The 143,066-nt window shown below is 39.6% G+C and overlaps 1 protein-coding gene across 2 annotated transcripts; it reads left to right on the top strand.

The window, feature by feature from the left end:
• Nucleotides 1-46,669: 46,669 nt before the first annotated feature.
• STAT4 (signal transducer and activator of transcription 4) lies at nt 46,670-138,664 on the top strand (the record flags this gene model as incomplete). Of its 2 annotated transcripts, XM_081242365.1 has the most annotated exons (23): nt 46,670-46,797; nt 48,178-48,322; nt 98,017-98,115; nt 101,183-101,275; nt 102,200-102,278; nt 105,084-105,169; nt 106,674-106,825; nt 108,682-108,840; nt 109,641-109,733; nt 112,552-112,611; nt 112,914-112,931; nt 113,018-113,111; nt 114,899-114,943; nt 126,145-126,228; nt 127,726-127,824; nt 130,663-130,798; nt 132,348-132,397; nt 132,633-132,727; nt 133,854-133,990; nt 134,324-134,515; nt 135,978-136,044; nt 136,968-137,076; nt 138,122-138,664. In XM_081242365.1, the coding sequence occupies 23 exons, from the start codon at nt 46,670-46,672 to the stop codon at nt 138,146-138,148; spliced, it is 2,247 nt and encodes a 748-aa protein (XP_081098491.1). In that variant the 3' UTR covers nt 138,149-138,664. The 2 variants fall into 2 exon arrangements, with proteins under 2 accessions (XP_081098491.1, XP_081098490.1); XM_081242364.1 differs by lacking the exon at nt 138,122-138,664 and having other exon boundaries at nt 136,968-137,546.
• Between the last annotated feature and the right edge of the window lie 4,402 nt (nt 138,665-143,066).

Genomic DNA, 143,066 nt, shown 5'->3' with positions numbered 1-143,066 from the left:
ATCTACTCTGGCTCTTTCTAGGATATCTAGCATCACCCATCCCCCTCAAATAGAAGTAGCTTCTGCGGCTGAGGACCTAAGCTAGGATGTGGGGAGTGAGGCCAATGGGGACAATTCAAGGGAATTGAATCTGATTTGGATTCTTTTTATTTCTTTTTCTTCTCTGATTGCTATGGCTAAAACTTCCAAAACTATGTTGAATAATAGTGGCAAGAGTGGGCAACCTTGTCTTGTTCCTGATCTTAGTGGAAATGGTTTCAGTTTTTCACCATTGAGAACAATGTTGGCTGTGGGTTTGTCATATATGGCCTTTATTATGTAGAGGTAGGTTCCTTCTTTGCTTACTTTCTGGATAGTTTTTATCATAAATGGGTGTTGAATTTTGTAGAAAGCTTTTTCTGCATCTATGAGATTATCGTATGGTTTTTATCCTTCAATATGTTAATATGGTGTATCACATTGATTGATTAGCGTATATTGAAGAATCCTTGCATTCCTGGGATAAACCCCACTTGATCATGGTGTATGATCCTTTTAATATGTTGTTGGATTCTGTTTGCTAGTATTCTGTTGAGGATTTTTGCATCCATGTTCATCAGTGATATTGGCCTGTAGTTTTCTTTCTTTGTGACATCTTTGTCTGATTTGGGTATCAGGGTGATGGTAGCCTCATAGAATGAGTTTGGGAGTGTTCCTTCCTCTGCTATATTTTGGAAGAGTTTGAGAAGGATAGATTTTAGCTCTTCTCTAAATGTTTCATAGAAATCGCCTGTGAAGCCATCTGGTCCTGGGCTTTTGTTTGTTGGAAGATTTTTAATCACAGTCTCAATTTCAGTGCTTGTAATTGATCTGTTCACATTTTCTCTTTCTTCCTGGTTCAGTTTCAGAAGGTTGTGCTTCTCTAAGAATTTGTCCATTTCTTCCAGGTTGTCCATTTTATTGGCATATAGTTGCTTGTAGTAATCTCTCATGATCCTCTGTATTTCTGCAGTGTCAGTTATTACTTCTCCTTTTTCATTTCCAATTCTGTTGATTTGAGTCTTCTCCCTTTTTTCTTGATGAGTCTGGATAATGGTTTATCAATTTTGTTTATCTTCTCAAAGAACCAGCTTTTAGTTTTATTGATCTTTGCTACTGTTTCCTTCACTTCTTTTTCATTTATTTCTGATCTGATCTTTATCATTTCTTCCTTCTGCTAACTTTGGGTTTTTTTTCTTCTTTTCTAATTGCTTTAGGTGTAAGGTTAAGATTGTTTATTTGAGTTGTTTCTTGTTTCTTGAGGTAGGATTTTATAGCTATAAACCTCCCTCTTAGAACTGCTTTTACTGCATCCCATAGGTTTTGGGCCATCGTGTTCTCACTGTCATTTGGTTCTAGGTATTTTTTGATTTCCTCTTTGACTTCTTCAGTTATCTCTTGGTTATTTAGTAGCATATTGTTTAGCCTCCATGTGTATTTTTTTACAGTTTTTTTCCTGTAATTGATATCTAGTCTCATAGCGTTGTGGTCAGAAAAGATACTTGATACAATATCAATTTTCTTAAATTTACCAAGGCTTGATTTGTGACCTAAGATATGATCTATCCTGGAGAATGTTCCATAAGCACTTGAGAAGAAAGTGTATTCTGTTGTTTTTGGATAGAATGTCCTATAAATGTCAATTAAGTCCATCTTGTTTAATAATGTATCATTTAAAGCTTATGTTTCCTTATTTATTTTCATTTTGTTGATCTGTCCACTGGTGAAAGTGGGATGTTAAAGTCTCCTACTATGATTATGTTACTGTCAATTTCCCCTTTTATGGCTGTTAGCATTTGCCTTACGTATTGAGGTGCTCCTATGTTGGGTGCATAAATATTTACAATTGTTATATCTTCTTCTTGGATTGATCATTATGCAGTGTCCTTCTTTGTCTCTTGTAATAGTCTTTATTTTAAAGTCTATTTTGTCTGATATGAGAATTGCTACTCCAGCTTTCTTCTGACTTCCACTTGCATGGAATATCTTTTCCCATCCCCTCACTTTCAGTCTGTATGTGTCCCGAGGTCTGAAGTGGGTCTCTTGTAGACAGCATATATATGGGTCTTGTTTTTGTATCCATTCAGGCGGTCTGTGTCTTTTGGTGGGAGAATTTAATCCATTTACATTTAACATAATTATTGATATGTATGTTCCTATTACCATTCTCTTAATTGTTTTGGGTTTGTTATTGTAGGTTTTTCCTTCTCTTCTGTTTCCTGCCTAGAGAGGTTCCTTTAGCATTTGTTGTAAAGCTGGTTTCGTGGTGCTGAATTCTCTTAGATTTTGCTTATCTGTAAAGGTTTTAATTTGTCCATCGAATCTGAATGAGATCCTTGCTGGGTAGAATAATCTTGGTTGTATGTTTTTCCCTTTCATCACTTTAAATATGTCCTGCCACTCCCTTCTGGCTTGCAGAGTTTCTGCTGAAAGATCAGCTGTTAACCTTATGGGGATTCTCCTGTATGTTATTTGTTGCTTTTCCCTTGCTGCTTTTAATATTTTTTCTTTGTATTTAATTTTTGATAGTTTGATTAATACGTGTCTTGGCACGTTTCTCCTTGGATTTATCCTGTATAGGACTCTCTGTGTTTCCTGGACTTGCTTGTTTATTTCCTTTCCCATATTAGGGAAGTTTTCAACTATGATCTCTTCAAATATTTTCTCAGTCCCTTTCTTTTTCTCTTCTTCTTCTGGGACCCCTATAATTCGAATGTTGGTGCATTTAATGTTGTCCCAGAGGTCTCTGAACCTGTTCTCAATTATTTTCATTATTTTTTCTTTATTCTTCTCTGCAGTAGTTATTTCCAGTACTTTATCTTCCAGGTCACTTATCTGTTCTTCTGCCTCAGTTTTTCTGCTATTGATTCCTTCTAGAGAATTTTTAGTTTCATTTATTGTGTTGTTCATCATTGTTTGTTTGCTCTTTAGTAGTTCTAGGTCCTTGTTAAACGTTTCTTGTATTTTCTCCATTCTGTTTCCAAGATTTTGGATCATCTTTACTATCATTACTCTGAATTCTTTTTCATGTAGACTGCCTATTTCCTCTTCATTTGTTTGGTCTGGTGGATTTTTACCTTGCTCCTTCATCTGCTGTGTATTTCTGTCTTCTCCTTTTGCTTAACTTACTGTGTTTGGGGTCTCCTTTTCGCAGGCTGCAGGTTCGTAGTTCCTGTTGTTTTTGGTGTCTGCTCCCAGTGGCTAAGTTTGGTTCAGTGGGTTGTGTAGGCTTCCTGGTAGAGGGTACTAGTGCCTGTGTTCTGGTGGGTGGGACTGGATCTTGTCTTTCTGGTGGGCAGGGTCGCGTCCAGTGGTGTGTTTTGGGGTGTCTGTGAACTTAGTATGATTTTAGGCAGCCTCTCTGCTAATGGGTGGGGTTGTGTTCTTGTCTTACTAGTTGTTTGGCATAGGGTGTACAGCACTGTTGCTTGCTGGTCACTGAGTGGAGCTGGGTCTTAGCATTGAGATGGAGATCTCTGGGAGAGCTCTCACCGATTGATATTACATGGGGCAAGGAGGTCTCTGGTGGTCCAATGTCCTGAACTCGGCTCTCCCGCCTCAGAAGCTCAGGCCTGACAGCCGGCTGGTGCACCAAGACCCTGTCAGCCACACAGCTGTTGGAGGACAGCTGCCTTGAATGAGTTTGATCAGGCTTATTCTGCTGCTGGTAATGTCTTATTTTTGAATCTGTGTGCTGGCTACATGGCTATACTTAGTGTCCACTGCTAGCTGGCTGGGAGTTCAGCTTTGCATCCTCATTCCAGGATCTAGGCTGCTGAAGCTGCCACAAAATGGGACATTACCTATATTAAGGAACCATTGACCGTAACTGCCCGCCTTGGCCAGGCACGATAATAACCACTTGCCTGAGTTGTCTCATAACAGGAGGTCACGATAAAGAATGCAGTGCTGCCACCAAAAAATAACCAGGAGAATTCGGGAGGGGCCAAAAACAGGATTAGTGTCCTTTTAAGCAGAGACACCAGGCAGCTTGGCAACTTGCTCCCCCCAGTGCTCAGACTGAATAAATGCCACATGAAGACAAGCAAGAAGGAGATGTCTGCAAGCCAGGAAGAGAGCTCTAGCCAGCAACCAAATTGACTTGAACCTTGATCTTGGACTATTAGCCTCCAAAATTATGAAACAATAAACGTCTGTTGTTTAAGCCACCCAGTCTATGATATTTTGTTATGGCAGCCTGAGCAGACTAAGATACCCATTCTTTCTCTTCTCCCCTCACTTAACTCAAGTTCCTTCACAGGAGGGCCTGGGTTAGGTCAAGATCCCTCATCTTCATCATTGTGGCTTCTCTCACCATTTCCACACTGGATTGTAAGCACCTGAGGGCAGGGACTGACTTGCATTTATTTCCATAACTCCCCAGCATTTAGCAAATTATTCCCCTGCAGTAATACGTGAGAGACCAGGCAGGACGCACAGAGAAGGCAGATGCCTGCAGAGGGTGCAGAAGGAAGATGCCTAAGCTGTCTTGCTATTTCACCTTTTCCTTTTAATGGTGTGTCAAGAAAGCATTTACTCCCATTGTTATGACTGCATGTGAACATGTTGAGGCCAGGAATGGGGATGCTGGAGTAAAAACAGAGTGAACCATGGTCATTATGTCAAATGTAGAAGACAAAGAACTGCATCATCTGCCCAGTGCAGGCACCTCTCTCCAGGCTTGGCTGGGAATTGCAGACAGCTTGAGGTGCAGGAGATGGTGTCAGGGGTGGACTTCTAGAAGCACTGGAAGTCTTGCATTGATGAGGCCTTGGTATATAATTAGGAAGATCTATCCAGTCCTTACTAGGGGAGATATTCAAAATATCTGACATCTGGTAGGACAGTTGTAAACAACCAGTGCAGCTGTATTAGTGCACAGCAGCTGCTCATCAGCCCAGTAGTGAGCTAAACTCTGTTTCCACTTTCCACGTTTGCTTCACATACAAAAGTCACATTTGTGGGCACAACTAGGTCAGGGCAGTTAAAATCCAGGCTGTATAATTCACCAGAAGAGCATGTGTGCTGCCATGAGAGTTACCCAGAGAACTAAGTCACTCAAGGGCACAGGGGCAGGAGACCCCATTCTAGATCAGACACCCATCTAGCTCATGCAAATGTTTTTCTTTTTTAAATATTGATTTTGTTTATTTATTTGGTTGTGCCGGGTCTTAGTTGTGGCAGGTGGGCTCCTTAGTTGCAGCATGTGTGTGGGATCTAGTTCCCTGACCAGGGATTGAACCCGGGCCCCCTGCATTGGGAGCACAAAGTCTTAACCACTGTGCCACCAGGGAAGTCCCCATGCAAATGTTTTTAATTTAAACCAAATACCAGGGAACCAAAAATAATGCCCACAGTAATCCTTGCCAAACACAAATATATTAAATGTACAAATTGGCATCCTGTTTTCATGCGTACTTCATCTTCTTCACTGCAAAGTTTCAAACGTTGCAAGGAATAGATTTAGAGAGACAAAATATAGAAAACAAACCAAATATAAGATTTTGCTTATACTCTAGGAATTATGTAATGTGAAAAAGTTATTTCTAGTAGGTCCTGGCATAAATTCCATAAGATGAGAAACAGTGATAAGGGGAGTAGATGTAACCAAATGTTAGGCTCCAATCTAAACTGTTCAGGCCACATACAATTCCTGCACACAGTGGAGGCACATACTTCTAGAGGAAACTCCCACATTTGGAATGCATCTATGCGATATGGCAAAGCAGAATTTCTTGAATTCTAGAAAAGGATTTTATATATAAGTATTCGCTTCAGCCACAATAGCACCTCCATTGTTCAAATGCCATTTATGTAATGAATTTAGTTATTCAGAACCCAGCTGGGAATCTGGAAAAATTTCCAGGGGCCTTGTAGTGATCAAGGCATGTAAGTCCATGCATTAAATGCCATTCACCTTACTTCCTAGGAGAAACCCACATTATTCAAAACCTCTACACAATTTTCTAAGATGCTTGGATATTTGGTATTGGAATATGGCAGAGGCTGCTAGTGGTTGGCCCCAGCATCCATCCTTCCATTTCTACTCAATATCAGAAACTCAAGTTTGTTCAGGGGAAGTCATACAGCCAGAAAAAAACTATATTTACAACTATAAATGTGATAAACGTTTGACCAATGAAAGACAAGCAGAAATGTTGTTTTATAGGCCACCTAGGAAGTATCCCACAAAGTGGGACCCAGCCCTTCTGTCTTCCCACCTTCCAATCTGCTGGCTGCCTTGCTATGATTATTCTAGGAGTCTTCTTGGACTGTGACTATGAGGACTATGGCCTAAAGATGTTGCAGTGGAGAGCTAGAAGGAGACTGAATCCCTAAGAAATTCAAGATGTGTCCTACTCATCTTGGACTGCCTGTCTCTGGTTTCTTACACATGAGACAGAAATAAGCTACTATCTTGTTTTAGCTGCTATTACTTTTGTTCTAAATGTTATATGCATCCAAGTTTATTCTAATAAATATGCTCGACATAAATCAAAAGTAATAAATTGTTAGTTTTGTGGTTACTAGAAGCAGATACATGAAACCTGGGAAAAGGGATGTCTGACACCCCTAATAAGACACCAAAGGAAAAAAAAAAAAAGAAAAGAAAGAAACCCAGAAAACACAAACAACTAAACCTGTAGTAGGTTTTCCTGTAAATACTTTTAAAGTAAAGCATTCTAGTCACACCTATTGAGATGAACTGTCCCAGACCTCTTAGGTAGGCTCCAAGGGTATCAATATGCTACAGAAAATTAGAATCATCTGAATTCATGTGTAATTATGCTTGGAGTCAGCAAGAATAAATTGTGTTTGGTTTAAGAGATAGGAAATATCATAGAAATATTTTAATGCAAAATACCTTCGTTTTTTAAAAAAATTTTGCTCACAAAAGAGCATGCAAAAAGAGCAAGTTTTCTGGAAATTCTGTGATATGGAATAATACATTCTTCCAGGTTGCAAAATAAATGAGTTGTCACCAGATATGGTTCTGTTGTTTTTAATGTGCTGATATTATGTAAGAATAATTTTCTCAAAATAGCTCTATACTTAAGTATTGTATTCATTTTGTTTGGTCAGCATTCCAACTAGATATACATTTTTGCCACAAAATAAAAAGTTAAAAGAAAACCACAAAATAGTATCTTGAGCCTTGGAAGCAACAAAATAAATGTTATGCCCTTCCTGCTCTCTTTATTTCCTGGAAAGTTTTAGTTCTTGTATTCAAATCATGTGAAAATTCTCACCTGAGCAATGCTTTACACAGATGAGTGGAGAAAGAGCCAGCTTTTTCTGGCAAGGACCAGAAGTAGGTCTAAAGGCAATTTGATCTTTAAGCCAAAACCAGATAAATGAGAAACATATGCAAATGGGAAATCAACGCAGAACTTGCTGGCTATTTACCATTCTCCAAGCAGAGCTAAAGATAACAATGGCATAAACAGTGCAAGCAAAAAGTTAAAGAACAAAAGCATTTGTGAATAAAATCCCTTAGTAGTGCCTTCATTCACATCGAGTAACAGGAACTCTCCCCTCTAATGCTTTACCTTCCAGGAGATAGATGCCCACACCACGCGTTCTCTCACAATCCCCAGCTTCCAGGATTCTTCAGTTCTCTTACCAATTGTTACATTTTTTCCCCCACAAAAGTTTTCAGCACTGTGAGGGCAAAGGCTGTATTGTTCTTATGCACAGTTATATCCCTGTTACCTGCCTACATAGAACCTGGCAAATAATAAGTCCTCATTTAGATGTCGGATGGATAGATGAATGGATGATGGAGAAAAAGAAATTTGGAGGAAGGTATGATTAGGCCCATAGGCCAGGGACATATTTTAACCAGAAAAAATCCTTAATTCCCACTCCCTCCAACCTATCTTTGACTCTCTGAAAACATAAGGGCCCCAGAAAAAGAAAGGGAGAGAAAATGTAAAGAGGAAATAGAGGAAAAGGAGACAGTAATGAGAAGCTCACCAAATTGATTTTGTACTATTCATCCCTACACACACACACACACACACACACACACATGCTTCTAACATACAGAGCTGTTCAACACAGGCCAGATGTTGCCTCAAAAAATGGTTACTTTGAATATTGTGTTAATTAGATAATAATTGATCATATGCAAATTTCTGCAACCCCCAAGCCTGACAATGGGCCCTCAGCGGGGACTTTCCTAGGTGGATGGTACAAGGCCTAGGAGTCACATCTGAGGTGGATGAATTTGCATTTTACACTTCACTTTCCCTCTGGCTATTTAGTGCTTTGCTTGCTGAGTAATAATAAGCCTAGAGGCTGGACGAGAAAAGCAGGAAAAAAAGAGGCCCGGTTTATCCAGAAACTGAGTAATACACCTGTAAGGACATAGAGTAAACCATTTCCTTAACTAGGAACATAAAGCTCAGCAAAAATATAGCCACAAAAAGAGATGAACAGCAGAATGATGCAATGTACGATAGTCAGGACTAGGGCTTGTGTTTCTGGTTGTGTTTCTGATTCTGCTCTTCTAGGCTCACAGGTGTGCTTCCTTACCTCCATATATTGAACTCAGATGTGGCTGTATGATTATCTACCATCAATAAAACATGAGGGCAAGTGATATGGGTCACTTCCAGGCGAAGCATTTAAGACCTGGTGCATGATTCCTCATGACCTTTTTTCTCCCTGCTGCCATGATGGGTTCCTTCCAAACAAGGGAGCCTCTACCAGCCTGGGTGCCAGAGTGAGGATAATGTAGAACAGGCATCAGCAATCTACAGCCCCTGGGTTGGCTGCCTGCTTTTATAAATAAAGTTTTATTGGAATAAAGCCATATCCATTTGCCTATGTTTTCACGTTGCAGTGGTAGAATCGGATTGTTGAGGCAGAGACTGTATAATAGGCAAACCTAAAATGTTTACCAAATGGGCCTCTAAGAAAAAGTATGCCAACTGTTGATATAGAGCACTGTTTCCACAACCCACATACTTGAGAAAGACATGTAGATTGAAAGGAAAGACATGCTTTTGCTATTTTTAAACCAACAAAAAGTGGGAATTATTTATTATTCATACATAACCCAGGTTATTCTGACTGACACGAAACGCTTAAAAGAAAATCACCCAATTTGTGTGTCATTAACAGAAATATATTACTCAAGAAATAGTGGGGCTTCCCTGGTGGCGCAGTGGTTGAGAGTCCGCCTGCCAATGCAGGGGACACGGGTTCGTGCTCCGGTCCGGGAAGATCCCACATGCCGCAGAACGGCTGGGCCAGTGAGCCATGGCCGCTGGGCCTGTGCGTCCAGAGCCTGTGCTCCGCAACGGGAGAGGCCACAACAGCAAGAGGCCCGTGTACCAAAAAAAAAAAAATAGTGAAAACACAGATGTTAAAAACAAACTTATGGTTACCAGGGGGTAGAGGGGGAGGAGGGATAAATTGGGAGATTGGGATTGACATATACACACTACTATATATAAAATAGATAACTAATAATGACCTACTGTAGAGCACAGGGAACTCTACTCAATATTCTCTAATGACCTATATGGGAAAAGAATCTAGAAAGGAGTGGATATATGTATATGTGTAACTGATTCACTTTGCTGTGCAGCAGAAGCTAACATTGTAAATCAGCTATACTCCAATAAAAACTTTAAAAACGTAGTGAAGGGCTTCCCTGGTGGCGCAGTGTTTGAGAGTCCGCCTGCCGATACAGGGGTCATGGGTTCGTGCCCCAGTCCGGGAAGATCCTACATGCCGCAGAGCGGCTGGGCCCGTGAGCCATGGCCGCTGAGCCTGCGCGTCCGGAGCCTGTGCTCCACAACGGGAGAGGCCACAACAGTGAGAGGCCCGCATACAGCAAAAAAAATTAAAAAAAAAAAAAAGTAGTGAAAACAACTAACACAGTACTTGATGCAGAGTTAAGCACTTAGGTAGTAGTTTCTCTTTTCCTGGTTGAACATTCCCCATGGAAAAGAGACAGAGCCCCGGTGTAATCAGGCAGGGACTACTTGTCACTCCCTCAGGACTCATTGTCTAAAAGTGGTGGGTTTTCAGCAATTTTTAAAGGAAAGATGTTGACTTGTCAGTTATTAGAATGTTAGAAAACGTTAGAAGAGCCAGAGAATGAAAGCAAAGGTGAGTCTGTTGAACACGTTGAAATCAATTGTCAGAACAAGAGGCATGTAAAGAAAGGAGGCAAAGAGTGGCCCCCTTTCATCTGATTGCTCCTGGGATGCTGGAGCCTGGCTACATGTTTGAAGCAGAGGTGAAAAAGCTGAACTGGATACAGCTACTTCAGTAATGGAAATGATTTAAAGTTTTAAATGGTAAGTATTTCCGCCCCCCCGCCCCCCCCGCCCCCCTGCTCTGGAAGAAAGTTTAGGGAATATTTGTTAAGTTTTAAATATCAATACCAACAACGAACACTTTGACAGCTCTTATAATGTTCTAGGCGCTATTCTGAGCACTTGACACATTTTCGCTCTTATAATCATCACAATCCTACGAGTTAGGTATCATCATTATCTCCAGTTTAAATAAAAGGGTGAAGCATATAGAAATTAAGTAGCTTTCCCAAGGTCAGCAATTACAAAGAAGTGGAGCTGGCCTTGAACGCAGGCATTCTGGGTCCAGGGCAATGGCTCTCAACCATTTTGCTCTATTGAAGTTCAAAAGTTTACTACTGGACTTGGGACAGAATATGAAGGCAAAGACTCATTGCTAGGCTGCTGTGTTCGCTAGGATGCTTTGGGTCTGTGTATCAGAAAACCCAACTCAAACTGCCTTAAGCAAAGAAGAAATTATCTCGTGTAACAGAAGTCAATAGGAAGGGCAGCTGCAGAGTTGGTCGTCAATGGTTCACCGATATCATGGACAGCCCAGGTTCTCTATGCCTTTTTTTTTTTTTTTCGGTACGCGGGCCTCTCACTGTTGTGGCCTCTCCCGTTGTGGAGCACAGTCTCTGGATGCACAGGCTCAGTGGCCATGGCTCACGGGCCCAGCCGCTCCACGGCATGTGGGATCTTCCCAGACTGGGGCATGAACCCGTGTCCCCTGCATCGGCAGGCGGACTCTCAACCACTGCACCACCAGGGAAGCCCCTCTTTGCCTTTTGATTCTGTTACCCACAGCACTGACTTCACCTAAGGCTCTTTGCCCTTACGGTCAGTGACGGCAGCCAGCAGTAAAGGGTGCATATGTGCTCCTTTGCTGCCACCCAACAAGAAGGAGACTCTTCCCTCCATTTTCCGTTCTTTCTGGGCCAAATTAGGTCACATGCTTATGCCTGGGGTGGGGTAGCAGGGGGGAAAGGTGACCAGGGCAATGCCGATGCTGTTTGGCTTAGAAAAATCAGGGTTCCTGGAATTGGAGAAGGAGTCAACTTCAATCCTGCTGCATGGCAAAGGGACTTAATACCTGAATAAAACAAGAGTTTAGTTAGGAAGGAAGATGGGAGCTGGATGGATAAGCAACTAACAATGTCCAGCGGCAGGTATCAGCTAAAATGCAACCATATCTGCCAACGTGGTTATCTCTGCGACCCTTTCTCTGGGAATCCTTTCACAGAGACAGTATACTGAAGTGATAAAAACTCATATTCTTCTTGCATCATGAGTCTGAATCTTAATTCTGTTATCTGTTCAAAGATAAGTTGCTTAAATTCTTGAGAGACTGACTATACAAACAGACAAATAGATATTTAAAAATATGAATATATAAAAATATCTATATTTATATATATGAATATATATATAAATATATTTGAATATATATATAAATAGGACTCTGACCCACAATCTGCAGCAACCCACCCAGAAAGCCAGCCTACTATGCAGTTCAGGAAGTCAGACTACTATCTCTAGCCATCAGTGCATGAACCCAAACAATACCCCTGTAATAATAGGCCCCAAACAGTCAGGACTTGATTAATAACTGACACCTTTCATCATTTTTGGCCTCAATTCCAACTCAGGACCAACCAGAGAAAGTCAGATATGCACCCCTAACCAATTACACAGCAATTCCACAATTCTAGTTTGCAGCTTACAGCTTTCTCATGCCAACAGCCTCCAATCAGGATAGACCTGAAGCCTTCCCTTTCTCCACTACAAAGCTTTAATTTGAATTGCTTGTTGAAACCATTTTCATGTAGTTTAAGAAGCTAAAATGTTAAGGATCTATGATGGAAACATATACTTAGTCCTCATAAATAATATTTCAAACCACAAAATTATAATTCATTACCCCTACTGAAAGGAAGATACAAAGAAATATGATTAAAATATAATGAGGAAGAGGAAATACCAAGGGAGAAAGAGGAAGAGAGAGACACATCTTTTCCCGTGTGCATTATGAGACACATGAACAGGGCGGAAGAGGCTCCCAGGGGGAAATAAAAAAGGACAGTATGGTGTAAGTGTCTTACAGAGAAGGAGATGATTTATTCCCTTTATATTAAGAAACGGTAAAGTGTTTGTTTTGTGCACCCATCTGTATTATAGATTATTCTGATTAAAAGGAGTTAAATCTCAGTGAAAGGTGGAGAGAATGAAGATGAAAGTAACTATGGTTGGGGAGAATTCCAGGTTATAATCAGTTTATCCCTCAAAGACCTCCCCAAGTGATCAAAGAATGTGAACAGGTTCAGGACAAAATCGTTTTAATCATACTGACTCAGAGAAAATACTATGAGGCACCTGCATGAGGTAAGATGAGTCAGGGCTTGGTTTCTCAAAGATGATTCATGGGGTACCCTGGATTCATGGTGACCTATTCGTCTGAAAACCCCGAGAGGCATCCCCACTCAGCCACCTGTCTGGACACTTGTAAATACATGGACAGCAGGGAGTTAAGGAGAGGAAACACTTCTTTGAAGGTGATCATTATAGCCTCTGGGAAACACTGAGAGCTCAAAGAGATATCCTAAAAATTAGGCTTCGATTATCTGTAACAGAAAGTAGTGGGGAATCAAAGAGTCCCATCTCCTTTAAGTGATAAAACAATAAAAGACAGTAGGGAGGCAGAGAACTGACCACAGTCTTCTGCTGTATGCCTTAAGCAAGATTGATTTTTTTTTTTTTTAAGCTCAGGCTTGATGTTTCAACAGTTGCCAGGCAGATTTTTCCTTTGTGAGCCAGGTTCTGCGCTTACTCACTGATTCTGCATTTGGCTTTCTTACACTAATAACCCCACAGAGACCCCTCGTCTTTCACGCACAGTGAAGCAGTAACTCCTCATTCTCCATCTCTCCATGTGAAGCAGATGCTGTGTCAAAATGCTGTCGACACCCAGACATAGATCCACACAAATATACCCAACTGATTTTTGACAAAGGTGAGAAAGCAGTTCAATGGAGATAGGATAGCCTTTCAGTAAATGGTGCTGGAGCAGTTGGACATCATAGGAAAAAGAGAGAAAGAGGGAAAGAGAGAGAAAAGGAGAAAAGGAAAAGGAAGAAATGAGCCTTGACCAAAGTCTCACACATCATAAAAAAATTAACTCAAAATGGATCATAGACTCAAATGTAAAACATAAAAAACTACAAAACTTTTAGAAAAAAAAAACAGAAGGAGTCTTTGAGACCTAAGACTAGGAGAGTTTTTAGACTTGGCACCAAAACCATGATCCATAAAAGCAAAAAAAAAAAAAACAAAAAAACCACACACACATAAAATCGGACTTCATCAAGTTTAAAACTTTTGTTCTATGAGAGCTCACATGAAGAGGATGAAAAGAAAAGTTATAAGCTAGGAGAAAATATTTGCAAATTACCTACATGGTAGAGGATTGGGCTTCCCTGGTGGCTCAGTGGTTGAGAGTCCGCCTGCCAATGCAGGGGACACGGGTTCGTGCCCCGGTCCAGGAAGATCCCACATGCCGCGGAGCGGCTGGGCCCGTGAGCCATGGCCGCTGAGCCTGTGCATCTGGAGCCTGTGCTCCGCAACGGGAGAGGCCACAACAGTGAGAGGCCCGCATACCGCAAAAAAAAAAGAGCAAACAATCCAATTAGAAAAGGGGCAAAAAAGACATTAATAGACATTTCACCAAAGAGGATAAACAGATAGAAAATAAGCACTTGAAAAGATGGTCAACTTTGTTAGCCTTTAGGGAAGTGTACAGTGAAACCACAAAGAGATATCACTAAGACATATCAGAATGACTAAAATTTAAAAAGTGGCAATACCAAATATTGGGGAGAATGTGGGGAAATTGGGTAACTCATACATTGCTGTTGGGAATGTAAAATGATACAACCACTTTGGAACACACTTTGGAAGTTTCTTATAAAACTACATGCAATCATCATATTACTCAGCAATTGCATTCCTAGGGTATTTATTTCAGAAAAATGAAAACATACAGTCACACAGAAACCTGTACACAAGTGTGCACAGCAGTTTTACTTGTAGTAGCCGAAGCTAGGAACCAACCCAGGTGTCCTCCAACATGCACATGGTTAAACTGTGGTACATATATAACATGAAATACTGCTCCCCAGTGGAAAGGAACAGATGATTGTGATGGCTGCAACAATTTGGACGGATCTCCAGGGATTTATGCTGAGTGAAAACAGCCAATTCCAAAAGGTTACATGGTTCATAATTCCATTTATATAACATTTCCGAAATGATGAAACTTTGGAAATGGAGAACAGATTAGTGGTTGCCAGAGATGAGAAATTGGGAAGGTGGCACAAGAGGTGGGTATAATGATAAAAGGGCAACAACATAAGGGATCCTTTTGGTGCTGGGACTGTTCAGTATCTCGACTATGGTGGTCACAGACCTACACAGCTGGTAAAATCATATGGAACTTGATACAGAAGTGTGCCTGCACCTACAGGAACACACACAAATGAGCACAAGTAGAACTGGGAAAACCTCAATAAAATCAGTAGATTGTGTCAATGTCCATATCCTGGTTGTGACATTATACTATAGTTTAGCAAAATGTTACCCCTGGGGGAACTGGGTAAAGTGTACAAAGGATCCCTCTGCCCTGTTCCTTACAACTGCAAACTTATAATTATCTCAACTAAAAAAATGTATGTATACATATTATGCTGTTGATGGAGTAACAACCAAACTAACAACACGTGTCAGAAAACTAAACTAGTCCCTTTTGCAGGTAATTCTGACCATTCTAGATGTTTGTATGTTTACTCTCAGGCTGTGTCCATGTCATACCCAAAGTTTTGGTTTTTAAGTTTAATTTTTATCATAAAGGTAATATGGAACCGTGGAAAAGAAAGAAATAGACATAAAAGGAAAATAAAATAAAAATCACTCTAATCCCACCATCCAACAATAACTTGAGATTTGGCTTTTTAAATAGGCCATAATATAATTTTTAGTTTTTATCATTTTAGTATTATGATTAATGCTCTCATAAATATCTGAGGCTTTCTTAAAATATATATTTTTAAAAAATTTATCTTATTAAAGATACCATTACTATACATATAAATAAGATCAAGAGATTGTATGTCAATATCCCAGTTATGATATTATACTACAGTTTTGCATTTGTACACACATGTACAAGACAGTTTATCTACTCCAGTACAGTGATCATGAACATTCCTGCTGCTCATTTTGGAGATAACTCTGCATCCGTGTTCATATAGGAGGTCAGGACCCTCAATGCGTGCTGTGAGAGAACATCTAATCTCAGACATCCCAGGAATATTGCTAGTGCTGTTACCCAATTGCTCTACTAAGGTGTTGGGCTGCACCCCGCATACAGGCCTGCAAGCCCTGTAATTGTCCAGCCTCAGGACCAAAGAAAGAGCCTGAAGGCAGCAACAGAGACATCAGTGACTTACTGGTCAGGGCATCCTACACGTATGAAACGAAGGATCCTGGAGCAACGCCCGCCATCTGTGGTATGCAGCAGGCAGGACATGGCAGCAGTCCGCACTACTCGGGGAGAAGGAAGCTACCGTTAACAGGGGGAATTGATGTCAGGTGGGCTCATCAGTTACCAGGGAAACCAGTGGCTGGGGCTGGGGGGAGAGCATGTAGGCAGTTACTAATTAAGCCCTACAATTAAGAGCTTGGATAGTCATGCGAGTGAAGTGGGGCTTGTCCAGCAGGGATGTACAGAGAGCAAAAGAATAGCCATCTTTTCCCTACATTCTTTTTTTTTTTTTTCGGTACACGGGCCTCTCACTGTTGTGGCCTCTCCTGTTGCGGAGCACAGGCTTCGGACGCGCAGGCTCAGCGGAAGAATAGCCATCTTGAATGGCCTGACCATATGCTCTATCCCTACATACCCTGCATGACCCTTAGCATCCTGGTCCACCCCTGTTCCGGGATATCCCTGGGGCCAGGTATGTAGAGGGGCACCGCAACCAGTTACCACGAATGCAATACAGATGGCAGCAGCTGAAGAGTATCAGGAGTAAGACACCTAGTAGACTAAAGATAGTAATTCACCAAGAGGTGGGCAAACTTTGGAGCCAGATGCTTATTGGGTCAAGTTTTCATGGAAATCCAGAGGAGGATAACAACAGCATCTCGCTGGAGACCCAGCAGTCAGAATTTTTCCACAGGTGAGACCACCACTGTCACCCAGTCTGCAAACAGATTCCTTCCCCTCAGACTAGGGATGAAACGTAAGATGTTTAACAGGCACAGTACAGGTAAGTTCATGACCGTTAAGCAGCATACAAGCAGTAACAGCATTCTGAGATAATACCAGCCCTACATGTGGTTTTTGTCCTGGCCTGCAGTTCCATACCGTCTGTCCACACTCAGTCCCCACAGCCAGTAACGGACACTGGAGAGACAGTGGAGAAAAACAGAAAATAGGGTTAACATATTGGTGCCTTTCTCCAGTAGGGGGCCTGGATTAATTACCCTAGTAGTCTCAGGTGGAGCCGGGTAGAAGACAGGTGAAATCTGTACATTGTTTTTCTTTAATTCTATTCCCCAAGGGGTGGCAAACCCAAACCACCAGGGACTTACCTTACCAGGGCCATTTTGTAGTGTGTTCACCTGGGGTAGATCCTGTGAGGAGAGCAAAAGTGAGTTTTCATCCTAACTGACAGTTGGCAATGGTCTTTGGTGGTCAGCAGTTGAACTCAAATTGTGTTGACTAGTTGTCTCTGGGTTAACTTGGTGTAGGCACTGGGATGATTGCTCCTGGGATGTTTGGTTATAGTTTGCAGGGCTTGAGCTAGCCTCCTGGTCCTCGTGTTGAGACAGTGGTCTCCCATCTCAGTCGTTCACAGCCCGGCAGCAGTCGAGTTGTAAGGCAGGTGGAAATGCCAGTGTATGTTATTTTTATCGGCCCACTCCTGAACTTCATGGTCCTTGGTCGCTCTCATGTCCATGGGAGGCCCGTATGTCGCACACAGCTGTTCCAGGCCCCGAGCAGTGGTTTTCTGTGTTGCTTGACGACTCAGGTAAGCCTTTTGTAATGTCTTCCACCTGTTGTAACACATCACAGACTGCATATAGCTGCTATTCCATCATAATCTTGTTGCTGTGCCCCCTCCAGAGCTGGGACCGGAAGCCCATGGGTACTCTTTTATTGTTTTGCCATTACCACTGACCCCAACCCATCCGTCTGGGTAACTAGCCACGTCCAATTCACACGCCTGTCCCTAAGTTAATGTCCCCGAAGCCTGTGTCTGTAATTGTTTAGGGGTGGTGGGTTGGGGGTATGCTTGTCTTACCCAACCAGAAAACATCCAAGTATTTAATAGATAATAAAGGTCCTTGCATTCTGTCTATATTCACCAGCCACACCCTGTGCAGTCAGATAAGCCATGAGCGTGAGGCTGCTACTTTTAAACTGGAGAGAGGCTCTTGAGTTTTACAGTATATCATCTGTACAGCGGAGGAGAAAGACATCTCTCATGGTGGTCAGCTGCCACAGGGCCCCACATGCTAGTGGACGGCCACCTCAGGATTACCGCCTGAAACTTTCCGTTCCCATCCTTATTTCCCGACATCTCCATGCTCATGGAGTTTCTTCGGCCTCCTGGCTGGCTCACCCATTGTTGGGCTGGCTGCACCCCCATAGGCCTGCAAGCCTTGTAGTTGTCCAGACTCAAAACTGAAGAAAGAGTCGGAGACAGCAACAGAGACATCCATGGCTTATTGGACAGAGGATCCTACACGTCTGAAGCAATGGATTCTGGAGCGACACCGTACCATGTATAGTGGGTGGGTGGCAGGCAGGACATAGCAACAATCTTCACTACTCAGGGGAGGAAGAGGCTACCATTTACAGGGGGAATTGATGTCAGGCGGGCTCATTAGTTACCAGGGAAACCAGCGGCTAGGGCAGGGGTGGGGGACGAGCACGTAGGCAGTTGCTGATTAAGCCCTATAATTAAGAGCTTGGATGTTCATGTGAGTGAAGCAGGCGCTGGTTGAGCAGAGGATGTACAGAGAGCAAGAGAACAGCCATCTTGAGTGGCCTGACCATACATAAGGGTATACATTCAAGGAGGGGCAGAAAGTCCTCCAATATCTATCAAAGACTAGGAGATTGCCCCTCCTGGATTTCTGTGGGCTTTACTGCACCTCCCAGGTCTGAGAGGCATGTACATTCAACAAGCTTCCTTCATATAAAAAGAAAAGGAGAAAAAGCAAAACAAAGAGACAACCAAAAATCACACTTCTAGAGAGTCCAGTTCTGCGACCCTGGCTTAGTCTCCATGAGTAGGTGAAATCTGATTTTTTGGCTCTACTTGTGCGAGCCTGGAATGGATTCTCCTAGGCAGCAGGTAATAGACCCTGACATTTCAGAAAGCCTCCAAAGTAGGATTCACTGGAATGAATACCCTGCATAATTCAGGAAACAACCAAAGAAGTGCATGACTATATATTTCCAAGTCTTCATCATCACAGTGCCCCAGAAGGGCAGTAACCTTTCTTAAGCTAAGAGGGGTAAAATAGGAAACTCTACAGGCACAAAAGTGTGCTATTACTTCCATTCCAGGAGAGGTTTCCAGCATCAGAGTAGCACCTGGCAGGCCCTGGAAGCGAGCATCCTTTCTGTGGTGGAAACACTAGTTGAGATGCTTTACTTGCACTGCTGCTGTGACAGTCTTGCCTGGAAACTACCTATGCTTTTTCTCACCCTTCACTGAATTGCATTTAATCTGTATTTTTCTTGTTGTATTTCAATGTATCTTTCTGTGGTGGAAAGGGCTATAAGGAGAAGAGGTGACCGATTGAATAGATGCTGTTTCCCCCCCGCTGTCTATAGCTGTCTTCTCATTCAGGGCTTGATTCCTTATGGAAGCAGAAGTGAAACTCTGGTTTTGGTACAAAGCATCTGAAAGCAGTGCCACGGCACACCGTAGTTGGCATCCACCCATGGAAATTCAAGCCAGCTCATCAGTTCCCTCCCACAGCACTGGGGCAGATATTCAAGCAAATTGGTGCCAGGCTAAGTTAAGACATGATGGGAAACTGATTTTAGCAAGCCAAAATTACTTTTTTTTAATTTTTCTCAGACAGGAAATAAAAACAAGAAGTTTCCTAGAATATTATTTGGAACATAAAGTGAAAGAAGATTAGAACATCGTCCCTGTGTAGCTTCTGTAGCTCCAGAAATGGAGGCTGTCAGAAGGTAGAGTTCAGGTGTTTACATTGTCAGTGCACATGTCAAGAGAGCAAGAATCTCCAGATGTCACTGAAGTCAATGTGTCCACCAAGGGCAAAGCGAGCAGGTTGGCTAGAAATGAGGCTATTTTCAAGGAACAAGGGGTTTCTGCTCTAGGTGCACATTGACCTTTATGACAGCTACGAATGCTGCTTCAAGAGCTGTGCTGAAAAGGGCACAGAACGTTATGTCTCCTCTTCGGCGTGAACATAGAACAGAGGAAGAAGACATCCCAGCCCATCTTCGAGAGCTGTTAACATAGATTTAGAATTCAAGGGAGGCAATAACTCCACATGACACACTCACCTTTGTTTGTTGCACTTCCTTCTCTGTATTACACTCTATTTCATATCCAAAGACGAGGTGTTGCTTCTGGGAACATAGATCCTTCTAACACCCACTTTGATTCAGCAACAAGCCAGGCTAGTGTTGTTTAAAGACTTTTTGTTCCAAAACCAACAACAGCGCTTCAAAATTACATACCATCTTTCCTTCAGTGTTCTTACGGCAGCTCTTAGACATCACCTCACTAAACCGACACCTTCAAAAGACTTTGATAAAGGCAAGGGTGGGTGCCAGCTAACCCCCCGCCCCCCGCCCTACACCTGCCTTATCCGTGTGATATTGCGGAATGAGGCCTGCGCTGGAGGGAGGTGGTCTCGCTTCTCCACTTATTGTTTGGCTTGAGAGGGTCACCTAAGTTTTGTAAAGCTCACGCATCTCATCTGAAAAATATGGAGGCTGAACCAAATGATTTGCACGCTTTCCAGTCCTGTGAGCCTATGAAATTCTGATATGGGGAAAGGCTCTCATGACGAGAGGTAGAGCGCCAACTTGCCATGCAGTTAAGTGGGCTTAACTTTAACATCAGGCTTTATTTCCTTGAAGGGAAAGTGAATATACTAGGCCCAGTTTCTGTGCCACCCAGATCCACTCATCCTCACCTATTCAATAAAACCTGGCTTTGGCCATTAGCCTTCTTTCCTAACTAGGAAGGGCCTGGCTGCAGCGCATCCATTGCTGCAGTCGTAAGGCCTGGCTGCTGTTGCTGGAGCTGTCACCACAGACGGAAAACTTCAACAGACGTGACCAGCTAAGGAGAACAGATGACTGGGACCACGCGCTGCCTGGCTTGGGCCTTCAGAAGCTCCAGGGTCTTCCTGGAGGGGGTGATGAAACAACTCCGATGTGGTGGGACATTGACATAATGGGGTGAAGTCTGACCAATGGGAGATAAGAAATGAGAGGCCACCTGCACATAAACTCCTTGCCCTTTCCCCCCCACCCCCAACAGACTCTTCCAAATGCAGTTATTTTCATATTGTCCCTCTGGGGATGTCCTTATTTTATTTATTTATTTTGTGTGTGGCCCCGTTGGGTCTTAGCTGCAGCACGCGTGCTCTTCGTTGTGGCGCGTGGACTTCTCTCTAGTTGCGGCACGTGGGCTCAGTAGTCAGTAGTTGTGGTGCATGGGCTTAGTTGCCCCGCGGCATGTGGGATCTTAGCTCCCTGACCAGGGATTGAACCCTCATCCCCTGCATTGGAAGGCAGATTCTTAACCACTGGACCACCGGGGAAGTCCTGGGATGTCTTTTTAAGACTGAGCAGCTAATGTGTTTGTGGCGAGTCTCTGGCTGGCTTGGTCATGCACCTCCTTGTGTTCGTTCTTCCTCATTCCCGTCCTCATTTCTCTTTGCCTGCTGCAATGCCACTCTACAGTTAAGTGTTAGCACAGAAAATTTCACCTCAGGTTCTGTTTTCTAAGAACCTAGACAAATACAGGGGTATAGGGAGTGCCCTTAGAAGTCAGACATTCAGGATAGAAGTGTGGATCCCCATGTGTGGTGGTAAACTGAAAGCCCCTAATCCCTGGCATGCAGTGATGTCACAGTTGCTAAAATATTCACCTGGGTTTAGTTGGTATGTGGTATAGGTGGGAGGCAAGATATTGGTGTGTCAAGTGGCTGCTATACCTTGACATGAAGGGGAAGTGATAATTACCAGAACCGTCTTATGGAGCAGCTGCTTTTGATGGCTTTGGAAGATTTACAAAGTGGAATAACAGGCTCAGGAAAGCTAATTGCCCACTTATAGCAGGCTGTGAGAGCCAGAGGGTCTCTATGGTAGCTTTTAAAATCCTCATGTCTCCTACAGCTGCAAGGCAGACAAGGAAGAAAATCATGTCCAGGATTGCATGTTATAGGGTAGCAAACTTTCAAAGTAGACAAACATGCTCCTATGTCAAAGTGAGGGTCTGGAGAGGAAGAGTAATAACCTGAGACCTAGAACGGGGACATTTGAATGAACAAGCCTGATCATCGTGGATGTCCAAATGTCCCTGCCCCTCCTTCCTGGCTGGGAGAAATGGCCCCTTCTCCCTCCCCAGAGGAGAAAACCTTCTACTTGTGCTGAACAATGTAATGATCTCATCTGAAGTCTTGTTCTCCTCAAGATCTGCCCCATAGCCTTCAGGTTGATAATCACGGTAACATCTCAGAACAGCCTGGCCACAGAGGGTGCTTTGGTCCACAGGGATCGCTGGTGATGGGTAATGGATCATGACCATCCTAGGAGTGAGATGGATAGACAGCCAGCCAGAATGTTGTGTTCTCACTCTCTCACTTTCGCTACCAGATCTCTATAAAGAAGGTCCAGTTTCAAAAGCGGCCCAGAGGCAAAAGGGATGTGCAACCAGTCCAGGCTGCAGGGAGGGCTACTCTGCCACTTGAGCCATGTGACTCACCTGGCTGGAAGGTTCTAAGTGTATCTGTGGGTGAGAATACTGCGTAGAGTCTCTGAAAAGTCTCATTAGAAGAATCATAGCACAGACCCTCATGATTCTGGAGCACAGTTTCATCTTTTGTGGCAGAGAACAACTCCCTATTTGGAAAAATAACATGATGCTCATCCAAAATAAAAATTTAGTCCTCATCATGGAACACCAAGTGACTGTGAAACACAGCTGCTCATCATGAGCTCAGCGCTGTCAGAGCCACCAAATCACAGGGCCGGGTGGAGATGACAGCGATGCCTGACACAACAGAAGAGGTGCATTCACGACTAGACGGAAGTCAGTCCAGGACACCTGAGTAAATTACAGAGGCAGGTGGCCTGAGCTCGTTTTCCCTAACTCTGTTGTACTAGTACCTGTCCTTCAATCTACATCTATAGCATCATCAGGGGTTCCCTATGGCAATTGTCAGAGGGAGAAAGGACTTGGGCCTGGTTCACAAAAGGGATAGTGCAATATGTTGGCTCCAGCCAGGGGTGAGCTGCTGCTCCAAATTGACCCCGAAGGAAAGGGGTTAAGAGAAATCCTTCCACTGGGCAGAGTTAAGGGCAATACATTCGTTATCCATTTCATATCGAAGGAGAAGTGGCCTGAGGAAAGGATGTATACCGACTCCTGAGCAGCGGGAAGTGATTTGATTGAAAGGCCAGTACTTAGACGGGACAAGACACGAGACAAGGATGTCTACCAAAAATGCACGTACACAGACAAATGGGAGCGAACAAAATGCACGCAGATCTGTTATCACGTACTAATACGTACCAGAGAACAGCAATCTCATACCAAGCTCTCAGCAACCAATGTCAGTCAGCTCCGTACTGAGTCATCCGGTGCTTATGCAATGGGGCCATGAAACCAATGTGGCAAGAATGGAAACTAAGCATGGATCAAAAAGACATGGACTCTCTCTCAAGAAGGCTGAGGCTAGCTCCTGCCTCTCCTGAATTCCCTACTTGCCAGGATCAGAGACTGACACTGAGCCTTTGATATGGCCTCAGCCTTGGAAAGGCCTGCCAGCCAGCTGGTGGCAGGTCAATTACATCAGACCCCTTCTACCTTAAAGAGAGCAGTGATCCATACTTGCCTAAGTTGATACTTTGGAGATGGATTTGCCCTCCCCGCCCACAGTACCTGTGCCGACACCACCATCTAAGAACCCACATAGCACCGAATCTACTAACTTTATACATGTGACCTTTCCTCAGAGTAAAGGACTTATTTTATAACAAAGGGAGTGCAACAACAGGCTCATGACTGTATAGTTCACTAGTCTTAAAATGCATTCTATCACTCAGAAGCAGCTAGCTTGATAGAAGAGTGGAACGGCCTTTGGAAATCTCAGCTAAGGTACCAGAAAAGGGACAACACCTTGTAGGGTTGGGGTGCTGTCCTTCATGGTGTGATTGATTAGATAGGTAGATGTCCTATATGATATAGCACTGGACCTGTTCCACCATAATTCCAAGTGACCCACCTGCAGAATTTGAGCTTCTCATGCCCACAGACTCAGTCTCTGCTAAATTAAGGTGTTCTGCCTCCCCGGGTGGGAACTCTTTGGCCAGGGATTCCACTAAACTGAGGGCTAAAACTACCACCTGACTTCTTTGGGCTCCACATGCCAGTGAACCAGTAGGCAAAAAAAGAGTTACGATACTGGCAGGCATGACTGATGATGATTCCCTTGAAGAGAAAGGGTTGCTGGTACGGAGAGGAATATGTCTAGAACCCAGGGGATTCACTGGGACTTCTCTTGGCTCATCTGTGTCCAATAATATCTATTAAAGATATTATTTTAATAGATATGCATCAAACATGATTTGATAAGTAGAAGGCAACTAAGGGCTAAAACACTTCAGAAAGGAAGGTCTGTGTCACCATACCAGGCAAGCAAACAAACCAGACCAAAATGTTGGTCAAGGGTAAGGAAAATCTAGAATGGGTGGTCAGGGGATGAATGATGAGTGTCAGTGCTGCCCAGGGATTGGCTGCAGCAGCAAGGGCTGTGGCTTGGTTTGTTAACCTTCTTTAAGCCTTTTAAGAGATTACAACTGACCAAAGGACTGGATTGCATGCCCCCAGGAAAAGAAAGAACTTCTTATTATCATAAGGATAATAAAGTCAGGATATCAGGTCTGAGTAGCCCGAGGGAGGGGTCATGTCTGTGAAGGGACAACTACCACGTTGCCAGCATCATACTCACTCTCAGACTCTGTCATGATGCTTCTCATCATCAAGGGAAGAATCAAGGTGTTTCTATGAAACCAGTCCAAACAGTAAGTCTTGATAAAAGGAAGCACTGGGATGGGGGAGGGGACGAGGTCAGGGGAGGAGTGATTCAAGAGCCAGTTCTTTTTTTTTTTTTGCAGTACGCGGGCCTCTCACTGCTGTGGCCTCTCCCGTTGTGGAGCACAGGCTCTGGACGCGCAGGCTCAGCGGCCATGGCTCACGAGCCCAGCTGCTCCGTGGCATGTGGGATCTTCCTGGACCAGGGCACGAACCCGTGTCCCCTGCATCGGCAGGCGGACTCTCAACCACTGCGCCACCAGGGAAGCCCAAGAGCCAGTTCTTGATTCCAACACTGGTTCTTGGAACAGCAAGAAGAGCTGGCACATGCTGCCCTGAGGGTACGAATTGGCTAAAAATCTAAAGTGTGCTTGATGTTCAGCAAGGCTGAGGCTTGCCCAGCAATTTTCCACAAAGAAATGCAGAGTCATCAAGGAAAGAACAGGTGGGATAGGGAGGGTGGGAGGGAGGGAGACGCAAGAAGGAAGAGATATGGGAACATATGTATATGTATAACTGATTCACTTTGTTATACAGCAGAAACTAACACACCACTCACTGTAAAGCAATTATACTCCAATAAAGATGTAAAAAAAAAAAAAAAAAAAGGAAAGAACAGACCTCCTGTCAACTAGATCAGCCACCTCAGAACCAAGGTGTGGAATGAAGAAAATGAGAAGACTTTTGCACGTTTTGTTTGTGTTAAATAAAACCTCAAATGGGGTGTATGTGTGTGTGTGTGTACGTACACAACACACATACAACAGCAGTAGAGGGTAAAAGGAAGAAAACTTAAACTTCTCAGAAAAACCCACAAAAGCAATCTGGGGAGATTCCGAGAGGAGCATAGATACATATCAGTTTGTTTAAATCTGAATTGAAGAGGAAGAGAAAAGAAGACTAGGACTTTGTCATTGAACTCTCTACACTGATAATCACTGGACTGAGGTTCAGGTGACCATGAAATGGGCTGTACTTGAGACTCAGAAAGTAAAGAAAATGAACCTAAAGAATCAAAAAAATCCAGTCTATGTGACAAGTCAATACTCAATGAACTAAATTGGGCATCTATAAAGGATCTCCCTACCCACTGCCCCCAGAGTTTCTGCTCACATAGTAAATTAGTTTTGTATTTACTAATGTGATGAACTATAGGAAGACTCAATAAATATTTATGGAATGAAAAATAGTTACTGCAGAATTCTAAGGCAATGCTAGAAAATCCCTCTAAATTTTTAAGGTCTAAACAAACAACTTTATCAGGATATTAGTCTCTAATAAAGACTTTTTTTATTATTCCTGATAATTGTAAAACTGGTTATTTGGAAGGAAGGACTTAAATTGTGTATTAGCAGTAAAATAGGGTTCTTCGAGAAACAGAACCAACAGGATGTGTGTGCACGTGTGTGTGTGTGTGTGTGTGTGTGTGAGAGAGAGAGAGAGAGAGAGAGAGAGAGAGATACAGAGACAGAGACACAGAGAGTGAGAGACACACACAGAGACAGAGACACACAGAGAGACAGAGAGAGACACAGAGAGAGAGAGAGAGAGAGAGACATTCATTTTAAGGAACTGGCTCACACAACACAGCTGTGGAGATACAAGTCCAGGATCTTCAGGGTAGGCTGGCAGGCTGGAGACTCAGGGAAGAGTAGCAACTGAGTCCAAATGCAGTCTGCTGGCAGAATTCAATCTTCATCAGAGGACATCTGTCTTTTTTTTATTAAATCCTTCAACTGATTGGATGAGACCCACCCACTGTCTGGAGGGTAGTCTGCATCACTCAAAGTCTACTGATTTAAATGTTAATCTTATCTAAAAAATACCTTCACGATATAATGTTTGACCAAATATCTGGGTACCATGACCTAACCAAGTGGACATATAAAATTAACCATTACAGGCAGTAAGTGAATATTCAAGCATATTTAATTGGATTATAAAGTTGTTTCTTTGCATTGAGACAATGAGTGTATTTGTTGAGTTTGCAACATCAATGCTTTGACTTAGTTGTTAAGTAGTACGTTTAAAATACATGAAAGTAGGGCTTCCCTGGTGGCGCAGTGGTTGGGAGTCCGCCTGCCGATGCAGGGGATGCGGGTTCGTGCCCCGGTCTGGGAAGATCCCACATGCCGTGGAGCAGCTGGGCCCGTGAGCCATGGCCACTGAGCTTGCGTGTCCGGAGCCTGTGCTCCGCAACGGGAGAGGCCACAACAGTGAGAGGCCCGCGTACCACAAAAAAAAAAAAAAAAAAAATCCATGAAAGTGATTCGTGCTCTGTGAACTCCAAGACATCAGGTCCTAAGTGTGGCCAGTTAACACCCTAAACTTTTGTGATGTGTTGGGTTGTGGTAAGGTGACCAGTTCGTTTTGGTTTTCCTAGGACTCCCTCGGCTTTAGTACTAAAAATCCCACTTCCTCAGAGACTCTTCCATCCCAGCAAACCAGGCCACTGGTCACCATAGTGTGCTGTGCTAAAACCTTCCTTGCTTCCCAAGAGAAGCAGGGATTTAAGGGTGGTTTGTGCTGACAGTAAAATAATTTATGTTTGGACAGGTGTGAATTACTTCATGATGCTTTCTGCCTCTGCCTTGGAAAGAATCCTAAAACAAGCAAAGAGAACCCGAGATGGGGCATTATCCCTGGGTGACTTTATCATTTGATAAGACTAATTGGGAATTTTACCAAGAACAGTTTTGGCAATCTCACATCCAAAATAAGGTATAACCTCACTGTTTGCTTCTGTGGACCTGAGGACCAAAGTCAGGACCTCCGTCAGGAGGCAGCTGCCCTGGTGGTGGGCATTAAACCAGGTCTGTGATTCGTTCTGCCCTCCTCTAGGACATAGGAGCACCCATGACAACACAGGAGTAGGTCCACTGGTGGCCAGGGCCCTCCTCATAGCCACAGCATTCCACCTTGGCAAAGATACACCGCTGTCACCTACACATGGCGTTTGTCTATTTCCTGGATTCATTTGCTTGAGCGGTATGTAGACAAATGTTTAGGATTCTAAAAAGTATTTGGGGCCGTAGACTAGAACCATAAAGTTCCTGAGTATTGGGAAAATGGTTGAGAGGAGAGACCGGAGGATGCTGACACCTGGTCAACCTCCCACCTCCAAGACATACCCTGAGATACTCCCCTTTCATTTACTTTACATTCTGGGTATCCACACCAGGTTCTGTTTAATTAAAATATTATTTTTATTGCTAAAATGTTTGAAAACAAAAATATAGGATACAAAATATTTAACATTTACCTCTACAGATATGATTATGAATACTTTAAAGCACTTGAGTGCCAAAATGACCCAAATATGCAATATCTTAAGCCACATAAAATTTTTTTCTTTTTTTTCATTTCCAAATATAGCATTCCCCCACCCTCCTACCTTTTTTTAAAAGATGTTAAGGCTGAGAACTTGAATGATTAGGTTCAAAATCTAGCGCTGCCATTTTCTAGCTTTCTTACTGTGACAAGTAAACTTAAGCTATGTGAGCCTCTGTTTCCCTGTGTATAACATGAGTATAATAATGCTGACTTTCTGGGTTCCGTAAGGGTTAAATGAAATAATGCACATAAAGTGCCTGGCATGTAGTTGCCTAATAAATGGTAACTACTATTCTAATAAACTGACCACAAAACTTCATGACCAAGCCTCTGCATACCTCTCCAGTCTCACCTCTCACCATCCCCTTACAGTTCACCCTATTCTGGCTTGAACATCCTTTCAAGTTCTGGCAGACACTTAAATCACTTTCAGAATAAAGAAATTAAAGAGTTTTCTTATATGGATTTGGGAAAGGGTGGCAGAAGATGCCTGAAGTGTGAACTCATCATGCCATCCTGCCCCCAAATCTCCTTCTGTGCTTTGAATATGCTCTTCTCATCTGCCTGTGGTCCTGTTTCTCATCTTCTTCACCAGACTAATCATTAATGCTCCCCCGAGGTTCAGCTCAGGTGTCACCTCGCCAGGAAGCTTTCCCCTTAATCCTCCCATTTAGGTTAGAGGCCACCTCCTCTGCAATCTACCATGGAACCCATGAGAAGGCCCTGTAATTGTATGCTTTAACATTTTTAACCCTCACAAGACTATTGTAGCAAACACATCTCATGGTGCCTGTATGACCATAGCCTGTTGTAAGAGGATCTCGCTACTCAGATCCCTGGGGTGGTCATGCTTTGTACACCCTGGTCCTCTCCACCCTATCTTTCCCCTCAGTAATTAGGAGCACCCGACCCAAGGTCTTTGCCGTGAACTGCAACATATGATTTGTCACCTATGGCAGTAGTTTCAGTCCTATTTGTGCATCAGTATCACCACTGGAATTTTTTTTTCTTTTTTTTTTTTTTTTGCAGTATGCGGGCCTCTCACCATTGTGGCCTCTTCTGTTGCGGAGCACAGGCTCTAGACACACAGGCTCAGCAGCCGTGGCTCACGGGCCCAGCCGCTCCGTGGCATGTGGAATCCTCCCGGACCGGGGCATGAACCCGTGTCCCCTGCATCAGCAGGCGGACTCTCAACCACTGTGCCACCAGGGAAGCCCCATCACCACTGGAATTTTAAAACAAATACACATGCTGTGCTTTCCATCCCCAAAGATCCTGAGTCAGTAGGTCCAGGATGGGCCCATGCATGGATATTTTTTAAAAGCCCTCAGCTGATTCTGAGAGGCATCCAGGATAAATGACTCTCTCAACTAGCACAGAAAGAAGACCTTGCCTAATTCGATGTTACTGGAAATTTGAATAAAGAAACATGGAAGGAATTTTATACTGAGCTTGGAATGGAAAGGGACAGAATTTCATGGGATTGAACAAGGGTTCTGGAAAGTCAAAGGCACTCATCATAGGAGGTGGCCAGGGAGCAGAGCGTGTGTGGATGGTGACGTTGGTCCTGAGAGAGGACAATGGAGCTGATGTGTAGGCAGAAGCTAACCAAGCGAGAGAGCAAGAGACACAGAGATGGAGCGTCACAGAGAAAAACAGAAAGGACAGAGGCAGAGAAAGAGAGTAAGAGAGAGAAGCAGGCAGAGAGAGAGAAAGAGAGAGAGGGACAAAGAGAAACCTCCTTTAGAACTGCCACCATGAACGTAGTTCCCCAAACTACAAACCTCTATGAACTTCTCGCTCCTCATCCACATCCAATCTTGTCATTTCCATCTCGAAAAACGTGTTTGAGATGTGGCTTTTTGTTTTCTCTTATCCTGCTGTCACTGCCTTAGTCCCAGCCTCCATCAGCACTTGCTAAGACTAAGGGCAAAAACCTGACATCTCGTCTCTCCCTCTGGAATCCTCCTACCCCAGTCTATCCCCAACTCTGTTGCTAATCACACCACCTCATCCCCTGGTTTATGAGACGACAGGCCTTCCTGATCCGGTCCAACCTGCTTTGCCTCATCTGCAACGTCTACTCCCTCCAGATCTCACAGCTGCCTGGGCCCTCGCCCTTGTCAACGCAGTTCCCTTGGCTCTCTCTTTTGTTTCTGGCAAGCTTCTACTCAGCCTTCAAAACCTAGCTCAAAATTTGCCTCAGTGTTGCCTTTCACCTTCTCCAGGCAGTGTTAGCTTATTCGAAAGCTCCTCCCTTCCCCATTAGCCCGTGAGCTCCTCAAAGAAAAGGGCTCTTTTGTTTGTCTCCGATTTCCCAGAAGGCACTTGTGAGGTGTTATCACTGACTCTGGGGGATTGTAGTAATCAACGAGCAGTAATTTGAGAGCCAGGGCATTGCTGTGTGCAGAGGCAGCTGTGTGTATGATTCTATACCCCCAGACTCTGCTCCTGCATTGCAATGTCTTGTATTCATCTGCATTTACATACACAGATCCTCTGGATGCTCCAAAGAGACTTTCCCCAAAGTTTCTGGAGATGACAGTTCTGGGAAGCAAAGAAAAGCAGGTGGGGAGAAGCAGCCATTTTTCCATGTGGGTATTTGGACTACCTAGATATACAAAAGAACAATTTCTTTCCTTTTTATTTTGAATCCTAAGAAAGTGTTCCAACAGGAAGACTTAATTTTGAAAAGGGAGAAGATGGAAATGTGAATGAACTCATTCTCCATGACCTGAACCACTTAAAACCTCTAACTAAGCTTGGGGGGCAGAAATATGAGTTCAATGAATGTTGAAACAATCATTCTGATGTGGAAATGTACATGCAAAGAGCAATTGCTTTGCTTTTTTTTATATCTATTTATTCATTTATTTTGGCTGTGCCAGGTCTTAGTTGCAGCATGTGGGATCTTCGCTGCAGCATGCAGACCTCTTAGTTGTGGCATGCGTGCGGGATCTAGTTCCCCATCCAGGGATCAAACCCTGGCCCCTGCATTGGGAGCACAGCGTCTTACCCATTGGACCACCAGGGAAGTCCCTCAAAGAGCTATTCCTGACCAGTTTTTATTTTGTATACTTTTTTCCCTTTGACAGTGCTGGCAAATGGAACAAGACTTGTGTTCACTAGAGGAAGCTCAGCAACATGTATCAGGGCAGTTAACTTGAAAGTCTCTAGTGGCTAAGTATGGTTCAGGGGCCTACTGAATGTCAATTCAAGGCCTCTCATGAATCCTGTTTGCTTCCATTGGCTGAAAAAATACTTTAAAATCTTGAATTATGTGCTAAATATTTTCATTTTGGTCATGACTCCCACTTGAGTCACTTGGTATTAGATGGAAAATGAGTAGGAAGCGACAGATCTCTGCCAACTGGAAGGATAGAGGCTAGTCTGGGCAGAGCATTTCGTAGGGTGCAGATTTGAGCGTAAGCCAACTCTTTTTAAAACCCTCATTCTTGTAAGCTAGTGCGTGACCTCCGTAAGGGCGAGGGGATTCTAGAGGTACATATTTGCCATCTGAAGTGGCCTGTGCAATTCATCTAGAAACCTGCATCACTGAGAACTTGAAATTAATCATAGTGATGAACAAGGAGAACAAGCTGGGGCAGAGAGGTCAGTTTCATTTGATAAGAATGGAACGCATGGTCTAGCTGGGAATGTGCTGACATTCATTACATTCAGGAACATTCTCCACAGCCTCTCCCTCTGGAGAGGATTGCTGGGAAAGAGAAGGGCGCCCTGTGAAGCTATAAAAAAGAGAGCCCCTAAAAACCCTGGCTTTTGATGGTGTCCAGAATCACGGTGACCCTAATACCATCAGATGCCACTCTTTTTGGTCCTACAAGGGAAAACATCTTTCCATTCACACCTGGTGGGGTTTCCTGTGTTTGTCCGAAGCATGTTAGAAGCAGAATGCCTAGTTAGTAACCAAGCACCAGCTGGAGCTGTTTTCTACCAAATGAATGGTTTTTCTCTTGAGCTCTCTGTTCCATTGTCCTTCAGAGCTGTGAAGGGCTTGTAACTTAGGTAACCGCGTCTCCCACTTTGGCCTGGGAAACCAAACGCAGATCTGGCTTAAACTTCAAGCAGGCTAGAGGCAAATTTGTTATTGCTGTTATTCGTTTTTGAAAGAGGCAGCAGTGGGAATGGCATTTGAAGTTTGCTTTCAGTGTTTGGGGAAATAGGCACCTGTCACTGTAAAAGACATTTTCTTCAAAATGTGAAAGAACTCCTCACTGTTTCAGCTTAGCTCTTGAAATTGAAATGTTTAGGGAGAAGTGGATATCTGGTAATAGATGATGATGAACTTAAGGGGGTGAGAGAAGATATGAAAAGTCATCGAATACAATTCCTTGCTTTAATAAGACCATAATCTGTAATTTTCTTTTGAAGGGATGCAGCCTGGAAATAGGTATTGCAGATGAGCCTAGGTCCTTGTACTTCTCTGCTTCTATGTCTTGGAACTGTCATTCACAAATTCTACTCTGCCGTCTCTGAAGATGACTTTTGAATCTGCATGTGCAGTGGAATTGGCATCAAACGGAGCTGGGTTAAAATCTCGGCTTGGCCACTTTACTGCTGTTTGACCTTGCATAAATTACTTGACCACTGTGACTCTCCTGATGAGTCTAATACAAGTTGATATCTCACCTGGTTTTAACCTATTACAGTTCATTATTCACTATTGGTTCTTCTCATCTATAATAATAATAACTATCTTGCAGGGATGATTTTTAAGACTAAATGAGATAATACTATTTCCCCTACTTGGGTAATGCACACAACTCCTTTTAAGTAAAAAATTGTGTGAAATTCAGTATTTACGAAATTATTTTTATCATAAGGTTACTTAAGTCTTGGTGCTGAGTTGTGAATAGTGTCATAGGTGCCCATACTTGAGTGGGCTTATGGAACCACACCCCTCTAAAATCCACTGAGAAATCTTCAACAGAGGAGTTATATGTTAACTGCATCTTATAAAAAGATCACTTTGGCAACAATTTTGAGGACGGCTTGGAGCGGCTGAGAAGTCAAGGGAGGCCAACTGGGCCCTAGAAATACTCCAAACTCATAAGCCTGACATTCAAAACACCACGGCTCTTTCACTGCTCACTAGCTTTGCCCACTTCTATTTGCCAGTATGAAGCGTCTGCTCCTTCCCAAAACTCACTGTGTTTTCCTGTCTACTTGGCCTTTACTGACACCTTTCTCATCACTTACAGTATCTTCTCCCAGTCTTTATCAATGATCCTAACCCCAACTAGGGCCCATCTTCTCCACTCAGTCTTCCTTAGTTTGTTCAAATGACCTAATATGAATCACAGATCACCTTGTATTGAGGTATTTATGTTCAATACTATGATTTGTCTCTTTCAGCAATTGGGATCAAATTTGATGGCAGGGACAAGTCTTTTACAGGTTGGTGTCTCACCTGGCTTTGACCTACTACAGATCATTGTTCAGTGTTGGTTCTCAGTAACTTACTGAATTAATAATGAATAAATAAACCACCCACTGACTCATCTTGTAGAGACATCTGTATACAGGTATAAGGAAATTATTTAGTAAATGCCTAAAATCTATTCAAATTGGATGTTTTACATTAAGTTCATAAGTGAAAAGTGAGAGTTCATTTAAGACATAGAACTTGTCAGAGATTTTTAAATGAAGCTTATTTAATGAGCTATTTTACAAAAGAACATGTACAATAATGGAAAGCCACAGAAAGTGGGAGTGATGTAGAAACATGCTTTCAAGAAAAACATTTTACTGGGCTTCCCTGGTGGCACAGTGGTTGAGAGTCCGCCTGCCGGTGCAGGGGACACGGGTTCGTGCCCCGGTCCGGAAAGATCCCACATGCCACGGAGTGGCTAGGCCCATGAGCCATGGCCACTGAGCCTGCGTGTCCAGAGCCTGTGCTCCGCAATGGGAGAAGCCACAACAGTGAGAGGCCCGCGTACCGCAAAAAAAAAAAAAAAAAATACAAAAAAGAAAAACATTTTACTAATTTACAAGGAAAGTAAAAATAGAAGCAAACAGTGAAAAGACTGAAATAATCTTTTTTCCATATGTTTTGTTTTATGTTTCTTTTACTTCTGACCATGAGAAAAACAAAGTTGCAGATAAAACAGCACTTTTAGTTGATAAGAGCAGGGCACTGGTTTGCAACACATAGAAACTATAAAACAGTAAGAAAAAAAGTCAGAAATCTAGGATCTATAGACAAGGCTGGAATGATACTCTACACCATAAGTTTAAAAAGTCAAAATGAAGCAAAGTCATAATTTAAAAAGCTGTTTTAAGAACTGTTTTTTTGAATTCTTGTCCTAGTTTACACCAAATCTTAAAAGTACTTAAGGACTTAGTTACACCTTAATTGTTATTCTTGGCCACTTTACAATTACTTTGATAATTTTTTAAATAGAAAAGTCAGTACTGATTAGATCATAATCAAAATGCTCCCCAATGCAGCTGTTCCCATTGGGGAAAAACTTAACAAGCTGTTCATAATTTTTATTTTCTTTACACCTCATAAGGTGCCTTGCAAAAACAAGGCATTTAATAAGTGTTTGGTGAATGGGTGAATGAATGAATGAATAAATGAATGAAGAATGAATAAATAAATAGTACTGCACAAAGCAGTCATCCAATGACAGCTCTTTGAATGATGGGCAAAGTGTCTCAAAGGAACAAAACCATCCTCGTTGGTCTGTGGTTGGAAATTCAGTTTTTTAAGGAACGGAAAAAGGTACAACATCTTAGATTAGCTCAACCCCCTTGGTTTTATACCCTGGTACAAAGTATGTCCCTGGCTGTGGTCTCCAACCCCCCTTACTCCCACCTGGAGACCCAGCCTTGTCATGGCTTCTCAGCTTGGCTGTGTACTCTGCACCACTGGTCGCAGCTCTGACATGCACATATAATTTACCTATTATTTGTCAATAGATTAAAATACTAGATTGGTCTGGGGAAAATGTACTTCATGTAAAGTCAGTATCTTATTCTAGTCCCATTATTCACTGTGGCAATTTTTACCCTTGCTATAGAAGTTGAGCTTACAGGTCCTCAATTTTTAGAACTAAACCTTCCTTTTATTACACAATTGTTTTATGTTGGCTCTTTTCCCAGTGTGCGGGCACTTCCTCAGTCCTCCATGAAATGTTAAAGCATAACAGATGAAACTTGGCAAAACTTCAACCAATTCAGCAAGTTCACTGTGAAGTAAGTCATTCTCCCTGTAAGTCTGAAGACAGCTTCTTCATAAACAACCTACTGTCAGTCTCTTGTTCTCTTTCTGGGGCTCTCTGTCCTTATGTCTAGTCCATAGTGTGGTACTATTTTGATATTCTATCAATCACATTGCTTCTAATAGAAATTCAACTCCAAGTTGCTTAAGGGAATAAAAGGAGTATTCATTTCCTAGGTTAGCCAGGAAGTCCAAAGGTCCAGGGCTTTAGATACAAGTAGATCCAGAGACATACGTTGGTTTTGTTGAATAACACCTTCCATAGACAGGGGAGGAGGCCACTGAGAGTTCCAGGCTTACATGGTCCTTACCATTCATGATCCCGAAGAGAGGGAGTCAGAGAGATTGAGTGCCCTGACTGGCCATCCTGGGTCCCACCATGAGTCTGAAAACATGGGTGATTCTGAGGAATAAAGCATTGCTGGGTTGAGATTACTGCGTTCTTCACAACAAAGACCAAACTGGAGTAGGAATCTGACAGCCAATCTGGATAGTCCTAGCCTCCCACCTCCAGATATTATAAAACGCACTTTGAGAATTTGAATTAGCCATATATGTATTCAACATTTGATTGTAAGAAGAAAATACACTCAGGAACAAGGTAGACTCTCCAGTTCATAAAAAGAGCAAAGCCTAGGGATGAGAAATGAAGCATTTCAGCTGTGCTATTGAATAAATTCAATCAGGTGAATAAATAAGCCTGAAACAATAGCCCTTTCTGAGCCAGAGTTTACACAATACAGTACACAGCAAAGGTGAAAGCCTCTCCAGACGCGAGGGCCCTCAAGGACTTTTCCCCTTGTTGGCCTTGTCCTGTAAAGGTGTTCTCTGCAGTAACCTGACCTTGAGTTTTGCGCAGGCATCATTTACAAGAGTTAATTACCTTTCACCAGATACCATTTACTCCACCGGTTACCTCCAAAGAAAAGAGCAGCACTGTGTTGGAAGCTCCCATTTAAGGAATTAAGTAGAGCATGAGCACAGCCAACTAAAACAGATTTGGTGCTTTGTCAATACTGCCAGAGAAGACATCACAACGAAGTCAGTGTAGCTCTTACTACTTGGCCCTTTGCCTTAAATAAAGTGTTAGATTCCCTATCTGGGGATTCTGCCCTTGGCTGGAAAGATGAGTTGCCTGGATGATCTAATCATTTTTTCTCCTTTTGCCAACCACTGTATGTAATCCATTGATATCATTATTAAGCAACACAGAGTGGCTTTCTCTGGGAATGACATAGGAAGTTAGAAATACAAACACAGGGAATACAGCCTTCCCCTATGAGGTCAGCTTCTGTTTTAGTTTAAATATTTTTTAGAGGATATCCCAGTTAAGCCAGACGTCTTGTTTACAATGGGGCAGTATTACAGAGTGTGAGAGAGAGGACAATACACTTATAGTACAAGTTACCACTATGCAATCATTTCAGAGTTTCATGTTACATCTGGTTAACTGGCTGCTGCCGATACGGCCAAACATGACAAGCTTCTCTGCCCTGAATCTACAGACTGAACGCCATCTAAAAGGGAGTTTGAATAGCTAGCTAGCTCTTTGGTACATTACCAGGGATCTTAGTATTTATGAGAACGGACATTATTTTTATTAATTAATCTTTGATGTCATAGCAACACTTGATAAAGATGACTACCACCCAAATTTCCCTGTGGATTTTTCTGCCCCTTGTAGCAAATGAGGAAGTGAATGCAGAGGCCTTGCCTTTATATGACAAGTGAATTGGATTATTAGGGAAAGTTCTCTGGAAAAACCAGTGAACCAACAAATAAGCAGTAGTGGCTCTAGAATTTCCATAAAGAGAGAACTTAAAAGTAGCACCTTTTCTGGAAGGGACAGCCAAAGAATTTATCTTGAAGGTGAATTTGCATAGCAAGTACACCATATTTACTTAGATAATGTGTTTTTTGGTGGGTGACCTGGTGAATGTTATGGAAAGGCAAGAGATTCCTGATCTCTTGGCAGTACCGCTCTGGGTAAATTTGAAAAACCCAGGTAAATAAAGTGCAAACAATGATTTTTATCTAAATTGACCAAATTCCTGGCTCAGAACTCACCTAGGCATGAACCTGACAGTGTCACCATTCAGGTATTCAGGTAAAGCCAAGCCAAGAAAAAAGCCCCACCATTCGTTGACCTAAGTATGATTGTTCACATCATCGCTGCTCCCCTACACTTCCATCCTGGTGTAAAGTACTAGCCAACACACTTGCCGTAGAGCAAGTGGGTGGGTCTAGTTTATCAATTCTGTAAACCCTGTGATGTCTCAGGAACAAGGCCGTTATTCAGTCACAGATGACAAAAGCCTAGAGAATAATACTTGTCTCGTTTAAATGTGAAAGGAACTGTTACAGATAAATTCAGAAGAAGCCTCCATATTTAGTCGCTCTGTGAGTTGGTTTCCCTGTGAGAATAGTGCCCTCTGGTGCTTCTTTAATGTTCTAGCCTTCAAATTGGCTAGGGAAGAGAAAACCTTTACAAGCTGACCAACTGGAAAGATTTAGGTAATAGGATTGGCTGTCCTTAAAATAGCACTTTTCCATTAAAGACTGTGTTCTTAATTGTGCCTCAGACTCCCCACTCCCATTGTTCTAATATAACATAAAACTAGGAAGGAACTCGGTAGTTGACACAGACAAGATCAATGCAGGCAGTAGCCAAACAGACAAGATATACGTTTATTGCAGCTCAGCAGCGGTGATTTGCAACGTCAAACATTTCTTAAGAGAAAAAAGATAGCAATCCTTCATTTTTAAGATTTAGTTCATTATTTTCACACCCAATGTAGCTACAGATGGAGGTTCACCTTCCGTGGAGACATCTAATTTAGTTTAGTTTCCTTTAGTTTAGATTGGTTTTGGACGGCACAGTCGTTGGTAATTTCTACATATGGAAGGAAAAAAATGCTATTCCCTTCTCGTGACAGTTTTTCAGAAATCAGATTGTTACAGGTGGTTATTTGCTTTAGAGATTTTTTTCTTTCTTTCTTTCTTTGCTTGTAGCAAGGAATTCCAAGCTGGTGAAGATGGGATACAGGTTTTTTTCTACAAAGATTTGTTATAACAACTCTTATAATCTCCAGATCTCCAGAGAGGGATACTAGTCTGAAATTTGGGGGGCGAAACTGAATACACAACTATTGCTCCAACAGGTTAAGTCTGCATCTGGTTGCTTCAATCTTTTTTTTTTTTTTTTTTTTTTGCGGTACGCGGGCCTCTCACTGCCGTGGCCTCTCCCATTGCAGAGCACAGGCTCCGGACGCGCAGGCTCAGCGGCCATGGCTCAGGGGCCCAGCCGCACCGCGGCATGTGGGATCTTCCCGGGGCACGAACCCACGTCCCCTGCATTGGCAGGCGTACCTTCAACCACTGCGCCACCAGGGAAGCCCTTATTCCTTTTATTATCAGAGCAGATAAGATTTTTAGTAAAGCTGAATGCTTTCAAGTGCTGTTTCTGGAGTCAGATAGGCCTGCGTTTGAATCCTAAATCTGTCCCTTACCATCGGATTAACATTGACCAAATCCTCTAGCTTCATTAAGCCAGGTCTCCTTGTCTGTCACTTGGAGATAAGAATGATACTTAGTCCTGGAGTGTATTGTGAGGATTAGGTAAAACAATGCATGTGAAGTTCTCAGCACCTTGCCCGCCTTGGAGTTAAAGCTGAAAAAGTGCTATTACGGGATAGTGCTATTACAAAGGCCCATTTGTAAGTTGCAATGCTGCCGAGTGGGCAGTAGAGGGAGCACCGTCATTGGGAACTGGACTTGAGAACTCTAACTTAAGATAGGTAGTTAGCCCCTGTACAAGACATTGTTTTGGTGGAGCTTGAGTGACCTATGCACAGATGAGCTACTAAGACCCACAGCAGCCTGCCTTGTCCCAATAATCCTGCTGTACCACTCATTTGTTACCAGCTCCCTCCGAATCCGGTGTATATTTCTGTATGTATTGATAACGTGTTCTGTCAGTCCAGCATCCAACTCTAACTCACCCCAGGTCCCTTGGGACATACAAGAGAGGAAGCTTGGACAGGAGAGGTAAGGTGCCACCACAAAAATAAAAACAAAACAAACAAATGTTTATATTCTTTGTATAAGAATTGGGAGAGCTGGCTTACACCCTGCGGCAGGGAGAGTGACACCCATTCTCTTCCGGTCTCACTGCTTCCAAAATAAGCAGCTCTACTTAGCACAGCAGAAGAAGCAGTCAGGGAGTTGACTGAATGCTCTCTGCCTCCAATTTACAGGTGTGAACCTGCTTATCTCACTTTAACTCTCTTCATCTCACCTCCATTTGAAACCCCGTCTGGACAAGATGGGGAAGGGAAGCTGGAGGGTTAACCTAGTGACCTCCAAAGTTTCTTACAACCTGGTTATGTTTATTACTCTATTAGCAATAGCTACTGACCATTTTTCCTTATCTCATTCCTGACATTAGATCTTTGAATCTTCCCAACAATTTCGTGTGAGCTATAATATCCCCATTTTACAAGGAGTTTGGGACTCAGAGGTTAGGTAGCTTAACCAGCTTGGCACTGCTAGAAAGTGGCAAAATCAGAACTAGAATCTATTTTTCTGAAAGTCTATAATCTGGTATTTCCTTCTTAAAATGAGGCAAAAAAAAATTACTGGTAGGGCTTATAACGAGGGCAATTAGGGGACCATTTAAAGGGGAGAGAGAAATTTCTGAAGGCCTTTGACCTTGGGAAACTTTATGGGGATTGCACTTTAGAGTGTTTTTGTTTGTTTTGCTTTGGATTCTTTTGGGGGATATTTTTGGTTTGGGTTTTTTTTTGTTTTTGTTTGGTTTCATTTTTGGGGTTTTTGTTTTGTTTTGTTTGTTTTTTGTCTTCTGGCTCTGAGGCACTGATGAGGCCAAGGTCAGTGTAAAAAAAAGTCAGGGTCGGGCTTCCCTGGTGGCGCAGTGGTTGAGAGTCCGCCTGCCGATGCAGGGGACACGGGTTCGTGCCCCGGTCTGGGAGGATCCCACATGCCACGGAGCGGCTGGGCCCATGAGCCATAGCCACTGGGCCTGCGCGTCCGGAGCCTGTGCTCTGCAACGGGAAGAGGCCACAACAGTGAGAGGCCCGTGTACCACCAAAAAAAAAAAAAAAAAAAAAAAGGTCAGGGTCAAAAAATTGGGAACCTAGCTTTTTAGACTTGATTCTAAGAAAAAGAAGCAAAGTAGATATAGAGATACCCTTTCTTAGAAGCCTGGCTTAGTTCATGAAATAGGAGAGGAAACAGAGGTTAAGCATATGTTTTAACCAAGAAAAAGTGTTCATTTGGGTGGAGATTCCCTCATGACCTATACCTCTGGGTGACTGACTACCGTGGACAGGATATGGTGGACGGAGCAGGGGCTCTGAAAGTGTTGTCTAAGGACCCCTGAGGATAGTCTCCCAGGTCTTTTCAGGGGGTCCGCCAGGGTAAAACTATTCTTATAATAATACTGTTTTGCCTTTTCACTCTGTTGACATTTACACTGATGGCACCAAAGCAATGATGGGTAACGTTGATGCCTTAGCATGAACCAAGGCGATGGTGCCAAATTATCCTAGTACTCACTGCATTCTTCACCACCACACACTTAAAATTTTCTAAATGCCAGTTTGAGTTAAGAATTTTCAGTGAAGCAGGAAAACATATTAATTGTATTAGATCTCAGACCTTGAATCCATGTCTCTTAATATTCTGTGTGATGAAATGGCACATACACATATAAATATATGATGGTCATTTCAAGGAAAAGCACTTGTGTGACTGTTTGAGTTGCCCGTCCACTGTCCCGGCCACTTTTACTTGAAACAATGACTGACAAACTATGGCTATACGGACGTGGGAATTTGGAAGACATTTTCCTGAAAACGAACAAAGTGAGACTGTCACTTGAAGGAAAACAATTGGCAATATCTGTTGCCAATAACAAAATTGGAGCTTTTAAGCAAAAACTAGAATTTGGGAAACTTGTATCTGTCATCATGAGTTTCAGCTTTCAAATACTTAAAATACTTTTCTAATGAGATCAGTGGTGATATTAACTAATGTGATTATCTCATATTGTATGATGAAGTGTGTCAGCATTTGGAAGAACTGCATAGTTCAGTGAGCCAATATTTTCCAAATGGACAGTGTGATATTACAAAATTATTAGTGGGTAAGAGTTCAATTCAAAATACAAGGTACACCAATGGATTTTAATGTAACAGTATATGTAAAGTTCGCTGATATGGTTTCACATTCCACAATACAACTCTTAAGGAACTACCACTTTTTGAGTTTTGGTGTGGTATCAAAGGAGAATATCCACATTATCTGAACAGGCTGCTAAAATGCTCTTCCCTTTTCCGATTACATATCTGTGTGAGTCCAGACTTTCTTCAAATACTTCAACCAAAACAATATTTTGCCATAAATTAAATGTAGAAGCAGATATAAGAATCCAGCTGTCTTCTCTCAAAGCAGACATTAAAGAGATTTTTTAAAATGTAAATGAGTGCTACTCTTCTGTTTTTTTGGTGTCTATGTTGGAGAATACGCTTGATTTCCATTTTTAAAATGTTTAGCACATAATGGGTTTATGACTATAATTTTCAATGAATAGATATTTTAATTTTTCTCAGATTTAATTTTAAGTACAATAAATTTAAAAAATGAATACAGAATAGAAATACACAAAAATTCTTTGGGCTTGTCAACAATTTTTAAGAGTATAAAGGTGTCTTGAGACCAAACAGTTTGAGAACTGCTAGGAGTGTCCCAAGGTGAGGTCTTTAAAAGGAAGAAGGGAACAAACTCTCTGCTTCGTACAGCAGTCACTCAACAGTTGAATATAATGATGATAAAGACCTGCAAAACCAATATGACTAATACTATAAGGCAGGAAGTGAAAAGTATTAAGTGAGTAGGCTAGGTCTCCACTGTCCAGTATGGTAGCCACTAGCCACATGTGGCTACTAAGCACTTGAAATGTGGCTAGTCCTAACTGAGATATCCTTGAAGTGACAAATACACACCAGACTTCACAGATTTAGTATGAAATAAGTTTTTTAAATTGAAGTATAGTTTATTTACAATGTTGTGTTCGTTTCTGGTGTACAGCAAAGCGATTCAGTTATACATGTATATATACATATTCTTTTTCATATTCTTTCCTATTATGGTTCATTATAGGATATTGAATATAGTTCCCTGTGCTCTACAGTAGGACCTTGTTGTTAATCTATGGAATGCTCTCTCATTAATAGCTTTTATATTGATTATATGCTGAAATGTTAATATTCTGTATTTTTAATGTGGCTACTAGAAACAAACATATGTGGCTTGCATTTTTTTTCTCTTGGACTGCACTAGTTTGGACGGGAAGTACGATGAGATTTCAGAGCAGGGAAAAGTTGCTTATGGGTTGGGGTCATCAGTGAAATCACTGAGAAGGAGAGGATTTCAATAAGTAGACAAGTTGGGGGAAGAAACTGCAGTTGAAGGGAGCCTCAATACTGAAATATGAGAGGTTCATCTAGAGAGCAGAGAAGACTGGTCTTCATCAGGTCATAGGCTTTCGTTGGGGGGGTGGGGAAAGTTTCCAGGAGAGGTTAGGACCAAGTTGTACAGAACTTTGAGTGCCTTGAATCTGTACTTTTTCCTATAGGCAGTGACCTCTTCCCCAGAAGAAACCCAGGTTTTGCCCCGTAGCTTACGGAACAGCTCAAATGAGGCGCTTTCTTCAGGTGGGGACAGAGCAAAGCAGAAGCTCCTGGAAACCGCCCAGTGAGCAAGCAGCCAGGACCATCTCCACCTGACCAGTGAATTTAGAAGGATGACTTTGAATTTAGATGCGTGACTTTGGGGTTCATTGACTTAATTTTTGTGAGTGAGGGAGAGGGGTAGTCAATTTAATCACATGATAATGTCTCCTGAAAGAGGAGGCGAACCCTGTGCGATGCTGGTCCCGACGATGGTGACGCAAGGCCTTTGACCTTGGCAGATGGCTCTAGGCATGTGCATAAGCAGATTGAGTCATTCTTCCTACCTCCTTTTTTCTATCTTCCTTTATTTTTGTCTTTATTTTCCTGAACTTCTGTAGAACTCTTACTGCGTGTCAGGATGTCAACATCTGGCTCCGAAGAGATGAAAGGATAAGAGCACTAAGGAGGGAGTTGAAACCCCCAGACTCTTATCCAGCCTCTGCAGCTAACTCATTGAGGAACTCTGGTCACCTCTCTGGGCCTCAGTCTTTTCAGATATGAAAGAGGAATCAGAACCAGACGAAGCCAAGGCTCCCTCCAGCTCTGTGAATCTAGGACCAGCCCATGTCACAATGGGAGAAGGGCACCAGGTGTGGGGAGGGAAGGAGGATACTGGGCTAGTAAGGGCAGGAGTCCACCTGCACAGGAGCTGGCCCAAACCTTTGGGTGAGGTTGTCCTCCTCCTGGCGAGCAGACCCTTTTGGAATCCGCGCACAGTGAAGTCTTCGATTTGCTAGGGAGCCAGGAATTTAGCTCCAGGCAAGTAAGTCTGCAGGGGGTCTCAGATGGTCTGGGGAAACCGGAAGAAAATGAGTGTGTGTGACCCCCTCCAACGCCCCTCCTCCTGACACCCACGGGCCACAGGCAGTGGCCGGAGTGATTGATGGGGATGAGGAAAGGGCGCCCTGCGAAGCGGCTTCAGCCAGACTGTTTCTGGTCTTTAGCTTTTCTAGAAGAGAGAGAGGGTGGGAACGACCCAAGTAAAGTCCCAGAGACTCTTAACGCTGACGCACAGGAAAGCCTCAAGTGGGAGGAGAAATGCAAATCCCCTACTGACGATGGTGTCAGCGGCTGGGTTCTGGGGAACTTGAAGGGCGATTCTGACTTTGGACTTGAGCACCGCCTGGGACCCGGGCTGAGAGAGCCAGGTAAGGAGGCAGACCACACCTTGGCGTTGCTTCTCCGGAGCAGCGCGGGCCAGGAAGTGCTTCTGCAGGACGCTGCGGAGCCTTAGCTGTTGCCTTGCTGTTTCGTCAGTTACTTCACGTTAACCTAGCTGAGGATGGGTAGTTTTAAAGAGAAGCGATCGACTCCACGATTCAAAGGTGCGCCGTGGCGGGTCTCTCAGCGAGACTCGGGCGCTCTACCCCCGAGAACGTGAACGGTGGGTGGGGCCGTGGTGGCTGCTGCGGAGGTGTGTCCTAGCGAAGGGCGGAGTGGGCGCCCCCTTCACTTTCTTAGCCGTCTTCTCTCGACTGTAATGTCTGACGTTAGATTGTGTGCCGCGGTTTCAGCAGACAGCCCCGCAGCTGAGGTAGCTAGTGATTGAGGCTTTGAGGCTTTGAGCAGTGATATTTTAGAGCAGGTCGCCTCTTTTGCATGCTGCGGCTCATCTCAGAACCAAAGCGGCACCATTAGCTGCCAGGCGGTGGGACGAAATGCCCGTTTATAGGGATCTTCTAGGACCAGGCATTCAAAGAGACTAGGCAGGCACTTAGTTTTCAAAAGAAATGCTCCATAGTTTTCTTGGGATGGGAGAATTAGCCCGTAGAGAGTGAAAGACGTTTTTAGAATCCTTTAAAGGCATTTCTAGAAGCTGCAACAGAAAAGAATGTCCTAAGACTGTGAACCTGTCTTTTCCCTTTTCAGCCTTGAGTTCAGCTCTCTGGAGGATGGACTCAGGTCCTAGGAGTGATCTCTCTAACTTTAGGATGGGTTCAGTCCAGTTAATTCTTAGTTAGAAAACAGATTTTTGTCCAAATCATACCAAGGGTTTAACAATAGTAGCAATTACAATTGTAATGCTATTTTCAGCACCTGTTCTCTTGTCATTAACTAGAATAAATTGATAGAGCCGGGCAATGGCAATAGTAACATGGGAACAAATGTTCCAGTTTTGGGTGGAATATGGTTACACCCAGCATCTAGAAAGACAACCATGTCTGGTGTCAGGAGACCTCAGGTTGATCGTTAGGAGCTGTGCATCTTGGGCAAGATTCGTTTTGCCTATGTGTCCCTCAGATTTTTTTACATTTTAAAGCTGGGGTAATACTATCCACCTGTGCTATTCATAGCATCAGGAGTGCCACTCATTCTTCCCTTAATGAGCACTTATTGAGCACTTAACAACACACCTAGGATTTTATGTGTAAATATAGAGTGATAGGAAAGTGAAACATTTCTTTTTCCAGTTGCTTTCTTTAAGCAAAACATTGGCAATAATCTTTTTCTAATACATTTAGATCAGGAAAAAGGTGCCCCCAAATGGTTCCATTTGAAACCTGAGGAATATGTATATGAAATACATGAAATTTATTATCATGATGTTCTGTAGGCAAAAGTAAATCTTAACTTACCTACAAAATAGGTTGAAATACTATCGTCATTGATCACATAAAAGTTTTTTTGGTTTGATGTAGAATTACTGACAAAACAATAAAAAATTTGACTTTGAAAAAAGTAAAATACTGTAATTTCAAGGAGAGATGTCATATTAATTTCCCTGAGTTAAGAAATAGGTCTAAAGCTTCTAAACTGGACAGAGTAGGGTTATGTTGGGGAAACACGTACTTTTGTTTTATGACAGGCTGCTAACTATGTATCAAGTGTGGTTTCTTCTTAAGTAGCTTGAGGGTTTAACTACTGTCCGATGCACATCAGAGACTAATTAAAAGTAGATTTTAAAAGCTTTGCCCAGCCATAGCGGATCATTACAGAGAGAAAGAAAAATATTTGTCCAGAGGTATTTTGAACTGAAAAATTTAGAGCCCATGAAAGTGTATACATGAAACTCTTCATAAAGATCTGTCTGAATTAGATTAGAAGTCTTGGAACATAAGGCTGACTCTAGAAGCCAGACAAATTTGAAATAAAGAAAAGAGGATTAGGCAGTTTTATATAAAAGAAGCTTTTATTGGGTGTTTCTCACACGTAAAGCCTTAAGAGGGTCTTAGGAGGTATAGTTGAGTATGTTGTTTGCCTTCAAGTTGCTCAAAGCCTAATAGTGTAGAGGCAGCAAGGGATAGGGAAGGAGCTTGTTGAGATACAAATCTGTGTACACAGGTGTAGGGTAGGGTGAGGGGTGCTGAGCAGGAGTGAAAGCTTTCTAGAGAAGGCAGAACCAGAGTTTCTGTTAGAACAAAGAAGGACGTGGCTTGGGGGCCGAGAAAGAATCCTGTTTCCTTCACTAGTGATGACGTAGGAAGAAGCTCAGAATTACATTATCTTCGGATTGAAAACGTTTTAGCATTTCTGTTTTCTTCAATTGGGTGACTATAAGAGAAATTTTTTTCTCCAGTTACTTGATGGACAACATTGTCTTTGTTTGAAATCCAAGAAAAAAAGAAAACATGTACCATACTTACTAATTAACATCATTTTTAAACTCTAATTTTCCCTCTTCTTTGTAGTATGACTCAGTGGAATCAAGTCCAACAGTTAGAAATAAAATTTTTGGAGCAAGTTGATCAATTCTATGATGACAACTTCCCTATGGAAATTCGGCATCTGTTGGCCCAGTGGATTGAAAATCAAGACTGGTAGGATCAAACATTATTGTATTTTCCCTAGAGGTTGATGCACAAATGCTTTATGCTCTATCCACATGGATTTATTCTATGGTCCACTTTTGACTCAGTTGATATATTCTTATCAGGTAAAGAACTTTCCTTGAGGATTTGGAAAGCTTCCTTAACGGAGGAGAATCATTGTCCTTTCTGGTTTCATCCACTGTAGATGAAAACTTAATGGTTCTAGTGTTTTGTTTTTTATAAGCTAAACTCCAACGATTTCTAAGTATTAAAAGGACAAGAAGTAAGTCTATTGTTTATATCAATTCTCTATCACAGACTCAATATAAATATTTTTCTTAACATGTTTTACAAACATTTTTTAAAGCTCTATTCACCTTGTACAATTAAAAACATTTTTTGCTTTAAATAGTTGTCTTAAAATTTTTCTTGTGATAAAATATACATAACATAAAAATTACCATTTAACCATTTGTTAGGTATACAGTTTAGTGGCATTAAGTATATTCACACTGTTGTGCATCCATCTCTTCCCAAACTGAAACTGTGTACTTGTTAAATAATAACTCTTCATTCTCTCCACCCCGGCCCCTGGCAACCATTATTCCGTTTTCTGTCTCTGAATTCGACTAGTCCAGGTACTTCATATAAGTGTAATCACACAATATTTGTTACTTTGTGACTGACATTTTACTTAGCATATTCTTTCAAGGTTCATTCATATGAGTAGCTTGTATCAGAATTTCCTTCCTTTTTAAGACTGAATAATATTCTATTCTATCTAGAATAGAATAATATTCTATTCTATTCTATATTCTATTCTATTCTATTCTATATTATATTCTAATAATATTCTATTGTATGTATCTACTACACTTTATTTATTCATCCATCCTTCAGTGAACATCTGAGTTGTTTCCACCTTTCAGCTATTGTAAATAAAGCTGATATAAATGTTGATGTCAAGTATCTACTCAAGTCCCTGCTTTCAATTCTTTTAAGTATCTACCCAGAAGTGAAATTGTATATAATTTTTTCTTTTTAATTTGAGGAATCTCCATACTGTCTTCTACAGTGGCTGTACCATTTTCCATTGCCACCAGCAATATATAAGGGTTCCAGTTTTACATTCTCACCAAAACTTATTTTGTGTTTTCAATAATAGCTATCCTAATAGGCGTGAAGTGGTATCTCATGGTTTGATTTGCATTTCCCTAATGATTAGTGATGTTGAATATACTTCCATGTGTACAATTTAATTTTTAAAAACCAGTAAATGCTTATCACTGTGGGATATATTTATCACTTTAAAATGATTATGGTTTTTAAAAAAAAGTAGACATTTTACTAAGTTGTTTCCTGCTGTGTAATAGCACTTTTGTTTTTTAGGGAGGCAGCATCTAACAATGAAACCATGGCAACAATTCTTCTTCAAAACTTGTTAATACAACTGGATGAACAGTTAGGTCGCGTTTCCAAAGAGAAAAATCTGCTTTTAATACACAACCTAAAAAGAATTAGGAAAGTCCTTCAGGTGAGAATGCATTCTACTTTTTTTAAATATTTGGATTTACAAGTCCTAAATTTAGCAAAAAAAAAAAAAAAAAAAAATGTAGCCTTATCTTAGTTCCAAACCAGATTTAAGAGGGAAAAAGCTGAATTCTCTTACTATTTTAAATTTTGTGCTCAATTTTATTTCATTATCCAATGTTTGTTTTGCACCAACTTTTGAATCTAAAATACACTACAAGTGGGAGGGTATGTGATTTACATGTGACTGTTTACTAGTTATGATCAAATTGAGAATGTGGAACAGGGATTTGAAAGATGCTAGGTTCATGGCTATCTCTCCCTCCTCCCTTGCCTTTGTCTCTTATGTAACAATTTAGAGTTGGTATTGTTCTCATTCATAGGTGGAGGCATTATGGTTGTATGTATCCTTCCAGATTTGGCTCAAACTTCACCTCCTTCAAAAGCATTCTGTGGTGCCCTGTAGCTTCCTATTCCAAAAGTTCACCCAGGCAAAGCCCATCTCTCTGTGTTCCCATAACACCTCCAACACATCTGTACCATAGCATTTAGTATATTCTACATTAGTGTTATTTCTATGTTTTTCTTCTCCCTCAAATTGTGGGTTACTTGAGGCAAGGACATTATATTCAGCTTTGAATTCCCAGCGCCCACCACACAGCTGGACATATAGTGGGTGTGTAATATTCACTGATTAAAGGGATGAATGAATGAAGTAAGTGAAACAGAGATCTAAAGAATTAAGGGCAGACTAATAATGACCTAAACACAGAGATGCTTATGAAACAAACTCTGAACATGGACAGCTCTAATATTTACTGGGTGCCTATACAATGTATTAGAGAACATGAAATATACATATGTCGTTTCTCATTGAGGCATCTTTAGAATCTCAAACTTACAATTAATGCAGTTTTACAAAAAGTTTCCTAGACTATAATAGAAATGTGCTTGATATTACTAACACTTGTGAGAGGGACATAGGTATTAATTTTTTATTGTTGTTTGGATTGTTGTTTTTAATTGTTGTTATTGTTTTATTGTTGTTTGGATTGGATTTTTTTCATTGTTGTTTTACTGCTACCTTTGCCCTTGTAATCCCCTACAAATTTGCAAGACACTTGGCTGGGGGTAGGAGATGAACTTGTTGCCAACAAAACAGGATTTTTCACAGTGTAAAGCAAACTGTCTATTCCGGAGGTAAGACATTTAACCTCGGCTTCGTTAGTTAGTGCTCTAATCAATAAACCTAAAACAGGGGTTTGGCATACCACTACCCACAAGTCAAATGTGGTCGCTGCCTGTTCTTGTATGGTCCACGATTAAGAATGGCTTTTACATTAAGTGGTTGAAAAAGAATAAAAGTAAAATAAATAAGTGGCATGAAAATTATAGGAAATTCAAATTTCTGCATTTTAGTGGAATGCAGCTTGCTTAGTCACTTACGTATCGGCTCTGGCTGCTTTTGCACTGCAGTGGCACCATTGAGTAGTTGTGACAGAGACTGTATAGCTCCAAAGCCTAAAATAAAAATGTGTATTGTGTGTGTGTGTGCGCACACGCGTGTGTGTGTGTATTAAGCATATTTACCTGGCCATTTATAGGAAAGGTTGCTGACCCTTGGTCTTTGCTAGAGGGACATGGGTGGGTAAAATAGGTAATGCATGGTCTTTGGAAATTCTGATTCTCAAAATGTGGCCTTGGGCAAGTCACTTAATTTTTCTAAATTCCTATATCTTTTCATGTAAATGAGGATGATTATTATCTACCTTTTGGGATTGTAAGAAAGACTGAAGCTTTTATTCTGGCAAAAAAATATAGGCTTTCAAAAAACGGACCTTTTTGTTGATAGGGAAAGTAGCAGGATCTTCTCAGTGTAAATCAAGGGTAAGTGTCCAGCTCATCATTTTTCTGAGTGGGGATAAAATTGTGAGGGAGCCCAAGAACCGGCGGTAATTCCCAGTCACATTTCAGCTCAAGCACAGACGTCTCTGCTTATGTCATGGGCCTTCCAGCATCTTGTGTCTGTCGACCTTTTCCAATAAACTGCACCAAGCTCCTCAACATTCCTGCCCCAGAAAAATAGATCTACTCCTTGTTCCTGAGCACAGCCAGCTCACTCCTGAATGACTCTGGGCCTTTGTCCATGACAGTCTCATGGCCAGGAATGCTCTGCCATCTCTCTTCCTCCAGTCCAGCTCCCATTCATCCCTAGAGGAGCTGTGGAGGTCCCAGAGCAGCAAGGAAGCCTTCACCGGTGCTTTACCCCTTACTCTCATTCCTCACGGAGCATGGGCTGCAAGATAAGCAGTATCTCATCTGTGCTGGATGTGTCTAAGCAGGTCACAAGCTCTTTGAAGTTAAAAGTCTGAGTTCCTTTTGTGACCTTCCTCTTCCCTCCAGTACCCAGCATAGTTCTACTACGAACTAGAGACTCCCAAAACAGTTTGATTGGTTAGGATATTTTGTCTTTATTTTTATTTATTTATTTTTTGGCCTTGCTGTGAGGCTTGTGGCATCTTAGTTCCCCGACCAGGAATTGAACCCGTGCCCCCTGCAGTGGAAGCTCACAGTCCTAACCACTGGACCGCCAGGGAATTCCCTGGTTAGTATATTTTGAATGGACAAAAACATTTGCTCTTTCCTTTGATTTATAAACTATACTTATTGGGTATTTATATTAATTCAGAACATTGTCAATTATGTTAAGACAAGTCTTTTTGATAAAACAAGATCCCCTTCCCCTCAAAAGAAAAAAAAAAAAAAAACACCTCCTGCTGACAGAATAGTGACACTGTCCTTACCTGGTTTGAACATTTTCATCCTCTGGCATTTTAAATACAATCCATCATAACTATATAGCATAAAAGAGCAAACAGTATGGTATCAGGGGAACTAAGCAGGTATAAGGTAAATTTATTTTAGCTCTTGACAGAGCAACTGGGATCTCCAGTTTCAATATTTTAATTTACTATTTATATCCCACCTACTTCTGATAAGAATTTGGAATGGCTTGTTGTAAAAGACAAACAAAACCATTGAAGCAAGAGTCAAGGCAATCTCCGAGGTGGAAGCAGTGAACACTAATGTCCAGGTCGCCTTAGTCCCTCTAAGGGGAGGTAGCCTCAGGTGAAGGCCAGGAGCAAGGACTACACTGGGTTGAATCCTGGCTCTGTGACTTCCTTGCTGTGTGGCTCAGGGCAAGATGTTTACACTCTCTCGCCTCAGTTTCCTCAGCGGTGTGACTGGAATCTCAGTGGTACCTACTCCACAGGGATGTTAGGAGCATTAAAAAAAATTGTAAAGCATGTGGTAAGGACTGTATTAGGATTTGCTAAAAATAAATATCTGTCCCAGATATTTCAAGAATGCTTCGCCCTGTTCTTAGGACTTTTTTAAAAAAAACAATAGACTTCATTTTTTTAGAGCAGCTTTAGGTTTACAGAAAAATTGAGCAGAAAGTACAGAAAGCTCCCATATTCTCCCTCTCCACCTGCCTCTCCCCAGTTTCCCGTATTATTATCTGGCATTGGTTTTGTACATTTGTTTCAGCTGATGAACCTATTGTGGTACATTATTATTAACTTAAAGTCCAAGATTGCATTAGGGTTTACTCTTTGTGTTGTACAAGTCTATAGGTTTTGACAATGCATGATGTCATGTATCCACCATTTCAGTTTCACTGCCCTAAAAATTTCCTCTGCTCCACCAATTCATTTGTCCATCCCTCCCCCACTCCCTAACTCCTGGCAACCACTAATCTTTTTACTCTATAGTTTTACCTTTTCCAGAATATCCTATAGTTGAAATCATACAGTGTGTAAACTTTTCAGATTGGCTTTCCTCACTTAGTAATATGCTTTTAAGTTTCCTCCGTGTCTTTTTGTAGCATGATAGCTCTTTTTATTGCTGAATGATATTCCTTTTTATGGCAATAGTACAGTTTGTTTATCCATGTTGGGGATTTATAAACAAAGCTGATATTAACATTTATGTGTAGGTTTTTGTGTGCGTATAAGTTTTCAATACATTTGGGTAAATACCTTGGAGCTTGATTGCTGGATCTTTGTTCTTGGGCTTTCTAGTGAAAATCTCTTTTCCTTATTCGTCTTCCTGTCTGTGTCTTAGTCTGTTCTGGATGCTATAACAAAAGTACAATTGATTGGGTGGATTTTAAATAAAAGACATTTATTTTTCACAGTTCTGGATAGGAAGCCCAAGATCAAGGTGCCGGCACATGCAGTGTCTGATTCAGCTTTCTGGTTCATAGACAGCTGGCTTTTCCCTGTAACCTCATAGGGAAGCTCTCTAGGTTCTCTTTTAAAAGGACACTAATCCATTCAAGAGGGCTCTGCCCTTATGACCTAATCACTTATCAGAGGCTCCACCTCCTAATACCATCACATCAGGGGTTAGGATTTCAACATATGAATCGGGGAGACACAAATATTCAGCCTCTAACAACCCTTCTCTCTCTTTCTCCCTCAGAATGACTAAAAAAATTAAAATGGTGCATATTCATAACTTTAAAAATTGAAGCAATACAAAAATATGCAAAGAAAATATGAAATAATCCAAAATCTACTCACCAGATATTACCATATTAATATTTCATGATCATCCTAATATACATATATAAATATATGTGTATATATATACATACATACATATGTATATGCAGATAGTAGGGCAGGCTGCTATTGACATTTTATACTCAGTTGCTATCAGTATCTTTGTAGCGTCCTGTGCCCCCACCCCCTCTTCACTCTGCTCTCTCCCCACCCGCAGTAACCACCAATCTAAATTTTAAATTATAGAACCAAAAAAATTTTTAAACTATAAAACAGAACTGTGAGTAGGAGCTGACCTGGTGGCTGTCATATATTATTAGATTCTAGAAATACAGGCCCCAAGCATGATAAATAAAAAGAAACTGCAGGACACCAGAGAGGAAGAAAAGGTCATAAAAGTAGCAAGGGAGACCAAATCTATTACATACGTAAAAATGAGAGAGGGGCTTCCCTGGTGGTGCAGTGGTTGAGAGTCCGCCTGCTGATGCAGGGGACATGGGTTCGTGCCCCGGTCTGGGAAGATCCCACATGCCGCGGAGCGGCTAGGCCCGTGAGCCATGGCCACTGAGCCTGCGCGTCCGGAGCCTGTGCTCCGCAACGGGAGAGGCCACAACAGTGAGAGGCCCGTGTACCGCAAAAAATATAATAATAATAAAATGAGAGAGAAGCTGAAAGCCAAATTCAAAACAGTATTAAGTGAGAGATGAGTGGAATAAACTCTTCACAGAGCTGGAGTACAATATCCATCAACTTAGACTTCTATACCCAGCTCAATTATTATACAAAATTAAAAGTTCACTACAAAGATACGCTCATAGAAGGAACTACGAAAGGGAATCAGACACAGATGTTAAGCGCACATGCTAAAATTTCAAAAGTACCACTACAAAAAGTGAAAATAGAGTGCATGAAAGATTGAAAGTGCCCAATAAGATATCAGAAAAAAATATCCATTATGTGGACAAAACTTAGCAATTCTAAGACAAACTGTAGTTTTTTCAAGGATGTATCTAAAACATGAAATAACAAAGTGATGAGATCAAAGAGGTGAGCTGGGCTGTCTTGTATAGAAGCTTGTGGGCCTTGGTCAGGAATCTGAGTCTTATACTGAGTGTGATGGGAAACCATTGAGAGGTTTGAGCAGAGGTGTGACATGAACTGATTTCTGTTTTTTAAGCTTACGCTGACAAATGAATTGTAGTTAGTCAAGGAACAATCAGGGAGATCTGTTAGAAAATTCCATTGATTTTTTTAAAGCAACATACTGAAGTCAATCTTTTTCTATCACTGTGGGTTTATCAACTCTCCTAAACTTCTAGAAGTTTTTGCTTTGTATATTTGTTACTATGTTGTGAGGGGTATAAGTACAAGATAATATTGGTGAATGCAACTTTTAAAAAATCAATGTAAAATATCCTCTTTGACCCATTTATTGAGTTTGCATTTTGAAATTTTATTGTGTGGCTTTCTTCTTGTTACCATTTGCTAATAGGCACATGAATCCATCTCTTCATTTTCATACCCTGTCTGTTACTTTATACTGAGTCTTTTATAAATATCACATAACCAATCTTATTATCTAGTCAACAAATATTTAATAAGTTCTTATGTTATCAGTCACATCTTAAGCACTAGGAATACAATTGGAGGAAGTCATGAAGCTTACAGTCTAAAAAATCCACACCTCCTGCATTTTTGTTTTTAACTTATGGGAACTTCTATGGCTGTCCCTCACAAATTAGTGTTAGGGAAGTAAGGGGAAACAGGCAACAGCAAACTTGTCTGAAAGTAGAAAAAAACTCCATCTATTAGAAGGCTGACTTCAGGGTTTTGGTGTTAAGTCTGTGGTTAGTAATCCCACCACCTACAGAGCATTTTTCACCCACCAGGGTAATGAGCCTATTAGTGAGAGTTTTAGACTCTGTGTGTGAGGGGGAGTGGGCAAGGGCAACCCACACCTAGCATGTTCTATTCTCTGTACCCCCATGGCCTCTTTCTCAGAGGTGTTTGGATTTGCCTGAACAAAAATACATGTTGGAGTTGAAAGCTCCTTAGAAGTTGGGCAAACAGTGGTTCCTTCCTGTCCTGTCTGTAAAAAACCTATTGTTGGTTCTGAGTATCAGGTGATATGAGATTTTTAACATGACAAAGTGAAGAATAGGAGACACTATTTTATGATATGGGGGAGAAAAAAGTTGCTTTAACTGCTGAGCAGCTCTGCATCTGCCAGATTGTATCCTCTAATTCATGCTGCTTTCTCAGTTCACTCCTCTTCCTTCCTCTCTGTACACCACATGCAAGAGAGGCCACCTCAACCTCCAACCTGCACAGCGCCTGGTGTGGCCACTCGGTGTTAACTCTGAAAGAGCTGAATGGAGGGTTCAATCTTTCAGGTCATTTTCTGCACATGGGCGGCAGCCAGTGTGTCATTTTCAGGCCACAGTTATTTCCCCAAGTCCTCAGCACACACCCCCAAAATCTGTTTTCCTCTAAGAAAATTACCTGATGCCAAAATCACAATGCTCATATTTCAAAGTCTAAGAGACCTGCATGTCGTGCCATCTAAGATGAACTCTGAGTTAGCTGTCAAGATTTTGTTTGCTGTATAATCTGGGACAGCCAACAGAAGGTAGATGGTGTGCATCACAATCCTTGTCCTGTGCACATCGCACTAAACTAGAAATCCAGCGTGATCAACTCAAGATCCCACCCACCTGAAACTTTATTCATGGATCCTTTTGTGCAAATTCCCCCAAGCCTTCATCTTATCCAAACCTAGATTGCTCTCCCTCCTTATTAAGTTTTTTCTCACAGTTTATTACTTGTCTATAACGATTTGTCCTTTCCCTCTTTGTGAAATAATTACTTTGTCTGTAGTGCACATGTTTTTAAATTCCAAATGATAGTTTGGATTTCTTAAAGTAGGGCTCATATAATTTGCTTAGTAGGTATACTAAGTACCTACTTCATAGACATTTGTTGATCGAATATTGGTTTCATCATATGGATTTTAACAGCAGGCTTGTATTGATTGCAGAAAATTCAAGGGGAAAAGGACATAGATAAAACTCTGATGTTCAAAGAGTATGCGATCTAGAATGGAGACCAAAGTACAGATAAATATTTATGATGCAGTGTGGTAGGCACCACGGTCAAGGGATCTGCAGTCATAATTGGCAAAGTTGGGAACATTTGAGCTGTTTCCAGTAAGATGATTCAGAATTCTCTGAAGAGAAAAAGGGAGGAAAGGGAATCATGTACAGAGGGAAAAGCAGGAGCAAGACAGGGGAATCCCTATCGTGCAAACAAGCTTCGCACTTCAAGCATTAAAGGGGGGTTGTATGAGGACCTTGAATGCCATGCTAAGCAATTTGGACTTTGGCAATGGGGAGCCATCAAAGGTTTTTATTTATTTATTATTTTCTCTTTTTTTTGCGGTACGCGGGCCTCTCACTGTTGTGGCCTCTCCCGTTGCGGAGCACAGGCTCCGGACGCGCAGGCCCAGGAGCCATGGCTCACGGGCCTAGCCGCTCCGCAGCATGTGGGATCCTCCCGGACTGGGGCATGCACCCGTGTCCCCTGCATCGGCAGGCAGACTCTCAACCACTGCGCCACCAGGGAAGCCCGAAATATATATATTCTTATTCATATTGTTTTCCATTTTGGTTTATCACAGGATATTGAATATAGTTCCCTCTATGTAGTAGGACCTTGTTGTTTATCCATACTGTATATGCTAGTTTGCATCTGCTAATCCCAAACTCCCAATCCTTCCATCTTCCACCCCCCTCCCGCTTGGCAACAAGTCTGTTCTCTATGTCTATGAGTCTATTTCTGTTTCGTAGATATGTTCATTTGTGTCATATTTTAGATTCCACATATAAGTAATATCATATGGTATTTGTCTTTCTCTTTCTGACTTACTTCACTTAGTATGATAATCTCTAGGTCCATCCATGTTGCTGCAAATGGCATTATTTCATTCTTTTTATGGCTGAGTAATATTCCATTGCATGTGTGTGTGTGTGTGTGTGTGCATATATATATATATACTACATCTTCTTTATCCATTCATCTGTCAATGGAGTTTTAGGTTGTTTCCATGTCTTGGCTATTGTAAATAGTTCTGCTATGAACATAGGAGTGCATATATCTTTTCAAATTATAGTTTTGTCTGGATATATGCCCAGTAGTGGGATTGCTGGATCATATGGTAACTCTATTTTTAGTTTTTTAAGGAACCTCCATACTGTTCTCCATAGTGGCTATATCAATTTACATTCCCACCAACAGTGTAAAAGGGTTGCCTTTCCTCCACACCCTCTCCAACATTTATTATTTGTAGACTTTTTAATGATGGCCATTCTGACCAGTGTGAGGTGGTACTCATTGTAGTTTTGATTTGCATTTCTCTAATAATTAATGATGATGGGCATCTTTACATGTGCCTGTTGGCCATCTGTGTGTGGTATCTTTTTCTCTGTTAGGCTTTCTATATGATTATTGCTAGTCCATAGAAATACTACTGATGTTTGAATACAAATTTTCCTGAACTCTCTTACTGATTCGAACTTTGTGTGGACTCTCTTTTTTACTTTCTCTAGTCAATCATATCATCTGCAAATAAGGAGAGATTTGGTTGTTCCTTTTTGAGATTTATGCTTATTTCTTTCTCTTATCAGTTAGGAATTTCATTACAATATTGAAGTGAAGTAGTCATAGCAGGTGAAATGTTTTATTTAGATAATGCTTGCTATAGGTTTATGGTGTTAAGGAAATTTTCTTATAATCCTGATTTACAGATATTTTTAGAAATCTTGATGAATATTATTATTATTATTTTTTTGGCCACACCATGCAGCCTGTGGGATCTTAGTTCCCCCACCAGGGATCTAACCCATGCCCCCTGTGGTGGAAGCATGGAGTCTTAACCACTGGACTGCTAGGGAAATCCCACCAATATTACATTTTATCAAATGATTTTTCTGCATTTCTTAAGGTAATTATGTACTTATCTCCTATAATCCATACTTAAGGTGTATAACATAGATTTTCTTATGTTGAACCATTGTTACATTCCTGAGATAAACTCGTTTTTATATACTGCTGAATGATTTGCTAATATTTTATATAGGATTTTGCATCTATTGCAAATATATCCTTTTCTTTTATAGTTCTTATCTGGTTTTAATATCAGTGTTATATTAACCTTATAAAATGAGTTGGAAATGTTACCTCTTCTTTTATTCTCCAAAGTAGAGATTACTTGATAGGATACAAAGCCACAATCTAAGGTTTTTTTCTGTAATATATTTTATATATTTTTTAAAAATTGTGTACAATATGATGATTTGATATACATGTACATAGTGAAAGGATTACTGCAGTCAAGCTAATTAATATTATCTTACTTAGTTATCACTCTTGTGTGTATGATAAGAGCACCTGAAATCTACTCTCTTAGCGTACTTCCATCATTATGAACTATAGTCATCATGCTGTACATTAGATCTCTAGACTTATTCATCCTACATAACTGCAACTTTGTGCCCTTTGACCAACATCTCCCCAATCTTCCCCCACCCCCAAGCTTCTGGTAATCACCTGAAACATCCATATGTTTAGGTCTTTAATCTCTCTCGGCAATGTTTTACAGTGTTCTTCTGCAGGTCTTTCATATCTTATGAATGCACCATATTTTACCCAGTCTTCTAGAACTTGGCATCTAGTTTCCAGTTTTCACTCCATTACATCTTTACAAGCACAGTGAAATTTAAAACCTCCCATCTCACTTTAGTTTGTCATTTTTAAGTGCTATAATTATCATCTTAAAGTGCTGCATTGTATCTTACACTTGCTACTCATTCTCCCCCTCCTATATTCTCATCTACAAGCAAGAAGTCAAAGGGCAAAGGATAACCCAGGGTGTCCTACCCTTTGGTTTTTAAAACCACAGCTGAACCACTTCAATCTCTTTCCTGTTATTTAAAATCTCTAGGAAAGGGTATTGCAAGAACAGACTTTGTAACCTTCTAATACCAACATGGTCATCAGAAAATGCCTTCTTTTGTCATTCTGCTGTAAATTAAACCCATTTTCCCATTGTTCACTTGTCAGTGAATGAAAAAACTTATCAGTGAATGGAAGAACATCTGGGGTTTTTTTGTTTGTTTTTTTTTGTTTGTTTTGGTTTGGGTTTTTTTTGCGGTACGCGGGCCTCTCACTGTTGTGGCCTATCCCGTTGCGGAGCACAGGCTCCGGATGTGCAGGCTCAGCGGCCATGGCTCATGGGCCCAGCCGCTCCGCAGCATGTGGGATCCTCCCAGACCGGGGCACGAACCCGTGTCCCCTGCATAGGCAGGTGGACTCTCAACCACTGCGCCACCGGGGAAGCCCTGGTTTTTATTTTTTAAAACTAGTTCTCCGTGAATTTGAAAACAGAAACTGTATTTTGGAGGCTATTAATTTCCCATGACTTTAACTCTTTTATCTGTACATATCAGTCTTAATCTCTAACCTTGCTAATCAATTAATAAGCATGCACTTGTTGGTAATCTGCTCTATAGGAGGCCTTTTAATAAGCATGTGAACACTTTAGTTTCAGGTCTCCTCAGAGGCAGCCAATTGTCATGAGTTATTAACCCTCAAACAATACAAATCCAGAGCCTGATAGGTGGTTTATCTCTAAGTTCCTGTAGGTTCTATCTTTTTGCCAATGTAGCTCTATATCATACCTACTGATTTTTAAAGAACTTTATTTCTTATCACAAAGGTGATGTACATCCAATAATGAAAGTTTAGAAAACATAGATAAGTAAAAATGAAGAAAATCACCTGTAATCCAATCTTTAACTGATAACCACTGTTAACATTATAGTATTATAAAATAGTATATTATAGTATATTTCCTGCCAATATTTCTACTCAAATATATCTTTCAACTTATTTTAAAAATTGATATTGTTGGGCTTCCCTGGTGGTGCAGTGGTTGAGAGTCCACCTGCTGATGCAGAGGACACGGGTTCGTGCCCCAGTTTGGGAAGATCCCACATGCCGTAGAGCGGCTGGGCCCGTGAGCCATGGCCGCTGAGCCTGCGCGTCTGGAGCCTGTGCTCCGCAACGGGATAGGCCACAACAGTGAGAGGCCCACGTACCGCAAAAAAAAAAAAAAAATTGGTTTTGTTTTATATCCTTCCTAAGCTTTATACAGCCAGTTAAATAATCAACCAACCAACCATGGAATGGCATTCCATGCCATTAAATATTATTTTTCAGCATCATTTGTATTCACCTATTAATTGGACATTATTACTTTTTCCTGTTTTTTACCAATATAAACAAGTGAAGAACACATACCTATTGTCAAAATTTCATTCATATTTATGATTATTCTGTTAGAATGGTAGGCTTTAACTCTATGCATCAAAATCCCTTATATTGTTGTTTTTAATATACCCACTATTGACATGAGTGTAAACTGATATTAATGAGACTAACACTAGTTACTGTACTAAATAAACTATCAGACAATAGGATTTTATTTATCATGCACATAACAGTTTAATATTGGTTACTCTGTAGATAAGTGGGTGGCTCTCCTTTTCATTGCAATTCAGGGATCCAAGTTTCTTCCACAGTGTGGCTTGGCTATTGCAAAGGGATGTCTTTGGAGATAGACAGGAGCTAGAGAAGGAGCATGAAGTCACATCCACATCTAAGATTCCTTGGCCTAGTAATGACACACTATGTATGCATCCCATTAGCAAGAACTAGTTACACACCTTCCACACCATGCAAGGAATGCTAGGCAGTGTAATCTCTGAATGGGCTGCCACTTTCCACTTCAGAGGACTTACTGCATCCTATCAGAGAGGAAGCAGGAATTTGAGAGGACAGGTAGGTATGTCTGCCACATTTAGTAAAACCATTTTGGAAAGCAGTTTGTCAATATCAAAGTTTAGTGCAACTCATGAATTCCATTTCTGGATATTTATGCTACAGAAATTCTCACACAGGTAAAAAGGATATCCATACAATGATGTTTTTTGTTTTGTTATTTATAATAACAAAATGTGAAAATGATCTCAGATGTCCATCTTTAAATGATCTCAATGGTTAAATAAATTGAATTATTTACATCCATAAACAGCTATTAAAATATTAGATCTGGGGGCTTCCCTGGTGGCGCAGTAGTTGAGAGTCTGCCTGCCGATGCAGGGGACACGGGTTCGTGCCCCGGTCCGGGAGGATCCCGCATGCCGCGGAGCAGCTGGGCCCGTGAGCCATGGCCGCTGGGCCTGCGTGTCCGGAGCCTGTGCTCCGCAGCAGGAGAGGCCACAACAGTGAGAGGCCCGCGTACCCAAAAAAAAAAGAAAAAAAAAAAAAATTAGATATCTGGGGCTTCCCTGGTGGCGCAGTGGTTGAGAGTCTGCCTGCCAATGCAGGGGGACACTGGTTCGTGCCCCTGTCCTGGAGGATCCCACATGCCGCGGAGCGGCTGGGCCCGTGAGCCATGGCCGCTGAGCCTGCGTGTCTGGAGCCCATGCTCCGCAACGGGAGAGGCCACAACAGTGAGAGGCCCGCGTACCGCAAAAAAAAAAAAAAAAAAAAAAAAAAAATTAGATCTGAATATACTGAAATAGAATAATAACTATAATATATGTTATAGAGTGAAAAAATGCAGAACAACATGTTCTCTGGGATTACCCACAGGGAGTGAAGGGAGGAAGTGGAGGATGGGGAAGGATTTTAACTTTTTAAACTTTTTTAACATTTAACTTTTTAAACTTTTTTTTAACTTTTTAAAACTTTTTTAACTTTCAGCAATTTTAACTTTTTTATTACCTGAAATTTTTTTTTTAAAAAGCCCAAATGACAACAGTATTTTCAAAACCCAGGTTCCCAGACCTTGCCCCAAATCTACAGAATCAGAATCTCCAGGGAGTGGGGCCCAGAAATGTGCAGTTCATAAAAGCTTCACAAGGGATTCTGATAAATTGCCAAGGTGGAAACCACAGCCTTAGGATAAATTTCTAAAAGTGGAATAACTATGTCAAAGGGTATGAAAAATATCAAGGCTCTTGATAAGAATTGCCAAATTGGCCTTTAGTAACGTACCAATTCACATTACCACCAGCAGTGTGTAAAAGCTCATTCCACCATCAACACTGAGTGGTGCAAAGTGTTTTCATCTTTGCCAGTTTGAATAATGAAAAATGGTACCTCTGATTTATTTCGATGGAAGCGCTCGTTTGTTGCATCTGGTTCTCCTTCGGGAACATTCCGTCCCATCTGTCTTCCTCGTGAATTTTGTAGAGAGATTCATCACCCTAAGTTAGCATTTCGTTATAAAAATCACTTGGGGAACTTGTTAAAAATGTAGATTTCTAGCCCCCGCTTCCAATTCTGATCAAACAGGTTGAAGATGTGGTTTGGGACTATGAGGAGGAGGGGTAGGATTCAGAGAGTTTACAGAGAGATGCATCCCAGGCAGAAGCAACAGAAGAAGAAATGAGCAGTGGTGGATTTAGTTTATGGGTATTTCATATCCCTAGAATAGATGCTTTGCTCATGATTTGCCAGGCCCTCTGCCCAGGACCCAACTCCCCTTTCCTCCCAGCATTCATTCACCAGCCCAAGACCTATATCCATGTCATTAAAATCCACATTGATTTCTCCCTCCTCTGCATTCCCCCAGCCCTTAGTGTCTGAACAACTCATCCTGACACTTAATTACATGCTGCAATTACTTTAGATAGATGAGAATCGACTTACAGTAATAAAGATATAGTCTAATGAAAATTGTAGAAGTATTACTTCAGGACAAGAAGAAATGCCCCAGGATAGCCTGGAAAATAATCCTGCAATAAATTACTTTTGTGTTGACACTAAATTAGAAGCAGTGGCATCTCTATAGAAGATGAAAATTGAAGTCAGGCAGCCTTAAAGAATTAGAAACGAGTGCTTCTCTATCAAAACAAAATAGAGGTCACTTTTTTACAATATCTTCCAAACTAGCAAAGATTAAAAACCCTTGATACCACTCGGGACTGAGCGGTATTGTGGACTGAGCAGCCCAGGTGATTCTTACGATCAGACAAGTTTGGGAAAGAGTGCCTCAGTCAGTGTTCTCAACATTGCCTGCTTATTAGAATCATCAGAAACACATTTAAAAATTAGCCATGCTCAGCTCCATCCCAGAGATTCTGTTTCAACTGGGATTTTTTTAAAGCTCCTCAGTTGATTATAATGTGGAGCCAAGATTGAGACACCTTGCCCAAGGCAATGCAAAAAAAAAAAAAAATCATGTGTAGATAGCACATATATCTTATTATATTTTGCCACTTTAAATGGAGGGGATAAATGAGTTGCTTTTCTAGTGGAAATGCTGGATTCCCAAGGATTTATTTAGTATCTCCCTCAAATCCATTGTCATGTGTGAGAAGTTTGAGTAAGTTGACTTTTATTCATTCATTCATTCATCCAACAAGTATATGCATTGAGGAAGTTGTCTGTCAGGAGCATTGCTGATGTTGGGGATATTGACTTCATGGTGTATATAATCTACCAGAGCAGATGGAAATTTAAGTAATTGCAAGTAATTACATTGGAGCTGAATCTGTGGGTAGGCTTTAGTGATGTTCTGCTTTAGCCAAGAAAGTTAACCATTATGGACCATTCCCAAAATATGCCACCTTTGTCTTAATTGAATGCGTTGTGTTTTAAAAAAAAGCTTTTCTAATTCTTTTAGGTTATTTCTTCTAATTTATTGTAAATCTACAGTTATTTTATTAGAAGATAATTTTCTATGGTACTCAGGGGTATTTCTTTCTAACCTGAAATAACATTTCTCAACTTTTAACATTTCTCAACTTTCATTAGGCTATTTTTAAAATTATGACTAAGCTGATTCTTCTTTATCTAAACTTTATATTGCAAAGTAAATTGTATACCAGCAAGACCAGCTGACCAGGGCATGAGTCCAGGTTGGAGTGTAGTGGCCAGTAGGATCCTGTAGAGAAGGGGGTTACCAGATCGTAGGTCTAAAAGCATTGCATTATCAAACTGTTTCCCTCTTGTCGACATCAGTGGACAAAGGGTACATGTGATGTTTGTCTCATGTTGGGAACTGGAAACAATGGAAGGAGCCATCAAGATTTCCATTGTCAGTCATGACCTTTACCCAGAGTATTTCATGTTATAAGCAGAGTACATTCCAAGTAAATGCAGTTTTTCTGACAATTCAACATCATTCAAAGTTTTTCTCATGATCATAAGGTTCATTTGAACCATAGGTTCCATGACCATAGGTTCATTAATCCCATTTGACTAATCCCTTACTCCTGCAAGAATTAAGCACTACTGTACAATAGACACAATCTTATCTGGCCTTTTCACGTAGCCCTGCTTGAAAACAACAAAGGACCTAATATGTAGAATCAGAGTACATTTTTGGACCCCCAAGAATTGATATATATTGATTACTATAGTCCTGGTATAAAGTATGTAAGATGATACCTAATTTATTAAGGAATTCTTCACTGTGCATTGGTAGGGAGTTATTTCCAAGGACCAGCCTGGACCCCCAAATACTTAAATGTAGCCCAAGATCCTCATTGGAAACATGGAGCTGTAAGCTATTGCAATTTTGCTACAGCGGGGGCATGATTCTGTCCAACTGTGCACAGATGAATAAGGACCCTAATGAGACACAATAAAAATGCTGCATAGGCTTTTGGGGAGTCTGATAAAGTAGCATTAAGCACAAGACCAATGCAGATGTTTTCAAAACAGTAGAGCTTTCAAGGTCTTCAAGTATGGTTGACAGGCTATGACCTGCACAGATGTGCTAGGCTGGGAGAAGAGAGAGGACCCCTGTTATAAAGCTGTGTGTCCTGGTGTGAGACTGCCTAGGTTGCTTTATTGCAAGTCACATTAAGTTGTCCTAGGGCCCAACAGCTGCTTTGGTTTTCTTTGTTTTTTTCTTAATTTTTTTTTTTTTTTTGGCCTCGCCACATGGCTTGCGGGATATTAGTCCCCCGACCAGGGATCCAACCCAGGCCCACAGTAGTGAAGTGCCAAGTCCTAATGCTTTGCTTTTCTTTAATTTCCTATCTGCCTATGAGCCCTGACCCTTCCTCAGCTGAGACACATCCAGTTTCTTGTCCTCTTGGGTTGGCATTGTTTATGAACCTGACAGCATGAGGCAAGACATGACCACCAGCTAGAAGGGAGAGCCCAGTGTACGCACAACTACTTCAGGAGCAGTTGAGGCATATTACTGAGGTCAGGACTTACCAGCCCGTCCAACTTCAGGCCATATATGCTTAACTAAGAAATTATGGAGCTGGGAGAATGGAGTTGCTCTTTTTGCTTCAGTGAGGCTGTGTGAGTGAGAAGACTGTGTTCAAATACTTCTTTAGGGCTTCCCTGGTGGCGCAGTGGTTGAGAGTCCGCCTGCCGATGCAGGGGACACGGGTTCATGCCCCGGTCCGGGAGGATCCCACATGCCGCAGAGCGGCTGGGCCTGTGAGCCATGGCTGCTGAGCCTGCGCGTCCGGAGCCTGTGCTCCGCAACGGGAGAGGCCACAACAGTGAGAGGCCCACATACCACAAAAAAAAAAAAAAAAAAATACTTCTTTAAAAAATGATACAAATGAACTTATTTACAAAACAGAAACAGACTCACAGGTTTAGAGAATGAATTTACAGTTACGGGTCGGGGGGAGGGGTGGGGGGAGGGATAGATTGAGAGTTTGGAATTGACATGTACACACTGCTATATTTAAAATAAAATGCCTTTCCATTAAAAAAAAAGAATTCTTATAAATACAAGGTGAAAGCACATAAGTAAAAGGAAGACCCCTCCTTGTGCTTACTTTGGACCAAAGCCTAGAGTTCAAACTAGCCTTTAAAAAACATACCCTTTCCATCATCCTGCTTGACTTCATGAAGAAAAACTAAAGGACACAATACAGATTAAATCCAACTCCTGCTTAAGAGTACAGATCAAATCACACTTTCTCATTGGATTGATCTTGAACCCCAGAGAAGAATTATTTTCTTCTCTGGACTTTGAACAATAGCTTTGTTCACACCATTGATAAAGCAGACATGTCATGGCTGTTTACATATCTGTGTTTTCTATTAGCTTGTGAGTTTTTGAGAGCAAACAGCCAGGAATCACTTTGGCAAATGGGCTTTTAGTGAACTGGTTTTTCACAAATTGACCTGGTGGTAGAATTATATTTTATTCAACTTTCCCCATTACTTAGCACAATCTCTGGCACATAGCAGATGTTCCATAAGTGTTGGTGGAATTGAAAACCGGATAACATTTTTTTTTCTGTTTATAAAAGTAATGCACTTCCATGCTTGTCAAAAAAAAAAAAGTGGGGCTTCCCTGGTGACGCAGTGGTTGAGAGTCCGCCTGCCTATGCAGGGGACGCAGGTTCATGCCCCTGTCTGGGAGGATCCCACATGCCGCGGAGCGGCTGGGCCCGTGAGCCATGGCCGCTGAGCCTGCGCATCCGGGGCCTGTGCTCCGCAACGGGAGAGGCCACAACAGTGAGAGGCCTGCGTACTACCAAAAAAAAAAAAAAAATTGTGGAATATAGAGGGAAATATCAACAAATTTAACTTTTGAGCACACAAACTAGTTTTGAGAACCAAAAACTAATAGTGGCAATCAATGATGACAACACAGAAACCAAGGCATATGAAATGTTGCCATTGAAAGTGGGACTATACCTTCCCCTGACCCAACAAAACACAGGTTGGCTGCTAAATTGAACTGGAAGCAGACTTCCGTCCTCTTCCATTTTCATATTTGCTGTCTCCCCCTCAAAGGAATCCTCTAATCTCTCTACCCCTCAAGGGGCACGATCAACAGCACTGACCCTATGGCAGGTGAGATATTTTGGTAGGAGAGCCCCAGTGCTTTGATTGCGATGAAGGTGACGTCACATGTTATAAGTTGTGTCATGATGGTGTTCTCACTAGAAGTGACTTCATATTTCTAATAAATGCTCAGCTGAAAAATACACAGAGGATGGAAAACACAAATTATGCAACTGAGAACTGTGACTTCCTGTTGCACTTTGTGGAGGAGGTGAGAATAGAACAGTAAGAGAGAAACTCTTCTTAAATGCTTCTTTTTTGACATATTGTTTCTTCTTTTGCTTTTCCCACTATCTATGCTATACAGAGAGAACACTACATTATCTGTTTATTATACTATATGTATAAGCATCCTAGAAAAATAACATTTTAGATATGGAAAGGACCTTAGAAATAATGAACACCTATGCAACAAATAACCAGCAAAATGGCTTTTTTGTTGTTGTTGTTGTTGTCGTTTTGGTTTTTTTTTAGAGAAAGGAACATTGTCTTGATATGTGGTCTCATTATCATGACTTTGATAAGACTTCAGGCTATAAATCTTTTTTAAGTTTTATGTCTTGTTCAGCTTTAAAAACGCTATTAGCAGCTTAGCATTGCATACAGCAACACTTAAGCCTTGAGGTTTTTCATTAATTTCATTGATAATTATTCCCCTGTCTCTATGACAATTCAGTTGCTTAAACTAAGTCTAAAAAGCTACCTACATTGTAAAACAATTGTGGCCCAGATTAAATTCTAACAGCAGCTTCCTGTATATCACACTTTGCTCAGACCACAGCTTTCTTAAGAAACAGTGTATTTTAAACATCAGATTTGATCAACCATGAACTCTAGGGGAGCCTCCTGTCTGTGGTAGTTTTGAGCAGAAGAGAGAGAGGCAAAAAATACATATGAAGACATTTTCTCTATATAAATCACTTTCTCTATTTTAAAAACCTATAACGTTCATACAACATTCTCTGCTGCTCTTGGGGAGAACTTCCTCTGTGAAAAAGCTGCTTTTAAAAACATTTAAAATTTCCACAGATTTTCATTACAGTGCTTTCTGTAATTATTTTTCCTTGATACTATTTCCCTGGTCCTTTTGCTGAAACTCCCACTTGAAGCACTCTCTAAATTTTACCTTTAACCTATTTAATCCCTCTTTCAAGTGACAAAAGATGGTGAAAGTTGGCCCTGGTGGCACCTAGTTGCCTTCCTACATCTCCCTGAGAGGCCAAAAGTTTCCTAGAGTTTCTTAAACCACTTCAGCCTTGTTCAAGTTTGGCTACCTTGTGTGAGTTTCTGAGCATTATTTACATCAAACTTTTTTATTATATCATTTCAACACTTTCCCTTCTCTTAAATTAATAAATTTTGAATAAGAGTTTGTCTCCCACATCTCAAGCCCTGTACCATGCACCTGCCATAGCTCTCAAGGTTAAAGGAACAACTACAATATAGGCATTAAGAGTGAAGGTCAGATTCAAGGAAGGGAAATATGAAGGAGGTGATGCTTCTTTGGTGTGGTTTTCTCAGCACCCAGACCAGTGCCTGGCAATAATTGTTGTTCAATACAAATTTGTGGAATGAACAAATGAATGAATGAATAAGTGGCATCAGTAGTGTCTGCAAGCACTGGCAGAATCTTTATAATCAGAGGTGTGAGCAGGTGTCACAGGTGGACAAAACTATGTATGCAAAGGCACTGAGGTAGGAAAGCAATGTGAGGAGACATAGGAACCTGGACCAGGCAATTTTTTTTTTTTTTCGGTACGCGGGCCTCTCACTGTTGTGGCCTCTCCCGTTGCGGAGCACAGGCTCCGGACGCGCAGGCTCAGCAGCCATGGCTCACGGGCCCAGACGCTCCGCGGCATGCGGGATCCTCCCAGACCGGGGCACAAACCCGTGTCCCCTGCATCGGCAGGCGGACTCTCAACCACTGCGCCACCAGGGAAGCCCTGGACCAGGCAATTTGTGGGCACCCTTGGCCCATGCACTTGAGTCATGGGAAGATGGGTCAGAGCAATGGAGAACTATGGGGATGCCCTTCACGTGATGGAGCACAGTGAACTGGCATGGGGTACAGGGCAGAAAATCCTTTTCCTTAATATTGGGTTGGCCAAAAAGTTCGTTCGGCACTCTATGACATAAATCACAGCAAGATCCTTTTGGACCCACCTCCTAGAGAAATGGAACTAAAAACAAAGATAAACAAATGGGACCTAATGAAACTGAAAAGCTTTTGCACAGCAAAGGAAACCATAAACAAGACCAAAAGACAACCCTCAGAATGGGAGAAAATATTTGCAAATGAAGCAACTGACAAAGGATTAATCTCCAAAATTTATAAGCAGCTCATGCAGCTCAATAGCAAAAAAACAAACAACCCAATCCAAAAATGGGCAGAAGACTTAAATAGGCATTTCTCCAAAGAAGATATACAGACTGCCAACAAACACATGAAAGAATGCTCAACATCATTAATCATTAGAGAAATGCAAATCAAAACTACAATGAGATATCATCTCACACCAGTCAGAATGGCCATCATCAAGAAATCTAGAAACAATAAATGCTGGAGAGGGTGTGGAGAAAAGGGAACCCTCTTGCACTGCTGGTGGGAATGTGAATTGGTACAGCCACTATGGAGAACAGTATGGAGGTTCCTTAAAAAACTACAAATAGAACTACCATATGACCCAGCACTCCCACTACTAGGCATATGCCCTGAGAAAACCATAATTCAAAAAGAGACATGTACCAAAATGTTCATTGCAGCTCTATTCACAATAGTCCAGAGATGGAAACAACCTAAGTGTCCATCATCGGATGAATGGATAAAGAAGATGTGGCACATATATACAATGGAATATTACTCAGCCATAAAAAGAAACGAAACTGAGCTATTTGTAATGAGGTGGATAGACCTAGAGTCTGTCATGCAGAGTTAAGTAAGTCAGAAAGAGAAAGACAAATACCGTATGCTAACACATATATATGGAATTTAAGAAAAAAAAATGTCATGAAGAACCTAGGGGTAAAACAGGAATAAAGACACAGACCTACTGAGAATGGACTTGAGGATATGGGGAGGGGGAAGGGTAAGCTGTGACAAAGCGAAAGAGAGGCATGGACATATATACACTACCAAACGTAAGGTAGGTAGATAGTGGGAAGCAGCCGCATAGCACTGGGAGATCAGCTTGGTGCTTTGTGACCGCCTGGGGGGGTGGGATAGGGAGGGTGGGAGGGAGGGAGACGCAAGAGGGAAGGGATGTGGGAACAGATGTATATGTATGACTGATTCACTTTGTTATAAAGAAGAAACTAATTTAAAAAAAAGGTCGTTCGGGGTTTTCTGTAACATCTTATGGAAAAACCCAAACAAACTTTTTGACCAACCCAATATTTGCTCTCCAAATACATATATATATAGACATAGGACTACAAATTGTCCGTTTAATCTGAGTCACAGAATACTTATTAACTACTTTTGAGAAATGACCTTGAATTTTCTTCCTGTCGTTTGTCCAAAGAGCCCTAGACCTGAAGTCAGAGTGTCTGTGTTCCACTCATTAGCTGGAAGACTTACCCTCCTTCTGCTTCAGTTTTCTTACCTGCAGAATGTGGGTAATATTAGGACTTACCTCACATTGCTGTTAAAACTAAGATGATGTTTGGGAAAGTAATAATAATAATAACAAAAGTTTCATTTTTCATAGATTGATTCGTTGCTGCTTTTGGGTTCATCACTATCCTATATTATACATAGATTGTGCCACAATATCTGCTTGTATGAAATATGTAAATGCATACACATAGCCATACATATTCATACATGTGCATGAATACATCTTAGAATAATGGTGCATGCTTAGTATACTCCAATATCTAATTTCATTAACTCATTTAATCCTTACAACAACTCTGTGAGGTAGCTACTATTATTTCCCCCACTTTACAGGTGAGAGAACTAAGGCTTAGAAAGGTCACACAGCTAGGAGGTGAGAGAACTAAGATACAATCTCAGTTTTTCTGAATCTAGAGCCTGTGCCCAAAATATTATACACATGTAGGTACTTTCCCCAGTGTTTTCTTTATATTTCTCTGAAAAAATATAGTTTATGATAATTTCAATAATTTATTGAGATATAATGATGTACAATAAACACATATTTAAAGTGTACAATTTGAGGAGTTCTGACACAAGTATCCACCCATGCAGCCATTACCACAATCAAGATAATGAACATACCCATCACCTCTAAAAGCTTCCTTGGGTCCTCCCTTCTATGCCTGCCTGCCCTGGGTCCCTTCCACAGGCAACCACTGATCTCCTTTTGCTTACTAAAGATTAGTTTTCATTTTCTCGAGTTTTTATATAAATAGAACCACACCTTGTACTGTCCTTATAACTGGCATCTTTAACTCAGCATAATTATTTTGAGTTTATTACTTTTTGTTGCTGAGTAGTATTCCATTGTGTGTATGTACTGTAACAAGTTTGTTTATGATCATTTTTAATAATTCCCTATACCCTGGAATATGCAAGAAGTTAAAAAGCAAATCAGATTCTTAAATGTGGTGATAGTCCATTCCCCTTAATTTATATTTCTTTTAATACTTAGTATCATGTTTCCCTGAAACATTAAGTCTAAACTGAAAAAGAATGAGATAGGGAGTTAAGAGAGGAGAGAACAGAGGATGGATAAGATTTGTCTCCCAGATGTAATATCACTCTGGTCTTTCAAAACCATGTTAATTTTGAAATTTTACCCTCACAGGCATGCATATAAAATCTATATTTTTGTATTCTATATATAAAGTTCTACATTTGAAATATTATGTTTACAATTAAATTAATCCAATTTGGTGCTATAAACTATGGAAACTCACTCCATGATACAGTGCTTCAGTTGTATCTGTTGAAATTCATACTTCTTTTCTTTGGTGATACAGTTGTAAGTGACCAATAAATTTTCCCACTTTAGATACACTTATACCACGAAAAAACACTTTAAAGAAAAACTAATGACTCTTTTTTCAGAGTTGCAGATTGAAATCAATATGACACCTGGCTCCAGATGATATAGTAGAAAGACCCATGGATCTTAGGCTGGGATCTGGCTTCCCTTCTCCTCAGTTTCCCTGTTTGTAAAACAAGAACAATAGCTCTCTTGAAGGGCTGCCCTGGGCTTTAAGTAAGAAGGCGTTTGAGAACCTATGGCACGTGGAAGATATTTATAAATGGTATTTCCTCTCCTTGCCCTTCCCGAGTCCTTTTTCCTAGAGACTTCCTTAGGCTCCCAGTGAACTTAAGACTTAAGGACTCCTTTTACCATTCCTATTTTAGCACTTTTCATATACTTTCTTCCCAACATGTATCACAGAGGCAGGCCCATAGCTGGTACTGGAATATTTGTTGAATGAAGGCCTGAAGGGGACCTTTTCATCCTAGCACTGGGCATCAAACCAAATCCATGGTTGTGCAGACTGAGGAATGGGAGCGATTGTTCTGCGGCCTGTTCCCATGAAAGGCATGAAGCAGTGTCTCTCTGGGGGAACTGAGGCCATTGTGTGGTTGGCATTTGCTGCGGGGCCTTGTAGATTGTGCTGTCGGTTGTTGGATCTTGGGTGGGAGGTGACAGCTCAGATTGGAAACCAGGGGTTTGCTAATTGTGGTCTTTCTTTGTGCATGAGGCCACCTGGGAAATGTAACAGCTTACCAAGGGCCGTTTAGCATAGCTGGAGTGTTGGCACACCCTCAAAGCCAGTGAATAATAAACCAAGTACCTTGCCATTGTGCAAAGTGCAAATATTAGCTTCCAGGGAGTCAATCAAGAGATCCTTGTGAGACTTTAAATGCTTAGATACTTGAGCATGTTGAGTGAGAAAGAGAAAATGGCAGAATTGTTGCCAACATCAATAAGTTTGCTTAGACAGTGTTTCTGGGTCTGCAGTTAGGCCTTTTTCCACCAGTGGTTTGTTCTGTGTGTTCTGAGCCTCCATACTCTGTATTCATTCCCGCTCCAAAAAGGAAAGCCAGAGTTGAACTCTAAATGACCACATAAAACCAACAGTGGGGTTGTTTTGAGGGAGGGAGTGGGACATGAGAAATAACAGGACTGAGAAATAAAATGTTCTCAAAAACATTTTTAAAACCACTGGAATCAGAGAAATTCAATGCAATGTAAAATTTAAAGGAAAATGGCTAACCTGTGTAACTTTCTCCCTCCACTATTATAGAAGGACTTCTGGAGGGGCAGGAAAATTTGGTCTGAATTTCAAGTCGGCCTCTAACAAGGTCAATGACTCCAAGGAAGCCACTTCACTTTGAGAATGCTCATTTCCCCCATTTGTGAACTAGTGATTCATGGCATCTATCCTACCGAACTACTTAGAAGAGGACAGACAAATGCGAGCAAATTGAGGACAGACACACTGAACACAGGACTTAGCACATAGTGTTCAACAGATCTTTGTTGCATGAATGCCTGAAGGAGGCCTCCTCCTCTTAGCTATACAAATGGAAAACATCCTTCTGGCTTCCCTCCTCTTTCAAAATATTTCATCATATTTTATAAGTTTCTCTGAAAAGCTGAATTTTCATCAGAAATAATACAGTTTCCTTTCTGCCTCTGTTCTGGTATCTGTAAAATGGAGATAAATCCATCTGCCTCCTAAGGTGTGTGTGAGAACCACAGGAAATCAGCGAAAGTGCTTAATGCACACCCAGTGCACCGCCGCTCAACAAGCATCTAAAAACGCTGCTTTTCTCAGGAGCAGAAACACGCGGCTGTTTGCTAATACTTGTCAGTATCTGAAACCATTCAGATAGGTGGAGAGTCTCTTTGATAACTAGGAAAGTAAATAAAGCTAATATTTTGCAATTTTCCATTAGAAACCAAGAGGTTTCTGTTTTCGCCAAATGGAAAAAGATTTGTCACACATGCAGTTTTAATTTTCAGGTAGTTGAGTAGACATGGAAAATTCAATTAAGAAAAGCTATTTTGTTAGTGAATCTCTATCAGATTTTTTAAGGGAATGTACCCAGAGTTTTAGAGTTTTGGGGGAGTTTCCATTAGTGAATAGCATTTGTTCTGGCTGTGACCTTTTGGCTGGTTTAAACCTGTCAGGTCCAACCACGGAATCATGGTCCCAGGACACAAACTTGTTTTCTCCTTTTAACCTATTCGCCACCCCTGTTTTGCTGATGCTGACCAAAAGGTTTCCTTTTCTAAGTAAGAAAAATTCACCTGCTTAGCTTCGTATAACTTGTCTGCATAGAAGTGAAATAAGCACTAGTTCATCTGTCCCTTTGCTTCTTCCCTCACCGCCTCCTCCTCTTCATTTCATATTTGACTTATTTGTCCTGAACACGCCAAAATCAGTTTCTGAATCTGTTTCTCAGAGCATCACTGCATGTAAGTGAAAAAGTATGTTTCCAAAAGAATACTCATCTAGAACAATACTGTAACTATCATTACATTTATATATAAATACGTTCCCTTTTTTTTCCTGTTACATCTCCATAAGTTAAACAATGGATAATCTCTTTATTTCATCCTTGGTATGCTTCATAAATTACATAATAGTTTTCAGAGATCATAGAAACTACCTCTCTTTGTAAAATGTGGGCACTGATCAAGTAAGAAACATTCTATAGAAATTGGGGCCCTTCAGCCTATAGAAAATTTGGGACTTCCCCGCATAATAAAAACTTGATGAAAAACTAGAGCTATCATTGAGATTCTCTTTCTGTGACCAGACATTAAAACAGCAGGAAGGGGTAATAATAATTTAGATTGAAACAATGAAAAACAAAGAATTATACCTTGAATATTTCCACTTAGCCTGGGTAAACCGAAGCCATACTCACTGACCTGCTAACACATGTATATGGAATCTAAAAAAAAAAAAAAAAAAAGGTTCTGAAGAACCTAAGGGCAGGACAGGAATAAAGATGCAGACGTAGAGAATGGACTTGAGGACATGGGGATGTGGAAGGGAAAGCTGGGACGAAGTGAGAGAATGGCATTGACATATATACACTACCAAATGTAAAACAGATAGCTAGTGGGAAGCAGCCACATAGCACATGGAGATCAGCTGGGTGCTTTGTGACCACCTAGAGGGGTGGGATAGGGACGGTGGGAAGGAGACGCAAGAGGGAGGAGATGTGGGGATATATGTATACATATAGCTGATTCACTTTGTTATACAGCAGAGACTAAGACAACATTGTAAAGCAATTATACTCCAATAAAGATGTTAGGGACTTCCCTGGTGGCGCAGTGGTTGAGAGTCCGCCTGCCAATGCAGGGGACACGGGTTCGTGCCCCGGTCCGGGAAGATCCCACATGCCGCAGAGCGGCTGGGCCCATGAGCCATGGCCGCTGGGCCTGCGCGTCCGGAGCCTGTGCTCCGCAACGGGATAGGCCACAACAGTGAGAGGCCCGCGTACCGCAAAAAAAAAGAAAAAAAAAAGATGTTAAAAAACACACACACACATACACACATTAAAACTAAAAAGTGTAAACAATTTAAAAACAATAGCATAATGTTTAAGTGCGCGTGCATTCATGAACCAGACTACCCGGGTTGACTCCTGGTTCTGATTTACTAGCTATGTGACCTTTGACAAGTTACTCAATCCCTCTGCACCTCACTATCCTTATCTTCCCTATCAAATGGGGAGAATAGTAGTGCTATGCCCATTATCATAGGCCTGTTATGGACTAGATGACATAATTCATGTAACGAGCTTAGCATGGTGCCTGGTACTCAAAAAGCCCTCAATACATGTTATTTTATAAATATTGCCATATCTAGAGCTGAGTGTAAATGACACGTTTCTTTAAGACTGGTAACAGGACAATTACAAAAAAGAAATAAGGATGATTTGGGGAATTTCAGCTCATAAACATGCTTGCAGTACATACAGAGGTCATCACACTAGGTTTGACCTTGGGGATAAAAGGATGACTGTCACACCATAGATCTCACAGAACAAGAAGGCTAATCTCTGAAACTTTTAAGCACTTTTCATCTTACTAACCTCCCTGGACACTGCATTAAAAAAAGAAACCTATATTTATTCCGTGCAATCACAAGTTTCTGCTGATGTTAAGTGTGTAGAAGTACTTGAATTCAGCAGCTATGCAGATCAGCAGATCAGTATCAAATGCAGTATCACTTGACTGACACACTAGGTATATTACCAAACACTAAACATGTCACCTCTTCAGATAGCAATGTCCTTGTGTAGTTTACTTTACCTAGAGGATTCCAGGAATGCGCTCTCATAAAACTGAGGTTTCTCCACATACTGTAATATTCCTAATGGGATCTGGCCTAATTCTAATGCTGGGCATAGGCATATGCTGTCACAGGGATGCAGTCTTGATCTGCCCCTAAAGGATGTATGTTTGCTTTAACTAAAATGATTTGATGAATCATACACATTTTATTTTTTAGAAAGCTCCTTAAATTGGACACATTTTTATTTTTTTCCTACGCAGCCACTAAACCGTGAAACTTAAACAGAATTAGGCACGTGTTTTGACTTGTCTCCTGCTTTGCCAAGTTGGAAAGTTCCCAGCACCGAGTGATCTGTTTGCCAGCAAAGCCACAAAAGTACAAATGAGACCCCAAGGGTTACAAGTTCTTTTGTAATATCTGTGTTCTAATGGATGGCTAATTATTTTTGGCTTGAGACCCATTAATTAACAAAACAAAAATTAGGGGAGCTGGAATTCTAACACCATTTAATCCAACTCTTAATGTTACTGATGATTCAATTGAGGCCATAATGACCTGACCAGAATTCCTCAGTAACAGAAAAGCTGACCGGGGATCTTTCTCCTGCTCATTCTCCTGCAGTCCTCACAGCAAATCCCAGTGATACACCCACAGTCTTAGGCTATCATAAGCCTCTAGGCTGATGCCAACACTATCCCACTCCAGAAGTTAAGGGTTAGCTATTTTCCATTCATATGTGTTAGCAAGGATAGCAAATACTATATTTAAAAATCAGGAACAACCTGAATGTTCGTAACAGGGAACTCGTTCCATAACTGTGGCCTAGCCAAATAATTCAGTGACACACATTTATTTAGCATCATGTTTTTGAAAGCTGTTTAATGCCATGGAAAAATTATCTTGATGTGTTATTTACTAAGTGAAAACTATGGAATACAAACTTTCATCTCAGTTTATATCATACTATATATACATATTAGGAAAAATAATTTTAAAAACCTGGAAGTAAATTACCTAAAAATGTTACCGATGCTTATCTTTAGTGAGTAAAATTAGGCATGATTTTAATTTTTTATGTATAATTTTCTTGTGTTTCATATATTTTATACAGTGGAAACTAACTGTATAAATATAAATATTTATTATTTATTATTTATTTATTTATTATACTATTTATATTATAATAGTTATTAATTATTATTTATTTATTATATTTATTAATAATGTATATTTATTATAATTTATAATCCATATTTATAATATATATTATATTATATTATTTATATATAATTTATATTATATTTATTATATATTATGTAAATAAATATATAAATATATATTTATATAAATATAAATAAATATATATTATATTTAAAATATAAATAATTTATATTATTTATAATATAAATCCATATTTATAATAATATTTATAATTTTTATTATAATTATTTATAATAAATAATGGATTATATTTATAATGTAAAAGACAAAGATGGTTATTTTAAACAATACAATGTATTCATAATCAACTAGAAGAGAGGTGTCGGCAGCTGTAGGGACCAACCCCTTTTTAAAGTAAGATGTCAGCATGAATATGATGCATGATGTACGTGCCATGAACTCATGACTTTGGCTTGACTAGGACAGTGTAAAGACTGTGGCTTTTATTTTGAAATGAGGAACCACTGGAAGGTTTTGGTAGAGGAGTGGCATGATCCAACTTAGATTTTAACAAGATCACTCTGGCTGCCATGTTTAGCCAGGTTGAACAAGGATGGTCATGGTAGAGGCAGTGAGAAGGTTTGAATTCCAACTAGTTATCCATCACAATGTTAGGTTTTGAAACCTATTTTCCTACAACCTATCATTTATTATATGGGGATTTATATTTTTTTATATATTTATTGGAGTATAATTGCTTTACAATGTTGTGTTAGTTTCTGCTGTACAACAAAGTGAATCAGCTATATGTATACATATATCCCCATGTCCCCTCCCTCTTGAGCCTCCCTCCCACCCTCCCTATCCCACTCCTCTAGGTGGTCACAAAGCATTGAGCTGATCTCCCTGTGCTATGCTATATGGGGATTTAAATATGTATTTTATATATATTTTATCAGTAGAACTTTTGATGAACTGACAAAGCATCGGGTCTTCTCCATGAAAATAACACCAAGTCTGATTTTTCCTTTCCTTCTCAAACACCTGCTTCTATACCCACAGTTACTCTGTCTCTATGGAGCCAGGTAAGATGGGCCTTCGGGACTTCTCTGTCCAATCACCAGAAGAACCAAGTCTTAGTCCAGGGGGCATCAAGCACCAGCCAGGGCCCATCCTTAATAAAATTTTCACCAGTCAGCAGCAAAATAAGAAAATTTGAGAAGTCAAATTTATTCCTTTTAAAGGATTTTTTAAAAATTCTATAACATTGTGTATCCTTTCCAGTCATTTGGGATAGGAATGTTCTGTTTTTTTGAAATGATGATGATATGCATGGCAATGTTTGTGGAGCTTTCCTTATATACTTATTGAAGCAGAATAAAAAGCTGACAAGTTTGTATCAGTCACCAAAACTTCTACTATTTTCTGGTCCACGAAATCCTCACATCTGGAAAACACAGCATTAGACTGTATGGCAAAATCTTCTTCATATGTGCCTACTGTGAATGTCTTGTTTTTTGTTTTTGTTTTTGGTAACTGAATGAGAAATGACCACTAATTCTACAATCTTGTATCCACAATCTACTTTTATCCTTTCCCAGAAAACAAATGTTAGTTGGAACTGAACATGGGAAAAACATAATTCATTGGTTTAATTCCTTCAATGCTTTGTTCAGTTAGAACAGAGTGGGTTTTTCTTTGATTATATAAGTAATGCATATTAATTATAGGAAATTTGGAAAATAAAGGCAAAAAGAAGATAATTATCCATAATTCTGCCATCCGGATTTCTACCATGGTTGATACTTTAATATATTTTTTCTTATCATTTAAACTGTATTATAGATGGATGCATGCATTTTTTCACAAAACGGAGATTATATGGTTGTTTCTTTACTATGTTACATCAAAAAGCTATCACAGAGGCTCTGATACCTAGAAAGCTTAGCAACCCATTACTCATAGTCTCAAACGTTGTTTGCTCATCAGAAATGTACAAATGAAATTACATATATTTGAAAGGCTGGGGTGATGAAAAACATAGGCAAACTAGGGAAAAACTACAGATTCCCCAAAGTCTGTGAAACTTCCTTCATGTTAAAATAGAGATTAATAGACATTAAAGACATATTAGCATCTCAGTGAGACTAATATGGTAAAAATAGTGACAGCCATTTTTTAGAAATCAAATTATGTTTCAGCTTGAATAGAACCAACCCTATGAGCAAGAGAAATAGGGCTTTCTATTTTTGCTATTAGGAACTCTGACAAGAGATTAAATTTTAGCACATCCCTAAAGATGTCTTTTTCAGTCTACCATAGTGCCTGGAAATCATACCTTTGACTTTGGTAACAAAGACTTCAAGTTTACAATTGTATATAAAAATATCTCCAAGCTTTTAGATAAAATACATGAGAGGAAAAAAAGACAAATACATACAACATTAAAACCTAAAATGACTGGACAGTTAAATACCAGAACATGAGTGAAATCTATACCAGTATGAGACAAATAAAACTAAATCAGGAAAATCAACCCCACATTCATCCATTGAAACATTGCCTAAAGATACATGCCCAGGACTTATGAAAAAATCCTCATAACAAGAGACTGGCAAGCTCAAATTGATGTATTGAAAAACCAGCACACTTCTGAAAATGATCTACTCCACAATATGAAGAGTTTTTCAGGAAATCATCTGAATAAAATAGGAACAGAAATCTAAAAGAGGCAAATAGGTTTAAATGAAAATTTCAAACAGATAATATGAAAAGAGGGAGATGATAACTAAGATAGGAAGGGATTTTAAGAGGAAAAAAGAGAAACAGTAGAATTAAATCCATGTTGGACACAGGAAAAGATAGAATTGATACTATGGAGAATAAATAAATGATGTGGGATGTATGCTTGAAGCACCCAATGTAGTGAAGTGAAGGAAAATGGAATATGGAAATCAGAGACAGAAGGGCCAACACACATATAATTGGTGAAGAGACCAGAACAAATGGAACAAAAATAACAATTGAAAATATATTCTAGAAGAATACTTTCTTGGGATGACAAAGAAACGATTTAGACATGGAAAGTATGCTAAATTCCTTATTTTGACATGGGAATTTCAAAGCTTAACTTTTACTCCAGATACTTAAAATGAGGCTTCAATGACAGTGTCATACAGCCATGGCATCTTGTGACTGGTGCAAGAGAAAATGGCAGAATTAGAGATGGTGCAACTGGGAATTGTACATAATCCACAGCCCATTCTATTAATGTGGCAGTGCATAGAGGAGTATGTGGTGAATGTGAGATTATCCACTAGGTGGTTGTGGTGAAAACTAAGTTGTGAACTATTGGGTGCAAAAAACGGTTTTGATAAATTCAATGATAATTGCTATAAGTATGTAAAACTGTATTTATATCTTCCAAAATAGTGGAGAAGGTGACAGAAAAGAATTGTAGACTATATAGCAAAAGACAGGCAAAGGAAAGAGAAAACTGGTGACAGAGTAAAACCAAACATATTAAATATGGCAGTGAATGCAAGTGGATTGAGCTCTCTTCTTAAAAATAAGAAGATTCTCGGGCTTCCCTGGTGGCGCAGTGGTTGAGAGTCCGCCTGCCGATGCAGGGGACGCGGGTTCGTGCCCCAGTCCGGGAGGATCCCACGTGCCGCGGAGCGGCTGGGCCCGTGAGCCATGGCCGCTGAGCCTGCACGTCCGGAGCCTGTGCTCCTCAATGGGAGAGGCCACAACAGTGAGAGGCCCGCATACCACAAAAAAAAAAAAAAAAAAAAGAAGATTCTCACTTAGAATCAAAACAGAAAACTATTTTTTGTTACAAACAACCTCTAAAATGAGGTATAAGAAAAGCTAAAAGTAAAAGGTTGGGCAAAGGTATATCAGGCAAATGGAGAGAAAAAGAAAGTATGGTCGCTATATATTGTTATAATAACAATAATAAAATAGAAATGAGATATAACAGCTGACATTTATTTGGTGCTATTTATTTGGTAACATCTCATTTAATCCTCATGGTGGTTCTGATGTTGTTTGACAATGTCAAATTCCAGTTCAAAATTCCAGTTCAGAAGCAATAATCAGGACAAATATTGTATTATTATCAGAGACAATTTCAAATGAAAGTATAACTTTCACAGATCAATATGCACCAAATATATTGAATCAAAATATAAAGTAAAAATTATAAGTACAAGAAGAAATGAGAGGGCTTCCCTGGTGGCGCAGTGGTTAAGAATCTTCCTGCCAATGCAAGGGACACGGGTTCAAGCCCTGGTCTGGGGAGATCCCACATGCCATGGAACAACTAAGCCCGTGTACCACAACTACTGAACCCACGTGCTACAACTACTGAAGCCTGCACGCCCTAGAGCCTGTGCTCCACAACAAGAGAAGGCACTGCGATGAGAAGCCCGTGCACCACAACAAAGAGTAGCCCCCTCTCCCCACAACTAGAGAAAGCCAGCACCCAGCAACAAAGATCCAACGCAGCTATAAATAAATAAAATTTTTAAAATAAAAAGAAATGAGAGAAAGCAAGTAGTAGTGGGACACTTTAATAAACTTTTCTTAGTTTCTGACATATCAAGTAGGCAAAACCATAAATGAACAAGATCTAAATACTGTAATTTAATGAGGTTGCTTAATCAAGAATATATAATATCACAGCATTTTAATGGTGAAAAATTATAAATAATCTAAATGCCAACAGTGGAGAATTTATTCAATAAATCAGACTAGGGCTAAATTAACCATTCAACAGCTATTAAAAATGATATTATAGATGTTTTAATGACATTGTGATTTAATTATCAATTAAATGGAAAAGCGGATATGTAATAATATATAAAGTGTACTCTAAATTTTATTTTTTTAATGTCTGTAAATATATGTACATTTGCACATGGAGAAAATAAACTAAATGGGCACATTAAATGTTAACATCAGTTATCTCCAGATCTTGTGATTACGGGTGTCTTTTATTAGTGATTTTTGCATTTAAAATTTTCTCTTCAAAGGATATTTTTGCTTCTGCAATCTAAGCAAAACATAATTGACCTTTGTTTAATGATTGACTCTGATCTTATGAACATCCCACTTGATTCTCACAACTTAAGAGAGAAAGGCAGGGTACAGATTTTATAGGGGAGGAAATCAAAGCTCAGAGACGTAAAGTGGCTTTTTTTTTTAATGTCATAGTTAATGGCAGGGCTGGGGTAAAACCCTGACTCTAACCTCAAATCCTGAGGACTTTCCAGTGCCTTCTGTGTAAACCATGTCTCCACAAAGGCCTGGCTCAGCATGGCAAGTGGTCCAGGCACTCAGGTAATAAAATATATATAAACCCATGTATATTGTATAAACCCTTACAGCTTAATAGGATTTTTCATCCAAGTTGATAGGAAAAAGAGGCAACTACATTTGATTATAGGCTCTATATGAGCAAGAAGTGTGGGGAGGAGACAAATACATTTTGATGGAAGCTGACGGTACAAATAGTCCTGGAAGCCAGAGCTGGTCATCTTAAAAGGCTCAGGCCCCTGAGGGATGAATTTCACATGGTTAGCGTCTTTTCTAGCGTGGCCTTGAGAGAAAATGTCCCTTTAAATGTAAACATGTTAGTGTGACTTGCATTTTAAGCCTAAAGACCACTTTGAAGTGTCACTCTGGGTATCTGTAAACCAACGTTCGGATTCCCAGTTTTAGAACTGGCTCTGAGACCTAGCCCCATGGTCACAGTTGAGTAATAGGTCATTTGGGCACTCACTTTCCATTTTCATGAGCTATTAGCAACCCTTCAGTTTCCATTTCTCTCAGTAGCTGAATGGTATTAATACCTCCACTACAATTCAAATAGATTTCAGATTTTTGTTCAATGGAAAATGTACAGGGACACTTTGAGGATTGCTTTGTAAATGTCAGTGATCTTCAGAGAATGGTTTTATTTCTTCCGGTTGGAATGATTTTTCCACTTCTAGATTTAGGAGTTCTAATTTTTGCACAATATGTAAATTAATAAAGAAGTTTTTACTATGGTCTTTTTTTTTGAATTAAAAATGAAACTGCTTTATTATCAAATCTTTTCATGTGAACCTCTTAAAGCATTCAATACACAGGAAAATAATTTCAATAAACACATTTTATAATAAAAAATGTCAGAAACTGTTAAAATTTCAAGATCAAAGAGAGTCAATGATACAATTGGAAGAGACTAATATGTTCTAATATAGGTACTATGGTCTTTTTTGATATGATGAAAATAGCTTTTTAGTTTTCCCCCGATTGCTTAAATAACACAAATCTTTGTAAAAATTCAAACAATAGTGAAAAGTCTAAGAAGAAACTGAAAATCCCCTAAAATTCCACCAAAATAAAATAACCACCATTATCATTTTTGTCACTACTTTTTCATGTTTTTACTGCACACTCACATATAATTTACCATAAATTAGACATAAAACATACTGCTTTTTTATTACAAACTTTTTTTCCTTTCTTTTTCCCTTACCTCCATCCACACCATCACCCCCAAAGGCATCAGTGTTAACAATCAATGGGCACTCTTCCATACCTAGATCTGATTTATAAATAAAATGGAAACATGTATAATTTATCCCCATGTATATTGCGTGTGTTTGTTTTTTATTTATTTTATTTTTGGCTGCGTTGAGTCTTCGTTGCTGTGCGCAGGCTTTCTCTAGATGTGGGGAGAGGGGGCTACTCTTTGTTGCGGTGTGCAGGCTTCTCATTGCCGTGGCTTGTCGCGGAGCACAGGCTCTAGGCATGCAGGCTTCAGTAGTTGTGGTGCGCGGGCTCAGTAGTTGTAGCTCGCGGGCTCTGGAGCACAGGCTCAGTTGTGGCTCACGGGCTTAGTTGCTCCGCGGCATGTGGGATATTCCAGACCAGGGTTCGAACCCGTGTCCCCTGCATCGGAGGTGGATTCTTAACCACTGCGCCACCAGGAAGTCCCTATTGTGTGTGTTTTTATGGAATTTTGTAAATGAGAAGTTTTGTTAATTTCTCTGCTTTCCAAACTTTATATCACAGAAATCTCTGGATGTTAATGGTAGCAAATGGTCCATGGAGTGGATGTGCCATAATTTATTGAGCCATTCCCATTAGTGGAGCAAGCACTTTAATTCCAGTTTTCTCTACCATGGTGTTGTAACAAACAACATTGTGGGTGTGTTCATATGGGCTAGTGCTCTTATTTTTATGGGATAGATTCCTAGAAATGTATTTACTAGTCAAAGGTATTGATATAAGTATTTTAAATTTTAATAGGTATTGTCAAGATTGCTTTCCAAGTAGGTTGTAAAATTCACATTTCCATCAGCAAAGTGTATGAAGACCCACTTTCCCATAACTCCATTAATAGCAGGTACTTTCATTCCTTTTCATTTTTGCCTACCTGATTGTTAGGAAATAGTATCTCTTTTTACTTGGCTTTTCTCTGACTACATGTGAGGCTGGGCATTCTTTTCCACATTTATTAGTTACTTGGATGTGCCCTTTGTCAATTCCCCATTCACTTTCTTCTGTTGGGCTCTCTCATCAATTTCGAAGGGTTCTTTATATATTAAAATGTTACTTTAAAAATATTTTTCATGGTAAATAACTCTTTCATATGAGTTACTAATATTTACCTCAATCTATCATAAGCCTTTTGGCTTTATGACACCTTTTCCATACAAAAAAATCTTTAAATGTGGTGGAAAATCCACCTTTTTGTATAGTTTCGAGGGGTCTAGCCTTGGTTAAAAGTCTCCCAACTCTTAAATTATACATGTTTTCCTGAATTTTATTCTAACTTTTCTTTAAAAATTGTCTTTAATCTACATAGAATTCTTTCTATAGGGATCCAACTTTTTCTTCTGGATTGATAGACAATTATACTAGCAAGATTCTTTAAATAATCATTTTTTCCCAACTGAACTGAAAATGCCATCTTTTTGCATGTTAATTTTCTCATGTAATAATTCTCCACCACCCTCTGTTATGCTCCGCTAGTCTAGTTATATGTCAAAGCTATTGATTATAATGTAAGTTATATAGTATATTTATACCTTATAAATAAATATACTACACTTTGCAGTATATTTCAGGATCTTGTATGGCAAGTCCTCCTCCCCTCAACTTGGAGACAATGACCTGGTGGTTAGTTGGTTGAAAGCACACACTCTGGAGTCAAATTGAATCTTGGCTTCAAGTTGCTTCACATCTTTCTATCTCAGCATACCTATCTGTAAAATCAGGATGATAGTACTGATCACAAACAGTTGCTGTGAAGATTAAATGAAATAAAACATAGAACACTTAGAAAATTCCCTGATGTATTTTAAGCACTGAAAAATTAATTAGCTTTTGTAATTTTCTTAACTGTTGTGCAACATTTCTTTCATATGAACTTTATTGCCTCTTTCTTTCAATCCAAGTCCTCCAAAAGCAACTCTTGGAAGTCTAACTTCAATTGCATTAAATATATGTATTCATTTTGGGATAATTAACATTTTTAGGATAAAGTCTCACATCCTAAAATTCTGTTATGCTTATTCTATGTTGTGTTTTTAATTTATGCCATCTCAGATCTTGTTTAAAGTCTTTAGTATGACCCTAGTTTAATTGATGTAAAATGTGTACCTTTCTTGTTCAATTTATTCCTAAGTTTTAAAAATACTTTCCTTACTACTTTGAATGCAACATTATCCCCATTGTCAGTCTGAGATGATTATTGCCAGTGTAGAAAAAAAGTGTCCTCTTGTTTATTCATTCTAGAATTTTTTACTAGTCTCTTGTTTTTTCTAGATATACACATATCCTCAACAAGAGAGATGTGTGTATACCTTCTTTATCAATATTTTTACATTTAGGATTCCATTTTCTTGTCTTTATACTCTCGTCTAAATATTCTTCAATTATAATGATGATGTATCCTTGTTATCATGAGAGCAAGGGTGAAAGGGTGACTGAAGGATCCTACTAGACATAAGCAAAGGACATCGATTCTTTTACTATCAGTAAAGGATGTGTCTTACCATACAGAGAGCAAGAGACTCAGAGCATCATCCCCACTGTTCACATCTCCCCAAGGCAGCCTCACTACCAGTGACAGTGGTCAGCCAGGGTGAGGATCCCATCAGGTCTTTGAGAAGCAAAGTTGCCATCTCCAGGAATATTTCATACCTTGTTGTTCTCTTCCAACTAATCTCAAGACTCTAGTTTTATATCTTCCTGGCTACTAGAATTAGGTGACTAATAAAAACTCCAGAAGGATTTAAAGACAGCATCTTTACCAACACTGCAATTGAATAATATGCTTTTTCTATTCTTTCTCAGTTAGGAAGGAATTACTGTAATTTATTTATCTTCTCATTTGATTATTCAACAAGCATTTATGAGGTTCCTATAAGGTGACAGCTACTTCAAGTTCCATCTTGAAGAAGACCAGTTCCTGATTTTGAAAGATGCTGAGTATAGATGGGGAATAAGACATAGAAATAAATAATAGAAATGCTATGTGATAAGTTTTATGATACAAATTGGTGTCGAGAAGTGTGCAAGATCTAGAATTTTACCTTCCTCTCAAACTAACAAATGAGCTTGTTATTGTTTCATGAGTGCCAGATAAAACATGAGACTTCCGGATCAGTGGCAAAGACTTTATTATTCACAGCAAAAGTAGTAGCCAGAGCTTCATGCCCATTTGCATTGGTTTCCCATGTCCCCCAGGTCCTACAGGGGTGACACAGATCCAGCACACTCAGTGGGTTGTGTAACAGGAGAGGAACAATTAGCTTGAGGAATTCACTGCTTTTATAGCTAGGGGAAGCAAGCCTTCTCTTAAGCTGGGTCGAGATGTTAGCTCATCACTTAAGGTTGCTTGCTGCAAATACAACCCCGAAAAATGAGACGAGTGATGAGTGGTCAGGGCTTTGTATTCTTGGCACACCAGCAAGATCACACAGGGACACTCAGGGTCCATGTCAGATTGCCTCTACAAATAGCAAGTATAACTGCCAGAGGTTATTAAGACCTAAGTCATCTCAGGAAAAGTGATTTAATAATTTTACAGTCAAACACATGGTAATTTTCTGTTGGTTTGTTTAACCACTGCAACTATCTTGAGGTTCCATAAAGAAAGGTTAATCCTTGAACAGATTTATCATAGGAAATACTATAAAGATAATTTCCAGGGAAAATAAAATTAAATGCACCTGTGGCTGTAGGGGTCCAGTTAAATAAACAAGGAATTCATTTTTTATAAAGCAGTAGTGATTTGGAAAGGTCATAGTTTGTGGAATGAGATAAATCTGGTTTCTGAAGAACTCCTTCACCTTAGCTTCTGAATTCTATGACTTTTCACAAATGACATGACCTTTGGGCTTCCTATATGTACCTTGCAGGCTATTGTCAGCTTTTATAATGCACCCAGCATATAATAGGTATTCAGTAAATGACAGGTTCTGCTATTGTTATGTTCAAACATATAAATGATAAGTAGAGTTTGTTAACATCTACCTTGTTCTCATCCTGTCATTTTGAATTAAGCAATTCATTTATCTCAATTACAAGACTCTGAGTTCCCCCAAAGCATTGGATTTTAGTCATCATCATGATCTAACTAGGTTCTGACTCTCCCTTTCTCTTCTCACCTGAATAACAAATTTTCAAAGCCAACATTCATCTTTTACAAACACCTTTGCATAAATAAAGCAAAGAGAAAGATCTGACATGGAGTATATATGTGTAATTTATCACTACTTATTTCGTTTTAATCATATAAGGAACACATGCTTAATTATTTTTTAAAATTCCAACAATACCAAAGAATTGAGGTAAAAGTGAAAATATCCAGCCACCCAATCCCATTTCCCCAAGGATGATCATTAATGAGAGTTTGTCACATTCCTTCCCAGGCCTTTTTCTTTGCATAGAAAATGTAGTATTGATCATTTTATTCCAAAGATGTTATGAATCATGCTCAGGTGGGAGCACGGTATTATTATTTCTAATTGCTAGCTTGCATGAGTTGAGTTTTTAGTCAAAGCAGCTTTTAATGCATTTGTGCCCGTGTGCAAGTTAATCCTAAAGAAATGCTGGGAAAGTCCCTACTCTTTAATGTTTTGAGAACCCCCAATACATAGTCTTCCTTTTTCTGGAGTTTGTTTTGTATTCATGTAAATATATTTCCCAGAATACAACCCGGTGTTCATTGGCTTCTTAATCAGTTTTCTTCCTTTCTGTGAAACTAATAAGAAGATTTTTATCTTGTTTTTACTGATTTACCATTTATGAGCTTCAAACTCTCCTAACACACTGATGAGGCAACATAGAAAACTCCTGTTTTTAGAGCGCTTTACAAGTGGCAAAGCTCTTTCTCAATTGTCTGGCATGCTCCCCACATTGACTCTATGACAAATGATAAGTGTTATTATCTCAACTGACTAAGGGGCAATTAGAGTAATGAAGGTTAAGAAGTGACTTGCCTAAGGTCACACAGCTAGTAACAGCCACAAATGCAGGTTCCCCTGACTTTATATAGAGAATGCTCCAGCTGCTTCACAGAGCAATTGTCTAGGATGAGTTAAGCCTTCACAGACATAGAACATGCTGCTGGAAATAGACTCCAAATTTATAAAAAACATACTTGATGCCTTTAAGAAGTATTTTCTTTTAATATTGGGCTCCCCTGGTGGCGCAGTGGTTGAGAGTCCGCCTGCCGATGCAGGGGACACGGGTTCGTGCCCCGGTCCGGGAAGATCCCGCATGCCACGGAGCAGCTGGGCCTGTGAGCCATGGCTGCTGAGCCTGCGCGTCCAGAGCCTGTGCTCCGTAATGGGAGAGGCCACAACAGTGAGAGGCCCGCGTACCGCCAAAAAAAAAAAGAAATATTTTCTTTTAATTTAAAAAATAGACCAAGACAAACTATTTATACCTGCAGTTAATGTTTAGTTAGTTTGTTTTAAGATGGATGTATTATTATTAGCATAAATAGAAATAGGACATTCATTATTTGTATCCATGGAGAATCTATACCTCACTTCTCTTTTATCAAGAAAATCTTTGTGGTGATGAGAGAATTTAAAACTAACTGAACAAGAGAGGCAGGCAACTCTAGTCATTTGAATTTGTTCATTCCTGGCAAATGGAATAGCACAAAGATATGTGATAACTGTGACTTCAGAGTGACAATTTTTAAAAATAGGCTTAATTTTTTTTTTTTTAGAGCTGTCTCAGTTTACAGAATAATTGAGTGGAAAGTACAGAGAGTTCCCACATACTCCCTTAGCCCCTCCCCCAACCCCTGGCAGAGACTTTCCCCTATTATTAACATCTTGAATTATTAGTGTTGTACATTTGTTATAATTGATGAACCAATAATACATTATTATTAAAGTTCATAGTTTGCATTAGGGTTCATTCTTTGTGTTACACAGTTCTTTGAGTTCTAACAAATGCCTAATGTCATGTATCCACCATCACAGTAGCATACAGAATAGTTTCACTGCCCTGAAAATCCCCTGTGCTCCACCTATTCAGCCCTCCATCCCTCCCCTCAAACCTCTGGCAGCCACTGATCTTTCTACTGTCTCCATAGTTTTGCCTTACAGTATTCCCATAGCAATATGTTTTCAAGTTTCCTCCATGTCTTTGTGTAGCTTGACAGCTCATTTCTTTTTTATCACTGAATAATACTCCGTCATAGAAATCTACACAGTTTGCTTATCCATTCACCCATTCAAGGACATCTTGGTTGCTTCCAAGTTTTGATGATTATGAATAAGGATGCTATAAATATTTGTATGCTGATTTTTATGTGAACATAAGCTTTTAATTCATTTGGGTAAATACCTAGGAGCGTGATTGCTGGTTTGTATGATAAGAGTATTTTTAGCTTTGTGAGAAACTGCCAAACTGTCTTCCAAAGTGGCTGTACCATTTAATAGTTCCTGTTGCACCATATCCTCACCAGCATTTGGTGAGGTCAGCATTTTGAATTTTAACCTAATAGATGTGGAGTGGTACCTTATTGTTATTTTAATTATCATGAAAGAAAATTGCTTTTTAAATCTATTAGACTGACCATTCTACATCTAAATCAGCCTTAAGATAACTGGATTAGCTCTTCTTCAATTTAGTAGTTTTTTTTTTTCACCGTAGACATATCCTTATGATTCTAGTGAGGAAATCTTAGGAAGAAGCCATTAAGAAAAATCGTGTGCTCAGAACAAAGGGAAGGAAACAATAAGAGGCTGAAGCTGAGAGCGTGTTGTCATGGCCAGTGTGTTTGACACTGGTAAGGAGCAAGGATAAACATGATTTAACAGCAGTACTTGGGATGATAAAAGGGGAGAGAGTGAGCTGGCAGCCAGAAGTGTACAGTAGATTGCAGATTGCCAATAAAAACGGGAATGAAAACATTTTACTCTGTAATTGGAGACAACTGCTTCATATCTCAGAGGTACCATAAAAGAAGAAATATCAACATTTGAGTGTAGTATGGTTGCAGGTAGTTTAAAAAAAATGAGAAGTCAAGAACTTCTCGGGCTTCCCTGGTGGCGCAGTGGTTGAGAGTCCGCCTGCTGATGCAGGGGACACGGGTTCGTGCCCCGGTCCGGGAGGATCCCACATGCCGCGGAGCGGCTGGGCCCATGAGCCATGGCCGCTGGGCCTGCGCGTCCGGAGCCTGTGCTCCGCAACGGGAGAGGCCACAACAGTGAGAGGCCCGTGTACCACAAAAAAAAAAAAGAAAAATTTCTCAAATTGAGGTTAGGAGGAGAGCTGGAATAGCAGAGGTAGGGACTGCCCTGCCCATATCCCCTTGGACCTTATCATTTTAGTTCAATCAGGTGGACTTAAAAATGCCAGCATCTGTGTCTTTTTGCTTTAGGGCTAATAACGACAAAAACTGATGTAAAAATACTCCAGTTCCCAAAGGCCTTGGGTAGATAACTCTAAGGCACATGTTCTACCCTATTCCCAGGGTTCCCAGCCAATCTTAGCCAATGGCTGGATAACACATCCTTTACTGGATGCCTTCTCTTCCTCCTCTCACTTACCCGCTCCCATAACTGTGTTTTTTGGGATGAACTCCCATTTATATTTCTTGCACTGGAATCTTTGTCTCAGGGTTAACTTCTAGAGAAATCTAGGCTCAGACAGTTGTTGGTTACATGTTTCTTCAGAATCCTACATCCCCTTTGGTTACTGTTGCCTTCCTCTCTCAAGGCTCTCCTGAAACTTCTTTTATTTGCCCTGGGGCCCATTACTCTCAACCTGCAGGTGTCAGGTCACTGCAGCCAGAGAGCACATCTGATAAATCCTTCACAATGCAGAGGAAATTAATTAAAGGTAGTGTTAACTCTCCCTCATATCTTTGCATTCTAAAGGGGATCCTGGGGGAAGAAACTCAAAAGAGTGAAAGTCTAGTTGTGAAATCTCAAATTTCGTGCCACCTGAATGGAGGAGGCTATTTTGAGCAGCCTTATCACTTCCTTTACCTCTGACTCTGGTACTCCTTGAAGGAATTTAGCATAAAGCAGCAAAAATCATAAAATAGCACATTTGTTGATTCTAAGACACCTTTTTTCTGCATTTTAACATCTCTGAAATCAAAACGCATCTTATATTCAATAGCATCTCTTAATTGCTATTGTCAGGTAGCAATCACAATGGCATTGCCATTTTCTGTGATGTAAAATTGGGTCATAGCTATTCATGTTGTTGTCACTTCAGTTGAATTATGTGCACAGTTGGTACAACACATTGAATTTAATTGCTGTTTAAGTGTCATCAGTATAATACTGTGATTTAGGATTGAAACAAATAGTTTTCATGTATGCAGAATGGGACAGGAACAAATCAGCAGGGCATAATTTGATATCTGTTTAGCAAATTAATAGTCACTGGATGGATGGTCCTAAATTCCATATTTTCTTAGAAAGCAACAATAAAGTGCTTTGCAGGATGTAACAAAGGAAGGAAGATGTCCACTAGTAGAAGCTGTATTATATTTTATTATTGAGACTCATGCAAAAAGATTGCTTATCATACACAAAGCAACAGTGACAAGAGAAATCGGCAAATTCCTCACAATAGGTGAATAAAATCTCAGCACAATAGCAGTCTGGAGTAAATGAATCATGCATTGCACAGGATTATCATTAAGATGTACAATATCCATTTATCAGAAACTTCCTGCTGATTCTGAACAGAATGCACTTAACTTCCAGCATGATGCCATTGAGGAAAAATTAAAATATGTGTTTAATCAAATACGTAATGCTGGGAATTGGGGGTGGTTTTCTCTGACAAGACAAAATTACACTGTCAATGCAAAAGGATTTTTTTTAATTTTATTATTTTTTTAAATAGGAATATAGTTGCTTTACAATGTTGTGTTAGTTTCTGCTGTACAGCAAAGCAAATCTGTTATACGTATACATATATCCTTTCTTTTTTAGATTTCCTTCCCATTTAGGTCACCACAGATCATTGAGTAGAGTTCCCGATGCTATAATAGGTTCTCATTAGTTATCTATTTTATACATAGTAGTGTATATATGTCAATCCCAATCTCCTACTTCATCCCACCCTCCCCTTCCCCCCTTGGTAATCATAAGTTTGTTCTCTACATCTGTGACTCTATTTCTGCTTTGCAAATAAGGTCATTTGTACCATTCTTCTAGATTCTACATATAAGCAATATTATACAATACTTATTTTTCTCTTTCTGACTTATCTCACTCTGTATGACAGTCTCTAGGTCTATCCACATCTCTGCCAGTGCCACTGTTTTGTTCCTTTTTATGGCTGAGTAATATTCCATTGTATATATGCGCCACATCTTCTTTATCCATTCCTGTACTGATGGACATTAAGGTTGCTTCCATGTCCTGGCTATTGTAAATAGCGCTGCAGTGAACATTAGGGTGCATGCACCCTTTCAAATTATGGTTTTCTCGAGATATATGCCTAGGAGTGAGATTGCTGGGTCGTATGATAGCTCTATTTTTAGTTTTTTAAGGTTTTTTAGGGTTTTTTAACCCTAACCCTAACCGTAACCTCCATACTGTTATCCATAGTGGCTATACCAATTTATGTTCCCACCAAAAGTGTAAGAGGTTCCCCAAAAGGATCTTTAAAAGGATCAAGAGTACGAGTTTGGATTATGAAAAGCAGTGTATCACTGTAATCTTATGCCTAACTGCCAACTGCTGAAGGTACCACCATATTTAATTTAAACTGTAAACAATGTCTACAAATAAGAACTTCTTCAAAGATGTTATTAGGAATGAACCAAAAGAGTACAGGTGGTGGTTGAGCTGATAGAGGATTGGTTAGACATCTTCTGGAACAGACATCTAGGAGCCTGCTATATAGTCTAGTTCTCAGTGACTTTATGGACATGTATCTGAACAGTTGCCTAATAATTTCATGTAAAAGTATAATGATTGTGAATCATGATGGCATGACTAGGCCACTACAACCCCTCAATGCCTCAGTCATCAGATCATTTCAGGACCATTTGCAGAAGGAATGTGAGTGAGTTCTAGTTCTTGTCTGAAAATTTCCTGTTGAAAACTTCTGGTAAGATCAAGGACGCGCCAGCATCAAAACTCACAGAATGTAGGTAATAGTGGTGCACATTTTAAAGAAATGCTGCATCACTGACTTTCTTGATGGCCCAGAGAACATTATTTTATGGGAAAAAACACGAATGCCCAATGACTCTAATTTGAAAAGAGATTCAGAAAAGTTGAATTGTAAATATGCAAAGAAGTTTTATGAATACATAACCAATTTATTTCATGTATATTTATCCTTTTATATAGGTATGATGTGAATATGTGATATTAAATATCTATATGTTTAATTAAATCAAGAATTCTTTCAATAGGATGAAATAAAAATTCTAAGTGAGAATAAGCATTATGTCATAGTTTATATTTTTGTTTCAAGGCAAAAAGCATTCTTAACAATAAAGGTCGGTTCATAGTAATGAAAGATTTGACTCACTAATACATAACAAGTCTGAATGTGTATGAAAGAACCACAAGAAGAAAAATTCACAAACTAGATTTTAACATGCCTCTTTCAATATTTGATAAAATTAATGAGGCAAAAAAATCAGCAAGCATGCAGAAATTTGAACAAAACAATTAACAAAGTTGGGTTAACAAACTTGTATAAGACATTTGCACCCAACAACTGCAGAATTCACATTTTTTACAAGCTCACATGAAATATTTACAAACAATCCATATGTTGGGCCACAAAGCAAGTTTTAATAAATTTTAAGTGACTGAAGTCATTCAGAACATCTATTCTGATCAGAATTTTAAAATCTATAACAATCAATAAAAAGGATAATAGAAAATCCCTATCTTTGGAAATTAACCAATACATTTCTAAATAAATCATAGTATGAAGGTGAAGTTCTGACTGATATTAGATAAATGAAAAGGGGAAAAAATATTATCAATACTCATACAAGATATGATTTGTATTTGCAGAAAATCCAAAAGAATCTACAGATGAATTTTTAGACTTGGTAATAGATATTACTAGTACATTATTAGAATTATTAAGAGTTTAGCAAAGTTGCTGGATTTAAAGTCAATATATAAAAGTCAAGTATATTTCTACATACCAGTGAAAACAATTAGGAAAGAAAGATACTATCCATTATGAAAAATACCAGCTACATAGAAATAAACCTAACAAAAAATGTATAAGATCTCTGTGGAAACTTATAATGCTTAATAGAGAGACATTAAAGAAGACTTAAATAAATAGATTAGAACACAAAAATGCCAAGAATCTAAAGATTTAGTGCCATTCAAATTCTCAACTTGTGTGTATGTGTATGTGTGCTTGTAGCTTGACAAGGTGATTCCAAAATTTATGTGAAAAATGCAAAGAAAAGCTATTCTACTTGATGTCAAAAAACTTATTATACAACTCTAGTAATTAAGACAGTCTGTTGATAAAGCAGATAGAACCATAAAGTGGGATGGAGTCAGAAGCAAACCTCCATATATGGGCACTTGATTTATGACAGTTGGCCCAGCAGAGCAGTGGTAAAAGAACAGAATGTTCAATAAATATTGTTGGAACTGATATTCATATAGAAAAAAGTGAAAGGGACCTCTCATTATTAACAAGCTCCAAGTGAATTGCAATTAAGGGCAAAATTGTAAAGGCTTAATATATATATATATATATATATATATATATATATATATGAATAAAGCTCCATGGCTGTAGATTAGGGAAAGATTCCTTAAGTCATAAAAAGCACTAACCATAAACAGAAGAGTTAATAAATTTGACTTCACTAAAATTAAAAACTTCTATTTATTGACACTAAGAGATAGTGAAAAGAGAGCCACAGAGTAGAAGATATTTGCAGTACCTACACTTAAGAGAGACAGACACACGCTAGAAAAAGGGCAATTTCTCTTCCGTCCTTCCTCCCAGCAACACACACTTAAGGGTGGGTTTTCTTTTGTTTTTTTTGTTTCTGTTTTTCTGTTTGTGCTTTTTCTTTGGGGGGGTGTCCATGGTCCATATACATGGTAACTACTGAAAGGTGAACACAACTACATCTTTGATACGAAAATTTTAAATGCTAATTTGAGACTCACAGACATAGAAAACAAACTTATGGTTACCAAAAGGGAAAGTGGAGGGGGGTTGATAAACTAGAAGTCTGGGATTAACAGATACACACTACTATCTATAAAATAGATAAACAACAAGGACCTACTGTATAGTACAGGGAACTATATTCAGTATTTTGTAATAACCTATAATGGAAAAGAATTATACGTATATGGCTGAATCACTTTGCTGTACACCTGAAACTAACACAACATTGTAAATCAACTATACTTCAATAAAAAATAAATTTTAAAAACCTGATCATTAAAAAAGGTGCTACTTTGGTTTTTGAATCTATAGCAGTCAATTTTCCATAAGATGTTTTCATCTCATACATTTAAGTGAGAGCTAAGTTAGGAAAAATGCAAAAGGAAAGTGAAAAAATAGCCTGGATAAAAACAATAGTGATTCTTTACTCTTAACAAAGGAGAAAAAATGAATAATCTAACCTCACAAGACACGGGGGAAACCAAATCTGAAAGGGAAGGTAGAAGAAGTTCAAGCAGGAAAGAAAAATGAAAAAGTATAGACAAAGGAGCTGAGAAATGCTGAAAGATAGTATCTGGATAATCAACAATGAAGAACTCCTGTAACAGTGAGAAAAACAAAAACAATTAGTGGTGATTCTTGGGATCTTAGAGGAACTCCTGATCTTGGATAGGAAAAGCGTTCAACGTTACATAAATAGCAGTCTCCAAATTAGCCCTGGGAGAAACCCTTTATTTTCATCAGTGGAATATTTTAAAAATAAAGGCAAAATGAGCAAACGTAGCTTATCTTGGTGAGTTAAATGGAAGGAATATGGGAAAACAAATCAATGGGAAAATTTAAAAACAAGAACAAATTCAAACTAGGGAGAATCTGAAATTGTCAGCATGCAGGAATCAGAAATTTGGTATCCCTGCTTAATGAATAGGATAATTTTAATTTCTTTACCTTAAGAGTTTCTGTCAATTCATTTTTGTGTTTTTCTTTTGGAGTGTTCTCATTTAAAGGGGAAAAATGTTTTAAAAGCTATAGAATATGGAAAAGCAGGAAACCAGATACTTGGTGTTTACCCTAGTTTTACAATTAGAAATGCTAATTAGAATGCATCATCTAATAAAATTGTGGCAATGGTCAAGGCCTTAAAAATGTTTACAACCAATAACCTCATTTCTTTCCAAGAAAGACCCTTTGGTTTACTAGTCTGTATAATCTACTTTTGATTATTAATTTTCCACTTTTATCTTTTCTGCTATTGCCCTTTTGGCCATTTCATGGATAATTAACACCTCCTTCAGACAGGAGGGCAGAGGGAAACTAAATAAAGGCATTTGTCTACATTTATTGTGTTTCCTGTTAATCCTGCCATGGAAGAGTCTAGTCACAAAGAAGTTTAACACTACTGATTAAAATGATGGTGTTGTTCAAATTAATCCTGTAAACCAAGAAAACCTATAGGTGCCTGGCAGGTAAAGTAAATGAGTGCCTAGGTCACTCAGTGGTGGATACTATGGAAACTATGGGTAGTACATGTTCCCCTGAAGGGATTACAATATTTCAACTTATACAACATACCTTTTGGCTGAATTAGACCCACAGGCTGCCAGTTTACAATATCTGAACCATTAACATCGGTAATAAAAAATGTATATACTTAGATGTCATAAAAATATTGTTGCTAAAATGTGTGCGATAGAGTTTCTCTCTAGCATACCGATATAGTTATGAGCTAATTGACATGAAGAGCACCAAACAGGGACCAAAAGAAATGCGTTAGGCACACCATGTAGTACAGAGTTAACAAATAAACAGCTGGGACCACCCTAGTTCATAATAATTTACAAAGAAGTAACTTTTGTAAAACTTATCCTAAGCCCAAAGTAAACTGATCCTCCTGAGTGTGATTTCAGGGGCTTTCCTACAGAGGTGCTCAAGAACTATTTTTAATTATTAAAAATAACTTTTAGAGACAGAGCAATATCCTGCGTAGGCATCTACATTCACAATATTAGTTTCTGTGGCTTTATAATAGAATAGGTTCTTGAAACAAATCCCAAATAATTTCACATATTTATTTGGAGATTATTTTTCATTTGCAAATAGTGATGTATATATTTAAGATTTTGTGTTGTGTTTGTTCACTTTTTTTCAGGGAAAATTTCATGGAAATCCGATGCATGTGTCTGTGGTTATTTCAAATTGTTTAAGGGAAGAGAGGAGAATATTGGCTGCAGCCAACATGCCTGTTCAGGTAATATTTTCTTCCATTGTAATCTGTCATCACCTGGAACTCAATTTTTCTGAAACAGAAATTCTAGTCTTCTTTCCAGCCATCTTCTTCTGCCTATGTTAATGGTCCCATCATCCTTCCAGTCACTTGGAATCAAGGTCTTCGGATTATCTTTGAATAATTCCTTTTCTCTGCCTCCTTACTGAGATAACTACCAAGTCTTTCCAGAGTTTGTTTCTGGAATCCTATCTATACATCCTTTTCTGTTTCCACTGCTTACACTCTGGTCCATGGTCTTACTATATCAATTGAGGAATAGAGTAACCACCTCCTGGCTGAATTCCTAACTACCATTTAGGCTCTGTTTCTCTCAGCATGTTTATCCTCAGGGATTGATCTTGCTCAAACCCTTCAGTAGTTCCCAATTTCCTACCCCACAAGTCCAAACTACTCCACAATCAGGAATTTTGTATTACAGAAACTCCATAAATATTTGCTTGTTTATTGTTTCAGTGTGCTTTGCCTTGCCAATAATATTTTAGATTATATTTTATCCCACTATGCTGAAAGAACTCAGAGCCCCCATCAAAGATAAATAGAGGAATATGAAGTCCCTGGGAATACTTTTTCAGTTAATCCTTTTGAAAAGCAAAGAGCATATGAGTAATCAACTTTCCACATGTCACACTCCTTAAGATAGTAAATCACACTAGTGTATTTATTTTTGAAGATCCAAGAAAAGTATCTTTTTTCAACTATTAAAAATACTCAGACTTAGTTGCTGTCAGGTTATGGCTGTTTTTAGAGAAGTATGAAGCTTTAACAACTTACTCTTATTTTTTAGATGATAAAGAAGAATGGTATCACCTTTATTTAATTTAAAATCTAAAGTTAGTGAGTTTCTAAAGTAAATATAGTTTGATTCAGTGCTTTTTGGGTGAACATTGAGATGCTGTTACTAATGTATGATATTCGCATATATATTCTGAGCTGTCCTTTTTCATAGCCCTCTTATCTCTAGTCATTTTGTCTGTGTGTGTGTGTGTTGTTGTTCTCTTCAAATGTCAGGTATCAGCCAAATTAGAAACATTTATTTGAATAGATGCTCATCAAAATCATTCCGCAAATAATCTGCTAGTGCTATATACTACCACAAAAGAAACACTAGTTTGTAAATTTTGAACCAGTAGACAAATATATGGAGATACACACACACACACACACACACACACACACACAAATAATGGGGGCCAAAATGAGAGTGAATTTTACAAAGGCTTTACCCATCTGAAGAATGTGATATAGTTGAAAAAACACTTGATTGACAGTCAAGGACCTGGGTTCCACTTGAGGTTCTGCCACTGATTTGATATAGATCTTAGTCAAGTCATCATCCTTTCTAACCATACGTCCCCATCCAAGTGTAAGGTGAAGGGTTTACTGACATTCTAACTCTCAACTCTAGATATCTACATAAACGTTATACCTAAGGAATGTACTCAATGCCAGATTATTAGAGTGGCCAAGAAATGGGGCTTGCGGTTCCTAACGGCGCAGACTGGTAGTGGTCCGTGGCCCTGGCTTTGGGACCCCTGCTATAAACCATCCTCTCCTTTGGGATGAAGTGGGGAGAATAAGGGGGAAGAGAAAGGGTTGCTTCTTCATTTACCTGCCTGGGACATAGAGGCTTCTCCCCAGCTAGGGAAAGTAAAGCCTAAATGGAGCTAGATCACATTTGGAGCCCGAAGTGGTTAGCACCAGAGTTTGGACTTTACTGTAGTTGGTGGTGAGCAAAATGGGAGAGCCTTGACATCTCCAGACTTGCCTTTGAATTTTGGTAAAGGGTGAAGGAGAAGGATGAAGCTGGAGACCAGGAAACCTGAACTCAGGTGGTGGGAGGGATGTGCAGAATGTCACACATGAGAGGGCTTCCCTGGTGGCGCAGTGGTTGAGAGTCCGCCTGCCAATGCAGGGGACACGGGTTTGTGCCCCGGTCCGGGAGGATCCCACATGCCGCGGAGCGGCTGGGCCCGTGAGCCATGCCCTCTGAGCCTGCGCGTCCGGAGCCTGTGCTCCGCAACGGGAGAGGCCACAACAGTGAGAGGCCCACGTACCACAAGAAAAAAAAAAAAAAAGAATGTCACACATGAGAATAAATCAAAGAGAAAGCTACTCTTAGAATTTGGAAAAGGAATTTAGGATCCTGAGATGAACACATGACTGTTAAAGAGTTCTTTGAAAAGAAGGAAACAATGTTGTCCTTCTGTGCAGCCAACAGAAACATTTCACAACATTCCACTGACCTTACAGCTTCAAACATAATGAATACAGCTGTTAAAAATCATGATTTTCATATATATTTAATCACACAGAAAGCTGTTTACAATGTGTTACAGAATGAAAAATAAAGTTATAAAATCATACTTAATATGAAAAAAAAAAAAGAAATGGGGCTTGGAGTAGCTGGTTAGCCTTTCTATTTAGCCAGCCTAACATTTTTACATATTCTTTAGCAAACTCCTTTTGTTCCAATGTAAAAATAAATCTCATCCTGGCAGATTCAACATCCCTAATTCTTAATTTAAGTCCAACTGAATGTAGTTTCACTATATTAATTTTTAAATTACATGTATTCATTTTATAGAATTTCAAAAGCAATATGGGTCTGTTATAGAAAATTAGGGGGAAAAAAATTTAACCATAAAATCATCTGTAATTTTACTGCTCAAAGATAGCAAATGATAATATTTTGGGATGTGTGTTCTTCAGGTCACATGTACTTGAGTTTACATGTCTATACATATATCCAGATTTTTATAAATAAATAAATAAGTATAAATATATATACATACATATACAAGCAACAGAGATCACAAACATATGGTGTCTTATAATTTGCTCTATTTCTTAACGATTTAACACTACTTGTATGTCATTAAATATTTTTCTACAGCATGGTTTTTAATGGCTGTAGAGTATTTCATATCATACTCATCCATACCTCAGTTCAAAGTATATTACATATACTACATTCTTCATAAACCTGTTTTATCAACATCATTGAAATTTCAAGACATTGTTTTTCCAGGGACCTCTGGAGAAATCCTTACAAAGTTCTTCAGTTTCAGAAAGACAGAGGAATGTGGAGCACAAAGTGGCTGCCATTAAAAATAGTGTGCAGGTGAGTGATCTCTTACAGACACCAGGAAAGTCTAGCTGTTGTCACCATACTATGCATCTTTCTCTTATGTGCCCAAAGTTAGTGTGTACAGAAATCATAGGGTAATTTGTTATAAGATAAATATCTCTCACACACTATGTTCATATTAGAAAAAATTTCTTTGTGGGAAGCTTTTAACTTCAATTTACTGGAGATTAGGGTTTCCGCACCAGACTCCATCAGTGAGAAGCCATGCGACCTTAGGCGAGTAAGCTGCTTCACACCTCTAAACCTCTGCTTCTTCATCTGTAAAAGTGAGGATAACCACTGTGACAGGATTGTTGTGAGGACTACGTGAGATAATACTATATGAAAAGCCTTTAGCTCAGATCTTGACACCATTATATCTGAGCAGAAAAACATCACCAGGTTTGGAGAAGAGTAAAAGTAAAAATCTCAAAGACAGAAATGAACAGGAGACACAGAGGAGCCACAGATTTTTTTTTCTAAGAGGTAGAGAGGAAAAAATTTAGACTCAACTGTCATAAACTATATCATTTGAGAATGGAGATTTTAAGCAAAAAGATAGTTGGTACATTAATACAGAGTTGTATGGAGCTAAAATGAAAAATGTATCCATACTCTCAGATAAAAAAGATATTAGTTGCATCATTTGGAATTAACTGGGAAATGAGAGGCAAGATGCTGAAATCTGCAAACACTCAGGAAGAGAAAATGGAAGAGCAACTTCAGTCTGGTTCTTCTAGCGCTATTCAACGTTCATGGGCATTAGCTCTTTAGAAATGTAGATTCTGTATAATTAGTCTGGGATATTACTGGGGATTGCAAGCACCAAACAGTGTATTTTGAAATACTGATGATGGGTGATGTTGTTGCATTGACATGCTTAATTGTGACAACAGAGTATGTTTTCTTTGTAAAAAGATGACAGAACAAGACACCAAATATTTAGAAGATCTGCAGGATGAATTTGACTACAGGTATAAAACAATTCAGACAATGGGTAAGTTTTTGTTTTGTCTATAATTCCACATAGAGACATAAAGGCAATGTGACTAGGGTTTCGTCTTTGCTGCAGAATTGATAAATTGATCCCTTTTTTTGAAGAGAGTGTGCAGGAGAAGTTAATTTATTTTGCTTCCTCCTTTTCTCTCCATATAAATATATCTTTTTACCCATGATTCAAAGTAAATTATAAAGCTCATGAGAAATCACCCCTGTTTCAGGATGCATCTCCAAAAAGTAAGAACGTTCTCCTGTAGAATCAAAATATCATTATCACAACTAAGAAAAGTAATAATAATTGTCTAATATGATCAGAAAATTACTAATATTATCTCTAGGTGAGTCTGTCATTACAATTTTTCAAAATTAAAAGTAGAAATGTGACTCACTGTAGGAAATTTAGAAAGTAGAAAAAAGTATTACAAAATTAAAAACCACACAAAATTCTGCTATCTAGATATAAACACTGTCAAAATGTTAGTATTTTTTCTTCCAGCCTTTTTCCTGCACGTTCAAATACATACATATCTATTTATTTACGAAAAGTTGAAATCATCTTGTACAAAGTTTTTTGTATAGCATTTTAAGCTAAAGTTTTATTTTATGTATTTCCTCATATAAAAAAATCTTCAAAACATAATTTCAATAACTGTATAAATACCAAAATGTAAGGACACTGAAATTTATTTGACTATTTCATTGTGGTTAAATACTGAGGTTGTTTACAATTAGATGTTTTTTAAGAAATATAAGGAAAGAATGATAAAATTTATAAAATCTAAGATTTACAAGTAATAACATTTAAAGTGTGTTGCAATTAGTGGGACAATTGGAGAAATTCTCATTGGTTCTAGATTAGTTAATAGGATTGTACCAGTGTTAATCTTCTGGCTTTGAACATTGTACTGTGCTTATCTAAGACACTAGAAGAAGCTGGATGAAGGAAATATGGGAACTCTGTACTATTTTCGTAACATTTTTGTAATTCTAAAATAATTTTGAAAAACACATTAGATATAAATTCTTTGTACAGATGATTTACAGAATCATCCTTAACTACTGAAATGTTAGCTTAAAATTTATTTGGAAGGAAGTAGTATGGATGATTGTGATCAAATTCTTTATTAACTTTCCATCTAAGATTTAAAAGAGAGGATATTCGTTTTTCCTGGCATAAGTGAGATGTGACATGTTCTTCTGGCACCTTCAGGATGTCTTGACTCCCATGAAATGTTATTAAATATGTTCATAATTGTATGTACCATGTTTTTTCCTTTGCAAGAAATGACACAAACACAGGTTTCATCAGCTTATCAAAGGGGTCCATGATTCTTAAAAGGTTTAGAGCAACTGCACATTTAATCAAGCATTACAGTTCATTGAAAGCAGCCTCAGCCTAAATTTCATATGTGAACTATGAATTTTATGAAATAGAATATACATTGAAATATACTGTTTTACATTAAAACAGTGAAATTATTTTGAACTTAATATATTACAATTAGACTTACTTTAGTATCTTACAGTGCTTCATAAGCATTATGAAGAATAAAAATGATTATTACTTAATCAACAAATATTTTGTTGATTATAAGTGAAAAGAAACGTTTTAAGGGAAATGAAAGATACATGGGAAACAAGTTATATCATTGCTGGTGAAGACTGGAAAGTATTAGCTAATGAAGTTTTGAAATGATAAAATGCCATATCAGCAGGATTTTGCTACATATGGGATCTAGGAATTCATGAATTTGTGAATTAATACAACCAGAAATGACTTCTTGGAAATCAGTGCTATTTTGTTGAGGACTTTGCCACAGCGTTGTTCAGGGGCCTCTTTTCACATTAACACAATTCAGATCAGCATTCCAAAACTTCATTTATTATAGAGATGAGCAGTTGATATAAGCAGTCACTTACTATATACCAATAAAGTTTAAAGTTCAAATTATGTTTATTGTACATCTGTCATTTAAGAGGATAAATCATTTTGGGTTTTGTTCAGTCAGAGATTTTTCTTAATTTGCAACTCCTTCCCACTTCTTCTGGTTTTACTGTGAGGCTAGCCTGTTTTGCAAAGAAAAAGAGAAAGCAAAGGATTTAGTCTTTATTAGTTAATGAGACTATGTACTATAAAACGGCAACTCTTCCAGGAGATTGAGTAAAGGCATCGGGAGAGGTCAAATACGATTTAATCATAGGCACAAAGAAGGGCCCCTTTTCTTTCTTACACATCCCAACCAACCAAGGTCGTTATTAATGTAGAGATGATCTAATAAAGAATCCGTTATAGGGGCTTCCCTGGTGGCGCAGTGGTTGAGAGTCCACCTGCCAATGCAGGGTACACAGGTTCGTGCCCCGGTCCGGGAAGATCCCACATGCCGTGGAGTGGCTGGGCCCGTGAGCCATGGCCGCTGAGCCTGCGCGTCCGGAGCCTGTGCTCCGCAACGGGAGAGGCCACAGCAGTGAGAGGCCCACGTACCGCAAAAAAAAAAAAAAAAGAAAAGAAAAAAGAATCCGTTATAAAAACATTTATATCCCCTCTCTCCCTGCCCCCAAAAGGAGCATTGTGTGAAGAATGGTGTTTTCTCAAGGTCTGTAAGATAGAGAGCTCGTCTCTGGCATGCTTGCATGTCATGCTTCCTGGCAGCCAGGGATTTACTTCTAAGCTCATCACTAATGGCTCCATTTAGGCCCTTGCATCATGGGATCTTAGGATGGCAGGTTACAGCTGGCTTTGGCTTCCAGGACAGAGAGCTTCGCCCTGGAGAGGACCCTAAGTCTGATCTCTTTTCCTTCACAGATCAGGGTGACAAGAACAGCACCCTAATGAATCAGGAAGTTTTGACTCTGCAGGAAATGCTGAACAGCCTGGACTTCAAAAGAAAGGCTAGTGAAGAACTTTAATTTGGCCTTCTGCCTATTTTTCTCCTTTTGCTACATCTAGTCCTACTGGATTAAGCTCTGAAATTAAGCTCTTTGATTTTATCAGTTCCATTTACACTGAATGAATAAAAGGCAGTGTTTCTAGGAGGAGTATCATCCTGTCTGCCATGCTGCTTCACCTAAGTTTACAAAGCAGAACCCTTCTAGAATCTATTTATCCTGCTATGTGGTACATGTACTGTAGCTACCATTAATTTCAAGGTGAACATTTTACCCAGTTTTTATTTGCCACTATTTCAGACATGACTGTTTTAGTTGCTATACTTAATATGATGGGATGGGTTCTATTGCACATGTATAATTAAAATATTACTTGACGACTACTAAAACTTTGTTGCAGAAATAAGTGTCCCAGTTTCTATTCTGAAAAATGACATTGTGCTAAACAATTTTGTAGATTTCAGGAGAGTCCATTGAGACCTGAACATGTTCAATCTAGCCTCTTCCCAAGGAGAGGAAGCAAATTTTCTGGCTCAATAAACTATTTTAAAAGAGGAGAAATGTCTCTCAATTCTACCTCTCCTTGAAAATAGACGCAATTGAAATTTAACCAGTCACTGAAATCAATAGTTTATTTCTAAAAGTTTGGCTTCATCTTTTTGTGCAGGAATTTGTGTAAGCACAAATAAATGTAAAATTTATTTTCACCCTAAATTAATTATAAACTTAAACAGTTATATATCAGATTTTAAACATGTAAATATTTAACCCAAGATAAACTTAATGCTTTTATGCATAATAAATCTATGCTATACATTTTATGCATGCCATCTTATTCTACTTTAAATAAGATTTTAAGGAGGGGGGGAATCTTAGAAATAATTCAGTCCATTCACCTGACTGTATAGATGAGAAGATCAAGTCCCAACAAAGTTAAATGGCTTGTCCAAATTCACATAGCTGTGGCAAAGCCAGGGTAGAAATTTGCATCTTCTAATCCCTGGGCCTTTGAAAGTTATATTTTCCCGCTATGCTTCCCCAAACCCAGATAAAGTGGTACTAAAAACTAACACAGAAAGGCTTAAATTCTAGTCAGTACATTTAAAAATAAATGCATAAGCATATTTATAAGAATATAAATTCAATTTATAAATGGCTTTTTAAGAAGCAGATATATGGCTTTTATGACTACGGGATTCAATATTGTCATAGGAGTTACAAATTCAACCTACTTATAGTAAATGATATTATGAGAGTATTATGTGCTATTATGAGAATGTTAACTGTGGTCATGCTTCTTTCTTCATGACATTATTGAATTGCAATAATTTAATTATTTGAAAAGGCAGTGCTATGGCAGATAGAAGGTAGTATTTGGTAAAATATTTGGGCAAAATTTTAACCAAGGCTTTATCTCCCAGGTCAGACAAATTATTTTATAGATTAAATTATGAGTAGCTTTGGTTGTGTGTCATAAGAATCTTCTCAGTAGTCACTTTTGCTTCAGGAAGCCCTCAGTAAGATGACACAAATAGTGAATGAGACGGACTTGTTAATGAACAGCACCCTGGTGGAGGAGCTGCAAGACTGGAAGAGGCGGCAGCAAGTCGCCTGCATCGGAGGTCCACTCCACAATGGGCTCGACCAGCTCCAAAACTGGTAAAATGAACTGAATTCAGTTTCTAGTGAAAACCACAGGAAGTACACAACAGTGTCGCTTAGCCAGAGAATACAGGCTTAGACCCAAATGTCAATTCATTCAGCTTATTGATGGCTTATTAGCAGCTGGAACTCTACCGTTGAAAACAAATGGATGTCATTGTCTGAGTGTTCTTAATTTCCATTCCTTTGGGGAGAAAAATAAAGCATCTATAGAAATCTATAGAATGCGTAAGAATTGCTTATTTTCTTATCTAATATATCAATCTTAAAAGACTCAAATGAACTTTTTCAAATCAGCAATAAGTACACTTTCTTGAAGGGCATGAGAAGCACTGGCTTCAAACACTATATCTCATTTTTAAAATGTGTATCTTAAGGTGTCAGAGTTAAACATTAGTTTTGTGTTTTCAACAAAGTGATTTATTTTTGTATTTAAATGAAAAAATCTCAAATGGCTAATACAACATGGCATCCCCTGCCTGTGTACACATGCATACATGCAATTATGTACAGATATTATCCTTTGTATTAAAAAAATGTTTTTTGGTTTTCCCCTTCATCAATGTAAAAGAAAACTATATGAGTGAAAGAACAATTAGAAAATATAATGAAAAAGAAGGAAAATTTTCAGTTGAAATCTAATATTGCTTTCCAAGGGTACAATACAATACAATGAAAAAGCACAGTAACTGGGCACACTTACACTAAAATGTCTGCACTGCCAGGCCTACTTCTCAGGAAAAGTAACTGGGCTCTTTTTAAAATTTATTGATTTTCCTTGGGGAGATACTTTGCTTCTCTAACCTCACTGTACTCTGTTGTTGTGAATACAAGATAAACAACAAAGGGAGCATAGCAGATAATGGTGCTCATACCAAATTCAGTAGGCGGTTCACAGTTCTTTCTACAATGTTATGTGGGGAATAAACTTTCAGTAGAAAGAGCTGCTGTCAGGGCACATGGACTTAGCAAGTCTCATGAGACTTCTGCCTCCTCTTAGTTGGAGGCCCCTTCTGTGTGCCTTTCAATCTCCCTCTTTCCCAGACTTCCAGCCCAAGCTGCCACCTCTGTTTCTAAGGTAAGATCCAAGGTAAAACTCTAAGCAGATACCTTTCTCCAGGAAGATCCACTGATAATTTTTTGGCTAATACTTAGGACCTGTAAAAAATATATATGGGGGGTCATACTGGTTTTTCCTTCAGTATTCTTACACATAACATTCTTCATAACATGTATTTTTAAAGTTTTAAATTTGCTCTCTTTGCCCTTTAGTGAGTGTAATATTTTTAAAATATATGTGTTTAACAGACTTTTCAAAAAGGATAATTAAAAGGGATTTGGTTCCAGACGTTGATAAAATTTCCTAAGTGATTTCTTGTCTATAACTGAAGGTAAAAATTTTAAAACATTGAAAACAGTTAACATCTATCATGCATTTTAGCAAAAAGCTGGGTTAGGAAAATAAACATTAAAATAAAAACTGTCACTAACCTTTAATGGAATTAAGTGACTAATTTAATTAATTTAATAATTATTTAGTAATATTTGCTAAATATGGTTAATAGTTAAAATGGTGGATTGTGGGCTTCTCTGGTGGCGCAGTGGTTGAGAGTCCGCCTGCTGATGTGGGGCACACGGGTTCGTGCCCCGGTCCGCAAAGATCCCACATGCCGCAGAGCAGCTGGGCCCGTGAGCCATGGCCGCTGGGCCTGCGCGTCTGGAGCCTGTGCTCCGCAAGGGGAGAAGCCACAACAGTGAGAGGCCCGCGTACCGCAAAAAAAAAAAAAAAAAAAAAAAAAAAAAATGGTGGATTGTTAAGTGGAAAACTGCGTTTTTCATTTGCTGTTCGATAGCTTTACACTGTTGGCAGAAAGTCTGTTCCAACTCAGAAGGCAGTTGGAGAAATTAGAGGAGCAGTCTACCAAAATGACCTATGAAGGGGATCCCATCCCACTGCAAAGAGCACATCTGCTGGAAAGAGTCACCTTCTTGATCTGCACCCTTTTTAAGAAGTAAGTCAACACCTTGCTATACACCTGAGACTAAAACAACATTGTACATCAACTATACTTCAATTTAAAAAAAAAAAAAAGAGTAAGTCAAATGTTATCCATTTAAATGCCTCCTGGGAGTCTCAGTCCCATGGAGTTGGGAGGACACCCTGGCTGGGGTTTTGGTGTTCAGGTGAAGGAGTGGGGGGAAGTGTTAAACAGTGAGCCTCAGGGTGCAGTGAATAAAGCTCCAGACAGTTCCAGAAACATTTCTACTCTTCACTGTTTATTCATCAACACTTCTCCCACCACCTAACTCGGTTTTTCATGAGCCACCACATCACCCACCCAAAGTTCATTTTTCATCTTTTAGAAAAGAAGATTTCAAGGATTTCTTCTCAAGTACATATCCAAGAAATGAAGGGTGGAGAACATGTTTATGTTTATAAGCTCATCTAAAGGAAAAAAAAAATACTAGTATGTACCAGAAATCCTAATGTCTAGCTCAAAAATGGCATGAAATTAACTTTCTACTTGATGTTTAGTATGATAAAAATAGACTGGGGCTTTTATTCTTTACCCAATTATAACAAGAATTATTTACTGTTGTTACTTTGGGACAGTCTTTAGGTATTTCCCATCTTCTGGTATTTATTTATGAGAAGTCTTGGAAAGATTTGAGCTTAACAAGGGTTTGAATGCCTTCTAATTGTAGAAAATTTGGATTTTATAAGAGGACAGCATCCTGTTACTCTGTGGTTTTCAGCCTGTCAATGTTTCCAGTGTTTTCAAATGACGTGCTTTATTTCCTTTGAACCCAGCTCATTTGTGGTTGAACGACAGCCATGCATGCCAACCCACCCTCAGAGGCCGATGGTACTTAAAACTCTCATTCAGTTTACTGTAAAGCTAAGGTAGGCAGAATGTATTCTATCATTTCGTATTTATGATGCCATAGCCACTGTGTGATTAAGGCTAGTTTCTCTCATTGTGCCTTTCATTCAACTATTCTTTACTGAGCACCTCCTGCATACCCAGCACTCAGCTATGGTAAATACCCACAGAAATGTTAAGGTGAGAGCCCTGCTTGTAAAGAGTAGAACAATGAAGATGAGGACATGAGAGTTATTAGCATGAAAGTATGAAATCACAATATCGGACAACATGGGATTAATTGCTCAAAAGGCTGACTTGAGAGAAAACTGGGGAGCCTGGAGAATGCCTTGTGGTCACTGAGGAAGGGCCCTGAGGGAAGAGCAGGGGCGTGGGAGAGTGAGACTATAGAAATAATGACTTCCTGGGTCTGTTTTGTAAGCATGGGGAGCAGGGAGAGAGAGAATTGAGTAGATAGGTTGGAGACAGGTTATGGAAGGGTTTGAATATCCTATCCAGGAACTATAGTGGAACATTCTTCACCTGTGATCACCCAGCAACTAGCTTATTGGATGGTCCATGAAAAATCTCAACACCACGATTTTCAGTACATCCTTATTATGTACCTGATTTAAAGAGAAATGATTATGTTGTTGCCGCTTTATCTATGTATCTGATCCTTTTCATTTGCATGAGCAAACTAAAGCATACAGCTTTCCCTAATGACACTCTTAAAATAATGAGTTTGACTTCAAACTTTCAAAGATTTTCATCATGCCTCAATCTCTTGAGTCCCAAAGCTTTACATTTCTAATCACTAGGTCACCTCTGGAAAGCTGAAATTCCAGACTAGTACTAGAGGTGGTGATGCCATGATAGATGGTGATTTAGGATCCCGTGATAGCATCCCTGATCACAGATCACTATTGGAACTCCATTTTAAGTTTAGTTTAGTTTCATTTTATTGAGATATAATTGACATACAACACTGTATAAGTTTAAGCATAATGACTTGACATACATAAGTTGCAAAATGAATACTACAATAAGTTTAGTTGACATCTATCACCTAGGAACTTCATTTTTAAAAGGAAGGCATTTGTCTTTCGTTTGCATTTCAGAAACCCTTCTTGAAATTCTTAATCATTTCCTTTGTGTGAATTTGCACCAAGACTTTAAGAAACAAACAAACAAAAAAGGCAGGGACCAGGTTCCTTTTTAAAATTTTATGATTTTCAGAAGGTGTTCCTTCCTCATCCCCACATCTCTATATAGCCCAGAAAATTGTAACACTAAAAGGAAATAGGATAGAAGGGTGGCGGTATATATTGCTACTTTTCCTTGAGACACCCCCATAGATGATATGTTCAGTCTAAGATGCTCTGTGGGACAAAGGGGAAGATGAGTAGGGACTGCTCGGCAAAGAGTTCTGAGAGGAAGAGGTCCCTGAATGGCGTGGTGTTTGAACTGATTGCCAGAGGCACAGACCATTAGTCCCTGGCTTAGGTGTTCTGCCTTCCTCTTCCATCTAACTGTTCGGTCCCCATCCTTCTTCTCTGTACGCTGTCCTCCACTGTCTTGATAGATGATCCTTTACTTAGTATTCAAGATTTTGCCTAAAACCCCTCTCTACCATAGCATTCCATCCTCCTGTTTCAAAGGAAGGGGGTGACATGGGACTCCCTTTTGTCGTCAGCATCCTACAGTGAATGAGATCCTTCCTGAAATAGGATAGAGAGGAATGCAGAGGGGAAAAACATCTTGTCTTACTTCATATGACCTCCTCACCCCTCACTGCCAACAACTGTACACTTATTATATCCCAAGCCCTGAAACCAATCCTGGCAGGATTTTTAAGGAACCTCTGCTACATTATTTTTGTTTCGTTTGGGCTGTCTGTTGTCTATGATTGTATTTCTCTAATGCCATTCAGTTGCTTATTACCATTCTCTATATTCCAGCTCTTTGGCTAGACTTCTTCCTTTGATGTATAGCCATGTCTACTCTGCTCCTTCCCTCGACTTCACTATGCCAGTTTCCCAGTGCCTGGGGCTGTACAGGGTCTATATGAGGAGTTCAGTACATGCTGAGTGAATGAACAAGGTTTGGGATGAGTGCATAAGTGAATGAGTGAGTGAGTGGCTGAATGAAGGTCTCTGAAGCTGAACTGAACCTGCAGAGAGGGTGTGTCATAGGGTACAGCTCGGAAGAGTTGGGAAAAGCTAAGGAGTGAAGGAGGGCTGACACAAGAAGGAATTAAAGGAATTGTTATTCTGACCTTTGATCATTTGTTTGTTTGAAGTTAGGTCTTTTTTAGTTATGAACGTTTTTGCTGTTACTTACATATAGTGTCTTTAAAGACTGCAAATGCATTTGAAGTGGAATTTTCCTTATTCTACTAGAGTCCTAGTCTTTATCAGTATTTTACCATAAAACAGTTATCAAAACATTTGGTCTTACTAAGCTTACAATTTTTTTATAATATGAGAATAAAATGGAGCCACATTAATAGGCTTGCAAAAATTTTTTTTATTTATACATTTAACCCAAATTTGGGCTTTAGCCAAAATATATAGCTATTTTTCTGACCTAGCCAATGTGTTATCCAACACACATCAACTGAAGCAATATGGAAACACTTTCCAAGTATGTGTTATAATAAGTGGCTGATGTCAATATGAGTAACATGGCAAAGTAAAGAGGAATTGGACATTTGAAAAACACACTAACGTATGACTGGAAATAATGTGAGTTTGATTTATATGTGTTTGCTGTAAATATATTTAAATTTTTAAATATAAAAAGGCTTTTAGCCATTAAAATTTTTATCTTTAATTCTTTATTTATGTGTCTTTCCAGACTACTAATAAAATTACCAGAACTAAACTATCAGGTAAAGGTGAAAGCATCAATTGACAAGTAAGTTTCTAATTTCATTTTGAAACATGAAAATGTAAGACTTTTTAAAAAAGAGCTGTCCTTATTTTATAGAATAATTTTAAACTTTTAAATTTACTTCTCTAACGTTACATATCAATGTACTTCAAATATTTGACTTTGAAGTTCAAACATTTAACAGAACTCCAAGGAAGACTTACTTTAAAATTTTTACTATAAAGACTTGAAATGAAATTTTATATACTATCCCCTAAAGTGTCATAGAAAAAATATTATTAGATCTATTAAATAAATCATTTTAAAGAATCTTCTTGGTTTTACAGGAATGTTTCAACTCTAAGGTAAGACATTTACTTTAGAATTTTCGGCTGTTCTCATAAATATATTTTACCTGAGACCACGTAAATAGCCAAGATTTTCTCTCTAGCAATCGAAGATTTGTGCTTTGTGGAACTCACGTCAAAGCCATGTCCATTGAAGAATCTTCCAGTGGGAGTCTCTCTGTAGAATTTCGGCATTTGGTGAGTTTGGCAGTAAAATTACACAAGCTTTTTTTCTCCTCCAAATTAGACACATTTAAGCTAATAGGCCTTATAATTTAATGTGTTTTGTTCTTTAGTGTTTCTTATGCGAATTAAGGGCCATACTGAGAAATAAAACATGCCATCATTGAAGAATTTTAAATGGTAAAAAGAACTCTGAACCTTAACTCTGAAGGTGTGAGTTCTTAACAACGGTGATGTTGTGCCTAAATATATGTCTTAATTAGTTAAAATATTTTGGTAATAATGACAGAGATAATCTGTCTTACAGTCGATAGGCATTCCTGGTTTCATTTTTTAAATCTCCCAAATGATACCAATAATGACATGTCTGGCTAAAGTCTCTTTCATTTGAGGAGGATTAGCTTGGGGAAATGTGATGTTTCTGGGTGTGAGTTGCACAGTTTACCTTGGCATTTCTAGAAAGCTTCTGACCCAGCCTCATCCTGTTACTTCTTGCTTTTACCACTTCCTCTTAACCTAGAGTTCTCTTCCTGCTTTCTTTCTAATTCTTTGCATAGTTCTTAGATTCCCAAAGACCCTGCTTGTCTTGCCAAAAACATGTTGCTCATCTGGTTTATCAGCATTTGGGAGGTACCTCACCTGAATGTTGGGGCACCACTGAAGCAGTCTCTAAAAGTCTACTTCCTTAAAGATAAAATTTATGGTAACAGAAAGATATTTGCATACATAAATTTATGCTGGTTTTCATTTTGTTTTTATTTGGTCTTCAGTATTGAAGAGTGCATTTCTTTGTAACTGAATCCCTCTATATGACACTGCTAAACCAATAAAATGTAATGAGGAGTGATGACATATACATCCTTATAACTAGAACTCTTTTCGCTTAAGTTCAATTCCTATTTTCAAGGAACTTTCAATAATGGCCAATGTTTGCTAATAAGTGAAGCTGTAAGAGGCCCTTCTGTCTCCCAAAAGAGTCACTTGGAAAAGGAAGGACAAAGAACAAACCAAAAAGTGGTGGGTCTCTATTCCAGCAGAGATAATATATAAAATAACAAAACCTTAGTTTTCATGGTGCTTTTCTAGTTGCTAAACATTTTCACGTATATTATCATTTACATAATACTTTAATCACTTTTTAATACAAAAGTAAATATAGAAAATCAGAGAAAAAATTAAAAACCACCTATGATCCCAACACCTTGACATAACATACTTATTTTTACATTTTCATTCATATATATATATATATTCTTTTTGTTAAGTGGGATCAGATTGCACACACTAATTTGTTTTCTGTCCTATTTTTCCCATTAAGTAATCTATGTCATGAACATTTCTGTATCTGCTGCTCTCATGGCATTTAGTACTTCACTGCGCCATGTGGCACGCTGCCCCATTGTCTATTTCCCCAGGCCTGTGTGTTAGACTTGATTTCATAGGCTTTGAGAATCATCACGGCTGAGCTCAGATGATACTTGTCAGGTACAAAGGAGTACTGAATAGATTATTCTAAAACATCCCAGCATGATTTCCTCTTTCCAAAATGTGACTGAAAAATACAGTCTTATGCCAGCTTGCTCCCTTATCTCAGCAAAAGTTCCTAAAGTGGCATACCTTGAGATGAAACAGGAAGCTCCTTTCTATTGAATCCGGGCAGCTATGTCACATCAGGTTTCATTGAGTTAGAAAACATCTCGGTTACTGTTCTAGAAGTCAAAATTATGGGCCAAGAAAACCCCAACTTGATATTTAGCTGATAATGCTTCTCCATCTAAATACTGTTGTTTTCTTTTACAAAGCAACCAAAGGAATTGAAGTCTAGTGCTGGAAACAAAGGAAATGAGGTAGGAAATATTTTCTCCAAAAGAATCTTTCTAGGAAATAATCCTATAATGTCTTATTTTTGCAAAGCTCTTAAACTGCCCTTTATATTTTTATATAAAGTCAAATTCATGTTTCTCTAGTTATACATGTAAAGCTCGATAAATTGCAGACAGTATAAGAAATTTTGTGGGCTTCCCTGGTGGTGCAGTGGTTGAGAGTCTGCCTGCCGATGCAGGGGACACGGGTTCGTGCCCCGGTCCGGGAAGATCCCACATGCCGCAGAGCGGCTGGGCCCGTGAGCCATGGCCGCTGAGCCTGCGCGTCCGGAGCCTGTGCTCCACAACGGGAGAGGGCACAACAGTGCGAGGCCCGCATACCGCAAAAAAAAAAAGAAATTTTGTTATTAAAATAGAAAATGCATATAACACCCTCCTAAGAAAATGACTATTAATATTTTGGTTCACATCATTTAGACTTTTATCTTGACTTTTATACTTTGAAAGTATATATACACATTGTTTCATAACCTGCTTTTTTTATCACATAGCAAATGTGAGGTGAACAGCTTTCCATAAACTTAAATACTTTGGACAACATGACTTAAAGTGGTTGCATTATATTGCTATAATTTATTTAGTCAGTCCATTATTATAAAATATCTTAAAATTACTCATTTTCCACAGATAAGAGGTAAGTCTTGAATATCATGACCCAGTATGTGAAAATCACAAGTGAAAAAGTTCTATTACTTTATGGTATCAGTTACCTTGCTCTTATATTAAAGTTGGCATTTCACTGGGTGAATTGATTAAAAGAACAAACTGGTACAGCCCAAGTGTTCGAGTTTGAGTGAATAAATAATAGAGTGGTCAAATCCTGGATCGGAAGTGGCTTTGGGAATCAGCTATTTAGTTGACCTTGATACTAGGGCATATGTTTATGCCCTACATATTTGGAATTAGAAAACCTGGGTTTGAGTCCATTCTGACAGTGACCAAAAATGTGATCCTTGGCAAATGATCTGATGGAAAAATATTGCATTTTTGTCCTCTAAGAGATCAGAGTAGTAATTCCCAGTGCTCCCTGCTCAGAGAAACTGCATATGTAAGACCACCTACATGATGCAGTTATAAAGCAATGAGGCTTGTTTCTAGTATGGTTGGTATGGATCCAATCTCCTGGCTTTATAGTCACAGCTCCTATGAGAAATCCCTTTGAATTATTTGGAAGAAGAAAAGCACTTTATAAATCCAGCCTTCAACTGCAGTCAATCTAGCGCACTCCACAAAACCACAAAGATCCATCACAACAGGTTTTATGCTCTACATTTTCCCTTCCAAGAATTCTTCATTCCCTTAATCGTATCTTAAAGATCTTTTGCCAAATATCACAGCCTCACCAAGGATGAGCTAAGCTTTCCTCCCAGGGTAGAACCTTGGCTTAAGGCAGAGCATCAGACAGGTTTCTCAGCCCAGATATCACAGGAGCAAAGCTTTTGAGTTTAAGGATATTCTAGTAAACCAAACAAGTAGGAGTTATTCTTCTCACCTTATAGAAATCCATAAAGGTTTTCCAAACTTCCTAGTTGAAACATTAGCTCATTATAAATAAAAGCCCATTTTATGATTATCCCTGGAATTTTGGGCAGAGTTGCAAACAGTATTTCGTGCAGTGACCTCCCTGAATAGTATTTACTAAGTCTGAATAGACTGAGCACAGTGCTTCTAAACTCTTCTTAAGGAAAACAAATCAAATGGGAGTAAATCTAAATCCCTGAACTCTTTAGTACCTTGTCATCTTTGTGAATGTAAAATCAAAATCTTTACTTGGATTTCTCTAGAGACAGAAATCTAAGTAAATCATCTTCTACTATAGAAAAACAACTGCCTACTTCTCTGTCTTTGAATTTATTTCCTCTCATTTTCTGATTAATAACAAAATCATATGGTTATATCAGAATGATTTTATTTCTTCCTTTTCTTTTTGTTCCAAGTTTGCTGGAGCTGAATAATTTTATTTTAAGCTATTCTTTGAGCTCCCCCTGTTGACAGAATTTTTTTTTTTTTTTTTTTTTTTGTGGTATGTGGGCCTCTCACTGTTGTGGCCTCTCCTGTTGCGGAGCACAGGCTCCGGACGCACAGGCCCAGCGGCCATGGCTCACGGGCCCAGCCGCTCCGCGGCATGTGGGATCTTCCCAGACCGGGGCACGAACCCGTCTCCCCTGCATCGGCAGGCGGACTCCCAACCACTGCGCCACCAGGGAAGCCCTTGACAGAATTTTAATATGACTCCTAGGTACATTTAAAACAAACCATGGACTTGAATGCTATTTTACGTGCTACAGGAACAATTGAAAAGTCACACAATATATGAAGTGGACTCAGAAAGATGAGCCTGGGCACTCAGGGGCTTGGCTAGGCAGTAGGGGTGACGAAAGGAAAGTCAGGAAAGAGTGGGGGAAGATCTGATGATAAAATGGGCTTCATAAGTTAATGGGGCCAGGGATTGAGGTAACCAAACTTTAGGGAGAACAGGAAGCTAGGATGTTATAACCTCATTTTTGAATTTCAAACAGTAGCTGTCGCTTATTGCTTATCTGTGAGCACCTGAAGCAGGAGTTCACAGCCTGATAAGAACTTATTTGACAAACCCTCGTGCGGCATTTACTATGTATCGGGCGCTGTCTAAGAGCTTCACTGGCATTGATTTACGTAGCTCTTGCAAAAGCCTATGAAGTAGATACCGTTAGTGTCATACTTATTTTGGCTAGGGAACCTGAGGCACAGAGTGGTGGAGCTAAGATGATTCAAGCCATAGCAGTCTGGCTCCCATGTCCGTGCTCTTGGCCGCTGTGCTGTGCTCCCTCTGTAGTCATGAAACTTTCCCTTGGACAGGCTGCCCCAGTTGGCCCTCCTCTTTGACCCCTGCTGCCCCTTTATCTCATCCCAGCCCACCATTTGCTGAGATTCCTATAAGGGAGATCTTTTTTTTTTTGAGATTTATGGCATGAAATTTATTTTTCTGATTCTTTGAAAAGAAAATTTAAATGATATATAATTTTATGCTTCTGTACTTTTATTGTTGCCTAGTATTACCTAATTTTTCTTTAAATGAAATACATGAGGCAAATAACTTGCGGGAGAAATTTGTTATGGTCTGGCAGCTCAATCTGCTTGAATGTGTTTTGGTTTTTTGTTTTTTGTTTTATATCTTTATTGGAGTATAATTGCTTTACAATGGTGTGTTAGTTTCTGCTTTATAACAAAGTGAATCAGTTATACATATACATCTGTTCCCATATCTCTTCCCTCTTGCGTCTCCCTCCCTCCCACGCTCCCTATCCCACCCCTCTAGGTGGTCACAAAGCGCCGATAAGGGAGATCTTTGCGGGTTTGCGAACAGCATCTCATCCTTTCCTCTCTGTTCCAGCTGCTGCTGCCGTTGTCCTTACTTTACCCACCTGCTCAGAAATCACATAGCTACCTCACACCGGAATCCTTACGAAGGGTAGAAGGAACTTAAAATAATGCTTCCTGAGAAAACGTTGACTTCTCCCTTATCTCCTGCGTGCATCGGTGCGGTGGTGGAAATAGCACTGCCCACGGCTCTGCCTCTTACAGGCAGCTGACCTTGCACTAGCTGTTTCACCTCCCTAACTCCTTAACTATCAAGTGGTTTCATGTTAACCTGCACTTCATAGGGTTGTTGTGAGGACCACACGAGATGGCGTGTGTGAGTCAATTGCCATGTGCTGTGCGGATGTCTGCCGTGGGCTTCCTGATCAGCCCTCCAGGCTGCCCTCTGGGGGCAGGTGGGGAAATGGCTCTAAAGGTGGTACCTGGCCTAGGATAAACCACTAATCCTTATCCTTCCTCCTCTGCCCACCTGCCAGGTGCTCTGCCGGAAACATTCCCTTTCAAGGACCAGTGAGCATGGCTTTCTGGCTCCAGGTCCATGCAACCTCAGACCACCCCATATATAGGCCCCTTATAGGATTGCACGTCTACCTGCTGCCCGCCCCATCACCACACCCCACAGCTTAGGGTCCCTCAGTTCTACATTTGTGGTTGTGAGAGCTTAGACTGAATGCGCATTAAATGATCACGGACACACCATGACAGTTTCCCCAAGATTGCCAATCCAAACCTCCTTAGAATTGCAGCACCCCGTGTCTGTTTGACTCTGAGATTAGCCAGGAAGAGGTGACCTGTCAGGATGTTCATGGGCACCTGGCTGTAGCATTGGGTGAAGGGAGGACGTTGATGTTGCCCTAGACTCATGCTGTCCCCAGAAGGCCAGGGAGAACAATGGTGCCACCTCCTTGGTTGGGGGCTGGTGAAGGGTGGAGCTCTGGGTCCCCCACCCCTGTTTCAATCAGTCAGCTCTATTTTAAATATTTTACAGATTGGGACCCAGGTGGGAAATTTACTTTTAAGAATATGCTTTAGGGTTAAAAAAGATTTGAAAACCGTTGGACTAGTCAATCTCTAAGTTCCTTTGACTGAGATTCTGTAATCCTCAGAAGTACAACAGAGGGTAGGGTCATTTTTTTCAAAATGAATTTGATTTTGAGAATCTGCTTTGAAATGAGGAATCTGTAGACAGGCTATCTACAGATTCCCAGGAAGCAACCTTTCCCAGAGGTCCTTAGAGCCAGCTAGAGAGTGATTTTTTTTTATTAGTTTCTGCTTTATAACAAAGTGAATCATTTATACATATACATCTGTTCCCATATCCCTTCCCTCTTGCGTCTCCCTCGAGAGTGATTGTTGAAGTGCAGAAATTGTTTGAACAGGGAGGCTGCAATTGCAGTGTCTCGAGTTTGTTCTGTCAGTAGGCTTTAACTGATAAATGACAGTTTTAGTCACAGACTGAGGTGTTAAGTAATTTTGTTTATGTGGTGGAAAGTTATGAAACACAAAGAAGCTATTAGTAAAGCCTGGGTGACTTGAGTTTCGTTTAACAAAATAGCCAGACAGATGTTCTTTCAAGGTTCAGTGTTCTCAAACACAGAGCCACCACTCACACTCCAACTAGCTTGAGCATTTTCACAGGAAGTTGATTTCCTTCTGAACTAGTTTGAGTAGTTGCAGTGCTTTCTTAAGACAAACGTTGGTACCTGAATAACACTAAAAATGTAGACTTTTTCTGCAACACCCTCCATACAATCCCCTTATATTATGGGCTGAGAATTTGTTGTCACTTTACATTCATTTCCTATGATTCTGTGATTAAAGTCTGTCTCTCATCTGACTGTACCATTATTTCCCCTCTTGTTGTTTCCCAGCATCTAGGCCAGTGGTCTCCACATGATAGGGACTCAACAGATACTCATTAAGCAAATGGATTATTGCAGTTGTTTTCTATTCCACATGGTTTTCCATGTGCGGCATTATCATAGAGTATGGCTTGTTAAGAGAAGAGCAAGATAAACAATAAGGTCTTACGGTATAGCATGGGAAACGGTATTCAATATCTTGTAATAAACCATAATGGAAAAGAATATGAAAGAGAATATGTATATATATGTATTACTGGATCACTTTGCTGTACACCAGAAACTAACACAACATTGTAAATTAACTATACTTCAATTAAAAAAATACCAAAAATTTTAAAAAGACGAGCAAGAAATTTAGATGAAAATCATCCTTATCCCAGTCATATTTTCTTAACAGAGGCTGTCTTTCAAGTCAAAATCCAAAAGCCATAGCCGCTTGTTAACATATTCTAGGTTTTCAGGGTGTGCTGTTAGACACTGAGCAGAGATAACATAAAAGAATATGGTGACATCTATACCTACCTTTCATCAGTTTGTGTATTTTTTTCCAGGTGGAGCCCTGGTCAGGTTGTTCAGCCAGTTTTCCAGTTTCTTAGCAGATTATCCAGTGGGTACAATACAGTCAATCCAGTTATAATATCCATGTCATATAATATAAATATCATAAATATGGATATTTTAAATCTCTGACCATCTCAGATGGTTAAAATGGCTTTTAATACAGACATTAATGGTACATCTTATCTATGATATTTTGCCAGTGTGTAAGGAATGGACCCTGGGAACGTGAGATTGAATAGTGTCTCTGGCTTGGACTGCACTGATCAAATAATAAAGCCTGTGATGGATGGCCATTCAAGCTTTGAAAATTAATGACACTCTCTTCTGTCAGAACTGCTTGTCTCCAGTCATGTGTATTGTCCGTCAGCTTCCTTGTTGGATTTCATTCTAAGTGTGCCTCACAGTTGCATCTGGGGTTTTAAGTAAACATTAGAAATTAGTTTGAATCACTGAGAAAACCTCTCACCACCCACATTGCAGTTTAATAAAGTAATATTTAATGTACAAAGTCTCCTTCCCAAGTTAATGGACAACCTGTGTGTCATTGCTCTGTCTGTGGAGTCCTGCCATTTGGACAGTGACCACACAACTGCCATAACCCAAAGATCTGAGGGAATTATCCATAATGAATTATCTTATCATATATATATGTACACATTTAATCATATAAATTAAACTATAGAGGCTAGAATGGGGGAGGGATAAGCACTCAAAAGGCTCCCTATGGCTGCCCTCCAGCTGTGTACCCCCCTACAGAGAAAGACGCCTGAGCGGTCAAGGCTATGTGCTCACCCAGAGCCTAGGGCTGCAGAATTCCCAGCCCCTAAGACCTCAAGCCCAATTCCAGGGCATGTACAGACCTCCTCCCCAGGTATGCTCTTTTCAAGCACAGATGACACCATCAATGCAAACATTTCTAGGCACAAGGAGAGACCTAGGGGCCACACTAGTCCAAGGAAGCCCCTCACAGAGGTGGAAGAGAGGGGGATGGGCCTCGGTCCAGGATGGCCACGCTCTCCCCAGGCCAGCATGTTTGTGGGGCTTTGACGAGTTAAAACCTGGCCAGTTAGGTCAGGTGAAGGCTTAGCTGTCAAGGCAGGAGACGAGACCATATCTTAACAGTTTGTTCACTTGCTTTGTAACAGCTAAATAGTTAGACATGCAGTATGTGGTCTCCATCTGTGTCCTTGCCTCAGGCTTCTAAATGTGCTGCCCAGGCTTGTGTCCTGTCCGCCACTGAACTCAGTGAGAATGTGAGCTGCCCCCCGCCGTTAGTGAACGTGGACTTGTGGATTCTTCATTTGTCTCAGTGCTTTGCATAGCGTAAACACTTCCTCCCCATAGGGCAGTGAGATTTTCTGTTGTTTAAAAAAATGTGGTTTTTGTTCACCTTGGTGCCTGAACATAGCCAACTACTTCATGTCCTGCTCAATCAAAGGAAGAGCAATTTATTTATTTCAACACATAAGGGAATGTCAGGGGAGGGGGCTGGCTGTTTGGTGTGTTGGGAGTAATTTTAGGGGTGGTCTAAGGGAATTTTCAAGAGGAATTTTCAGGAACATAACTTTCTACTAATCCAGTAAGAAGCAATCTCACCACGTCAGTCTAGGTTACTCCAGGCAGTATAAGGTACCACAATGATCTAGCCCAAGGGAGAGAGGAGTTTTTAATTTTCTATTTCCTTCTCAGGAACAAATTCTATTTTAATGTGCCTCATTATCACCAAAGTCTTCCCCATGTAGTTGTTATTCATATCATCATATTAGAACCATTTTTATTTTTTGAAATTTAATACCAATGGATTCCAGCTTACTATCAACATATATTCAGCGGTAGATGTCCCTTTCCCTCAGGGCTGACTCAGCCACCCCCCAACCCCACCCTGACTTTTCTAACCTAGATAATTCCACTTCTGTTCATATGTTCCCCCAGGGCTTGTTTTTGTTTTTGTTTTTGTTTTTGTTTTGCGGTGTGCGGCCCCTCACCGCTGTGGCCCCTCCCGTTGCGGAGCACAGGCTCCGGACGCGCAGGCTCAGCGGCCATGGCTCACGGGTCCAGCCGCTCCGCGGCATGTGGGATCTTCCCGGACCGGGGCACGAACCCGCGTCCCCTGCATCGGGCAGGCGGACTCTCAACCACTGCGCCACCAGGGAAGCCCGGGGCTTGTTTTTAAAATCGTTTTGGCTTTCTGTACCATCTGTAAATTTTCCACATCCCTTTTGAGACGAAACACAATGTGGATACATCGCACTGAGAATAACTGCCTCATAAATTCCACCCGGGGTTTTTGTTAAAATGCAGAATCTGGTTCAGTAGGCCTGGGATGAGGCCAGAAATCCTGTTTTTCTAACAAGCTTTTAAATGATGACCGTACTGCTGGTCCTGGGCACATAGCAAGTTGCTGTCAGATTTCATCATGGAAAAACAGCAATTTCTGTCCCACTCCTTCCCGCTCCAAACCCACTCCCCAGAGATGACCATTTTTTGAGCTATAAATATCATGCTAATATCATACTGATACTTCCTGATTTTTTTATTTTATACACTTAACTCCTGAATTATTTCTATAAAAGATTAAGCTGTGGCTCTCTCTCTCTTTCTAAACTTTTTATTTTACATTGGAGAATAGTTGATTAACAATGTTGTGTTAGTTTCAGGTGTACAGCAAAGTGATTCAGTTATACATATAAATGTATCTATTCTTTTTCAAATTCTTTTTCCATTTAGGTTGTTGTTACATAGTATTGAGCAGAGTTCCCTGTGCTATACAGTAGTTCCTTGATGGTTACCCATTTTATAAGAGCTATGGCTCTCTTATACCAGCTCTTCATACATATGAATTTCACCCATCTTCACAATATTATCATATAACGTGTTTTGGTTAGTTAATATATTCAATGTTTACATTACTATGATTATATAAAAATTGTTAACAGCTGAACCATGTAACATAGTATGATTGTATTTCCATTCTTGTATTATTTTAGCTTTCCCTGGATTTATTAGTTGCCTCAGATTTTTTATTTAATCAATTTATTTTATGTACCTGTTACTAATGTAGCCCCAAACTTTCCTTCAGAACTTGAAAGGTCCTTAAAATATAGTCATACAGGTCCATCTGAATTTCTGTCTTTTTCTTTCTTTTTGGCAACATCCCTCTGGGAACCCTCCATCTCTTGCTCCAATCTGGGCTGATTGCCCTCTGATCCTGTTGCACAGTCATGTTTTGTTTTTTTTGTTTTCTGTTTTTTTTAAACTTACTCTCATCATCATCCTGGGGAGTGCATCTCCTACTTTACTAGGTATTGAGACATTATTCTCAAACAGTGATGGTACCAACTCCCATCAGAATGTATAAGAGTAACCATTGGGTTATGCCTTTGATAGTTCCTCTAGTCCATTTCCTCTGTTCTCTTTCTGGAACTTCTGTTTGTTGTTTTGAGTTTGTTGATTCTTTATTTCTTATCTTTTCTATCCTATTTTTTATTTCTTTGGAGTTTTTTTGTTTTTTGTTTTTTTGGTTTTACTTTCTGGGACATTTCCTCAGCCCTACTTTCAGCTCTTCTATTGTTTTGTCTATTTCTCTTATTATATTTTTAATTGTTCATTATTCTTTTCTGAATGCTCCTTTTGGTAGTATACTATCCTTCTTTCATGGATGTAATGTATTGTAATATATTGTTACATCTGTAAGGATGTAACATCTGAAGTCTTTTAAACATCTTTAAGAACTTTTTAATGAACAAAACATATATGTATATACAACTATATACTAAAGTATATAGAGAAATACAATGAACCTTCATTTTTACATCACCCAGCTTCAACAATAATTAACATTTTCCCTGTCTTAGTTAATCTATTTTCCCCATAAACACACACATTTTTCCTGGAGTACTTAAATTCCAGATAGTATAGCATCTTACTCATTGATATTTTGGTAGGTATCTCTTATCTAGAACATAAAATTTTTTTAAAACCTAACCACAATACACTTATCACACACACAAAAAGAAAATAGCATTTACTTAAAATCTTTCCTTAATAAAACTCCATTATTTGTTCAAATTTCTCCACTATCTTGAAAAGATCTTCATACAGCTGGTTTGTGCAAATCAGTATCCAAGCAATGTTCACCCATTACAGTGGTTGATTTGCCCCTTTCCTATGCCATTTATTTGTTGAGTTAATGTATAAAACTGAGCCTGATATATGTTTTTTTATTATAGTTTTTTTAAACTTTTAATTTTCTTTTTGCATTCTCTCTTTTTTTCTGAGTTCTTGGTTGTTGATTTTTGCATCTGCATTTCATGTGAGAGGCTTTGTCAAATGTTGGATGACCATTAGCTTACTGCTTAAGAGCACTAAAAAACTGGAAGTTCTGTGTGCATCGTAGGGATTTAGACTTAAGAGTGATTATTAGGACCTGGCTGTCTCACTGGGGGATCCCTAAAGGCAGTGTCTGCAAGTTGTTTCTCCCTTGGTCTGGTTACCTCCCGGATATCTCTCCTGGAGGTGTCAAGCAGAGACAGGGGCATGGGCTTCCCCTAGATTTGACAGGATCTTCCCGCACAGCACCTCACCCTGCCCTCATCTTGGCCTTGTATCCAAAATGCAGAGAGCCTCTCTAGTTCCTCTGATACATCCTCTCCAGAGAGTAAACGTCCTGTCTCCCACCAGTGTCGGGGAATGTTGGGAACCTCGTTGCATGGGCTGGGGCTAGTAACTGCTCCTCCTGTTCAGCCCTCACTCCGGACTCAGGGGCCCCAGTGCTTCCAACCCCTGGTTCTGAGACACACTACCCCTACTGCCACCCTCGCTCCACACTCCCCTACCTCTCATTTCGAGACCTAGATTACAGTTTTATTTTCTTGGAAAGTAAATAAAACCCTAGCTATTACTTTACTGAAGTTTCTGGAAGGAGCTAGGGAAAGTACACGTTTTCCACCTACCATGTTTAACCAGAAGGAAATCTTGCTTTTTTTAAAAAAAAAATCCATTATGACATTGGCTTGTTTCTTTTATAGCTACACACATCTGGCTTGCTTTTACTAATGGTTGGTAAGTCAAAAGGACTAATTTCCAAAATTAAAAATAAGGAACAATTTGTCTGAATTCAACTGATGAAAATATGCTGGAATTGTAAAAACTAGAAATTATATTGTTTTGGAGACTTAAAATCATTCTGTTTGTGGAAAGGAAGATTTCTCAAACTCTGTATATACTTTAAATAACCTTTTAAATAATAAGAAGGAATGTTCCATAATAGGAGGTGTTTGAGGGTATTTACTTTAAGAATTTACTAATGTTTATAAAAGCATGCCTAATAATAGATAACAACTATGTATTTGTAAGATAGCAATTTCTTTCTCCCCTTAGGGCTGTCACATGGTGACTGAGGAGCTTCATTCCATAACATTTGAGACACAGATCTGCCTCTATGGCCTGACCATAGATTTGGAGGTAGGTATTTCAAGGAATATCTACTATTTACTAATAACATTTTCAGGAATTGGTCATCATTTGAAGATGAAAGCTCAGTATTTTCTAGGTTTTAGTACATTCCTTATTCATCATTTTTGTTTTAATTTAGAAAATCAGTATGTCAAATATTCACTGATTCGTCAACATATATTATTCTGGTTAAATATAAATGATAAAATCTCACAGTCATTATGATTCAAGACTTATTGAATAATTTGTTGCCCAGACTGTTTGTTTGTCTGCTTGTTTGTTTGTTTTCTGGGATTCCCTGAGTCATGGATACTCAGAGGAAAGCCTAAAGAGAAATAAGTATACTTGAACCATGTCATGTATGATATATTTTCAAAATTTTAACGTGTACATAAAAATCCCTCAGAAGAAAGGTTTTTATAGTATAATGAGCAAAGACCAATGATAGGAACATTAACGGTCCATTGTTTTGATCCTCTTATAACAGTTACTATTGAACTCGAAGAAGGAATAAGGAAACTGGGGATTAAGTTGAACATGATTGACAATGAGCTCTTGAAGGCAGGACATTACACCTTTATCCCTCCATTACCTGTGCCTAGCACAATGCCTGGCACATAATAGATGCTCAACATTTGTTGAATAAATGAATGAACGCATGAATGAACACACACAATTTCACACGCTTGAATATGGTCCTATTTGTAGGATATGTTGTTTTAGAGTTCTGCCTTTGCTCTTTTATCTTAATGAATGTAAACATGTTTATAAAATTTTCCATGGATTCTTTCCTCATCTCTTTTCCTTAAATGTCTGTTTCCATGAGCTATTAAGTTCCTCAGGTGGGTATTGCACTGTCTACAAGCAACCTAACCTCCGTTAATGGGAAGGGACTAATGTAAGTTGGTTAGGGTCCCAGACTAATCTGTGAAGCCGTTTTATTCCATAAGGTTGAAAACTTCTGCACGATAGTACTAAGTTGAGTGCCATGACAACAGATGAGGCAGCTCTATCTCCCATAATGCTTTGTATTCCAAGATCGCTTGCCTCTCCGTATCTGATACTGACATTAATTAGATGTTAGATCATAATTTGAATATATTAATCCATTCCAGAGATAAGTTTTAAATTAGATTCTTAATGTAATTTATTAAGAGGAAATTTGCTAAGTCAATACAAGCTCTAATTAGTTACATTTTAGGCAGTACATGATATAAGAAAGTAAAAATATCTCCACAATGTCAAGGAAGATATTGGAGCTGACTGACCAAGCACTCTGAAAGGATTCCTATTTGTATAGCTCCTTTCCTCCCTGTACCTTGACTCATGTATGCTCAGAAGGTTCCAGTGCCTTCATGAATCATTTTAGTGACCAAGGCAGTATAGACACCACTGCCTTGGAGGAGTGAGGTTGGCTTGAGATGGCCCTTTAGGGAAGAGGGCCAAGTGTAAAATCAGTGTAAGGTACTACTACCTGTAATAACTGTGCTATTTTTTTTTAACCAGACCTGCTCATTACCTGTGGTGATGATTTCCAATGTCAGTCAGTTACCTAATGCTTGGGCATCCATCATTTGGTACAATGTGTCAACCAACGATTCCCAGGTACAGTCTCTCTCTATTCCTGTTTCTCCTCCTTTAATTCTATTTGATTTGTTTTATTGTTAACAAAACCCATCTGCCCCAAAAGATGTGTGTGTGTGTGTGTGTGTGTGTATAAATTTTGGCGTGCCTTTGTGGGTTGTTTATTCCAAAATTCCAATATATCCAGTTGTATGATTCTTCCCTCATGTCATATTTAAAGTAATATGTTCTGATGTGCTTGGACCCTGAGAGAATTCTGGCTAGCAGGAGTGACAGGCAGGTATTCTTTATTTCTGACGGTCTGGTCAGCTCCCAACCCTGTGCATCACAGAGAGTTCTAGGGCCATCCTGTGGCTCTGTTAACTAGGCTCTGGGGAGACTCCTCTCTCCAGAATTTGATGTCTGACTGTTGTGTTTACCTCCTCAACTACTTCTGGCCACACCTTATCCACACAGGCTCTTCCACAAAGGTAGAGAATTGGTTTCAAATAAGTGACTAGAATATTCATCAATCTCTCCTAACGACACTATACAAATTTTCAAGCTGATTATAGATTTAATCCATTCTAGGCTCAAATTGGGTTTTAATGCCATCTGGTGGTTATTTAAGATATGGAAGAAAAATTGGCCTCAAGTTTCAAAGCAAGCAGAGAATAGAAGCTCTTCTTAAAAGAAGGCCAAGGAAGGGCGTGACAAAAAAGATGAGTCCGCATTTCCCCTTGTTACCTCTTACAAAACCCCAGTGTGTTGTCCTGGAAACCACGAAGGTCTAGAGAAAATAGGTCAGATGTAAATATTTCTTCTTCTTTTTTTTTTTTTTTTGCGGTACACGGGCCTCACTGTTGTGGCCTCTCCCGTTACGGAGCACATGCTCTGGACATGCAGGCTCAGCAGCCATGGCTCACAGGCCCAGCCGCTCCACGGCATGTGGGATCCTCCCGGACCAGGGCACGAACCCGTGTCCCCTGCATCTGCAGGCGGACTCTCAACCACTGCGCCACCAGGGAAGCCCTAAATATTTCTTCCTGATTCAAAGCAAATGTTTCTTCCAAAGGGAAGAATTCTTTTACCTCAGGTCCTAGCAGTAGGAATAGTCATGATGAGTCTGCTCCAAGTGTTCCTTGGCTTTTGTTTTAATGTGCCTAATAAGGAAACAGCATGGAAAATGACTCAGCCCTGTTCCTTCTCATCCTCTGGTGCCCTGGCATCTGAGGGAGATTAACTGCAGAGAGGAACGCTGTACAGAGTGCCCTGTGCCTTACTTCCTCTCAGCCTGCAGTGAGAACAGAACTCACTAGAAAAGTTACCTGGTCTGTAAAGCCAAGAACAGCCAACACTTCTGAGATTTAATGTCATTCCCCATTAGGAGCTACACATTTGGAGCTTTTCATCCAATTCCAGGATGTAGGAAGGAAGATGGAATACTCCTCTGTCCTCTAGCCTCAGGGTGCAGTGCTGCTACACTTAGCTTTCTTCAGCATCCTTCTTCTATAAAAAAGCCACAAAGTTGTCACACTAAGTGTCTCAGATTCTGCTCTAGTCTTGGATGAGGAATCTGGAGAGGTATTTCATATACAGCTCCTAACACATAAATGCACAGCCTACATACAGAGTTCAGCAGAGCAAGTAACTCTGGTTTCTCTTCCTAACTCTATTCTGCTTCAAAACTTAAGCTGTGGGCTTCCCTGGTGGCGCAGTGGTTGAGAGTCCGCCTGCCGATGCAGGGGACGCGGGTTTGTGCCCCGGTCCGGGAAGATCCCACGTGCTGTGGAGCGGCTGGGCCCGTGAGCCATGGCCGCTGAGCCTGCGCGTCCAGAGCCTGTGCTCTGCAACGGGAGAGGCCACAGCAGTGAGAGGCCCGCATACCGCAAAAAAACAAAAAACAAACAAACACAAAAACCTAAGCTCTTAGACCTTGATTATGTTCTATGTTTTCTGGTCATTTGTCCAGACATAATCCTTAGGTTCAAGGAAAACTGCCCCTCTAGAAATTCTTTGTCTCCATTCCTCTCCTACCTATTTCTCACTCCTTCTTGGATGCTGTGTCCTCTTTTATTGCCACCTTCTGAAGTCTCTTGAATTGGTTCCTTTTCTTGCTGCCCAGCTTAGTTCAAGTTCGCCAAAGGCCTTCTCCCCATACTGCAATGGATTTCTTAATTCCTCCTCCCACCCTTCCTTTCTTAAAACATCTTTCTCGGCTTTCACACCTTCTGCTTTCCAGTGATCTGAGGTGAAGTCTTCTGTTCCACCATTGTTGACCCATTTTCTGGTATAAACAATCTTACTTGCAGTTGATCATACCAAAGATCCTCTTGTCTAGAGCAAAATAAGAAAAGACTACAATCCTACCCATAAAACAGGAGTCCCAGGTTAATTATGATTCATATGGTCGGGTCCCCTTCCTTAGCCTGGGACTTAACTGTTTTTGTGCTTTGGGATGCTTTGTCTGGTCAAGGTATAACTTGTACCAATCCATGATAAACCAATTAAATAACATGATATAGTCTTTGTTTACGATTAATATTATTTCAGAAGAGAGTATTTGTCTAACTTGTTGAACAGTGTTCAGTACTTGTATGAGTCGGTTGATAGACTACAGTCCAGGGAAAGTTAAAGAGCTACACAGTGATTCTTTCAAGGATAAGATAGAGCCATATATTATATTAGACTCAAAGAACAAGGGACTCTTTAGGAAAAGGCAAAATCAGTCTTACTATAAAAGCACAACAGAGATGAGACAATAGTTCTGTATTATTAACTTAGGCTGGCTAAAGAGTTTAAATCAGGAATCCTATATGTTGAACTACAGTGTGTTCAATGTGATTAATACATATAATCATCACTACAACTCTGTTTCAGAACTTGGTTTTCTTTAATAATCCTCCATCTGCCACTTTGAGTCAACTCCTGGAAGTGATGAGCTGGCAGTTTTCATCATATGTTGGCCGTGGCCTGAACTCAGATCAACTCAATATGCTGGCCGAAAAACTTACAGGTAAGAGCTGGTAGATGTGGAGGACTTGCCCCTGTTTTTGGTACTCAACCGTTTTAAAGAATGAGGGTGGTATTACTATTAATAATAATAACGATCATCACAATTTATTGAGTGCCTACTATATCGCTGGGCATAGGGCTAAATGCTATATTATCTTTCTCACAAAATTTCCTTAAGGCAGAATATTGAGGATAATTCATCATTCTATCCATTTTATACATGGGGATACTTAAGTTCAGAGGTTAAGTGACTTGCCACAGCTAGTACATACTAGAGCCAAGATGCAGGCCAGGGCTGTCCAGTTCTAAAGCCCCTTCCTTTCCACTCCACACTCCAGCCTCCAGGGTGTTCTTATGCCATATCCACTGAATGTACTGTGAAGCCTTAATGGTGCCTTGATCTTCATATTAATATTGCAATGGTCATTAACCAACTGGAAAACAGCTCATCCCAGGATCAGGAAATTTGTTAGAAATTTAAAACTATCCAGGTAATACTTAATTCTTCATATTGAGAAAATTTCAGTTTTGACTGATATTTCTAAAGTTTGCAAAATAGTCACTGGTGCTCCATGTAGTGACTACAGTGTAAGCTTTTTATAAAAGAATTTTAAAAGATGTGTATATTTTGACAAGTATAGGGTGAACACATTTGGCACCAAGAAAAGAGTTAAAATTGAATTTGTATACATTTCTAGTTAAAGTAGAGCCAAAGATGAATTTGAGCAGCAGTAGTAGAATCGTGTGTAATTTGGTTAAATTTGACTTACAAGTGATGCTGGGTCGCCCTTGTACTTACTATCCGATCAATTAGTGTTTAAATAAATTGGAAATATTACAAAATTTACTTAATGTAAATATCCTTTTTGATCCTTATTTAATTCATAAACCACAATAGTAGGCATTCAATAAATATTTGTTAATGAGTGAATAAATCTTTTAAATATATACAGTATAAATAGCAGCCATATCCTTTCGGGTCTTCATCAAATTTTTCTCATAATTTCCTTAAATTTTAGATAGAACCTCTTTTTTCATTGTCCTGGATCAAAACAGTCAGTCGTTCCTTATTGCCAAGTGGATCTCTAGTTCATTCTTTTCATGACAATATTCAAGACTTCTGGCATTCTGGCTTTCACAAATTTATTTTATAATGTTTATTTACCAACATTAGGCTGCACTTACTTTCTCCTATATAAGCTGTGTTCATATCCACTACGCCTCATCCTACATTATTCTTGCTACTGGAGTGGCCTCTTCCTTCTCCTCTGACAATTTATATCCCATCCATTCATGGAGGTCTTGTTCTACTAGACACCCACCCACTTCCTAAGGCTATCTTTAGCTCCTCCACTGAACAGAATTCTTTCCTAGATAAAAAAATTTCATGATATCTTTTATTTTTACTGTTTCTAGTATTAAGTACACTGTTAACCCATAGCAGGTGCTTAAGAAATGCTTAGCAGTGGTCGGGGGGGAGATCTAAATTGAGCACCAAATTGAGGAGTCTAATTGTTTAATAAAAATCTCATTCTTTTCTTTCATTTTAGTCCAGTCTAGCTACAGTGATGGTCATCTCACATGGGCCAAGTTCTGCAAGGTACAAACAGGGGGAGGGGTAGCATCATTTAGATTATTCTTTAGTATTCCTTTTTAAGCCTCCATATTATAATTTGGGATTTCGAGGATTTCCTGGATAAGGTTATTTTAAGAAGAAACTCGAAACTGTTTTTTCATTTAAAGGAAATATTTCATTGAAAAAAGGAACTTGAATTACTATACTAACATTACTATTGAAATAATCATTGTCCTAACATGTTTGTTTATTCCAATAGGAGCACTTACCTGGTAAATCATTTACCTTTTGGACATGGCTTGAAGCAATATTAGACCTAATTAAGAAACACATTCTTCCCCTTTGGATTGATGGGTGAGTTACAGCCTATATTTTCTATATGAACTCATTAGGTTCTTATTTTTATGCTGTCAATTTTTTTCCCTTTTTAAAAAAATTGAAGTATAGTTGATTTACAATATCATGTTAGTTTCAGGTGTACAGCACAGTGATTCAGTTATACATACCTATGTATGTGTATATATATATTCCTTTTTAGATCCTTTTACCTTATAGGTTATTAAAAAGCATTGCGTATAGTTTCCTGTGCTATACAGTAGGTCCTTGTTGGATATCTATTTTATATACAGTAGTGTGTATATGTTAATCCCAACATAAATCCTAATTTATCCCTCCCTCCAACCCCCATTCCCCTTTGGTAACCATTAGTTTGTTTTCTATGTCTGAGAGTCTGTTTCTGTTTTGTAATTAAATTCATTCATATTATTTTTTAGATTCCACATATTAGTGTTATCATATAATATTTGTCTTTCTCTGTCTGACTTCACTTAGTATGATATCCTCTAGGTCCATCTATGTTGCTGCAAGTGACAATATTTCATTCTTTTTTATGGCTAAGCTTCCATTGTATATATATACTACATCTTCTTAAGCCAATTATCAGTTGATGGAAACTTAGGTTGCTTCCATACCTTGCCTGTTGTAAATAGGGCTGCTATGAACATTAATAATAAATGCTGGAGAAGGTGTGGAGAAACGGGAACCCTTGTACACTATTGATAGGAATGTAAATTGGTGCAGCCACTATGGAGAACAGTACAGAGGTTCCTTAAAAAAAAAAAAATAGAGTTACCATAGTATCCAGAAATCCCACTCCTGGGCATATATACAGAAAAAACAAAAACTCTAATTTGAAAAGGCACATCACCCCAATGTTCATAACTGCATTATTTATAGTAGTCCCTTTTTCTTTTATTTCCTTTTTAAGCATATCTAGTGTCATAGTGTGGAAAGTAGTTGCAGTTTCTTACACTTTATAGAGTATTAATATTTACTTTAATCTGTATAAGAGTATTTCAGGCACTATTGACTTTTGATTATATCACAACAAATTCAGGTCTGTTCTTTGTGAAAGCAATAAATGCAAATGCAATAAATTATAGTCTTTGATCAGATAAAACTATGCATGTTCTACTTTTAGGTATGTCATGGGCTTTGTTAGCAAAGAGAAGGAACGACTCTTGCTAAAGGATAAAATGCCTGGAACCTTTCTGTTAAGATTCAGTGAAAGCCACCTTGGAGGAATAACTTTCACCTGGGTGGACCATTCTGAAAATGGTACGTGCTCACTATTATGTATTCATGTGAAATTAATATTGTGTTTGGTTACAGGTCTTTCCATCTTCAGAAGTGTGTGGCTTGTTCTTCTGTCTTTTATGTGTTCAGTGGGTTTGAATATTAGTTGTTACAGTTGTTTCAGAGGAGGGTAGCATGAATTTCTCACAGCCTATGTGGGTGTCCTCTATCACGTGGCAATCTGTACTGTCCACATGCAGAGAAGGGCTGGCATTGTTTTACAACAAGTGACATGAAGATAATGTGGGTAGGAAGAATGGCCACAAAGAATGCCTGCAGGAACCTGAATATTCCCTCTGTTTTCTCCTTTTCCAGGAGAAGTGAGATTCCACTCTGTAGAGCCCTACAACAAAGGCCGGTTGTCTGCTCTGCCATTCGCTGACATCCTTCGAGACTACAAGGTTATTATGGCTGAAAACATTCCTGAAAACCCCCTGAAGTACCTCTATCCTGATATTCCCAAAGACAAAGCCTTCGGTAAACACTACAGCTGCCAGCCATGTGAAGGTTAGGTTCTTTCTGTTTGCTTTTCTTCTTAAGACTTTGGAAAATAATCTCAGATTGGAGTAAAGTATATGAAGTTCTTCCCTTTATGCTTACTTTTATTGTTATAATATCTAAGAGGTATGTGGAGGTCAAAGCCTTAGAAATGAAGTGGTGTGTCAGCAGTTCCTGAAAAGGAACAGCTGGGGCTGTCCAGCTAGCAGAGCAGTTAGTAATCAGTAGCTGTAGCCGGAATTCACCATGGCCATGGGAGCCTCTCAGCCACTGGTAGAGTTTCGGTTTTTTCCTTTCTAATAGGAGTGGCACCAACTTCACCTCTGTGCCTGGGGAGAGGAAAAGAAAGAGGAGGTAATGATTAGAAAGCTGTTAAAAGTTAGGCAAGGCTGTTTTTTATGAAAGAAGCTCAGGGTTAATAAGCTTTATATTTTTTACTTACTGTAGTCTCACAACTCAGAAAGTATTGTTCATTTGCCAGGGAGGGGACAAGAGGGTCTGTGCTTCATACCCTACCTCGCAGCCTATCAATAACAAGTCTTGACATACCTGCCTTTTCTGGTTGTATCCTAAGGGTCTAAAATGATACCTGGCCAAAACAGGTATTTGGTAAATATTTGTTGAATACATGAAAAGAACATTCGTGAAATAGCTATATAATTGTAATATAAGTTCACTATTCTGTTTCTTTAAATCGAAGTATATACAATCCATTACAGTATTTCATCTGTAGCAACTAAATACATGAGCACCATCATGTGGAATATTGTACAGCTGTCACTCACAGGTGGTGACTTGCTGCCACCCTCCTTCATCCCCCTCTGAAGCAAACAAAAGACAACAACCACCACAAAAACTGTGGCTTTTAAGTGATTCTACATCTGACTGAATGAAATAACAAATGTCAATGCAACAAATTACAGCTGAAAAATTACAGTTGGTCCTTACGATTGGATCACACACAAGTTCAATGTAGTATACCAGAGAAATGTGGGGGGGTTTCCAAGGTGAGGTTTGCACATGACTGTTACTATAGCGCAGCAGTGCTTTTAGTAACACTGATGTTTGTGCCTCAAAACTTTGTGTAATTATAAGATTATGATTGGTGTCAGTTTTAATGAAAAGAATTGCGTTACTATAAATCCCCAATCCATGAATAAATCTGTCCTTATAATTAAACTTAAATGTAACATGGAAGTCAGGTAATATAGTTGATTCCCAATTTTTCTCACACAGTTTAGAGCATTAATATGTAAAGTCAGATTAGGCCTGCCAAGAGATTTGTTTCTCTCTTCTTGCACATTTTATGCTCATCTAAAATGCTGTTTCATCTATTCAACTAAAAAAATTTGTGAATCACTAGACAATTGTATTATCTCTTCTTTTTAGTATCACTTATACTTTTTTAGACTTTTTTTCTAATTTTATCAATAATAATAACATTTTTCCCCAACATACCTTTCTTTTCCAGTTTCAAGACCAACCGAAAGGGGAGACAAAGGTTATGTCCCTTCTGTATTTATCCCCATCTCAACAATGTAAGTAATCTTAGTCACATATAAAATAGTTCTTATTGAACTTATCCAAAAAAAGCTCGAAATTTAAGAGTAGAGCAGCGTACATACAACTGAGAATAAAACATTTTAATGCTCAATGTCCCATTACCTTTAACACATAAAGCTAGTCTTCAGGATGCACCACAGCCCATCACGAAGGAATTCTAAAGTTGCCTTTGATATGCCTTATATTCCATAGCAGGTTGAATGCTCTGATTGTAAATGATGAATTAGGCATCTCAGTGTCACAAATAGATGAAGCCCTAGAAATGAGTTCTGTTGGGGAGATGGAAATTTCCCCCCCTACCCCTTCCAGTTCTTATGGCTGGACTAACAATAAAATTGACACAAGGTAGATTAACAGGATAAAAGGAACAAATTTTAAGTCGTGTGCATACAAGTCTCATAGAAATGACTGAAGAAATGGCCAAAACAGACAGCTTTTATTCTTTTTTGGGCAAAAAGTCAATAAATTTGTGAGGAATTGACAGGACAAAGATACTTAGGCTTTGGGTGCTTACGTCGTGAAGAATCTAAACAGAGTTTGGGCCTGGGGTATTAAATTAAAGAAGTAACAAGGTTCATTTGTACAGGCTTCTCAGCCCCAAATGAATCCCCTATCTCTGGCAAGAAGGATGTTCTTCCACCTCCAGATGCAAGGAGGGCGCCTCTCACGGAAGAGATTTACTTCCTGCTTTCGGGGAGGCAAAGAGCAGAGTCAGAGTGTCCCTCCTGTGTTGGTTCTTTCTTAACTAACTTAAGGCATTTAATTCAGAATAATCGATATGCCACTGAGGCACACTTTGGGGTGGCCTGCCCTGAGCCCTAACAGTTCCTAACACAGTAAGTCACTTCAAGCTATTATTTTTAATCCTTTTCCATATTTACCCTGTCATCTCTTTAAGCCGAAGTGATTCAACGGAGACACATTCTCCAACAGACCTTCTTCCCATGTCACCAAGCGTGTACGCAGTGCTGAGAGAAAACCTGAGTCCCACAACAATTGAAACTGCAGTATGTCCCCTTTCTTTCCATTGTTGTCAAGGGCATTTCTGAGGAAGCGAAGGTGGTGTGCGAATCAACGGGGGGGTGAAGATCTGCAGTGACAAAACACATTTGTTGGAACAAATCCATGAGCATAACACAAGGGGTGTGCGTCTGTATGGTCCTGCGTGTTGCTGATGTTATGGGCATTGGAAGCAGATACCTGCACTGACTTGAACTGCTTTGAGGTCTTTCCATCAAAAGCCATCCAAGGGCAAAATATCTCTGTATCCCCCCACTCAAGTACACTTCATCCCTACTTCCACCATCGGCCCCACCAATCCCCACCACTCTCCCCACTGTAGCAGACAATACTTATAAGTCATTATATGCAAGTCTAGTTTAATATTTTATTTTAGTAATTCAAGCACCACAAATTCCAATTTTTCTTGATTATTTGCCTTATTGGTCCTGTCCTGGGAGCTTCTTCAAGTAGTATATGAACAACAATCAATAGCAGTATAATAATACTCTTCTCAGAACTGAGTCATAATCTTATAAGCTACTATGTGCTTTAGGATGCATTCTATCTAGTATTATCCCCCAATATTGTCAAACAGTTCAAAACCCCAATTACATTAGGATGCATGTACATCAGAATAATAGATTCTTGGAGGGACCCTGAGCTCCAAGAGATTAGTGTCTGGCTGTAAATCAAGTGGTTTTTAGTCCTCCTCTTGAAGATTTCCAGGGATAGAAAAACTTATTCCAATGTTAATTGTCCTTAAATCATTTAGTTGTAAGAGGACTTTTGCTACATTTTACACCCATTTCTTCATTACATTTTTGTGGGATGAATAGGCCTCCTTAAAATCGTTTTTATTTATTTTAAAGTTGCCTTTTACTTTAGATTGATCAACCTTAGTTACTTTTGTAAGTACTGTACTTAGTAGTTAATTGGTAGAAAGATTATAAAGTATGTATTTAGTAGACAAGAGAATGTTTACCTAAGAAATGGTGACTTACTTGCAAAACAATTTCTTGCCTAAAGGTCATTTTCATTTTCCAATTTTAGATGAAGTCTCCCTATTCTGCTGAATGACAGGATAAGCTCTTGACACTCAAAAGAAGGAAGCAAATGAAAAAGATTAAAGACTGATCTTTGCCAACAATCACATCTTGTTTCTTCAGCTTTGTATATACCGGTTTCCAGGAAACAGTTAAGTTCGAAGCTTTCCTCTCACTGGTATGACACCCCCAAATGGGAATGTCATGATTGAAATCCTAAAAACCAAAGCTTCAGATAAACTTGTGAGATAAAACACTTTAAGAAACCAATGTTAATATAATATTAACAAAAGACTCATTGTATGTATTTGTTTTATTTCTGATTCTGTTTCTCTTGTGTTACTTATGATTTCGGCTCTAGCAGGTTTAAGTGTTAAGATTTCACAACAGGTCAAAAATAACAAAGTCACATGTACATTACTCAAAAACCAGCAGGATGGCCTGATGGAAAAGCCGAATAAGCTAATGTCCTGAGTTCTAGGAAGTAAGAGTCATCACACTAGATACAAGATGGAAGTAATGACAGGGCATTAACAGCAGCAGTTCACACGGTGTGTGTCCAGGGGTGAATTAGGAAGCCTCTTGGTTGCTATGTCAACATTGCCCTAACTTCAGGATTCACAGCTGCTGGTACCACGGCCAGGGACACCTCTCCTATTAGGGAGAGAGATCCAGAGTCATTCCTGGTGGTATCTCAGGCAAACCGCACTAAAAGCAGACACATGGGTAAAAATCTCATGAGGAGATTTTTGAAATGAGGACTGGGAGGAAGATAACAACACTGGCCTTGGGTGAGTGATTTGATCCCTGGGTTGTGTGTTCTTCATCTCTAGAAGAGGTTAGGCTAGGTGGGCTATGGTCCTTTCCAGCTCTAAGAGTCTCTGGTCCCATGAATCCAACCTGAGCCAGGGGAAAGGAATTTAGGATGAGAAGTTCCATCCCTGGTGATGCAGGAGGGGAGGTGGTTTACTGAATGGCAATGCATGTATATGGGCTGCAGGTCTACTTTGATCCTTCCCTTGCCTGGACTGAATGCTTAGTGGTGCCATTGAACAGCTACTGCCCTTAGTAATAGTGTGGGATCTCCCAGTGCCCAAGCCCTGGGGAGCTCTCCATGTCTCCAGGCCCTAGAGAAGCTGCTGAGCCAGGTGAGGAAGTCATGATGCTGAGGCATCTGCCATGACCAGCCACAAAATGTCCTGAGGCTGGTGTCCAAGGTAAGCCCTGACTACAGAGTCAGTGATGGCAGTCCCCTGTGGGGTACTCCTCACTGACTTCTTTAACCCATTTCCCGTCTTCCCAGTAGGTCAAACAAGGAGAAGCTAATGTTTGATGGAAAAGATTTCAAAGAAAAAAAAAAAGCTTTTAATGTAACCTCCCTTCTCCCTTAGAAGAGGGAGATCCATCCTATCCATCTCATCCTTTATACCCACCCACATGATCCTAGATTGTTCCTATGGGACAAACTCTGCACCTGTCCCAAGGCCAATTCCCTTACTCCTTTGCAAGCTCTTGACAGTATTCTTTGGGTGAAAGTGTCTGTTCAATGGAGGACCACAGGCTAACTCAAGGTGCATTTTCCCAGTCTCCACTTCTCTTCACCAGCCCAATTTTCTTGAAATTCAAATATATCAATTGGCAGCAGAAGCAGAAGAAATAATTTTAAACTTGGTTTAAGGAGGTAATTTCCTACCGGGAAATACTCATAAACAATTGGATTTAGATACCAAAAAATGTTGCAGAAGCTTTTTTTTTTTTAATGTATTTATTTTATTTATTTCTGACTGTGTTGGGTCTTCATTGCACATGGGTTTTCTCTAGTTGCATCAAGTGGGGGCTGCTCTTTGTCCCGGTGTGCGGGCTTCTCACTGCGGTGGCTTCTCTTGTTGCGGAGCACGGGCTCTAGGCACGTGGGCTCAGTAGTTGTGGCCTGCGGACTCTAGAGCACAGGCTCAGTAGTTGTGGCGCACGGGCTTAGTTGCTCCACGGCATGTGGGATCTTCCCGGACCAGGGCTCGAACCCATGTCCCCTGCATTGGTAGGCGGATTCTTAACCACTGTGCCACCAGGGAAATCCCGCAGAAGCTTTTTATTCCCTGGAAAATATTAAAAGTATGATGGACTCTCACTTATTTTACAAGAATTTTGAAAAGCTTGTAAATATAGAGCCTGGCAGAAGAATGTCAAGGTCTCGTATATGTGATCACAGCCATCTTTGTTATTTGGAGGTAGACAGTACAAGGACATTTGTAGTTTACTCCCTATAATAGAGGCAAAGGCCTCAGTAAGAGTAAGAGTTCAGTAAGCGGCTATTTTTTATTTAGATTCAGAAAATCAAAATCAAGTTCTTGATCCCAGCATAGAGTTATTTCCAGCGGTGTGAGTCTTGCATTCCAGAAACCATCTTTGTGGGGGTAATGGGATTTTGTCAGGAGATTCTTGGGGATACCTGTTTAGATCAGGATAAGGTGTGCTGCATGAGATGGAAATAAAATGGGAAGGGAATTTAGACCACATTTCCACCAAATCGTACCCCAGAATATATTTTTTTCTGCCAACTAATAGCAAATAAGCAGCATTTAATGAAGCAAAATGTAAATTTATTTTCAAAATATTAATCACCTTTTCACTTCTCCCTCCAACCATCCAAGACCAATCACAGATGCCCACTTTGCTAATTCCTTTTCAAATTATTTTTAATGTAAAGACTCACTTTGACCAATTGTACTGAATATCAATGTCTTTATCTGGAATAAGTGGTGAAAGAAGGCAGCTGCCAGTGGATTTCCTCAAAGTCGTAAGGTAACAAGGAAGGCTCCCCAAAGAACCAGGAAGAGGGAGGATACTTCTGGCAAAGCCGAGGGAGTTTTCTGTACCTCAAATGGTTCAGGAGGCCCGTGTCCTCCCTGCAGTAGCAGGAAGGGAATTAGGGGTCAAAGCATCCTAGTGCTGTGTTCCAACAGCAGGAAATTATAGTCCGAACTGGGCAAACTGGTCTCGCTGTGCACACACTCCAATTTCTGACAGACTATTTTTCCTTTTTTTCAAATTGACCGTGAACATTGATTGATTTGACTGACTGCACTTCTAAGAGTCTGGCTTATTGAAGCATAATTTACACATAATAAAATTCATCCTTTTCCAACAAACCCATACAGTTGTGTAACCACCACTGGAAGACATAGAACATTTCCACCAGAATCCTCACAAAGAGGACACTATGAAAACATGATGAAGGACATTCTCCACAATATCCTTAGAGTAAATACAGCAAACAATTCCATGTGGCCTCTTATGTAGACAGAAGGCTCTATTTAAAATAAATCGGATCATTTTACTCCCTGCTTAACATCTTCAAAGGGCTCATGGTGCTGTGGATTGGCACTTCTTAGCTGGGGTATGTGGATAGAATTCTGGAGAGTCATGAGTTTGAATGGCAGAAGTTAAAGCTTTATTTTCAAACTTCTAACTGAAACTTAGAGTTTCCTTCAATTAGGAATAAAGGTAACAAACCGTAAACCACACCACATTTTTGTCACATTACAGTTGTTACACTTATCTCAAAATATTGCTTATGCTAAGCACGATTTTGAAATTGCATTCATCCGACCCACTGCTAGATCTTACTTAATGCCATTAATAAAGAAGCACTTATATTACTCTATCACAACGTTGGTTTTACTATTTTGATCTCTGTATTTCAATGTAATTGGTTTCCTATTTAATCTTATGCATTTTATTTTATTCAACAAAAAACATTAATCTTTGAAAGAGCTCATAGGTTCATCAGACTGCCAAAGGGGTCCATGGCACAAAAAATAGTTAAGAATCCCACCTCTGGATGAAGACTCTAATTCTCAACAGATCTTTCCAAAGTCATATATTATTTAGTTTCTTCTTAGTCTTCAACTCATTTCTCAACACTTCTCCCCAACAATAGCTTCTCATCCTCTAGAATATACACAAGACTGAACTACCTTCAGTTTCTTTCATGGCCCATGCTCCCTCTCGCCTCCCCCTGCTGTATCCTCTCAGGTTTCCAACCCCAGCCCACCTACCCTCTCACCTTAATAACATTCACACATCCTTCAGGCTCTGGAAGGACTTCCTGCCCAACACGTACACACACACACACACATGCACATGTGTAGGGCTCATGGCACATCATGCCTCCTCCATATCCTCTACATTACCCAGCACCATTCTTATCACCTTGGTTATAAATGCGTATCATCTGTCTTCATTAGACTCTAAGCAAGCTCTATATGTACAGGGACGAAGAAGCCCTTGTTCACAGTTATATCCCTAAAATCTAGCACAGTCTGCCTCTTAATAAATACTAGTTAATGATTTACTGTTTGAACTAAAGGACATACAGGACAGTAGTTAGTTCCTTTCTTTCCTTTGCTCCTTGATCTGCCTGCAAGACAAGGCTAGAATTCCCTTTATAACCCTCTGAACTCTAAAATTGTGGAACAGTCCCCGACACTTTACTTCAAACTGATTAACCAAAACACACTTGCTATTGCTCAAAAAACATAGGACGTTTCCTCTACTTCACCTCACTCATGACATCCAAACACTATAGAAATGCTCTGGAATTAGACTGTCCGTTAGCTCACTCTAACTTCCCTTTAATTTAGGTATCTCATGTGTGCCTAGCATTCCAGGCATCTGTCCACCCACAGATGAATCAAGTGTTCCTGAAATTTCCCCTTAATTCCCCGTGATTAAACTCATTGCCTTTATTACTCCCGCCCCTGGTAAAAGTCCCACACGACTCTCTCTTACTAAGGCTGGACAGGCATCCACTGAGATGTCTCACAGGCTGCTGCAGTTGGAAAGAAGCCTAGAGGCCCTCCAGACAGCGTGGAGATGGGGGAGAGGTTGGAGGGGTGTGGAGGAATGGTGCTCTCACTGAAGTTTTTTGGAATACACCTGTTCTTAATCCT

The sequence above is a fragment of the Mesoplodon bidens genome, assembly GCF_964165515.1.
Source record: "Mesoplodon bidens genome assembly, chromosome: 8".
NCBI classification, from domain to species: Eukaryota; Metazoa; Chordata; class Mammalia; order Artiodactyla; family Ziphiidae; genus Mesoplodon; species Mesoplodon bidens.
This window is presented reverse-complemented; position numbering and strand designations above follow the sequence as displayed.